At 48.2% G+C, this 107,220-nt stretch overlaps 2 protein-coding genes and 2 non-coding genes across 6 annotated transcripts; 1 reads left to right on the top strand and 3 right to left on the bottom strand.

Moving 5' to 3' along the window:
- Positions 1-14,171: 14,171 nt before the first annotated feature.
- On the bottom strand, positions 14,172-93,105 carry Glb1 (galactosidase beta 1). The gene is made up of 16 exons (XM_076577284.1): positions 92,971-93,105; positions 76,618-76,787; positions 73,048-73,198; positions 71,968-72,028; positions 70,252-70,346; positions 63,792-63,972; positions 59,951-60,009; positions 56,492-56,613; positions 56,372-56,412; positions 52,739-52,851; positions 47,127-47,201; positions 38,730-38,819; positions 35,572-35,688; positions 32,933-33,064; positions 28,342-28,596; positions 14,172-14,726 (listed from the first exon to the last, which is right to left on the bottom strand). Exons 1-16 carry the CDS (start codon positions 93,079-93,081, stop codon positions 14,463-14,465), a joined length of 2,037 nt encoding a protein of 678 aa, XP_076433399.1. The 5' UTR covers positions 93,082-93,105; the 3' UTR covers positions 14,172-14,462.
- Positions 45,583-45,689, bottom strand: LOC143274422 (U6 spliceosomal RNA). The gene has a single exon (XR_013053049.1). It is a non-coding gene; the product is annotated as a U6 spliceosomal RNA (small nuclear RNA).
- Tmppe (transmembrane protein with metallophosphoesterase domain) lies at positions 88,694-93,111 on the bottom strand. Of its 3 annotated transcripts, none has more exons than XM_015990821.3 (2): positions 92,971-93,111; positions 88,694-90,325 (listed from the first exon to the last, which is right to left on the bottom strand). In XM_015990821.3, the coding sequence occupies exon 2, from the start codon at positions 90,212-90,214 to the stop codon at positions 88,871-88,873; it is 1,344 nt and encodes a 447-aa protein (XP_015846307.1). In that variant the 5' UTR covers positions 90,215-90,325; positions 92,971-93,111; the 3' UTR covers positions 88,694-88,870. The 3 variants fall into 3 exon arrangements, with proteins under 3 accessions (XP_015846307.1, XP_015846326.1, XP_006970321.1); XM_015990840.3 differs by lacking the exon at positions 92,971-93,111 and adding an exon at positions 92,685-92,809; XM_006970259.4 differs by lacking the exon at positions 92,971-93,111 and adding an exon at positions 92,178-92,751.
- Positions 93,112-106,291: 13,180 nt separating this feature from the next.
- On the top strand, positions 106,292-106,395 carry LOC121831207 (U6 spliceosomal RNA). Its single transcript, XR_006074587.2, has one exon. It is a non-coding gene; the product is annotated as a U6 spliceosomal RNA (small nuclear RNA).
- The last annotated feature ends 825 nt before the right edge of the window (positions 106,396-107,220 follow it).

Below are 107,220 nucleotides of genomic sequence, written 5' to 3'. Positions count from 1 at the left end.
AGAGAGAGAGAGAGAGATGGAAAACTAGTACCCCAGCTGGGTCTCGGGGAGACCTTGGATGGGGGGACAGAGGTAGGAGTGACTCCTAACTTTGTGTGTCTATAGTGTGAAATATTGCTTTCTCCCTCTAGGAAAGGATATGCAACCCTCAGCCTTAGCATCCTCAGATATGATTCATTACACACTGTTGTCATACTCATACTGTACCCCATAAATGTGCACATGCATCCTGCACCAATCTAAACTATAACAGAAGGGTGTACGCTCTGTCCCGGTTTTTCTTTTTTCCTTTTGGTTTTTCTAGCCAGGGTCTCTCTACGTAGCCCTGACTGTTTTAGAACTCTCTCTGTAGACCAGGTTGGCCTCGAACTCAGAGATCTGCCTGCCTCTGTCTCCCAAGTGCTGGGATTAAAGGCGTGCACCACCACTGTCCTGCCCATGAAATGTATTTCTAGATGATTGAAAGAAGTCAGTAAGAGGACTCCTGCCAAGCATCCATATTCCAAGCTTGTACAGAGGGTGTGGGATTTCTCACCGGAGGCTGCCTCCTGTTTCCTGGTGAAGCCTTGCTCGTTCTAGCATAGTGACGCAGAAGCTTGGGGACTGTCAGAGGGTCTGCTGTCCGTCCCCGGCACACACACGAGTGAGCGAGGGTCTGCTGTCCGTCCCCGGCACACACAAGAGTGAGCGAGGGTGGGTGGTACTCCATGGCTCCCATCCTTCTGCCCAGGGGGGGCGTCTCTTGTCATCGCCACTCACCCACAAAGGAGGCAGCTGTGTGGAGTGACCCACAAGCTACCCTCCTGAAGTGGCCTCAGAGATGGGACACCTGCCTGTCCCCTCCACCCCTGCTCAGGACAGAAGCATTTACTCTAGTACTTATTAGGAGATTGGTGGCCGACAGCTCCCGGTCACTCTTTATGAACCGTCCTCTCCTGGGGACAGTTTGTATCCAGGGACTGCATTACTAGTGGAGACAAGCGTTTTCTCCCCACCCATCTTTGGGACAACTCTGAAGGATCCTTGTAACTTGTGAGCTCCCCTGAGATGATCTGAGGCTGCTGTGGTGACCCCATCATGGTGAGCCTTTCTTTCTGCCCAAACTGCTGTCGCTCGTGCCCATACAGGTGTTCCCAAGAAGGCCGCCATGCGGCTCCCTGCATGCTGCTTTCAGAATCTCAGGCTGTTTGCAGGGAGATGAGGGCCTAACACGATACCAGGCCAGAAGTCCTTGCACCAGGAGCATGCGCCCTTCGTCAGCCCCGAACATCTGCCACACTTGGTCCTGGCTCCAGCACTCTCATGTCACAGGTGACCCGCTTAGGCCCTGGGGCTCTTTCCATACAGCACTCCTCTGCCATCTGCCACTGTGCCCAACAGGGTCTGCTCCCTCGGCAGCCCTCCCTCCACAGAATGAGCCGACTCCCTTCTCTGTTCACAGCACTTGACTTGTTTTTAAAAATGACATTTGTTGTTATTTAGTGGGTGTGGCAGCATCTGCTTGCCGCTGTGTGTACATGACGATCAGAGGGTGACTTACAGGAGTCACATCTTCCTCCTCTGTGTGTGTACATGACGATCAGAGGGTGACTTACAGGAGTCACATCTTCCTCCTCTGTGTGGGTCCCGGGGTCAAACTCAACCCACAACAGTTTACTGCTTAAAAGTTTCTGACAGTTCCAAATTCCCCTTTCAGAACACCAGAATCCACCAAATACTTTCACAAGTTGAAACTCATTTCAGACTTTCAAAAAGGAGATATGGTCACTTTTGTGATTCCAAGAATTGAGGTTCAGGGGCCTGGGCATGTAGCTCAGTTGGCAGGGTGCTTGACTAGCATGAGGGAAGCCTTGGGTTTGGCCACAGCTCGACATGAAAAAAGTCTTGGGAGCATGTGCCGGTGAGGCTTAGCACTGGGGAGGTGGAGGCAGGGGAGTCAGTTTAAAACGACAAAACAAAACCTTTTTGTTACATTTATTTGGTATGTGTGTGTGTGTCTGTGTCTGTGTCTAGGTGTATGTGTCTCTGTGTGTGTGTGTGTCTGTGTGTGTGTGTGTCTCTGGGTGTATGTGTCTCTGGGTGTGTCTGTGTCTGTGTGTGTGTGTGTGTGTCTGTGTGTGTGTGTGTCTCTGGGTGTATGTGTCTCTGGGTGTGTCTGTGTCTCTGGGTGTGTCTGTGTCTCTGTGTGTGTGTGTGTCTCTGTGTGTATGTGTCTCTGTGTGTGTCTGTGTCTCTCTGTGTGTGTCTCTGTGTGTGTGTGTGTCTGTGTGTGTGTCTGTGTGTGTCTCTGTGTGTATGTGTCTCTGTGTGTGTCTGTGTCTCTGTGTCTGTGTCTCTGTGTGTGTGTGTGTCTGTGTCTCTGTGTGTGTGTCTGTGTGTGTCTCTGTGTGTATGTGTCTCTGTGTGTGTATGTGTCTCTGTGTGTGTATCTCTGTGTGTGTGTCTCTGTGTGTGTGTCTCTGTGTGTGTGTGTCTCTGTGTGTGTCTGTGTCTCTGTGTGTCTGTGTCTCTGTAGGTGTGTGTGTGTGTGTGTGTCTGTGTCTCTGTGTGTGTGTCTGTGTCTCTGTGTGTGTGTCTGTGCATGGCGTACATGTGGAATTCAGAGGAGAATTTGCAGGAGTCTGCTCTCTGTTTCTACCATGTCCCAAGGATGGAACTCAGGTCTTTAGCTGGCGGCACACCTTTACCAGCTGAGCCATCTCACTGGCCCAATGGTGAGGAGTTCAAGGTTATAGACACCTACATATTGAGTTCAAGGCCAGCCTGGGCTACATGAGATGACAGAAAACAAACAAACAAATAAATAAATAAATAAATTGAGGTTCAGGGAAACAATATTATAATCATGATTTTAACTAACTCCACCAACAGTAGCCACCATGTCCAGGTGTAGTGAAATGTATAAACCAAGCGGTTGCTGGTTATTTCTTACTTCGTGGATGAGCTCCCTCTGTCTGCCTAAGGCCTGTGCTCTAGTAAGTCCAGTTTCGGTTTAAGTACACAGAGTCACGGACTTATCTCCAAAATCCCCCAAGCATGTTTCTAATAAAACTTGATGTGACCAGGTTCAAAGACTGACCGAATTGTTCCAGAAGCAGTAGGTGGGGTTGGGTTAAAAAAATGACTTCATCGAGACTTTTGATATGAACAGAGGTGTGCGAGTTGAGTCTGTAGTTTCACCTCTGGGAAACTGTAAAATAACATCAAGAAGAATACATTTAAAAGCCATAAATTCCTGTTTTATTTTTTGAGACAGCATCTCACTAATGGATAAGGTTAGCCTTGAACTCAAGACCCTGTTACCTCAGCCTCCCACATGCCGAGATTAGAGGTGCCATCCACCATGCCTGACTAATAAGGCCCAAAGTTATTTTCTTTTTTGAAGTAAGGACCTCATGCTTATAGACAAACCCTCCATCCTGAGTTGCACCTTCATGTAGCTCAAAAGACACAGAAGGAGATGGAGTGCACAGGTATTTGTATAATCATGTATCCACATGAAATTACAAAACAGGAAAAATAATCTATGGAGAAAAAGCTAACGGAGCTCACTAGAATTTTGCTGTATTTCAGTGCACATGGGAGACCTGGGTATGCACATTCATCAGCACCCTTATTATATCACATGCTCAAAATTGGCATGCTTGAGTTAGGATGGCAGCATACACCTGTAAACCCATTAGTTGGGAGTTAGAGGCAGGAAGGTCAGGAGTTCAAGGTCATCCTCATCTATATAATTTGTTTGCAGCCAGCCTCAGCTGTATGAAAACCCATATCACCCGCCCCCAACAAACAAAACAAAATAAAAAAACAGGAGTGGGGAGATGGCGTACTGGGTAAAGGCACTAGCTGCCAAGCCTGATGACTTGTGTTCAAGCTCTGGTACTCACAAAATAGAAGGAGAGTTGTCCTCTGACCTCCACCTTGGCACCATGGCCCACTGATTCACACACACACACACACACACACACACACACACACACACACACACACACACAATTAATAAATAAAAATGTAAAGCAAAAACAAATGTGTATGCTTTGGTGTGAATATTACTTACATTTCAGAAAAAAAAAAGCATCTTTGAGACCTAGAAAGGAGAAGCAGAGCTTCCTGAAGCAGAATGTAGCAGACCACATCAGATGAGGAACCTTGAAGTTAGAAGCTTGGGCAGGTCCATGACCTTCTCATTGCTGAAGAACTCTGTTTGTGAGACGCTGGCCTTTTACAACAGGGAATAAACGCAAACTCACACTTAACACCAAGCCAAACCTACGAAGTCGCACGGGCTCCAGGCTGCAGGCTGCGAGGGATTTAGGGTGCGTTTCTGGAGGCAGACCCTAGACAGGAATTCTAGTGTGTTTAGGTCTGAATGGGAGATGCTTCCTGTAGACACTTGACCTGGCCCTTGTTCCCTGGTGGTGCTGTTGGAGAAGCTGTGGATGTGGTGGTGTTGTTTCGTTTTGTTTTTGATTTTTCGAGACAGGGTTTCTCTGTGTAGCTTTGCGCCTTTCCTTGAACTCACTTGGTAGCCCAGACTGGCCTCGAACTCACAGAGATCCGCCTGGCTCTGCCTCCCAAGTGCTGGGATTAAAGGTGTGCACCACTACCGCCCGGCTTGTTTTGTTTTTGATAGAGCCTCACTATACACCTCTGGCTGTCCTAGTGCCCTCTGGGTATTGAAAATCCTAGCGATTCACCTGCCTCTGCCTCTGCCTCTGAATGCTGAGATTAAGAACAGATGCCACTCTGCCTGGCTAAATCTTCCAGGTGTCTGTAGGAGGTGGGGTCTGGTCTGAGGATCAATGGAGTGGGGTTTAACCCAGGCTCTCTCTGCATCAACCCCCACTATGGAGTCACTCACTGCCCATCTCCTGCCAAGATGGGCTCTAGACATTCAGTTCCTGAGCCAAGATTAATTCTTCCTACATTTAGTTGCTTTCTTCCCCGCTGAATTTCCTTGCAGTTCCGGGGATCAAATCTAAGGTCTTCTGCATGCTAGACCAGCACGCCACCCCGGAGCCACATCTCCAGCTGCAAGCTGTGCCTATCGTCACCAAGAGCAAAGTAACTACTGCACACTCTGAGGAATTTCCAGGATGCTCCTCGGGGGACCTGAGGAAGATGGAAAAGTTAACACAGAAAGGGGAAGATACTGAGCCAGGATCGCCTCTGTAGCTGGTTCTGGACAGCAGGGGATCCCTGACCTTTCATGTGTTCACGCCAGCAGAGCCCCACGTCAGCAGAGCCTCCTCCCAGTCAGTGAGCCAACAGTTTTGTTTTGTTTTGAGACAGTGTCTCTGTATGTAGCTCCACTGTCCTGTTGCTATGTAGAGCAGGCTGGCCTTGAACTCAGAAATCTTCCTGCCTCTGCCTCCCAAATGCTGGGATTAAAGACGTGTGTCACCTTGCCCAGGTGTTTGGTGTTTTTGTTTTTAATGTTCTTGATTTTTTTTTAATATAAAAAATTAAAAATTACATTTATTTATTTTTTGTGGGACACATGCGTCACAGAGCATGTGTAGAGGTCAGAGGACAACTTAAGGGGGTTGGTTCTCTCCATGTGAGAACTGGGAATTGAACTCAGGTCCTCGGGCTTGGCAGCAAGCACCTTTCCCTGCTGAGCCATCTCATCAGCCCCTGGTTTTGATTTTTGAGACATGTTCTCACTGATGCAACAGCCCAGGCTGACCTTGCACTTACTCTGGTCTTGAAAGGGAGGCGATCCTCCTGCCTCAGCCTCCCAGGGGCAGGCACTGGCAGGCGTAAAAGGAGCAGCTGTGTGAGGGACGGAGGAGGTATCTCTTTAGGCTCTCGAAGAGGGTGCACCTACTTGTCAAGTTTTCTAGGTAGCACATTGTATTAGTTATTTTTCGTTTTGATGTGTCAAAATTACTGACGCAAACAAGGAAGGGTTTATATTCGTTCGCAGTGTGAAGGTACAGTCCTCCATGGCGGGGGAGTCACTACAGCAGGGGCATGAGGCAGCTGATCCTAGTGCACCTGCAATCAGGAAACAGATGAACGCTGGGACCCCAGCCCATTAGATGGTGCTGCCCACACTCAGGGTCAGGGGTCTTCAGATAAGCCTCCCTGAAAACGTACTCATAGATACACCCAGAGTTGTGTTTCTATGGTGACTCTAACTTTAGACAAATTAATGATGCAGATTCTCCATAAGAACATCCAATTCAGGGGCCACCGAGAAAGTGCTGTGCAGGGGACGAGAGGGTGAGGGAGAAGGAGGAAGAGAAGGAAAGAGATCGACAAATACTAGGAAATCTTGCATGCAAAAGAGGCATCCAGCCCAAAGCTCACAGCCCAGGGAAGAAACGTAACTGTACAACAATCGACAAGATCAGTAATTGAAACGTGAATTCATGTAAATAGAATAATGTGGGAAACGCTTTCTGTGGGTAGGCTGACGTAAGAAAATACCCATCGAGAGCGAGCAGGAGAGCTCGATCCCTGACACCCAAGGTGTCAGAAGAGGTGTGCAGGTGTCGGTGGTAAACTTCCGTCTAAAGCTGAACTCAGTTTCTAGTTTCTGCCTCCAGTCCTTCTGAAGGCACTGCGATTTGGAAGAGTGACCTTGACACTTGTCACTTGTTGATGTCCCCACCTGCTGGGTTGTGGAATAGGCCTACTCTCGAACACAGGCCTTCCACAGGGCCACTCTGGGCATACACCTGTGTGTGCGGATGTGCGGACGGAGGACACCCTAGGACAATCTTGGCTGTTGTTTTTTGAGACAGGTCTCTCGTTGGCCTGGAACTCACCAAGCAGGCTGGTTGGCTGGAGAGCCCCAGGGACCCGCCTGTCTCTGGCTCCCCACGACTGGGGATGAGGAGCAGGCTACCATGCCTGGCTTTTTATGTGGGTTCTGGGGCTGAAACTCAGGTTCCACTGCTTGCCTGATAAGCACTTTACCAACTGCGCCCCTCTCCCCAGCCCACGGGGCCACATCTTACTCAGGCCCTCTGCAGCCTTGAGATCTGGGAAATGCTTAGATTCTCCTGGTCTTCTCTATGGCTTCAGAAGATGTCATGGAGCTACTCAAGGCTGTGCTGTGCTCTAGGTGGGGTGGGAAGTCTCCCTCCTCTCCCCATTCTGTGTCCAGTCCACTTGAACCTGAAGGTGACCCTGATCCATACACGAAGTCAGCCCACACTGACTACCTCTGAGCCTGCAGCATGAGGGGATCTCAGGGATCCTGTTCCTTTTCAAGCTTGACGCTGAGGGTGGTGGCTCAGAGACCTGCTTGCTCAGACTCCAAGCCTCTGTTCGGTGTCCTCCCACCTGAAGAGTCTTACCATGGAGGGTGAGACGGCTGGGAAGCCTAGTGATGTTCACCGACCCCTGATTCTGTGTGTTCATGTGCATAGTGCATATGTGAATATGGATAATGCATGTATGTGCCCATGTGTGTGGAAGCCGGAGGCCAACCTCAGGTGTTCCTTAGGTCAGCCAACTTTCTTTTAAAAATTAACTCTTTCTGTTCTTTCCCTTTTACAGATTTTTTTTTTTAGTGGGGCTGGGGCGGTGGCTCAGGATTTAAGAGCCCTTGGTGCTCATGCAGATTATCCAAGTTTGGTTCCCAACAAGCACAGGGACTCCCAACCGCCTGTAACTCCAGTCCTCATCTGGCTCTTAGGCACCTGCGCTGCCATGCACATATTCACGCCCAGACACAGCTCTACACACATACTTAAAACGTTTCGAAAGTTTTTAAAATAAATTATGTGTGTGTGTGCACCATAGCACAAACTCAGGCTGTCAGGCCTGGTAGCAAGTGCCTTTGCTGAGTCACTGGCCCTGCCCTGTCCTCTGAGACAGGGTCTCTCGCTGGGCCAGAACTTGCTGAGTAGGCTGGTCTGTCTGTCTGTCTGTCTGTCTGTCTGTCTGTCTGTCTCCCCACCGCTAGGCCTGCAGGCACGTGCCATGGCACTCTGCTGTTGCTGCCTTCTGACCATTTTCTCTCCCACTTTGACCTGAGAAGCCTCCTCCCTGCCTCCCCAGGCCTCATCCTGAGGCCCTGGACCTAGAAAGCAAGCGCGTATCATTTCAGGAACACACCCGGGACAGGGTTAGTTTGAAAAGGACCTGAAATGAGGAAGTAAGAGAGGGCGAAGAAGAGGAAAGCACGGCCCAGCAATACAGAGGGTGGGGGAGCTTCTCAGGACTGGGGTGCCAGGCTGGGGGAGCTTCTCAGGACTGGGGTGCCAGGCTGGGGACGGATGCCTCCACCCAGATGAAGCATGACGGCCCACACCTACAGTTCTGGGATTTGGAGGTAGAGGCAGAACCAGAAGTTCAAGGTCATCCTTGGCTACACAGTGAGTTTGAGGCCAGCCTGTCACAAACAAACAGATACACAAACACGCACTACACAGGGGAAAGGGAGCAAGACTCCATCGCCCGCCCGCCTGTTCGGTGCTACTGGGTTTGTGCAGTCTCAGAGCAGGCGGCCTCTCCCGCTTCCCGGCTTCTGTTACAGGTTAAGAAGGCCCAGTGTGGGTGAGGGGTTATGGAACTCAAGGCGTGCGGCTCCCATTTGAGTTATGACATGGTAGAAGAAGTGTGTAGGATGGCACTGTCCTTCCTGAACTGAATTATTTGGAAGAAGCAGACAGATGACTGTCTAGTGAGAAGACACAGCAGGAAAGCAAGCCCTCTCTGGGGAGGCTTAATTTTTTTTTTTCTTTTAGTTGAAATCCTGGCTTTTTCGAGAAGATGGGCACTGGGGTGTCAGACACACCTGAAGGAGCGGCGGCATCCTGGGGCCGCTAAGCCCTCAGTGTGAATGCAGGCATGCGAGCATGAAGCCGCTTACACTGCCAGAGGCACTGGCTGAGGACCTGCTATGGGCTAGATGTGCTCTGCCAGGTACCTCGAATGTAGGAACTGAACGTCACCGGAGGGACTGGGACCCCTCCGCAACCCTCGTGCCTCAGCCTCCCCTGTGCTTGGGTCACAGGTGTGAAACACCCCCACACAGTTTTATTGATTCATTTCTGAGGCAAGATATCATGATGTAGCCCAGGGTGGCCTTGAACTTCCTATGTAGCTAAGGATGACCCTGAACTTCTGATCCTTCTGCCTTTACTTCCCAAGTGCTGGAAAGAGAAGTGTGTACCATCCACAGGCTCCTGAGGAAGACCTAAGTCCTGCGGCTGCTACTCCTTGGGGTATTTCATAGTTCCAAAGTTCACAGGAAAGGGGGCAGGGTAGACACAACAAAGCCTCCAGAGACAAAGTCTCTTTGCTTAGTGAAATTCAGAGCAAGGAGGAAGCACACAGGATAGACGGCACCGCCCGTCAGAACCCTGACTGAAAGATTTTACCAACAGATAAGAAACAAAGAAACCTAGCTTGGTGCTTCTCACACCAGTGTGCGGCTGGCGGGGCACATCCCTAGCCTGTGCTCATGGTCTCTGTCCTTATCACTTTCCATCTGGTGAGTTCACCAGGGGCCAAGGCAAGCTGAAGGGACCCAAGGAATCCTCACTGTAAAATAGAAGCCAAGTGAACCGAGTCTGGATCAAGCCCTGTCCTTTGCTGATGGGGTTGGACCCAAAATGAATAGGACTCAATTCCGGTCAGAGTCTTTTTTTGGATTTTTGAGACAGGGTCTCTCTGTGTAGTTTTGGTGCCTGTCCTGGATCTCGCTCTGTAGACCAGGTTGGCCTCGAACTCAGAGTTCCACCTGGCTCTGTCTCCCAAGTGCTGGGATTAAAGGTGTGTGCCACCACTGCCCAGCTATATCAGAGTCTTAAACGGTCAGTGAAATGGACAGACAGATGCAAAAATTGCAACTGAATACTGTTACCAGTTTTTCAGAACAGCCTCTATTGCCGGGTGCAGTGATGCAGGCCTTTAATCCCAGCCCTTGGGTTAGGGTTAGAGGCAGAGGCAGGCAGATCTCTGTGAGTTCTAGGACAGCCAACACTATGTCTCAGAGAGAGAGAGAGAGAGAGAGAGAGAGAGAGAGAGAGAGAGAGAGAGAGAGAGAGAGAGAGAGAGAGAGAGAGAGAGAGAGAGAGAGAGAAAAGAAAGGAAAGACAAAAGGCCCCTCTTGGGCTGGCCATTTTGTCTGCTCCATGTAGCTCTGCTGGTAGACAGTTTCCCTAGCATGCACACAAAGCCTGGATTTGACTCCCAGAATTGCATGAAGCCAAGCATGGTGGTTCACACTTGTAATTCAGGTAGGGTCAGGGGGATCAGAAGTTCAAGGTCATCCTCAGCTACATAGTGAACTTGAGGCCAGCCTGGGCTGCACGAGACCCTGTTTCAAATACAAGAGAACAGTAGTTGCTTTGTGTCTCTTCCAGCTTCCTTCAGTGTCTTGCTACACATCCACAGACACCATCAAAGCAGCAGGTAATGGTGACACATGCCCAGTGGGCAGGAAGTCACTGTCCTGGAGCCAGAAAGTCACCCTTGCTGCTTGAGAACAAGAGCACAGTGGTTTTAGGAACCAGAACCCCGAAGAGGGACACACTGGAGCCCTGGAGGCCAATCCCGGGCCTGGAGCCTTCTCCATAGGCTGAGTGTCCACCACGGTCCCAGGTCGTGGTTTCATGGTCTCTCTGGATGCTGCCATTCCCCCGACCTCCAGTCCTTGGTTCATATCATGGCTCCTCATGGACAGACTCCTTTGCTTGCAGGCTCTGCCTAGCCCAGTGGCTGAGCAGCGCCATGTTGCTGAACTGAAAGAGCCATGTGGAGAACCATCTCGGGTGCCCTTGCTTGGCTTCCCTGCTTAGGCGGAGGACATGATGGAAAGAACCAGCGAACATGTGTGTGCTGTTGAACTTTGTCAACTGGACACAATGTAGATTCACTTGGGAGAAGCGAGCCTTGGTGAGGAGGGGTTGACTGTAGTGGCCTTTGGGCATGTCTATGACCGACTGTCTAATTAATTGATGTGGGAAGACCCAGCCCACGGTGGGTGGTACCATTCCCTGGGCAGGGGTCTCAAACAGCACAATGTGGTAAAATTGAACTAAGCTTAAGCAAGCAGGCACTCATGCACCCACCTCTCTGTGTATGATGGTGAGGTATGTGACTAGCTTCAAGCTCCTGCCACCTCAACTACCCTGAAGGAAGGGAACCGTGAGTTGAAACAAAGCTTTTCTCTCTCCAGCTGTCTTTGCCAGGGCGCTAACACAACAGAATGAAACTAGAACAGCATGCTCTGTGGCAGGCGATAGCTGAGATGCTTCCAGCATTGATGCAATCCAAAAAGCCCACCGAGTGGGGACCACACTTGAGGAGACCACGGCATGTAAGGGAGCCACTTTCTTGACGCCAGTTATTAAGGGGGGTGGGAGAGACTAACATGAGTTTTTTCCATTACAAAGTCTGGCCTGTTAGTATTATCCCTAATTTTATTTTGACCTAGAACTTGCTATGTAGATATGACCTTGAACTTTGGCTCCTGCAGCCTCCACTTCAGAGTGCTAGGATTACATGGGTGCCTGACAATACCCTGTTCTTTCAGTTATGGGGATGGAACCCAGCTCTCATGCATGCCAGGCAAAGCAGCCAAGCCACATCCTTGGTCCAGTGACCTGGTTTTTAGCTTTTGGGGACATTCTGTAAGTTCAGGAGTCTGGAGGGCCTAAGTTTGTGGGACATTTCCTCAAACTTGGGAAAGACCCTCAGGCTGTGGTGGTGCACACCTTTAATGCCAGCACTCGGGAGGCAGAGACAGGCAGATCTCTGTGAGTTCCAGGCCAGCCTGGTCTGCAGAGAGAGATCCAGGGCAGTCAGGAATACACAGAGAAACCCTGTCTTGAAAAACAAACAAACCAGTGTCTGGTGGGGATGGCATAGAATTCTCAATGCAAATTTCCAGATTGTCTGAGGGACAAGGGAAGCCAAGGGGCTGCTCTGACATTCAGGGGCAGGGACGCTGTCACCTAGAGTCAGCAGCTTCTTTCCTCCTAACCCTGGACAGTCACCTGATGTTCCTGCAGCCCACGTGTGGTATTGCACCATAGCCTAGACAGATCCTCATTGTGACTCAGAAAATGACCTTTGATTTTTCACAGAAGGAAGAAATAAAGATCACAGGAAACAGTTTGCTGTTCCTGTCACTTGACAGAGGACACTGGGCTGGTTGGGGAAAAGTGGACCCCCAGGCTCAGACCAGTGCCAAGCAATTTCATTTAGCATAAACTGGAATTATCAAAAAACAGAGATGGGCAGACCGGCAAACAGAAAATGGCACTGGACAATGGGGAAAAGAGGCCTGGGGCTGTGGGTCAGTCAGTAGTGTCTGTCCAACACGCATGAAGCCCTGGGGTCCATGCCCAGCATAGCCTGAAAATGGCATGGCGGTGCATGTTTGTGATCAAGTGAGGTCAGGAGGATCAGAAGACGTTAAAGGTTATCTTTGGCAGGTGGGTGGTGGTGGCGCATGCCTTTAATCCCAGGTGGATCTCTGTGAGTTCAAGGCCAGCCTGATCTACAGAGTGAGTTCCAGGACAGCCAGGGTTGTTACACAGAGAAACCCTGTCTCGAAAAACAACAACAACAACAAAAAACCCAAAACAAAAACAAAATGGTTATCCTTGGCTACATGATGAACTCAAGGCCAGCTTGGGCTACATGGGACTTTATTTAAAACAAAACAAAACAAAACAAAACAAAAGACTATGGTGATATATTGTGTCCCTCAATGTATTGTGCACCCTAATAAAGCTTATCTGGGGATCAGAGGAAAAAGCCAGCCACTACAGTAAACACAGAAGTCAGGCAGTGGTGGTACACATCTAATCCCAGCATTCGGGAGGCAGAGATCAATCCAGATCTTTGAGTTCAAGGCCACACTAGGAACAGAGCCAGGTGTGGTGGCACATGCCTTGAATTCCAACACTAATTAACCATAAAGGTCTGTACAGACAGACAGGAAGTGACGGAGCTGGGCAGGAAGAGGAAGTGATGTAGCTGGGCAGAGAGAGGAAGTGAGATGGCAGGGACAGAAAGGCATATAGGTGTGGGTACACAGGAAGTAGGTCTCTTTGGAGACTGAAGAGACGGTGAGGTAAGGTTGGTGGTGGCTTGTCCTGTTCCTCTGATCTCTCAGATTTAACCCCAATATCTGACTCTAGGTTTTTATTAATCAAACCGTTTAGTAATTCATCTGACAAAAGGCGGCTATGGAAACGGCTCAGTGGGTAAAAGCCCTTGCCAAACAAGCATGAAGACTCGAGTCTGAACCTCTGGGACCCGTGTAAAGGCTGGGTGCAAGAGTATGATCCTCGTGTTCCTGTGGGGGGAGGGGAGGAGTCGGGAGAAGGCTCGAAACTTCTAGGCTAGTCTGCAGTACGCTGTGAGTGTCGAACAGAAGATCCTGTTTCAACACTCAAGATTGTCCTCTGACCTCCACATGCATGCTATAGCATGAGTGTCTGTATATGGATGTGGTTGCACACCCCCCCATTTTAAAGTATAGGTTAGAAAAAGGGACCAACTACCCAAATGTTTACCATTCAGATATAATCATTTTTTTTTTTGAGACATGGTTACTTGTACCTCAAGGCCTTGACTCCACTATGTAGCTGAGAAAAACCTTGAACTTGGATCCTGTCTCACTTCTTGAATGCTGCTACAGGTGTGTACTAGCATGCCTGGTTTTGTGGAGCCCTAGGGACGGAACCCACGTGCTTCCTGCATGGTAAACATGTTTTGCCAACGTAGCTACATCCCAGCCCCACATTAGCAGGGTCTCAAATACAAGCAGTATTATATTTTATAAATCTTACATGTGCCTAGACACTAAGGCATTCCTGAGCAATGACACCCAACATGGACCTCAGACCTACACACATATATGCATACACATGCATCTGCATGCATACATGAACACACACACACACAACCCTATTCAATTGTGTAGAGGGACTGTACCACCTACTTGGAGCAACTGTTAATCATTTAGATGGTTTCTATAGATTTCCTACCTAGTAGATAGCATAGAGATTCAGAAACAGTCAAATCAGGGTCAGAAAAGCAGCCGTTCGCTAGCCCAAACCAGGCTTCTCTGCTACCCACTTCGAACCTCAAGCTAGTGAAGTGGCTTCACCCAGCCTACTCAAGTCTAGTTGAGATTTCACTCAGACCATGGAGTTTAATACCTGCCTGATAGCAACATCACCACCATCGCCACTTGAGTACAAATTTTATTCAACGGAAAGACGACATGATTGTTTCAAATCAAACCAAGAGACATCATTCAAGTTTTGTTCCAACTCTGCACAACACTCCAGCTGTGTGTGTACCTGTGATGACTACTCCCTTCAGCCTTCCTGGTGGCCGCAAGAGTGGGAGGTCAGGCAACGTAAGGCTGCAGAGACACCAGAAGGACACCCCCCCCATAAATTTATCTTCGACTGTAGCAAGAAAAGGATGATCCATGCAGCCCGTGCAGGGCTGTGGTCCTAGAGGCTCAGTCATCACAGGGGGTTCAGCCATGGGTCTTCATCAGACCAACCTGGAATCCTGTTGGCCAGGGACCTGCCGATGACTGGCCTGTCAACAAACTCCACTGCACACAGCTCTGTGGTCCCGTCACTGCACGGAGCCAGCTCCAGCTCCAGGACTGTGATGTTGTTTGGGGCTGAAGTCGTCAGGATGTGCCTCGGCACAAACAAGGTCACCTGTGGGCCCTGTTTGGGCCAGTATCGGCCAAGGTTAAAGCCGTTGATCCACACTTGACCCTGAAGAGAGAGAGAGAGAGAGAGAGAGAGAGAGAGAGAAACCATCAGCCAAGGAAACACTAGTAACAGAGGGGGCCCTGAGAGATGCCCCTCAGAGATGGCCTGAGGATCAGGTCCCCTTGGTCCAGCATCCCGCTATCTCATGTGTGGGGGGAATGGGTGGGAAGAACGGCAGAGCCTGCCCCAAATGCCAATTTCCACTTTAAGAAAAATGCACATGGAGCCCCAGACTCCAGATGCTGCAGATCTCAGTCCTGGAGCACACCTCAGTGCATTGCGTGCTCTACGCTGGCTCCCAGGCACTGCCTGTCTGTCTGTACACCAGCCCTCTCTAGTCACTGCCGCCACACGCTCCAGCAGGTGAGTCTCCCTGCTCTCTCTGCCCTACAGACCCAGGCCTTAGCCACGCTATCTGATGTGCACAAAGCCCACAGTCAGAGAACTGTCCTCCAAACATCCCAAGATGAATGCAAGGGTGTGTGGGGCGGATGCTGTAATCTCAGCACTTGAGAGACTTACGGCAGGAGGATCGGATTGAGTTTGAAGCCAGCCTGGGCAACATAGTGAACTTCAGCCACAGAAAGGAGAAAGATGAGAATGGGGGCAGGGGCCTCCTGGGCAGAGCGTCCAGGTCACTGTTGTGTTCGTGATTCTCATAGCTTTCCTCCGAGGGAGGCAGAGAGAGAGCCGCGTGTCTACCTGGAGGACCAGATGAAATCCTACAAACCGTGGAGACTCTTCCTGTGAACAGGGAAGCTGCTTCACGGGCAAACACAGAGTTCAAGGGGTGGCCGAATAGATGGAACATTCGGGTGAAAAGTTGGGGATGGTGGAGGTCAGACATGCCAGAGACAAACAGAAAGTCTGGAAGAGGAAAGGAGCAGAGGGAGAAGGCAGAGGGGAGAAGAATGATAGACGGAAGGAAAAAATTGCTACTTGTGGTGAGCCTTCCTGCTCATTTCAAAATTTTAATTAATATTTGCATAGTCTTCCTAAGTAGCAAAGGCTGGCCTGGGCTCACTGTACAGTCCAGATAACCTTCCTGCCTCTACCTCCTACGTGTTGAGGTTACAAGGGTAATAAGGCTTCCCTTGGCTTTTTTCCAGTCCCCGAACTTCTTCTCCGGCTTCCCATCTCATTCCTCTCACACGCTAGCTGTCTGACCTCAGGCAAGTCTCCACTCAAGATCCACACCCCGGACAAGGACGGCGCAGAGTTTACGGCCTGAGAACGGTCCCCAAAGCACCTAAGATGAGTGTGTGAGTGGGTGCTGTCATCTCAGCCCTTGGGAGGCTCCCGCAGGAGGACTGCTGTGAATTTCAGGCCAGCCTAGGGGGCAACAGCACATTTCGGGTGGTTGCCCTAGCACCTGGTGCAGGGGCTGTGCTCCTGGGTGGATCTGAGCGCCCCTTACAACCCCGAAACCAAAGCTCTTGGCATCCACGGCCCACAGAAGGAGGTCAGCGACTCATAACTGCCTGTCTGTTGGATTAAGTCATTTAGAAAAGGTGGCAGTTTCGGAGTTCTCAGAACTACTTTACTCTTGTTTTTACCATGGGATCTGTTGTCTTCCTCTGTCCTAAAAGGCATAAGCCCTAACAGTTTCACCCGGACTTTATCAGCTCCATCTCTACCAGAACCTTGTTTTCACAGTCAGAGACCAGCTCCTGATTTCATTTGCCATGCATTCGTTTTGACTAATTTTTAGCTACATATAACTGTACATAAACAGGCTGGGAAGATGGCCCAGTGGGCAAGAGCACTTGCTGGGCAAGCATGAGGACCCAAGTTCAAATGCCCAGCTATCACATAAAAGAGCCAGGTGTGGTCTCCCCTGCCTGGAACCCAGTTCTGTTGGGGCAGAGACAAGAGGTTCACTGGGACTTGCTCGAAGTCAGCCTAGCTCCAGGCTCAGTGAGAGACCCTGTCTCAAGGGAATAAGTGGGGAGAGAGACAGGACATCTGTACTCCTCTGACCTGTGCAGGAGCATGCACGTGCACACATGTACCACACACACTCACACATATACAGATGCAAATAAGTGTACAAATGCATTGTCATTTTAAATAGCACATGCCATTCAATGGTATGGATATACCCATTATTTTTTGAGACTTTTTTTTGTAGCCCAGGCTAATCTCAAATTCATGATCCTTCTACTTTGGCCTCTTGCATGCTGCGATTATGATTACAGGTATGTGCTGTCATGCCTGACTAATACATCATTCCCTACTCCCTGATTTTCCTTCAGTTCTAGGGATTAAAGCAGGGCCTGTGTATTGCTACCACCAAGCTACATTCAGAATATGCCTATGAGGCCGGGCGGTGGTGGTGCATGCCTTTAATCTCAGCACTTGGAAGCAGAGCTGTGAGTTCGAGGCCAGCCTGGTCTACAAGAACGAGATACAGGACAGGCACCAAAACTACACAGAGAAACCCTGTCTCAACAAAACAAAACAAAGCAAAAAATCAGAATATGCCTATGTATTCATTTGCTACTGAAAATAGGTACTTGTATGTTTCCAGATTATTCTGACTTTTTTTTTTTTTTTTGACACATGATCAGTTTCATGCAGCCCAGAATGGCCTCAAACTCATGAAATAGTTGAGGATGACCTTGATCCTCTGGCTCCTACCTCCAGAGTGCTAGGATTACATGCATGGACCACCTGGTTTAGGAAGTCAGGAGTGCTGGAGACTGAATCCAGGGTTTTATGCAGATTAGGTAAGCACTTGGCCAACTGAGCCACACCCCAAACCCTACATGTCTGTCCTGTACCTCGAGTTAGAGTCACACACACTCATCTTTCTTATGGGAGGACAGGGCTGCGAGGCCACAGGCTGAGCATGTGTCCGGCCTTCATGGTGTTATAGGAGTACAAAGGAGAATGGTTTTCAGCTTTTAAAATAAACTAATGTCTACTTTAAAATGTTTTGTTACATGTGGTGTGTGTGTGTGGTGTGTGTGTGTGTGTCATGACACATGTTGTGATCAGAAGACAACTTGTAGGAGTTGGTTCTTTTCTTCTATGTGTGGGTCCTAGGGATTGAACTGAGGTCCCCCGGCTTGGTGGCAGCCAGATTACCCACTGAGCCATGTTGTGGGCCCAATTTTCACTTTGAGTCAAATTTAAATATAAACAGGCTCACTGAAGACAGTGGTTTCATCAGAACCCGTTCCCCACCTCTCTCCATCCTCATGGCCAGTCCCTACAGGGAGCCTATGATGTTTCATCTGCATCATCAACTTGGCTGGATGTAGAATCACCATGGACACGCATCTCTGGATGTGCCTAAGGGAGTTTCTAGACATGTTTAACTGAGGAGGGAGAGCCACCCTGAAGTGGGCAGCACCATCCCAAGGCTGGGGTCCCGACTGGATAGAAGAGGAAGTGCTGAGCACAGCAGTCACCTCTGCTTCCTGTGGACACAGTGACAGCTGCCTTGTGCTGCTTCCTCGTTCTCCACCTGATGGACTGTACTCACACTGTGAGCCAATGAAATCCCTCCGGCTATCCATTTACTGAGACAAGGTCTCACTCTGCAGCCCTGGCTGGCCTGGGACTCACTATATAGGCCCAGTTGGCCTGACCAGAGATCGCTTGCCTCTGCCCCCTGAGTGCTGGGGTTAAAGGTGAGCACACCCTTCTTTTCGTGGATTTGCTTTTATCAGGAATGTCTTCAGAGCTATGAGAAAATAACTGATACAGAGCCCTGGACAGCACTGTCTGAGACGACTGGACCCTCCTTTCAGGCCTTGACATCCTCTGTGAACTGCAGAGCCCGGTCTCTTCTGCCGTACGAACACTGGCATACATGCGGGCAACCCCGGGGACGCATACGCCAGCTTTCACCCTCCCACTGTGCTCCGGCCTCTCCACCTCCCCAGCATCCTCGCTCAGCCGGGCACCACACCTGTCCCCATCACACTGACACCCACACTTGCTCATCTTCCTCAGCGTCCTCAGACCCGAGCACTGGCTCCCCATGTGCAGCTCACAGTTCACAGTTCCCGACCTCCTCAGAGGGTAGCGTCACGACCTCTTCATCTCGGCCACTCACTGGCCCGTTAACCTCCCTCCTCTTGTAGTTAATACCCATGTTGGGTATGTCGTTTGTTTGTTGACTGGTCTGTCAACCATCTGGGGGCTCTGGCACAGACTCGCTATAAAAAAGATGGAAAAAATACATACTCACGTGAACACACACACACACACACACACACACACACACACACACGATTGTATAAATTACATATATGTGCAGTATCTACTCAGCCAACTCATTAGGTCATGTTTGTTGACAATTCTTCCTGAGAAGACACGGTGAAGAGGGGCTGCAAGGGACCTGGGTTGTTCCCAGCACCCGCACGGTAGCTCACAGCCACCAGTAACTTCAGTTCCAGGGGATCCTGTTCTCGCCTCTTCTGACCTCCATGGGAACCAGGCACATGTGTGGTGCACATACATGAAGGCAAAACACTCATACAGATAGAATAAAAAATTAAAAATCTAAAAACAAAACAAATAAAAAGATACGGTGAAGAGGACTCAGAACTCCACTGAACAGGTTATTTCATGGTCCTCTACTCTCAATTCAGAGTTGGTTTTTTTAAGATTTATTTACTTGTGTGTGGGGGGCAATATACATGCCACAGTCATGTGTATGGACATCAGAGGAAACCTGTAAAAGTTGGTTCTCTTCCTTCAATACAGTCCAGTAGAAGGACTCTTGCTAGCCTAGGCTAAGTGTGAAACCCTGTCACCAAAGACCAAGAAGAAAGAAATACGCTAAAGTTATTCTTGGTAAATTATTCTTGATAAACCCAAAGGTTTATGTTAATGAGGTGACTTCAGGGGGTTGGGGACAAGCACTAATAACAGAAGAGTCAGTGGCTCGGGGGTGCCCCATGGCAGCCCCAGCTCCTGGGGTCCATGAAAAAGGCTATCTCTGACCATCTTGACCCCGGCACATACTTCTGCCGTCTGCCATTGACTCTAACTAAGGTAACAGCAATGCTGAAGTTCTTGGAAGTGCCTGACCTACTTCTCAGTTGATCACATAGATCTGTACACGTGTGTGTGTGTGTGTGTGTGTGTGTGTGTGTGTGTGTGTGTGTGTGTGTTAACTTACCTTGATAAGGTCACTCTTATCAGGAGAATTTAGAATGCAGCTTCCTTTTTAAAAAAATATTTATTTTTATTTCATATATGCATTGGTGTTTTGCCTGCATGTCTGTCTGTGTGAGGGTGTCAGGTCCCCTGGAACTGGAGTTACAGACAGAGGTGAGCTGTCATGTGAGTGCTGGGAACTGAACCCAGATCCTCTAGAAGAGCAGCCAGTGATCTTAACCTCTGAGCCATCTCTCCAGCCCCTAGAGTGAAACTTTCAATACCGGTTTGTTTTGTTTTTGATTGAGACAGGGTCTCACTATGTAGACCAGGCTGGCCTAGAACTCAGAGGTTCACCTACCTCTGCCTCTGGAGTTCTCAGCAAAGGCATGCACCACCATGCCTGGCCCTCAATACTGTTTTAAGATCTTCAGAAGTTCCTTAAAAAGTGGAAATAGGCTTAGCATGGTGGTGCAAGCCCTTAATTCCAGCACTCCCATCAGGCAGAGACAGATGGATCTCTGAGTTGTAGGCCAGCCTGGTCTATGCAGCCCGTTCCAGGACAGCCAGGCACCATAGTGAGGTCCTGTCTAACAAAACCAAAAGTGACAAACTAAGGTCCAATAAATCACACTAAAAGAAGTCTAGGTACTTGGGGGGTTCAGACTGGGAAACAGACCAGTTCCCAAGGTTAAAAGGTTCTCACTCATCACTCACTGTGGTGAGAGAGAGCTTGATTTTATAAGGTAAAAGGGGCACACGTAGAGATAAGAAGTAAACAGATCCCCTGAAATACACAGGGAAATTAACTGCTTCCTTCACAGCCACCTCGGCTATCTGCAGGTGGTGTGAATTACACCTGCCCAGGTCTTAGCAGTAAAGTGAAACAGCTTTTGGGTTGCTGCGGATTTTAGGAGGTGGAGATACTGTGATACTGTCTGTTACCATAACAAACACCCAAAACATTCAACTGGAAGAAAGAAAGGTTTGGGAGGTTGCTTTTTTGTCAACTGCAAAAGTACGTCATGGTAAGGACTGGAGGACTGAGGGGTTGAAGGGAAGGTTCAGATGGACAGCACTTGCGGCACGATCCTGAGAAGCTGAGTTCTGGCCCTGGCGGTTACATAACAAGCTAGGCACTCTGTGCACACCTGTAACGCCAGTTCGGAGTGGGTGGAGAGAGGAAGACCGTTGGGTTTGCTGGCTTCCAGGTTAGGGAGAGACCCTGCCTCAAAGGGACAGGTGGAGAGTGATGGGAGATACATGATGCTTTCTTCCGGCCACCTGCGTTTCTGCTCTGTCTGTCTGTCTCTGTCTCTCACACACACACACACACACACACACACACACACACACGCACACGCACACGCACACGCACACGCACACGCACGTGTGCACACACACAATCTAAAAATTATAGCAAACACACCTACCTGGAGTTTAGCATGCTTTCTGGGAGAACCTGATTATCTAGTTTCCAGGTTCACAGGATTTGTGAGTAGAACCCACAAGTTAGATTTAAAGAACGACCTTGTAGGCTTAGCACAACTGTAAACCAGGGGGCAAAGGGAACAAGGTTCAAAAGCACATCCCATTTTGGAATGGTTGATGGATGGACAGACGGAGGGTTTGGATGCATGCTGACATACAAACGGCCTCAGCTCTGGGCAACTTCCTCCAGCTGGAGCTGGTCTACTGCTGCTTTCTTTGGCCCCTGCCAGGCACCCTACAAATGGCTTGTAGGGTGATACACCAATGGCCTTCGCAGCTGTCACTGCTTATAGCCAGCTGAGACGCATATGTGCCCAGAGGAGACCAGTAGTCAACACTGTGGCTTTCCACCTTGCTCTTTGAGACAGGGCTGCTCACTACCCAGAGCTTGCCAGTTAGGACAGGCCAGCAAACCGGCCAGGGACCTGCCTCTCTTCACTTCCCCAGCTAAGATTACGAGCAAGCACCACCACCAATGCAGCTTCTTACACATGAGCTGGGGCTTGAACCTATGTCCTCCTGCTTGCCTAGCAAGCACTTTTCCCAAAGAGCTAGCTCTCTAACCTTATTAATTCATTTAAAAATATTTGGCTAGGTGTGGTGGCACGTGCCTTTAATCCTAGCACAGACTCGGGAAGATCTTATTGAGTTCCTAGTCAGACAAGGCTACATAATAAGACCCAGTCTCACAAAAGTAAAATTCAGTCAATAAAAACAAAAAAGATTCATTTATGTGTGTGTGTGTTTATATATGCCATGTACATGCAGGAACCCAGGGAGGCCAGAAAAGGGTGTCAAATTCCCTGGAACTGGAGTTATAGACAGCTGTGAGTCATCAGGTGGGTGCCAGGAATCCAACCTAGGTCCTCTGCAAGAGCAGTAAGTGCTCTTAACTTCTGACTCATTTTTCCGGCTCCACATTCTTTTATGATATTTGTTCCTTTTTTAAAAATTTGAGTCAGGATCTCATGTATTCTGGGCTGGCCTTGAACCTGATATGTACCTGGAGGATGATCTTGAACTTCTAATACATCTCCCCCCACTTTGCTGTGGAACAATCTTTGTACACTGTGAATATGTGTTCCTCTCACTGGTTAATAAAGAGCTGACTGGCTTATAGCTGGGCAGGAGAGCCAGACGAGGAGGACACTGGGAAGAATGGCAGAGTCTGAGGAGTTGCCAGGCAGCTGCTGAGGAAGCAGGACGTGCACAAAATGTGGTAACATGCAATGAGCCATGTGGCACAAGTAAAGGAATAGAAATGGGTTAATTTAAAGTGTACGAGCTATTTAGTAACAAGACTAAGCTAATGGCTGAGCATTTATAATTAATAATAAGTCTCTGTGTGGTTATTTGGGAACTGGCTGGTGGGACAGAAAAGTCTGCCTACACTACTTCTTTTGTTTTGCTTTTGCTTTTGCTTTTTTGAGACAGGGTTTCTCTGTATAGCTCTGGCTGTCCTGGAGCTTGATTTGTAGACAAGGCTGGCCTTGACCTCACAGAGATCCACCTGCCTCTGCCTCCCAAGTGCTGGGATTAAAGGTGTGCACCACCACCACCACCACCACCACCACCACCAGGCTTCCTCTTAAGTGACGGGATTATAAGTATGTACCAGTATGCTCGGTTTATGTGGCACACCCCAGCCACTCCCCCTTAAACATCTTGAGTATAAGATTATTTTCTTTTAAAAAGAAATATTTGAGGCTGGTGTGATAGCTCAGCGGGACAGCACTTGCCACAAATTGGTGACTGGAGTTTGATCCCTGAGACCCACATGGTGGGGGGAGAGAAATGACTCCTGCAAGTTGTCCTCTGACCTCCTTGTGTATGCTGGGACACTCTTGTGCCCGCCCCCTCCTCAAAACAAATGAATTAAAATGTGGGGTTGGGCCGGGCAGTGGTGGCGCACGCCTTTAATCCCAGCACTTGGGAGGCAGAGCCAGGCGGATCTCTGTGAGTTCGAGGCCAGCCTGGGCTACCAAGCGAGTTCCAGGAAAGGCGCAAAGCTACACAGAGAAACCCTGTCTGGAAAAACCAAAAAAAAAAAAAAATGTGGGGTTGGGCCAGGCAGTGGTGACGCACACCTTTGATCCCAGCACTAAGGAGGCAGAGACTGGTAGATTTCTGCAAGTTTGAAGCCAGCCTGGTCTCCAAAGCAAGAAGGCAGGTTCCAGAATAGCCAGGGCTACAAAGTGAAACCCTTTCTCCAAAAACAACAACAAAAATAGGCTTGGTAGAGTACCATCCTAACATGCAGGGAGTCCTGAGTTCAATTACCAGCAAATTGCCCCACCCCCTGCCCAAGTGAAAAGTTGTTTCATTTACACTCTTAGCTCTTCAAAGCATAGCTTTATGGCCAGAGAGGGCCTTTCTTGCCCTGTCTATCATGTTTTCTCACACACCTGGTATAAAAGCATAGAGATGGGAGAAGACTGAATGATGTTTTTATTTTTCTTTTCTTTTTTTTATGGTGCAGGGAATTGAACCCAAGACCTTATGCATGCTAGGCAAGTGCTCTACCACTGAGCTATTTTTACCCGTAACAATTTTTTTTCTTTTGAGACAGATTCTCACTATGTAGCCTTGACTGGTCTGGAGTTCATTATGCAGCTTCTGAGAGCTGGGGTCAAAAGTGTGCATTACCACACCTGGTTCATGACAGAGCTATGTTGTTTGAGATACAGTCTCTCTAAATCACCCTGGGTATCCTAGAACTCACTCTGTAGACCAGGCTGGCTTTGAACTCCAGAGATCTGCCTGCCTCTGCTTCCCATTTGCAGGGATTATAACGGTTCATGGCTTGCCATAATATTTTAATGTTCATCTGAGGAGATGAGCAGAATAAATGTCATTGCCTCAGCACAACAAGACCCGTCATGCATGACTCACACACTCTGACCCATCACCAAAGCCCTGGAGAACATGTCTCTTTGAGGGAGTCTAACAGTCAGCTGGGACACGGTGCAGACAGGGTGCTAACCTGTGTGGACGGAGCAGGCACGCCTGACCCCTTTCCGCTGGAATTCACTGAGCACGCTCGCTTAACCAGAAAGCCTCATCCGACCCAAGAAAAGGCAGAGTAATCAGAACTGATGCTTTTATCTCACGCATCACGTTGATCACTGATTTCATTCACTAAATAGAGTGTTAGTTCCTTATATTGCCAGCGCTGGTGGGGGATGGAGACTAGGGGATCTGGGGGTGGGGGAGGGGGCAACTGGCCAGCAGGCCTAGCTGAATCTGAACCAGGTCCCCAGTGAGAGAGAGACCTTGCCTCAAAAAACAAGGCAGGGCAGTTGGCTCAGCAAGTAAAAGGGCTGTGAAACCCCAAGACCTGAGTTTGATCCCTAAAATCTCAAGTGGAAGAAGAGAACTGATGCTGAGAAGTTGTCCTGTGACTCCTGCACACACACACACACACACACACACACACACACACACACACGCTGACAGTACCTGTGATTCCTGCAGACACACACACACACACACACACACACACACACACGCTGACAGTACCTGTGACTCCTGCACACACACACACACACACACACGCTGACAGTACCTGTGATTCCTGCAGACACACACACACACACACACACACACACACACACACACACGCTGACAGTACCTGTGATTCCTACACACACACACACACACACACACACACACACACACACACGCTGACAGTACCTGTGATTCCTGCAGACACACACACACACACACACACACACACACACACACACACACACATCACCCACACACAGATAGTACCTGTGACTCCTGCATCCACACTCACACCCACACACATCACCCACACACGGTACGGGTGACTCCTGGATCCACACATACACATCACCCAGATGTTGACAGTAATAATAAACAGTGAAATAACATCAAACAAGCAAAACAAAACAAAAACAAGGTGGAACCAGAGGTCAAACCAAGGTCCCATGTAGCCCAGGCTGGCCTTGAACTTGCTATGTGGCTGAAATGACCCTGAATTTAGTATCCTCCCACTTTGCTTAGTTTTATGTGGTGCTGAGGACCGAGCCCACGTACACAAAACAAGCCTCTATCAATCAAGCTATACCCCACCCTGTTGTCTCTTGGTCAGCCGTGAATAGCCAAGGCTGCTGTAGCCCAGCAGCTACAAAGCTGGGTATTTTGTGCTAAAACTCAAGTAACAAGAGAACATTCTGCAGCATGACAGCTGAGAGAGCGTTATCAAAGTGCTAAGCACAAAACTTGCAGGGCTCAGCCCCCCGGCTCCCGGCTCGGCCGCCTCCGGGCTCAGCAGCCTGCACACCTCGCCAAAGCACCCTTTGCTTTCATTCCTCGCTGTAGGTTCTACTTGGAGGGGGAGAAACCAAAGGTGGTCTGGGAGGCAGAGTCCCTGCCAGCTGCGGGGGAAGAGCCAGGGCTGCACGTCCTGTTCTCGGGTCCTAGAGCCCCAGATATTGCCTCTTTGCTGCAAAAAGGGAGGAAAAGGCTGATGAGCCGCAGGCAGAGAAAGTGCGAGAACAGGGGTTTGGTGCCCAGGGAGAAGGAAGAAGTGAGCCTTCCTTCTAGAGAGCACTGGGCAGGGAGTCACAGGAGTCCCACCTGGTGGCAGTCAGAACGGAGGGGTCCCCAGGGACAGGCTAGAGGAGGGCCAAGCTTACTGGGCAGGCAGAGCTTAGACTGAGGAGACCGTGGTGAGGACCAACACCCAGCAGAAGCCTGACTACACTTGGTACAGGATGAATCAGCTGAGAGGACAATGGCGGCTCACTCCCAGGGGGTGGGGAGGGGAGGGGGCCGGGAGGGGTGGGGGCGGGGAGGGGCGGGCAACTCAAATGGACCAATGGCTCTCGTTTTGTTTTGAGAGTTCCTCGTGCAACTCAGACTGGCCTCGAACTTGATAACTGTAAGATTACATTGCTACGGTCCATTTTTAGTGTGAGGTGCCCTTGGAGTTCACTGGAGTGACAAACAGCAGGAGACTCCCGCCCCTCCCCCACAGCTGGCAGTTAGCACTGGCTATCTCAGAACCCTGAGCCCAAGGTCCAAGAAGGGGGCGTCCTGAGCCCCAAAGCATTCATTAGAAAAGGCTTGGTGTGCTAAACCAACAGGCGGGGAAGACGTCCTGGCCCAAGGGAAGAGAGGGCAGGAATTTCTCAGGGTCCTGGACTTCATAAACCACTGTCCGCCCCAGCCATTCGCCTTTCTCTGTGCCCGAGTCTCTTTCTGCACAATTGTTTTTAAATTGTTAATTGTTGTTATTTTTATTGTCATTTAATTGTTATTAATCACTGCTTTGTTTTCTCCAGTCTCCCAAGTCTGTTGTTACCTCATCTCCAACACTATGTTGCACCAGAGGATAACTTGAATTTCCGATTCTCCTGCCTCCAACCCCTCAAGGACTGCCTGTACCAGTATGTGTCACCAAACTTGGCTTTTTATTATATGTTTTAACCTGCATTTTTCTAATCATTAATTAGTCTGTCACTAAGAATCTTTCCCTACCCCCGCCCCTCAGCACTAAGAATTTTTTTCTTTTCTCTTTTTGTCTTCTAAGACAGGATTTCTCTGTGTAGCCCTGGCTGTCCTGGAATTCTCTCTGTAGACCAGGCTGGCCTCAAACTCAGAGATTCACCTGCCTCTGCCTCCCTGAGTATTGGAACTAAAGGCATACACCACTTCCTGGCCTCACTAAGATATTTTAATGTATTTATCACCAGTTTGATTACTTTTTTTGTGCAATAGCCAATTTCTTTATATCATTTTCACAATTATTTTTTTTTAAAGATTTATTTATTATGTATGCAGAAGAGGGCTCCAGATCTCATTACAGATGGTTGTGAGCCACCATGTGGTTGCTGGGAATTGAACTCAGGACCTCTGGAAGAACAGTCGGTGCCTTAACCTCTGAGCCATCTCTCCAGCCCAATTTTCACAATTATTGTATTGTGACTTATTGTATCGTATGTGTCTGTGCAAGCTGCACCCATGGAGGACAGAAGAGGGCATCGGATCCCCTGGAACTGGACTTACAGACAGTGAAGAGGCATCATGTGGGTGCTGGGAACCGAACTTTGGTCCTCTGCAAGGGCAGCGCACACTCTTAGATGCTGAGCCAGCTCTCCAGCCTCCTCTTTTTTTTTTTTTTCTTTTTTTGTATGGCTTTTTTTCACAGGGTTTCTCTGCATAGCCCTGGTTGTCCTGGAACTCACTTTGTAGACCAGGCTGACCTTGAACTCAGAGATCTACCTGCCTCTGCCCTCCCAAGTGCTAGGACTAAAGTTATGCGCCATTACTGCCTGGCTGAAAAGCAAACATTTTAAAGCCAGGTATGATGGTGTGTACCTGAGGTAGAGACAGGACCATCAGAAGTTCAAGGACATTCTTGGCTACATAGCAAATCCAAGGCTAATCTGGGCTATTTGAGAACCTATGTAGACAAAAAAAACTGTTCCCTTCATAAGCAGCATCTAAAGAGGCCCTGGGGATGGTGTGATGACTCCATGGCTGACTCCATGGCTGAAGGTGCTTGCGAACAAGTCTAATGACCTGAGTTCAATCCCCAGGACCCACATGGTGGAAGGAGAAAGCTGCCTCCACGGGTTGTGATCTGCCCTCCACATGTGTGCCTTGGCAGGCGCATATGAACAACACACGCAAATGCACACCATAAATAAATGAAATTAAGACAAACAAACAAATAAATAAAGAGGCCTTAGTTCTTCCTGGAGGAAGCAAGTGAGCTGCCGTTCACTGAAACAAGTTGTCAGTAAAACAAAACAAACAAACAAACAAAACAAAAAAAACAAAAACAGGGCAGAGAAGGAGACCTCTACGCTGGACACTGGTTTCTTTCAGTCTGCCATAGTCCTGATCCTTGAGTGTGACCCAGCAGAAAAACCTCCCAATGGCACACAGCATCCTACTAACAGGTCTTCCAATTCCTTCTCAGACACTAAGAACCAAGTGCTTGAGGCTTGATTCAAACTCTTTCCAAGAAGACACATACCTTGGTCCATCCAGGAAACTGAATGAAGGTGTCCTGTGGTAGGTCTGGGATGCCCGAGGGAATGGAGAAGCTGCCCACATAAAACGTGGGGAGTGTGAAGTTTGAAGAGCTGAAAGTCACGTGTCCATCATGGCGGCCATCATCATGGGCCTCCCAGCCCCCAAGATGGCTGCGGACTGCGGCCTCAGTGTCCAGTGGGAAGATTGTCCAGTTGGTGAGGACACTGGAGTTGAGGGTCATGTTGGAAACCAAACCCTGTAAAGGGGAAAACACAGAACCATGGGCGGGAAGGAAGGGACTCGTGGCTGTCACTGACTCCCTGGGAGGAGGAGTAGAAAATGAGGCTCAGCTGTGTGTACAGCCAGGTGACCCTGGCCAGGCTGGAGGCTCAGTCACAACCTACTGTCCTGGCAGGAATGAAGATAGCCTTTTTAAAAAGTTTTTCGAGACAGGGTTTCTCTGTGTAGCCCTGGCTGTCCTGGAACCCGCTCTGTAGTCCAGGCAGGCCTCGAACTCAGAGATCCGCCTGCCTCTGAAGGGGAATGCTGGGATTAAAGGTATGTGCCACTACCACCCAGCTCTAAAAAGGTTTATTTCTACTTGTGGCCTGTGTTTGGGCTGTGTGTGTGTGTGTGTGTGTGTGTGTGTGTGTGTGTGTGTGTGTGTGCATGTGTATGGGGGCTTGTACATGCGTGTGGGTACCCAAGGAGGCCAAAAGAGAGCACCTTCTGGCATCGCATGCCCTGGAGCTGGAGTTACGGGCAGCTGTGAGAGGCCCCTGAGCCACCTGCAGCCCAGAGCGCAGACGTCCTAAAGAGACACTGTGCCTCCTCCCTTTGGCTGTCACACAATTGGGACAATGGAACCCCAGGAATTGGAATCACCCAATCTGTTGGGAGAAGGAAAGCCGAAGCCTGGTGTCAGCAGGAGCCTATCTCCCAGGAAGAGAGGTCACCAGGGGCTGACTAGTATCAGAGCGCCCTGCTGGAGGTGGGTCAGTGACGGGCAGGGCCATCTTTAGCAGAACAGTTTAGAGCATCCCTTGCCTTCTAGTCTTCTATTTAAACCTAACTCCCATATTAGGATTCCAAGGATGGACTGGGTTTGGGGTGGCGTGGGAGTGGGGATGTCACCTCTGTATTCCTCTTTCCAGACAGCCACACGGAATGAATCGGTCTGCTTCTCAGTGTCCAGCGCCTGGTTTCCAGGCAGCGGCAGCTCAGGCTCCCGCCCTAACAACTCCGGGAACAACCGGAAAGAGGTACCATCCCTATACTCGGCCTCACCACAAATCACCACAAAGTCACCCCGGCCTCTGCCTCTACAGGAAGTGGGTGCCTCTGAGGGAGCCCTTGAGTCTGAATCCCCCTGCCTTCAGAATTAAAAAAAAAAAGAAAGAAAGAAAAAGAAAAAAGAAGACCAAGGAAAAGGAGACTGAGTATGGAGGGAAATCTAGGGACATTCACCTGGGTGCAGTTGGCAGGGGTCGGCCTCTGCCCTCACACCAACCAGAGAACTAACCTTGATCCTGAGCAACCGAGCACTTGCCCAGCTGGAAGGACCCTATGTGTGGAGTTCTGTGGGACTGAGGAGAGGATGTAAGGGATGATGAACGCAGAACTGTCTGGAAGTTATCCTATTTGTCCTGTGGGGCCAGGGGCTGAGGTATCCCTGGCTACAACCATCACATGGAAACTTACAATCACAATGTAGCTAACTTTTTTCATTGTTACTGAGACAAGGGCCCATGTGTTCCAGGCTATCTTGGAACCCACTACGTAGCTTAGGCTAGCCTTGAGCTCCTAAATCCTCCAATCTTCCTGCTTCCTCCCTCTCAAGCATTGGGATTGTAGACATACACCTGGCAACTCATCTAATTTCTTACTTGTGGGCTTTTTTTTTATTTGTGTGTTGAGACAGGTTCTTGCTATGTAGCCCAGGCTGGCCTCCTCACAAGTGCTGGGGTTGAGGGAGTTAGGTAGGAGTGTGTGTTTGTTTCTGTCTGTCTGTCTGCCATTTCTCACCCATTCTCCATTCTCCCCCACCCCCGAGACAGGATTTTTCTGTGTCCTGGCTGCCTTGGAACTCGCTTTGTAGACCAGGCTGGCCTCAAACTCACTGAGATCCACCTGCCTCTGCCTCCCAAGTGCTGGGATTAAAGGTGTGCACCACCACTGCCCGGCCCATTCTCCACTTTTTACAAGAGGAGCTTTTTCACTCTAGCAGAATCTTTGAAGGGTTCCATATGATATTCAGCCTTGGCTGTCAGTTTAGAGATTCAGTCGGCAAACAGCTGACTGTGGTGCTGTGTGCTGGGACCAGAGACCACACAGCGGGGTCCTAATCACTCTGAGTCAGGCGGAAGGTCGGGGATTACAGCCTGAACGTGAGGATGGTAAGAGACATAGACAGGGAGGCAAGTGTGAGCAGTGTGTCGCGATGGCTCCTCCCCTGCCCACGAGAGGGTCCTGAAGGGGGCTGGGGAGGTGGCTCAGTGGGTGAAGGGCCATTCGCTGTGCGAGAGTGAGCCCTGGAGCTCAGGTCCCAGCACCACACAAATGCTGGCTGGGAATGACAGCCGGCCTGTCACCCCAGCACACAGGAGGAGGAGACCGAGAATCCCCAGGGCAAGCTGGCCAGCTAGATCAGGCAAATATGTGAGCTCTGGGCTCATTGAGAGGCCCTGCCTCAATACAGGGTGGAGGTCGATTGAGGAGGAAGTCCAGTGTCAATCCTGGCTCCTTATACTAACGGCACACACGTGCATGTGTGCTTGCACACACATCTATGCCCATTCATACATAAATACACATATACTTGCATGTGAGCACACACAGACATACATGTCAAAAAAATAAAAACAGGGTCAGGAAGGAGCCTATATCCCTGTCCTGTCTGAAGCTTGGCAGTGCCTGGAGCCTTCTCTCCAGGAAGGAGCAGCCTGTACCCATTTTTGTGCTCCTGAAAGCACCTTGGGGACACTACAGAACCGTAACAAATGATTCTTGAGCCGAACCTGTAATCTCAGAATCTGGACTGCCGTGAGTTCCAGACCATCCTTGGCTCCCCCTCTCCCTTAACCCCCCCCCCAAAAAAAAAGTTTCCTGGGCTGGGGATTGGTTGGTAGAGGACTCGATTGTCCTGAGTTTACTTCCCAGCCCCACATAAACCCAGCACTTGGAAGGTAGAGGCAGGAGGCTCAGGAGGTCGAGGTCATCCTCGCCTACACAATGAGTTCCAGCCCAGCCTGGGCTTAAAGACTTTTCCCTAAACGAGTTAGTTAAACAAAACAAAAACCCAAGTTAAACAACAAGTTTCTTAATGATCTAGGAAGATTGGTTAGAACACCACACTGTGCCTGGACAGAGAAGAACCAGCCGGCCAATGGCAGAGCAGCAGCGAAGGGACTTTGCAGAGCACGGGTTTGCCTGCACACCAGTCCAAGCCTGCACACCAGTCCAGGCCTGCACACCAGTCCAAGCCTGCACACCAGTCCAGGCCTGCACACCAGTCCAGGCCTGCACACCAGTCCAGGCCTGCACACCAGTCCAAGCCTGCACAGCAGTCCAGGCCTGCACACCAGTCCAAGCCTGCACACCAGTCCAGGCCTGCACACCAGTCCAAGCCTGCACACCAGTCCAGGCCTGCACAGCAGTCCAGGCCTGCACACCAGTCCAGGCCTGCACACCAGTCCAGGCCTGCACACCAGTCCAAGCCTGCACACCAGTCCAGGCCTGCACACCAGTCCAGGCCTGCACACCTGGGCCCACCAAACACCATGCTGGCTCCGCCGAGTCCGGAGCACCTCTGAGGAGCTGGGTGGGTTTTCAAAGCAGAGGAAGAGCATGGTGGAGCAGCTTCCGTTTTCTCTCCACAAGATCACTGAGCTCAAGCACAGGGGGAGTGTTCTGCTCGCAAAGCTCAGGGCTCTCGTGGTCTGCACAGGAAAAGAGCCCTTCAAAGAAATCTGTCTTCTAGGCTACAAAACCAATCAGAGCACTTCACTCCTCAGGTTCAGCAGAGTGTGTGGGCTCTGAAAGGGAGCTGCCGTGATGTGTGACAGAGGTGTGCGGTGATCATTCAGAACACGAACACACACACACACACACACACACACACACACACACACACACACACACACACACACTTCTCTCTCTCTCAAAGTGTTAAGGGCTGGGAAATGTAGCTCAGATGGTAGAGTGCTTGCCTGACGTGCAGGAGGCCCTGGATTCAATCCCCAGAATTTCATTAACGGGATGGTGGCACACAGCTGTGATCCCAGCACTTGGGAGGTGGAGGCAGGAGGATCAAAAATTCGAAGTCAACAGGCATGGTGGTGCACGCTTTTAATCCCAGCACTCGGGAGGCAGGCAGATTTCTGAGCTGGAGGCCAGCCTGGTCTACAGAGTGAATTCCAGGACAGCCAAAGCTACACAGAGAAACCAAAAAAAAAAAAAAAAAAAAAGAAGAGGAAAAGCATTCATGGAAGAGGGGAACAAAGATGTGTGTGTGAGTATTGAATGCACGAACAAACAAAACTCCTTCCAACCACTCAGGCATAGGTCTATCCCTCACATGAGTGCCCTCCTACCTTGAAATCATTGATGTGTTTGCCATAGTTCACACGCCCCATGTTCTCCACCAGAATGTCCAGAACGGCTCCAGCTTTCCCCTGTATGTTCAGGACTAGCACACGGTTTCGCTCAAGGACTCCTTGGGGAACCTGAGGGTTGAAGCCAAAGCCTGAATGGAGATCAGAGAAACAGAGCAGTGTGCACAGCTAATCTGACACTTTTCCTGTCCTCAAGTGTCATCAGATTTATAGGGAGAGTCCAGATATGTTCAGGCCGAGCCCCAGGCCAGTAGGCCAAGTTTCCACACTCACTGTCTTCCCAAAGGGGAGATTGGCTACACACAGCTCAGGGTACACTCCCCTGCCTGGAAATGTGTTATGGTAAGTAAGATTCCTTTCTAACGGGAACAAGGTCTTACGACACACCCCAGGCTGGCCTTGAACTTGAGACCTTCCTGACTCAACCTCACAAATGCCTTACAGGTGTGAACCACCATGCTTGGCTCAGGCATCCTTTTGCTTTGTGTGTATGTATATATACATATTTTACATTTATTTGTGTGGGGGTGTGTATGCACACGCACAGGTGTGTAGACACACGTCTACCATGCTGTGTGTGGAGGTCAGAGGACAACTTGAAGGCAGTTCTTTCCTTCCATCACGTGGGTCCCAGGGACTGAACTCAGCCTCCCTGGAACTAACTTCTGGTTCTCCTGCCCCCACACCTCACGTGCCAAGCTTAGCTCCTACACTTCTATTTTTAAAGAGATAAAACACACAAGATATCCCAGGGGCGTGTCCTTGTGAGAAGGAATTACTGCATGACCACACAGCCCAAGAAAGGTGTAAAGAAACAGCCTTTAAACACACGGCGAGAGCAGACAACATCAGGTTGCAGATAAAATCAGAGTTAGGTGGAGCCAGGCCCCCACTTGGTAGGATGCGTTCACCACAGAGATTATGCAACAGAACAAGGGAAAACAACAGGTATTTTCTCAACGACACATCCCTCACTTCTTATTTGAATCCATATTAGTTAATTAATTTTCCGGAGCTGCGGACTGAACCCAGGGTAAGTGCTCTCTCACTGAGCTAAATCACCAACCCCACCCCTAACTTAAGAGGTTATTTTTTAGACTGGTTACACTGACCATAAGTCACTAAAACACAACTCTTAATGAAGGCCAGGACATGACAAGCACAGTGTCACATCTCAGGGGCTTGTCCCTGCTGAAATTAATCTGTTGATTATTAACCCCCCCATTGTGTGTGTTCACATGAAAGTACACGTGTATACGTGTGTAGAGGACCGAGGGACAACGTTAGGTGTCATTCCTCAGAAACAGTCCACTTCCTTTTTGAGATAAGGTCTCCCGCTCACCTGGAACTTGCCAAGGAGACTAGGCTGGCTGGCCAGGCCCCCACGGGACCCTCCTGTCCCTACCTCCCTGGAACTGAGGTCACAGCTGCATGCCACTACTCCTGGTTTTCTTCTTCATCTTCTTCTTCCTTTATTTATGTGTCTGAGTGTTTTGCCTGCATATATGGCTGAACTCAGGTCCTCACACGCTTGCAAGGCAAGCTATGGTCCCAGGCGAGAATGGAAATATTTTACTTTAAACCACTCTGCATGTGCACACCTGTGATCACCAGCACTTGGGAGGAAAAGGAAGGAAGATCAGGAGTTCAAGGCTGATCCTGGACACAAAGGAAATCTGAGGCTAGCCTGGGCTGCACAAGACCCTGATTGAAAAACCCAAACCCAAAACCCTTCCAAACTATAATACTTTCCTGAAAAAAATCCCTTGCTGAGGAAAATCTTCCCATGAGCTTTTCCCATACCTTTCAATGAGGGTTGATGCTATAGATAGCTTTCTTATTATCACATTTATTCATTTATTGTGTGTGCACACCCAAGTGCTGAGGCACACAGGCAGACATCAGGACAGCTTGCAGGGGTCTCTGCTCTATACCACGTCAGTCCCAGGGGACTCAATTCCTGTCCTCAGGCTCAGCGGCAAGTGTCTGCACCTGCTAAGATGTCTTGTCTCTCTGGCTCTGGCTCTAGCTTTATCTTTGTTCTGGTTTATGATTTTTAGACCCTGGGTTTTATCCTGTGGGGGTAGGCTGGTCTTGTTTTTTGCAATTCTCCCGCCTCAACCTTCTGACAGCTGGGATTGCAGGCATGGGCTATCCAACGAGATGTTGGAAAGGGTGTTTAAAAATGTATCTGCATTCTGCTGTGAAATCAAGTCCTTGGTGCATTTTAGTTAGAACTGTCACGAACAACCCATTAAACTCTAACGCCTCATTTGGGGGAGACACCCTGTTGAACACACTTTGTATGGTGACAGGTACCAAGCTGACATGGATGTTGTCCCTAAAAAGCAGCCTGGGTGACATGCTGAGTTCAGTCAGGGAAGAGATGACCTTGGGCTCAGGAGACCCCGCTTTTCCTAGAGTGTGAGTGTTAGAAAACAGCCCCGAGTCTGCAGCATGTGAGCCACATCAGCAAGAAGGTCACTGCCAGGGGACACCGGCTGAAACTGGAGGTGAGACCCGAGCTTCAAATGCCACATTAGTAAGTGTAGATGCCTCCCCCCACCCCACCCCACCCCCATCAAGGCTTAGAGGTACAGTTCAAAGATAATGCTTACCCCGTCCACAGAGACATAAGCCCGATCATGGACACCATCGATGGATGAAGAGAAAATGGGCACCGAGTCATTGCAGTCCCGAGGAAGTGTTGTTCGGTACAGCACATACCCAAAATACTAGAAAAGGATGTAAGAAATACGCTTCATTCTCAAGTTCAGCTACTAAGAACTCGGTTGCCCTTGATCTGGATGAGAGCGACTTTCTGAAAACCGTAGGGAATGAAAAGCTTCCCCCACCCACAGCCACATTCAAGCTGACTTTTTTGATCTTGGTGGAACTATTTGAATAGCCAGGGACTCTCTTCTCTGCCACACGGGGATACAAAAGTCAAGCCATTGCCAAGAGTGACCTAGGGAAGTCACGCCCTATATGTCAGAGGTCACTAGTATTAACTCAAAAACCAGTCAAGAGCTGTGAGATGGCTCAGTGGGTAAACGTGCCTGCCACAAAGCCTGAGGACCTGAGTTCAATCCCCGGGACCCACATGGTGGAAGGAGAGAACCCATCCCCACAAGCTGTCCTCTGGCCTTCATGTATGTGCTGTGGCCCACATACATATACACGCCAACAGAGTAAATAAATAAATGTGGTCTGGAGAGACGGCTCAGCAATTAAGAGCACTGGCTGCTCTTGCAAAGGCCCTGGTTCATAACAATCTGTAACTCCAGCTCCAGGCCAGGCTGGACCTCGCTATGGAGGTCAGGCTGGACCTCGCTATGGAGGCCGGGCTGGACCTCGCTATGGAGGCCGGGCTGGACCTCGCTATGGAGGCCGGGCTGGACCTCGCTATGGAGGCCGGGCTGGTGTTGGTTTTATGCGGTGGTGCTGTGTTATTCATTAAGTGGCACTCTTTACGGTGCGAGGCACAACAAAACCCACTATGAGAGTTTATTAGGAGAAGGGGAGGGGGAGGAGGACAGACAGGAGAGGGTGTGCTCAGGCCTGTTTGAGAGATGTGTGAGCTGGGCGGTGGTGGAGCACGCCCTTAACCCCAGCACTTGGGAGGCGGAGTCAGGTGGATCTCTGTGAGTTCGAGGTCAACCTGGTCTACAGAGCAAGATCCAGGACAGGCACCAAAGCTACACAGAGAAACCCTGTCTTGAAAAAAAAAAAAAAAAAAAAAAAAAGACAGACATGCGGAGAGAGGAAGGAGGAGAAGGAGGAAAGAGTCTGTGACCCGCTTATGGATTCCCCTGCACATACGCATCTGGGCTTAGCGGCGGGCCGTGCATTTGCATAGATTGCGTGATCATGCTATGCACGGATTAGTAGGACTTAAGGCCATGGGAAGACTAATCGTTTTGCCAGGGCACTCGTGGTCATGTACCTTGGGGTGGGGGTGGCCAGTGGCCACGAATTCCAACAGCTGGACCTTACTATGGAGGCCTCCAGCTCGCCATGTTAGGATTCTGTACATGTGCAGCTTGGGCCTAACGTCTTACGTCATCGGGGGCATATGGCCGTGAGGTCACGCAATCTCCGCCTCAAAAAGCCGCACATGGACCTCCACCCTCTCTCTCTGCGCCTTTCTTCCTGTGTTTCCTCTCCGTCAGGCCTGCCTCCCCCACCCCCACCCCCGCCCTTCCCTCCATTAAAGCTCTGAAAACTAATATTGGGTTCTTCTGCCGTGGCTCGTCCGTGGACCCACCAGAGCCAGTTCATCCTTTCACTATCCTTTTGCCTCTGCCTCCCTCATGTTCAGTTACCTATGTGGCCACCTCGGCTGGACTGATATCAATAGTTTTTTAAGAGTTCAGGCTGATCCTAGACCATTCCTCCCTTCGTGAAGTCATTAAAATGCCTTTTATATGGACACAGAAGAGGAGACATGTCTTGGGGGGGGGGCGCGTGTGGTACAGGGGTGATGTCATCGGGATGCCATGGACCCCTTGTCACATTGGGCCACTTGGTTGGGATCTCAACCCTATTTCTGAAGTGTCAGGTCACCGGAGTCTTCCTTCCTGGCTTTCAGTGGCGGTCACCCTCCTGGAGCCTGGGGGTGGAGACACTATACAGCACATCTAATCTCAGCTTGGCATGTGCTTCCAGTTGCTATTTTTATACTCATTTTGCTTCAACAACTGTCTCGCAGTTGGGTCCAGGAGAGCTGAGTCTTTTTAGTACGTTGTACAGGGGCCACTCTGCAGTCCCCGTGGCGGCCACTTTGTGGCCACTCTGCAGTCCCGTGGCGGCCACTCTGCAGTCCCCGCGGCGGCCACTCTGCAGTCCCGCGGCGGCCACTTTGCGGCCACTCTGCAGTCCCCGCGGCGGCCACTCTGCAGTCCCGCGGGGGCCTCTCTGCAGTCCCCGCGGCGGCCACTCTGCAGTCCTGTGGCGGCCACTGGTCTCAGCTGTGCTTTCAGACCCTGGCCGGCAGTGTACTGCTCTGGAACAGGGCCGGGGGCCTGAGCCTCCATGTTTCCAGTCTAGGGCGAGCCCACACAATGCTTCTTTCCAGTTTAACTGGTGCGCACAGGCTGCAAAAGCGAGGCCCACTCGCTCACAGGGGGCCTGCAAGGGCGGCCCGAGCTAAGTCTGCAGAGAACACTTAGCTTTCCTCTCCTCCTGGAGGCCCAGGTTGGTGCTGTCCACAGCCTCTGAGGAATCGGTCACCACAGACAGACAGACAGACAGATGCTTAAGGGGAAAAAGCAGTCCACTACATACACACTAAGCAGGGAAACTACTGTTAACTGAAGAATCAGATGAAAAGTGGACTAGAATAAAACAAAAAGTTGAGAGACACTTCTGGAGACAAGGGAGTGCCAGGAAATGGAGCACATATAAGCAAGAGCACACATGGTCTTCTTTCCAAAGCAGGAAAAGGAACTTCTAAGAAGGAAAAATTAAATTGATTTTTTTTTTTGAGACAGGGTCACATGTAGCCCAGGCTGGCCTTGAATACTATGTAGCTGAGAAAGACCTAGAACTTTGGATCCTCCTACCTCCACCATGCCACTATACCCGGTTTATGTGGTGCTGGGGATCGAACCCAGGGCCTTGCTCATGCCAGGCAAGCACCTTACAAAGAAGCCCTGTCCTCAGCTCTAAACTGCCATTTCTCAGTATTAAAATATCGATGCCCAGGAAGTGATGAGGAAACACCCATGTTGCCAGGAGAAGACAGACAACGTGTTCCCTGCCTGTGGGGACCTACCTGTTTCACCTGGATGAACTTCAAGGGATAACGGCTTTTCACAGGTCCATTGGGACACAGGATGTCCAGAGCTTCAGTCACCGTCTTGAACTGAAGAGAAGCAAAAAAAGACTCAGCGTGGTGTCCCCAGTGAGCAGGGTGGGGTAGGGTTGAGGGCGCTGGGGGTCCCGTTACTCTGAATTACCAAAGACACTGACCTAAGCCTCTACACTTGCTTCACAATCACCTTCGATTTCACTCCGCTTCTCCTCTTCCTCATTCTTTCCCTCTCCCCCACCCCCTTCTTTCTGAGACAGTCTCATGTGTCCCAGGCAGGGCTCAAATTTGCTATGTGACCAAGGATGACCTTGAACCCCCAAATGCTGGGGTTATGTAAACGTGCTACACACCCATCTTATTTCAGAATGCTGGGGGGGTTCAAACTCAGGGCTTTCTGAAAGCCAAGCAGGCCCTCCACTAACTGAGCTAATGCATAGCCTTTATTTCTTACTATTTGTATCTTTTGCAGTGCTGGGGACTGAACCCAGAGTTTCCCACAAGGTGGACAAGCAAGATTTCTACCGCTGAGCTGCAGCCCCAGGCCCCTCTCTTAACATTATTTATTTATTTATTTATTTTGAGACAGGCTCTTACTATGTAGCCCTAGCTGTTCTGGAACTTGTTATGTAGATCAGGCTGGCCTCGAACTCAGAGATCCACCAGCCTCTGCCTCACTAGTGCCCTAACTGCTCCCAGCTCTTTCCTGTTTTCTCGTGTGTGTGTGTGTGTGTGTGTGTGTGTGTGTGTGTGTGTGTGTGTGTGTGTGGTGTGTGTTTTGCCTGCATGTGTGTCTGTGCACTGTGTGTGTGCAGTGCCCGAGGAGGCCAGAAGAGGGCGTTGGATCCTGGAACTGGAGTCACTCATGTAGGTGTTGGGAATGGAACCTGGCTCCTCTGGAACAGTAGTCAGATCTGGGCATGGTGGCACACACTTTTAATTCCAGAACTTGGGAGGCAGGCAAATGTGACTTTGAGGTCAGCCTGATTTAGATATTGAGACCCAGGACATCCAAGATGGCATAGACAAAACCTATCTCAAACAAAGCAAAACTAAACTTAAAAAAAAAAAAAAAAAAAAAGGGCAGTCAGTGTTCTTAGCTGCTGAGCCATCTCTTTAGGCCCCTGCTCCTAACTCGTGATGAAAATGTAAATGATGGCAGTCTTAGAAAGAGTTTCGGAGCTGGGCGGTGGTGGCGCACACCTTTAATCCCAGCACTTGGGAGGCTGAGGCAGGCGGATCTCTGTGAGTTCGAGGCCAGCCTGGTCTCCAGAGTGAGTTCCAGGAAAGGCGCAAAAAAAAAAAAAAGAGTTTCGGGGTTGGAGAGATGGCTCAGCAGTTAGGAGCACTGGCTGCTCTTCCAGAGGACTCGGGGGTTCAATTCTCAGCACCCACATGGCAGCTTACAACTGTCTGTAACTCCAGTTCTAGGGGATCTGATACCTTCACATTATTTCACATAAAATTAAAAAAAAAAAAAAAAAGCTTGAAGTGCACCCATTCAGAAATACAGCTCAGAGCTATCTATCTAAGAAAGGCTTCCAAATGAATGACAGCCAAGATTCTGAGGCTGCCGCCTCTGCAGCATTACAACAGGTTTTCAAGGGAGGAAGAGCTCTGAGGCAAAGATAGTAGCTAGAGGCAAATAACTCTAAGATTAGATCTGCCGCGACCATGTCACGTGCTTTGTTCAGTCGCTTCACTGTCTTCCAAGCTTATGTGGCATGTGTTCTAAGCCTCCTGAAAGTTGCCCTCAGACCTCCACAGTGTGTATGAGGGCGAACAAATGCGCTCTCTCTCTCTCTCTCTCTCTCTCTCTCTCTCTCTCTCTCTCTCTCTCCTGTGCATGTGTAAACACACACACATCTTAAATAAATGAAAAACTTTAATCCCATATACTATGTTTTGTAATAAATTGAATACAGTTGTATGCTGACTTCTCCTCCCTCTCTCTCCCTCCCTCCCTCCCTTTATGTATTTTGAGTTTTTTAGACAGTGAGTGTCTCCTGTAGCCCAGGCTGGAACTTTCTATGTAGCCAAAATGATGACCCTGAACATCTGACCCTCCTACCTCCCACTCCCAAGCATGTGCCAACACATTTGCTCCCCCTCATCGTTTTGTTTGGAAACAGAATCTTTCTCTATAGCCCAGGCTAGCCTCAAACTCAACTATATAGCACAGGCTGGTCTTGAACATAACAGCAATCCTCCTGCCTTAGCCTCCAAAGTGCTAGGATTACAGGCATGAGCTATCACGCCCAGTGTGCTGATTTCCTTCATGGCACTAAGCTGTATTTTTTTTTTTTTTGATATATATTTTTTATTTTACAATACCATTCAGTTCTACATATCAGCCATGGGTTCCCCTATTCTCCCCCCTCCCACGCCCTCTCCTTACCCCCAGCCCACCCTCCATTCCCACCTCCTCCAGGACAAGTCCTCCCCCGAGGACTGCGATCGACTTGGTAGACTCAGTCCAGGGAGGTCCAGTCCCTTCCTCCCAGACTGAGCGAAGTGTCCCTGCATAAGTTCCTGGTTTCAAACAGCCAACTCATGGAATGAGCACAGGACTTGGTCCCACTGCCTAGATGCCTCCCAAACTGATCAAGCCAATCAACTGTCTCACCTATTCAGAGTGCCTGATCCAGCTGGGAGCCCCTCAGTCTTTGGTTCATAGTTCATGTGTTTCCATTCATTTGGCTATTTTTTTTCAATAATTGAGTAAAACTGAAATTTATTATATGCCACAGTCGTCCTAGGGACCTCCATGCTATATATATAGCCTCTATGGTTCTATGGGTTGTGGTCTGATTGTTCATTTTATATCTAGAATCCACCAATGAGTGAGTACATACCATAACTGTCTTTCTGGGTTTGGGTTACCTCACTCAGGATGATTTTTTCTAGTTCCATCCATTTGCCTGCAAATTTCATGCTTTCATTGTTTTTCTCTGCTGAGTAGTACTCCATTGTGTATATGTACCACATTTTTTTCATCCATTCTTCCGTTGATGGGCATCTAGGTTGTTTCCAGGTTCTGGCTATTACAAATAGTGCTGCTATGAACATAGCTGAGCATGTATCTTTATGGTATGTATCAGCATTCTTTGGGTATATGCCCAAGAGTGGGATGGCTGGGTCTTGAGGTAGTTTGATTCCTAATTTTCTGAGAAACCGCCATACTGATTTCCATAGTGGTTGTACAAGTTTACATTCCCACCAACAGTGGAGGAGTGTTCCCTTTGCTCCACATCCTCTCCAACATTGGTTGTCATTGGTGTTTTTGATCTTAGCCATTCTAACAGGTGTAAGGTGGTATCTCAGAGTCGTTTTGATTTGCATTTCTCTGATGATTAAGGATGTTGAGCATTTCTTTAAATGTCTTTCAGCCATTTGTAGTTCTTGTTTTGTGAATTCTCTGTTTAGCTCTTTAGCCCATTTTTTAATTGGACTGTTCAGTGCTTTGATGTCTAGTTTCTTGAGTTCTTTATATATTGTGGAGATCAATCCTCTGTCAGATGTGGGGTTGGTGAAGATCTTTTCCCAATCTGTTGGCTGTCTTTTTGTCTTATTGACTGTGTCTTTTGCCCTGCAAAAGCTTCTCAGTTTTGAGAGGTCCCATTTATTAATGGTTGTGCTCAGGGTCTGTGCTGTCGGTGTTATATTTAGGAAATGGTCTCCAGTGCCAATGCGTTCAAGAGTGCTTCCTATCTTCTTTTCTATTAAGTTTAGTGTAACTGGATTTATGTTTAGGTCTTTGATCCACTTGGACTTGAGTTTTGTGCATGGTGACAGATATGGATCTATTTGTAATCTTTTACATATTGACATCCAGTTATGCCAGCACCATTTGTTGAAGATACTTTCTTTGTTCCATTGTATAGTTTTGGCTCCTTTGTCAAAAACCAGGTGTTCATATGTGCATGGATTAATGTCAGGGTCTTCAATTCGATTCCATTGGTCCGTATGTCGGTTTTTATACCAGTACCAAGCTGTTTTTATTACTATAGCTCTATAGTAGAGTTTGAGGTCCGGGATGGTGATGCCTCCAAGGGTTGCTTTATCGTATAGGATTCTTTTAGCTATCCTGGGTCTTTTGTTTTTCCATATAAAGTTGAGTATTTTTCTTTCCAAGTCTGTGAAGAATTGTGTTGGGATTTTGATGGGGATTGCATTGAATCTGTAGATTGCTTTTGGTAAGATTGCCATTTTTACTATGTTAATCCTACCTATCCATGAGCATGGGAGATCCTTCCATTTTCTGATATCTTCTTCAATTTCTTTCTTTAGAGATTTAAAGTTCTTATCAAAAAGGTCCTTCACTTGTTTAGTTAGTGTTATCCCAAGGTATTTTATATTATTTGTGGCTATTGTAAAGGGTGATGTTTCTCTGACTTCTTTCTCAGCCCTTTTATCATTTGTGTATAGGAGGGCTACTGATTTTTTTGAGTTGATCTTGTATCCTGCCACTTTACTGAAGGAGTTTATCAGCTGTAGAAGTTCCCTGGTAGAGTTTTTGGGGTCACTTATGTATACTATCATATCATCTGCAAATAGTGAAAGTTTGACTTCTTCCTTGCCAATTTGTATCCCTTTGATCTCCTTTTGTTGTCTTATTGCTCTAGCTAGAACTTCTAGTACTATATTGAATAAATATGGGGAGAGTGGACAGCCTTGTCTTGTTCCTGAATTTAGTGGTATCGCTTTGAGTTTCTCTCCATTTAATTTGATGTTTGCTGTTGGCTTGCTATAAATTGCTTTTATTATGTTTAGAAATGTTCCTTGTATTCCTATTCTTTCTAAGACCTTTATCATGAAGGGGTGTTGGATTTTGTCAAAGGCTTTTTCAGCATCTAGGGAGATGATCATGTGGTTTTTTTCTTTCAGTTTGTTTATATGGTGTATTACATTGACTGATTTCCGTATGTTGAACCATCCTTGCATCCCTGGGATGAATCCTACTTGGTCGTGATGGATGATTGTTTTGATGTATTCTTGGATTCGGTTTGCCAATATTTTGTTGAGTATTTTTGCATCAATGTTCATGAGGGAGATTGGTCTGTAGTTCTCTTTCTTTGTTGCATCTTTGTGTGGTTTGGGTATCAGGGTAATTGTAGCCTCATAAAAAGAGTTTGGTAGTGTTCCTTCTGTTTCTATTGTGTGGAACACTTTGAAGAGGATTGGTATTAGTTCTTCTTTGAAAGTCAGGTAGAATTCTGCACTGAAACCATCTGGTCCTGGGCTTTTTTTAGTTGGGAGACTTTTGATGACTGTTTCTATTTCTTTAGGGGTTATTGGTCTATTTAAATGGTTTATCTGGTCTTGATTTAATTTTGGTATTTGGTATTTATCCAGAAAATTGTCCATTTCTTCCTGGTTTTCCATTTTTGTGGAGTACAGGTTTTTGAAGTATGATCTGATGATTCTCTGGATTTCCTCATTGTCTGTTGTTATGTCTCCCTTTTCATTTCTGATTTTGTGAATTTGGGTGTTCTCTCTTTGCCTTTTGGTTAATTTGGCTAGTGGTTTGTCTATCTTGTTGATTTTTTCAAAGAACCAACTCTTTGTTTCATTGATTTTTTTGTATTGTTCTCTTGTTTTCTATTTCGTTGATTTCAGCCCTCAATTTGATTATTTCCTGGCGTCTATTTCTCCTGGGTGAGTTTGTTTCTTTTTGTTCTAGAGCTTTCAGTTGTGCTGTTAATTCATTGGTATGGGATTGCTCCATCTTCTTTATGTGTGCATTTAGAGCTATGAATTTTCCTCTTAGCACTGCTTTCATAGTGTCCCATAAGTTTGGGTATGTTGTACTTTCATTTTCATTGAATTCTAGGAACTCTTTAATTTCTGTCTTTATTTCTTCCTTGACCCATTGATGTTTCAGGTGGGTATTATTCAGTTTCCATGAGTTTGTGGGTTTTCTATAATTTTTGTTGTTATTGAGTTCTAACTTTAAGGCTTGGTGGTCTGATAAAATACAGGAGGTTATTCCAATTTTTTTGTATCTGTTGAGATTTGTTTTGTGTCCAAGCATGTGGTCAATTTTTGAGAAGGTTCCATGGGGTGCTGAGAAGAAGGTATATTCTTTTGTGTTAGGATGGAATATTCTGTAGATATCTATTAGGTCCATTTGAGTCATAACATCTGTTAGGTCCTTTATTTCTTTGTTAAGTTTCAGTCTGGTAGATCTATCTTTTGGTGAGAGTGGTGTGTTAAAATCTCCCACTACTAATGTGTGGGGTTTGATGTGCGTTTTAAACTTTAGTAGTGTTTCTTTTATGAATGTGGGTGCTTTTGTATTTGGAGCATAAATGTTTAGAATCGAGACTTCATCTTGGTGGATTTTTCCTGTGATGAATATGTAATGTCCATCCTGGTCTCTTTTGATTGATTTTAGTTTGAAGTCTATTTTATTAGATATTAGGATAGCTACACCAGCTTGTTTCTTAGGTCCATTTGCTTGGAAAACCTTTTCCCAGCCCTTTACTCGGAGGTAGTGTCTGTCTTTGGAGTTAAGGTGTGTTTCTTGTATGCAGCATATGGATGGGTCCTGTTTTCTAATCCATTCTGTTAGCCTGTGTCTTTTTATAGGTGAGTTGAGACCATTGATATTGATGGATATTAATGACCAGTGATTGTTAATTCCTGTTATTTTTTTGGTTGTGTTGTGTTGTCCTTCTGTGGTGTATGTTGGTGTAGGATTATCTATTGCTTGATTTTTCATGGATGTGTTTAGCTTCTTTGGGTTGAATTTTCCCTTCTAGTGCTTTCTGTAGGGCTGGGTTTGTGGACAGGTATTGATTAAATCTGGTTTTATAAAAATATGGAACGCTTCACGAATTTGCGTGTCATCCTTGCGCAGGGGCCATGCTAATCTTCTCTGTATCGTTCCAATTTTAGTATATGTGCTGCCGAAGCGAGCACTAAGCTGTATTTTTTAAAAAATGTTTTTCAGCTTATTATTGCTGCTGTTTTAAACATTTGAGGTTATTTTATATCGCATAAAAGAACTTTTTACTGTTTTAAAACCAAGCAACTATTTTGTCTTAGGTAGCTACAGAGAAGAATAAGCTTCCCTGTCCAAGCGTGATTCAGGCATGATTAATCTAAGAAGAGATTCCTATCAGAGACAACATTCTTTGTAGAATGTGGCACAGGATTCCACACTAGGTGGTGGAAACTATTACAGAAGCACCACCAGCCAACCAGAAGCCAGAGGGCTTCGAATGGAAAAACTACACCGTGGTGTTTGGCGTTTGGCTTAAAGATAAAAACATATGTTGCTATTTTAGAATTTCAAGATTCTTAAGAAATAAGTGACTGTTCATGTTTTCTTCTTTTTCTTGTTAACGAATACATGTAGGAGTAAGGGATGGGTCGAGGGGAAAACCTGAAGACCCAGAGAGTCAAAACAAACCAATTTTGGTACATCCCTCCTCCCAACCATTAAGTAACTCTCTCCTGTTTCCCCAGAATAAAATGACCTCACTTCTTATTAATGATTAATTTCTATATTTTTCCTCTGATGTTCCAGTATCCAATAAGCCACTGGGATACAATTTTTGGATATAAAAAATCCTGGGGCTTGGAGGAACTCATTAAAAAGGGGTGGATGGGGCTGGCAAGCTGGTTCAGCAGGTAAGGGCTCTCATCACCGTGTCTGATGACCCGGGTTCGAGTCAGTAGAGTCCCACAGCAGACAGGGCTAACGGACTCCTTCATGTTCTCCACTGGCCTCCATTTGAGCATCAGGGTATGCATGTCTCCCAACCCCAAAAATAAATGTAATAAAGGAAAAAATGAAAAGGTAAACGATGGGAGAAAGCCTCACTGGACAGAGTAACAGAGCAGGATGGCGTGCCCACAGCAGCCCACGGCACTGCCTTTGAAAGCCAAGACTTGGACCAAAATGACCCGAGTGTCCAAGAACAGCTCTCCCTCTTGGTGGTGTGTCTTTGCATGCTGTCAGTTTACATCCCTATCTTCTTAGCTTCCACCTCGTTCCCTGAGAACATCAGTCACCACCAGCTCTCAGAAAACAGATTCAGAGAAAAGCGGCAACCCCCCCCCTCCCCGGCCTGAGACACTGTCACTCACTGTGTCTCCCCATCTGATTCTCAGTGAAGACTTGACATTTTTTTCTTTTGAGACAGGATCTTGATGTAGTCCAGGCCAGCCTCTAACTCACTATGTAGCCAAGGACGATCTTGAACTCCTGATCCTCCTGTCTCTACTCTTGAATGCTGGGGTGACAGGTGTGTGCCTGGTTTATGAGGCACTGGGAATGGAACCCAGGGCTCCACGCATGCCAGGCAAGCACTCTACCCACTGAGCCACACTCCCGACCCTGTGCCATCTTACCTTTCTCAGAGCAACTTTTCCATATGCGAACTTGGGTGTAGACGGAGGGATAGGACCTTTTGGGACTTCTTTAAACTATAAAAGGGATTGGGGAAGAGAAGAGAAAAAACTGTTAACCCCTTTTCCAGACAGGATTTCTCTGGGTAGCCCTGTCTGTTTTGAAACTCACTCTGTAGACCAGGCTGACCTTGAACTCAAGAGATTCATCTGATGCCGCCTCCTGAGTGCTGGGATTAAAATCATGTACCACCACGCCTCATCTCTGTTTAATTGTAATACTAGTTTATTACTTAGCAAGATCATAACCTCCTACCCAGGTAATTAATTAATGTTTCAGAAAATAAGCAAATACACACAAATGCTGTATCTCTTATCCTTTATTTCTCCATTATCATCATCATCTGTGCTCGAAACATGGCTTTCAGACTGGCCATCAATACGGCCTGTCAGAGCATTTAGGGGGCAAACTCAGCAGAGAGCGGCTCTTTCCCACCCAGGGAATCAAGCAGGGTCCACAGGAACTGGCTTGTCATGCTCCAGTCTCCTATTTTCACTCACCCTCCAACAGATTCTATTTAGCATCTTGTGTGGCGACGCTTGGTAGCTGTAGCTATAAACAGTCCTTGGCCAGTGTGAGGAACACCTGCAGAGGCTGTGTGAACCTCATACTGTCATGTGTTAAAGATTCCCATATTATTACACAGCCAGAAATCGGCATGAGCGACTCTGCTCAGAGGCGAGGCAGAGGCCAATGGCTGGGCTGGGGAGGTGGCTGAGTGGGTGGTATGCCCTGCCCACCACGGAAGCATGAGGACCTGGGTTCAGATCCTCAGGACTCACAGGAAAGCCAGGTGTGGTGGCACACATCTGTAACCCAGCACCAGGGGATACAGAGGTAGGGGGGATCCCCAGGCTTGCTAGGCAGTCAGTCTAGCTGATACAGCAAGCTCAGAGTCCAGTGAGGGACCTTACGTCAAACAATAGACCAGAGAGACAGGGAAAGATACCGAAAGATACACACACACACACACACACACACACACACACACACACACTCTCTCTATATATAGAATTATTAAAACACGTTACCAATTAATTCAAGAGCTCATAAAAATAGAGCCACCACTGCCTAACCAGGATAGGCGAGGGAGGAACTATAGATTTATGGTCAAAGTGTTAACCATGTCTGGTTCGGCTTTACCCACACCAAAGACAGTACCTTACAAAAATGCAAATGTCATAAGTGTGTCAAGCCTTGATGCCTTGAAGAGTCACACGTGACCTTTATCAGTGAGTACAGGCTTATGCAGCCTGCTGGGAGGCCATTCTCTCCAGAGTCCAAGGGAGCTATGTCTCTCTCCTTTGGGTACCCTTAACCTTGGTTCCCAGGGAGAGACTTCCCCTCCTCCCTATGTCTTTGGAGAAGAGAGGAGCCAGGCAGAGTCTACATGGGACACTTGTCATTAGATATTTCCCTTTCTCATGGCAGCAAATATTCCAGATACTTTAACAAATCTGTTACCTACATACCTACAAATCCCATGAGAAAGACCGCTAAGGGCCAGCGGTGTTACTTGGTGGCAGACCGCTGGTCTAGCATGTGCAAAGCCCTGGGTGTGACCACCAGCACTGGGGGACAAACAGAAGGCTCCACTGTGCCTTTTAAAAGAAGTCATTCCAGAGCCAGGCCTGTAATTCCAGCACTTGGTGGGTGGGTAGAGGCACACTGATCTCTGGGTTCGAGACCAGCCTGGTCTACAGAGCGAACTCTAGAACAGCTAGTACTACACAGGGAAACCCTGTCTCGAAAAAACCAATCACACATCCCACACACGTGATCTCCAACACAGAAGTGACAACTCCAGTGAGAGACATTTGATTCTGGTTATTATAGGGTTTATTTATTTATTTATTTATTTTTTAAGACAAGGTTTCTCTGTGTTCCCCTGGCTGTCCTGGAACTTGCTCTGTAGACCAGGCTGGCCTCAAACTCAAAGATCCACCTGCCTCTGTCTCTCAACTACCTGGCATGTTGTTGGGTTTTTATATCTAAAATTTTAGTGTGTGTGTGTGTGTGTGTGTGTGTGTGTGTGTGTGTGTGTGTACGTACACTGCCACAGCTTGCATGTGGAGATCAGTGGACAACCTTCAGGGGTCAGTTTTCTCTCTGTGGATCCTGGGACTTGAACTCGGGTCCTCAGCCTTGGTGAGAAGCTCTTTACTCATGAGCCATCTCCCCGCCCGGCCTGAGGCATCTGCCTCTTACCTTCCTCTCACACTTGCCGCAGGAAAACACTAGCGGCTACACTCTCACTTCTTCTCCCTCTCACCCTTTCCTCCCCGTCCCTTCCCTCCTTGAGACAGGATTTTGCACTGTGGCTAGCTGAGGCTGGTCTCGAACTCACGGCAACCCTCCTACCTCAGTTTCCCAAGGGCTGAGGTGATAGGTGTGAGCCACAGCACGTGCAGCTTTCCACTCTCACACTGTGGTTTGAGTCTGACGGATGGTGTGTACGCACACGCCACAATCACCACCAGTCCCTAACTTGCGCCCTCCTCCTGGTCAGTTCCTGTAGCCTGCATAGCCCTGCGGCAGTTACGCTCAACTCCCCCCCCCTCCTCCTCCTCCTCCTCCTCCTCCTCCGAGGACAGCAGCCTCAGTCTGGCCTAAGAGATGCAGGCAACTGTCCTGTACTTGACCCTGGCTTCCATCCCACACTTCACTGGCTCGGCTCCTTCCAATGCACTCTAGAAGCAGGGTGCTTTCCTCTCACTGCCCGGGTTCTGACAATGTTCCAGCCCTGGCCACCAACACGCTGCTCTCTCCCTCTGCCTGGGAGTCTTGGTTCAGATTTTACCTTCTGCAGGAGGCCTGTACGTACCAAGAAGCTAAAACCAGCTAGCACAAGTCAGTACATGACACACACCTGTTTAACCGTCTGCGAAGGAACGAGACGAGGATAAAATCATTAGCCGAAGCCGCTATGGCACTCGTTAAGTAATTCGTTAAAACACGATTCCAAGCGGCAAATTCTCAAGGTAGCTGAGGATGACCTGAAACTCCCGATCCTCCTGCCTCCACCTCCCAGGTGGGATTCCACGCATGTGCCGTCATGCCCAGCTGAAGTCTTGTGGGGACTGGGTACCGAACTCAGGTCCACAGAAGTGTCTGTGCCCCCTGAGCCACCTCACCAGCTCCTTATTGTATTCTTTCTTTCTTTTTTTTTTTTTTTTTTTTGGTTTCTCGAGACAGGGTTTCTCTGTGTAGTTTTGCACCTTTCCTGGAACTCACTTTGTAGACCAGGCTGGCCTCGAACTCACAGAGATCAGCCTGGCTCTGCCTCCAAGTGCTGGGATTAAAGGTGTGTGCCACCACTGCCTGGCTCCTTATTATATTTTAAAATTATTTTTTCAGGTAGGGTCTCCTGTAGTCCAGGATGGCCTCAGATTTACTGTGTAGCCAAGGATGACTTTGAATCTCTGGATCCTCCTGCTTCCAGCTCCCAAATGTTGGGGATCACAGGCGTCACCACCACACCCTTTACACAGTGCTAGGAATCAAATCCAGGGCTCCTTGCATGCCAGCCGAGTGCTCTATCAACTGACTTCTTTGCCACTCTAAACCGTAAGTGAGCGTGGAGCTACCTGATTGCAGACATGGAGGTGTGCATGTTGTATGAATCGCTTATATCAAGGTCAAAACAAGTACAGTTAATAAGTGGCAACGGAAGTTAGGGCAGTGGTCAGCTCAGAGCAGGTGGGTGGGTGCTGAGGGTGAGGACGGGGCACCAGGGAGGCTCCCACTGGGCGTTGGTTGCTGCGTTCTATTCACTTTGCATATACAGTAGCCTTGGGAACCCGGTTCTTCTAGGGGCACAGATAACACACTTGAATGGGTAAGAAAACAAAAATACACCAAAAACCTTCCCAACCAGAAGAAGGGGAAACAAGAACACAAAAACATCCTCAAACAAAGCAAAGAGAAAGTAACAAGGAGAAGAAACACAAGAAAAGGGAGAGCATGAAGAAATTACACACACACACACACACACACACACACACACACACACACACACACACAATCAGCTGAACTTGATCTCTGCGTGGCTGCAGAGGCGGCTCTGATGCGGCTCTGATGCGAACTGAAGCACTTGCCACACAGCAGGAGCGGTTGAGTTCAACCCCCAGCCCCACAAAAAGCCTGTGATCCCCGAGATGGGGGTGGCCATGGGAGGATTCCTAGGGCTTGCTCACCAGCCAGCCAGCCCAACTCAACCAGTGAACTCCAGGGTCAGTGAGAGACCCTGCCTCAAGAACAAGGTGAGGAACGAGCAAGGAAGACACATAGGTACAAACACAGACATGCACACATACAGACAGAACCAGTCGGTATGCAGGGAGAGTTAGGGTGCAGCGGGCTCATGTTCCAGTGGTTAAGGTGCTTGCTGCTGCTCTTTTAGTGCAGTTCACAGTACGAACACCCACGCCGGGGAGCTTACAACTAACTGTAACTCCAGCTCCAGGGGCTCAGTGCCCTTTTCTGGCATCCTCAGGTACCCCCTCACACACACACATACCACACACATACACACACACACCTTAAAAAAAAATAAAACTTTTAAAAGGTAAAAAATTTTAGGTGAGAATATACTTTTCCCTTTCTCTCTCTCTCTCTCTCTCTCTTTTTTTTTGGCGGGGTGGGTGGGGCAGAGGCAGGGTCTTATGTAGCCTAGGTTGGCCTTGAACTATATAACTGAGAATGATTTAACCCCTGATCCTCTTCCTCCACCTCCAGATTACAGGTGTGTACTACACCTGGTTTATTGCATGCTTTTTCCATAACATGCCAGCTATGGTGGTGCCCACCTTTAATCCCAGCTCTCAAGAGGCAGAGGCAGGCGGATCTCTGTGAGCTCAAAGTACCAACCTCATCTACATAGAGAGACCCTGTCTCAAAACACAAACAAAAAAAAAAATCCCTCCAAAAAACAAAAGAAAGTATTTCCTAACACAAATCTTAACACATGCTTAAAATTGAAATTACACGATACTTAATTCCTACCACTTATAGACAGAAAACCTATGTTTTTTTAAACTTCAAAACTCAGGTGACTGAGCAGAAAAACTGTGGGTTTTTTTTTAACTCACCGCAGGGACAGGAAACCCCACCTGAGAACCTGAACTGCTTCAAAGGCTGGCTGCTGGCAGGGCCAGCTAGAGGAAACAGCAGTCACCTGTCCCAGATAGAGCAGCATCTCTCAGCACAGTGCACAGCAGCCCTGCACACTGAGGTTGTCTGTCACTTACCCTCCCGACATGCTTGAGCTTCTGGCTTCTACTTGCTGGGCATACTATGTCAGAGACCATCGAGGATGGCGCACCCATGTCCTTTGCTCTCCCTACAGCATGACTAGGTACCCTAACCCCACTCTTACACATGAAAGGCACGGAGCCTACAACATCCCTGATAAACTCATGAAGTCTTCATCGGGTGCGGCTGCACCCCAAACCCATGCCTCCCTTCATCCAGGCAGGAAGTCAGCTCCAGAGCCATAAGGAGTTCATGGCAGGCTCCCCACCAGTCCAGCTTGCCACGGGTTCAAAGGACCCACCTTCTGGATGACATTTCGAAGAGCAAAGTACTTCTCAGTGAGGTCCCCAGCCTCACTCAGTGGGGCATCGTAGTCATAGCTGGTGGGCTGAGCTGCATAGGGTGTGTTGGCACCTAGAGGACAAGAAATATGTCACTGGTCACTAATGAAGGTTTCGCTCAGGGTCTGAGGTTAGGGTGAGGAAAATTGAAGACACATTTAAGGAGCCAGGTGGTGGTGGCGCAAACCTTTAATCCCAGCACTTGGGAGGCAGAGGCAGGCGGATCTCTGAATTCAAGGCCAGCCTGGTCTACAGAACAAGTTCCAGGACAGCCAGGGCTACACTGAGAAACCCTGTCACAAAAAACAAAAAACAAACAATAAACAGAGACATAAACACCCAAATCATCAGAGCTGGGATACAGCTGGTCAAGCACTTCCCCAGCACAGGACACTGGATGTGGTGGCATGTACCTGTAACTGAGCATTTGGGAGGTAGGGCAGGAAGATCAAAAGTTCAAGGTCATCTCTTTTCTCATTGTAATTTTATGTGTATATGTGTTTTTCCAGCATATATGCCATGTTTGATCCAAAGAGGCCAGAAGGGGGCGTCAGATGTCCTGGGACTGGAGTGACAGGTGGTGGAGATGACAGCCGTGAGAAACCATGTGGATTCTGGGAATCAAACCCAGGTCCTCTGGAAGAGCAGCTGTTTCTCTGACCTGCTTTTCCTCAGTTCACATCCCTCCAGGGAAAGACCTTATCTACCAACCAATCAGGCTGCGGACATACAAACCACCTTCCTTGCTCCAGAGTTCCTCAGAGAGGCTGAAGCCACTCACAGAGTTACATCACTCCCCCCAGCCCCCCCACCCCCACCCCACCCCATGTGCCTTCTCCACCCAGTCATTTCTCTGTGGGACAGGTGTTGCTCCTGAGAACACACCCAGGGATCGGCTTGTCTGGCTGTCTTGGGGCCTGCTCCCGTGAGGGCTGATATTACTGACTCTAGGGGACTTAGAAGACAAACCCCTGCGGTGTCTGTGAGGGAGTTTCTAGACTCGGTTAACTGAGGTGAGGGGATCCACCCTGAATATGGAAGCCGCTCCCATTCTATAGGCTGGCGTCCTACACTAAGGACCAAGCCAGCGGAGCGCCAGAACTCATCTCTCCCTGCTTCCTGACTTCGGGTGTGATGTGGCCACCTGAAGCTCCTGCCCAGTCCCTCAAGTTTGCCGTGGGTGTCTTGTCACAGCGATAGGAAATATAATCAATACAACTTCCCTGGAGCTCAACCTGTGACGAAGACCAATGAGGAGATCTGGGGCTGGGGACACACAATGACCAGAAATATTACTGTCCAAGGCACAGAGTCTAGACTAGAAACTCCCAAGATTGTCAAAGATGATGCTCATAGGTTTAGGCTCCCTGTCATACTGGTCAGTCCTCTGAAAATGTACCCATGCATAAAAGACACATGGGGAGTCTGCAGAAACAGTGTTCGAGCCCCCCAAACGGAGAGCCTGGTTCCTGTGGGGGTGGGGCAGAGACTGTCTGCCCTGTTCTTTTTTTTTTTTTTAGACAAGGTCCAGGTTAGCTTCAAACTACTATGTAGCCAAGGATGACCCTTACCTCTCAAAGGCTGGGATCACAGGTGTGAATCACCAAGGCCCCCTGCAGGCTGGGCTGGCACTCTACCAAGCAAGGGATGTCTGCAGCCCTTGAGATTGCGCCTACTGCAGCCTGCCATGAACCAGCAAGGCCCGTGTCTGCTAGCTCAGATGGCACTCTGCCACGCAGGTGTGTCTGAACAAAGTGATTTCGCGATGGCTCTTTTCAAGAGCTTAATTTGTAAGTAAATGAGGCACAAAATATGACAGTTTGCTAATCCTTAGTGATAAGTTCACAAATGATGGGCCTGAGGACCCACTGTCGGAGGGGATCAGGTTAGCCTTTGCTTTCTCACTAATTCTCCGTACAGAATCTCACTTTGGAAGACCTGGACCACTCGGTCAACAGATTGGTGGATTGACTTCCTCTACTTCCTGCTTCTCAGAGACAGCTCTCCATCAGGTCTGCCTGCCCCAGGGGCAGCACAGGTTCAGAGACATCCCTCCCCATGAGACACAGAGATTATAAACCACATCCTCAGCTAGGGAGTTCACCTTCTGTGTGGCTCCTCTTCCGAGGGGGGTTCTTATTTTATTCCACCTGCACTAAGCTTCATACACCTTACATGCAGACCAGGCCACGCTGAGCCTCGAGTCCTCAGCCTGAGCCTGGCATGGGGGTGGGGAGATCAGTGTGTAGTGTGTAGTGTGTAGTTGAATGCAACAAGTGTAACTTCCAGACACAAATGCAACAGCCTGAGTAAAATGAACAGGGGACTAAAATGGGTCAACTGGAGACTTTTTCCTAGTTCTTTATGTGTGTGAGAGTGCATGCATGTACACACAGGTGCATTGTATGTGCAGGTGGGCATATATGTGTGGGCATGCACGGGTGAACATATGCATATATAAGCTAGGAGCTACCCATCTTGTTCTAAATGGATGAAAAAACTAAGTTAAAATTAATTTTGTTTGTATGTGTACCATGGCATTTATGTGGCGGTCAGTTTCCGGGGTCACTTTTCTTCCTTTTTTTCCCCTTCCACCACGTAGGTCCTGAGGATCAAACTCAGGTTGTTAGGCCTGGCAGTAACCACTGCACCATCTCCCTGGCCCTTAATCTGGTTTGGGAGGCAGGGTATCCTATCGGTCTGGAGCTCCCAATTCAGTTACACTGGCTGGCTAGCAAGCCCAGGAGTCTGCCTGCCTCCCCTCCCTAGCACTAAGATTACAGAAGTTCACTTCACCATGCCTGGCTTTTCTTTTTCTTTCATTTTGTTTTGGAGACAAGGTTTTCTCTGTGTAGCCCTAGCTGTCCTGAGACTTGTTCTATCGGCTAGGCTGGTCTCAACATGCTCTGCCTCCGGAGTGCTGGGATTAAAGGGGCGCACTACCACTGCTGGCTTGCCCGGCTTTTCTTAATGTGGGCTCGAACTCAATCAAGACCCTGTCTTGCATGGCAAGTTATTAGCACCACAGGGGAGCGGTGCGTGCTTAAGGCACATGTGTGTGGGGATTCGGAGCAAGAAAATGACAGAAAAATGAGAGAGAAATATCAGGGGAGGCAGAGCCATGGAGACAGGAGGATCCCTTGGCTCAGGGGCTGGTAGACTATACTTGGTAAGTTCCAGATCAGTGAGAGACCTTTAAAAAAAAAAAAAAAGATAGCTGGTGCCTGAGGACGGATACCTGAGGTTGTTCCCTGGCCTCCACATACATGGGTATCCACAGACACACATGTACACATGCACCTGCACAACATATAAACACACACACACCCCCCCAAAGCAGAACATGTAAACAAACACACACAGCCACACTAGACTGCCAGAGAGACCTGGCTGAAAATAAGACCTTTAACAATCAAATTATGTCCCCTAAGGTTTTTTTTTTTTTTTTTTACACACTAAAATGATTTTTATGTGTTAGAAAATTTAGAAGACAAATGGAAACAGAAAATGGAAACTGGCCACAGGTACCGTCTCCCAAATCACGCACCAGAAACAGAACAAGCTTTTACTAATGGATGTTAAGTGAATCTTACCATTCCAATAGGCAAAATTGGTCCCACCTATAAACATGTACCTACAGAGAAACAAGAGAATACATGGACTTCACTGTGAGCACAGCTAAAGGGCTCCCTCTCCCAGCACTGGATACTCACAAGTTCACACTGGCCCCACGGGCAAGCAGGTCATAGAGAGAGGCAGCCACTAGTTCAGTCTTCACTGTGGAATGGGGTTCGCCCCAGTGGTCTAGCCAGCCAGTATAGAACTCAGAATTGATCTGAAGAGGGAAAAGGGGGTGGCACTTAAGAGATGTTTTGACCTTCAAATAATGCTGAGGTGTTCCTGTAATGCCCTGTCCACTTCTCCAAGGAACAGGTGGTAAGGGAGATTGATGTGCATGCTTAACCTAGAGCTGGGGGAGGGGGTCAACACCCTGTCCATGAGTGTCAGCCAACTGGGACATCTCATCTTGCTCAATACAAGCTCTGCATTGTAGAGCCAACCCACTGCCAGTCAGAAACATCTGGGAACGCAGCTGCATTGGGAGAATGCTTGTCCAGCATGAATGAAGCCCTAGGTTCCATCCCCAGCATTGCAATAAACTGGGTATGGTGATAACCCGCCTGTAATCCCAGTACTCAGGTGGTAGAGGTAGGAGTTCAAGGCAATCTTTAGCTATATGGTAAGTCAGAGGCCAGCCTGGGCTACATGAGACTTTATATTTAAAAAAAAAAAAATTTTTTTTTTTTTTTTTTTTACAAAAAATTTGTATCAGTATTGAGCATGTGCAGACTCTGTCCCTTCCCATCATTATTACCTAAATAATAAAGTAAAATATCCACACAGCATCTGTGCTACATCAGGTTTAAGCAACCTTGAAAGGATTTAAGCCTAGGATAAGGATATACAATATAAGCCTACAAGAACTGCACCATTTTATGGAAGGGATCTGAGCAGCCACTGATTCCAGTATCCGAGGGTTCAGAATCTCATGTCCAATATCCAATCCCCCATGAATATTTTGGGACAACTGATTCTTTTTTCTTTGAGACAGGGTTTCTCTGTGTAGTTTTGATGCCTGTCTTGGATCTCACTCTGTAAACAAGGCTGGCCTTGAACTCACAGAGATCCACCTGGCTCTGCCTCCCAAATCCTGGGATTAAAGGCATGCACTACCACCGCCCAGCTGATTCTTTTTCTTTTCTTTCTCTCTTTCTTTCTTTCTTCTCTTCTTTCTCTCTCTCTTTCTTTCTTTCTTTTTTTTTTTTTTTTTTTTTGAGACAGGGTTTCTCTGGATAGCCTCAGCTTCCCTGGAACTTACTCTGTAGACCAGGTTGACCTTGAACTCAATAGCAATCCACCTGCCTTTGCCTCCCTGGGCACTGGGGTTGCTGGAATTAAAGGTGTGTGCCACCACTACCTGGCTTAAAAATCAACAAAGCCGGGGCTGGAGAGATGGCTCAGTAGTTAAGGGCACTGTGCTTTTTCAGAGGACATGGGTTTAATTCCCAGCACCCACATGGCAGCTCATACCTGTCTGTAACTCCATTTCCAGGGCTTCTGACACCTTCACACAGATATACATGCAGCCAAAACACCAATGAACATACAATAAAAATAAATTATAAAATAAAAAATCAACTGAGTCATCCTGTGGGTCCTGGGAAATTGAACCCAGGTCCACTGGAAAAGGAGTCAGTGCTCTTAACTACTGAGCATCTCTCCAGGCTGGGGACAACTGATCCTTTTTTTATACTTATATCAGTTTTGTTAGCTGCTCCAATGTTCCATGCCCCCTTCTCCCAACACCAAAACATTTAGTCCAACACAGTATTTTCATAAATAATTAATACAGTCAGGCATGGTGGTGCATAAATATAACCCAAGCACTTGGTGAGCTGAGGCAGGAGGATTATGAGTTCAAAATCAGCCTGGGTTACATAGTTAATCAATCTGAAACCAACTGCAGACCACCTAGCAAGACTATTGGAAATGAAAACACAAAAACCCAAGGGCTGGGGATCTATCTTGTCAGTAGAGAAATTGCTTACATGTATAAGCCCTGCATTCAATCCCTGTGTGACAGGGCAAGACAGTGTAGAGGTTCCTCCATCTTGTATTTTTGCTGAGTTCATTTCAGGATTACCTAGAACTTGAGCTCCTTGACAGACAATCCAGTGGAAAATTATCCAGCTCTGCTCTAGGCCCTGAGGCCAAGATGCCCCAGCTAACTTATCTTGGCTTCTGTTAAACTGCCTGCTTGTACAGAGAGCCCCTAAGATAACTGCTTATCTCGGCTTCTGTTAAACTGCTTGCTTGAGCAAATATCCCCCTGTAACTAACAGCTTATCATAGTTTCTGCTAAACTTCATGCTTGAGCAAATCTCCCTCCCTGCTGCTCTTGAGCTAGATAAGAGGTATGGTTTTTGCCTTTAAAAGCCCCTTGGTTCAAATGATCAGGGCCACACCAAGGTCCTCAGTGCTTGAGCGTAGCCCCAAAGACTTTCAACTGGCTATAAGCTGTGTCTGAGCGGTCATCTCTGGTGGGCTCCCCATAACACCTTAATTAAAAACAAAGAAACAGCTCCAAATGAGCCTTTACACACAATTCACTCTTTTTGTCTGAATATTGATCTTGAGACTCACCAGCTAACATGAGGACGATCTGTCCACAAGCAACTTAACATCAGCTCAAACATCAGAAATGAAAAAGGAAACCTGGAGAGGTTCCAGGAAATAGCTCCACCCGAAGAGCTCCAGCAGAGCGCTTTTGCAAACAAAGCTTGTTGTGCTTGGTGTACAGCCAACACCAGCTCCTGCAACAGCCAGGAGGTTAGAGCGGAGAGTCTGGGGCTGATGACGGCCCACCCCCGCCTCACAACTCCTAGCAGCCCCAGAGCTGCTCGGCAAAACTACATCCTTGGTGCTTCCTCAGACCATCGGGTCCACCCAGGCCCAGCAGAACGAATTCTGCATTTCAACCGGATCCTCAAGTGAGGTGGAGAAGCTCAGAGAGTTAAGACACAAGTCTCTCAGCTAGAGACGGCTTGGAGGATAAGAGCAACCGTGGTTCCTCCAGAGAACTGGAGTTCAGGTCCCGGGGCCCCACATCAGGCAGCTCTGGGGGGATTCTACACAGACATAAATCTTAAAAAAATACACATGTGAACCAGATCCTGGCCCAGGCACTCCTAGGCCCCTCAAATCAGAGCCACTGGCGTGTTCCCTGTGGATGTTCGTAGAACGCCATCCTTTGTATGCAGGAAGCCCTGGGTCTGATTCACCACATAAAGCTGGGCAAGGCAGTGCACGATTATTCCCAGTGTCTGGAAGGAGGAAGCAGGAGGCTCAGGAGTTCACAGTCAGCCTTGGTTACACACTGAGTTCTGAGCCCGGAACTACCCCAGACCCAGTCACTGCCCCAGTTATCACTCAGGAGTCCAGAAGGGCTATATCCCCTACCCCCAAGACCCATCAGCTGCTCATCCCAGAGCCAAAATAAAAAATAACACCCAAGATGTACATGTTCTCTTCTGCAGCCTGTCACCTCCTCTGGGAGCAGCTGTGATGAGTTGGTACAAGCCCACAGTCTATACCACACACCCAGTTCTTACCAAAGGTCCTTTGGGTTCAAACTTCCTCTGGATTAGGAAAGCTTCTGTGACATTCTTGACTGGAAATTTCAAGAGGGAGAAGAAAAGTCAGTCAAAGGCATAAGAAGTTGAGCCAGCCTGCTATGGTCACTGGTATAGAATTCACAAGTTGGACTCTAATCCCATATAAAATGTATAGGAAGTGGAGGGCCAGCAAGAGGGCTCAAAGGAAAAAGGTGCTTGCCACCAAGGCTGATAACCTGAGTTCAATCCCCAGGACCCACACAATACAAAGACAGAAATGAGTCCCACAGTTATCCCAACCTCTACACATGCTCCATAGCTCTTGAACATCCCCTCAGTAAAAATAAATACATGAAAAAATGTTTGTCTTATAGATGTGGAGTGTCCAGGAAGTGACTTAGCCAGTCCCTCCCCTTCCCATTATGAATGAATGACATCTAATGTTTTATAATTGAGGGGACCCCTCACCCCTTTCTACCATGTAAGGATTCAACAAGCTGATATATGAAGCAGAAGGAGAGCCTCACTCAGCACAGCACCCCTGGGAGCCCTGATCTTGGGCCTTGTAGTGCCCAGAACTGTGAACAATACAGTAATTTTTTGTTTATTTCTTTTAATTTTTTCTGAGACAGGGTCTCACTGTGAAGCTCAGTCTGGCATGGAATTCACCATGCAACACAGACTGATCTCCAACTCAATGATCCCCCTGCCTCAGTCTTCGGAGAGAGAGAACAGGAGTGTACCATTACACCTGGCTTATTCATTTGTTGCAATAATCCAAATTGGGCTGGAGTGTAGCTCAACTGGTAGGGTGCTTACCCAGCATGCACGAGGCTGGGCTCGGGCTCCAGTGCACATGAACTGGGGGAGTGATGGGTGCCTGTGTGACCCCAGCATTGGGGGGGGGGGGCGGCAAGCATACCAGAGGTCAAGGTAAACTGAGTGAGACAGTCCCTGCCTTCCCCACGCCTCTTCTGTTCCTTTGTAATTTCCAGACATGCACATCATAGGCATTCTCCTAATCCACAGGAGATTCAAGGCCGAAAGAGCCATGGAATCTCTGTAAACTGTCTCTAGAAGAGCCCAGGCCACCCATGTGAGGGTGTGTGGGGACCACACCACAGCTGTCTCCCTCAGCAGGCCTCCATGGCTTTGCCGGAACACAGGCCCACAGGTCTGCCTTTAAAACTGCACCCCCTTTCCCTACGCATGCCTGGCCAGCCACTGACCCAGCTGCTCCCTTCCAGGATGGGCCTGCTCTAGACACCTTCCTTGTGACTCCATAGCTCTGTCCACACAAGAGAGCCACAGTTATCTACCAGCTAATTAGCAGGTTCAAGGAGATGAGGCCACTCTTTGTTATTCTGTGGTGAATGAAGATTATCTGTATGCCTCAGCCATTCAAACTACTTATTTCCTGCCCTCCCCTCCAATTCCCTGTCCTCCCCACTCCTCCCCTCCCCCTCCCTTCTCTGCTTCTCATTTTATGTATCTTCTTTATAAAAAGAATTTATTTATTTATTTATTTATTTATTTATTTATTTATTTATTTATTTATTTATCTTTTATGTGAGTTGGCATTTTGCCTGCATGTACGTAAGTGTGAGGATGTCAGAGTTTGGAGTTATAGACAGTTGTTAGCTGCCATGTGGGTGCTGGGAATTGAACCCGAGTCTCTGGAAGACCAGTAGGGGCTCTTAACCACTGAACCATCTCTCCAGCCCCTTATTTATTATTTTATGTGTACATGTGTGTGCTTGAGTGTGTGCCTGAGTACCACATGCATGCAGTGCCCACCAAGGCTAGAAGAGGGTGTCGGATCCCCTGGGACTATGGTTGCGAGCCTGTAGGTGCTGGGAACTGAACTCAGGTCCTCTGCAAGAACAGCAAATACTCTTAACCTCTGAGCCAGTCCCCTTGTGTGTGAATCTTTTTTTTTGTTTGTTTGTTTGTTTGTTTTTCAAGACAGGGTTTCTCTGTGTAGCTTTGCGCCTGTCTTGGAACTCACTTTGGAGACCAGGCTGGCCTAGAACTCACAGAGATCTGCCTGCCTCTGCCTTCCTGAGTGCTGGGATTAAAGGCTTGCGCCACCACCGCCCGGCGTGTGTGAATCTTTTAAAACAGGGTCTTAATATGTGGTCTTCCTAGCCTAGAACTTATTATGTTGTGTATTGTAGTCCAGGCTGGCCTCTAAGTCAAAGCAATCCTCCTGCCTCCTGCCCCATGTCCAGAGTACCAGAACTACAGTTATGCACACTATGCCCTGAAAAGGTTTTTTTTTGTTGTTGTTGTTGTTTTGTTCTTTTAAAGTCAGGGTCTCATAGAGCTTAGACTGGCCTTGAACTTGCTACATAGTCAAAACTAGCCTTGAACTCACATTTTAAAAAAATATTTTTATTTATGTGTTTGTGTACTTGCATGTAGGTGCCCATGGAGTTCAGAAGAAGGCACTGTATCACCCCTGAACTGGAGTCATAGATGATTGTGAACCTTCATGTAGGTGCTGGAAATCAAACCTGGGTCCTCTAGAAGAGCAGCCAACGCTCTTATTTACTGAGACACACCTCCAGCCTGTTTTAAAGTTTCTATTATAAAAAGTGTTTTGTCTGTTTGTATGTATGAGCTGTCATGTGGGTGCTGAGAATCAAACCCTGGTTCTTTGAAAGAGCAACAAGAACTCTTAACTGCTGTACCGTCTTGTGGAATATTCCTTTACACTGTATGAATATGTGTCACTGTGATTGGGTTAATAAAGAAGCTGACTGGCCAACAGCTGGACAGATAGAGGTTAGGCGGGACTTGCAGACAAAAAGAGAGCATGAGGAAGAAGGGGAGGAGTCTCAGAATCTTGAGATATGGAGAGAAGGAGATAAACTTGATGTAACAAGAAAAGGTACCGAGCCACGTGTCAGAGTGTAGATAAGAAATATGGGTTAATTTAAAATGTAAGAGTTAGCTAGTAACAAGCCTGAGCAATTGGCTGAGCCTTTATAATTAATAATTCTTTGTGGTTATCTGGGAACTGGCTGGCAGGAAAGAAAAGTCCGACTACGAAGTCTCTCCAGCCCTGTTTTAAAACCTCTAATCTCCATTTGAATCTGTTCTTTATCACATTTTTATTTAGTTGCTTTGTGTGTCCGTCCACGTATACATGCATGAGTGCATACATGCCATGGAATGCTTGGTGGTCAGAGGATAACCTGTAGGTGTTAGGTCTCTCCTTCCACCATGTGGGTCCCAGGAATCAATCTCAGGTCATCCCACTTGACAGCAATCACCCTTAACCACTGAGCCATCCTGCTGGCCCATCACTTGAATCTTGTACGGAGGTGGATGAACAGTAGGAAAAGGCTGAGGGCAGGGGTAGCACACATCTAGAACCCCAGCTCCTGGGAAATGGAAAGAAGGGGGTCAGAAGCTCAAGGCTATCCTTGGCTAGACCATGCGTGAGAAGCCAGCCTAGCTATGAGAGACCCTGTCAAGAGGAGGGCTTAGGTTTTAGGTCACTGGGGACATGTTCCTGAAAGACTGTGGCAGTGTCTTCTCTGGCTCTTGAGATTTCAGCTCCTGAGGTGAATGGTCTCCTTTATCATATCCTTCCCGAAGGACTCTCTCTTGTTACAGGACAAACAGACTGTGGATTGAACTTCCCGTCTTTATAAATTGATGGCTTCAGGCATCTTGCCACAGTAATGCAAAGCCAACTAGCTCACATGGTAAAGGAGATGCTGAGACACCTCATTCTATCTGCTCAAGCCGCTTAGGCAACAGCTGTCCCAACAGTCAGTGAGTGAAAACCAACTTTAAGCAGCATTTCCTAGTTGCCACAAATACTAACCTGCTCCAAAATCCACAGTGGCATACAGGCCCTGCAGGGTCCCACATTGCAGGTATTTTTCATTCGCCCCATCGGTGGTGAAGAGAAGGACGTCATTACCCAGATGGTAACGGAAGCGGTGTGCCAGGAAACGCAGGTAGTCATAATCACAGGTGAAGTAGGAGCCGTATTCATTCTCAACCTGGGTATTTAGAAAGAAGAATGAGAAATCACCAGATGCCAATGGAAAGAAGAATGAGAAATCACCAGATGCCAATGCAGCCTTAGCAATCCCTGGAAACTCTAGTTCACATCATACACCCAAAACACACCCCATATCCGGGAAGGGAGGCAGGGGCAGATCCAGGCTGAACTGGTTTGGAGTGCATGTGCAATGAAGCAAGCCATGTCCTCTGTGTGAGCTTTTTAGGAAGAATCCCCTATTTGCAATCTTATACATATGTCTAATTGGATGTCCATATGCATTGTACATACCAGGTGCATTGTGGGAAAAGACATCCATATCCCAAGCCTGTCAATCAAAACAGGTGGCAAGACGGCTTGGTGGGTAAAGGAGCTAGCTTGCACAAGCCGAACAACCCAAGGTCGATACCAGAACACATGGAAAAGCTGGACATGGTGGATGGCGAGCATCTATAATCTGGCAGGATGGGGGTAGGGGGATAGGGTGGGGGTGGGCAGAGACAAGGGACTCACCCAGAGGCTCCTGAACCAACTAACCTGGAGTATGCAATGAAGCCAATCCTGGACCTTGCCCTCTGACCTCCACATGTGTGCAGTGGCGCACACACACACACACACCTCCAGGTTCCTGTCCTGTTTGAGTTCCTGCTCTGACTTCCTCCAGTGATGAACAGCAATGTGAAAGCATAAACTGAACAAACCCTTTCCTCCCCAATTTTTTTTTGGTCATGGTGTCTCATCACAGCAACAGTAACCCCAGCTGAGACCGAGGCCCCAGACACTAGCGAGTTTTACTCTAATTCAGTGGTTCTCAACCTTCCTGATGCTGGGACCCTTTTTACAGTTCATGTACTAGTGACCCCCAACCAAAAAATTATTTTCATTGCTACTTCATAACTGTAATTTTACTGTTAGGAATTGTGATGTAAATATCTGATAGGCAGGACATCTGATATGTGACCCTGTGACCCCCAGGTGGAGAACCACTGTTCTAACTTCAGGAGCCAATGCTCTCTCGCAGCAACGGCTCCGTGTGATGGCTCTGATTCTGTGTTGGCCTTGAGGTCACTCTGCTGTCTGTCACTGTGTGGTTCTTAGGTTTCTGAAAAAGACACAAGGAACCTGGGAGCCCTCAGTCCAGAAAGTGACCCCCCCCCCAAAAGCAAATGGGTACTGCCAAATTCATTTGTTATTGTTTTGAGACAGTGTTTCACACAGCAGCTCAGTGCAGGGCTCACTATGTAGCCCAGGCTGGCCTTGAACGCACAGCCGTCCTCCTCTATCAGCCTTCTGGGTCCTGGGATTATAGGCATGAACCAGCACACCTGATTTTGGCTTCACTCATTTTAGGTAAAAACTAAGATTAACACTCCATGTGCAACCCATGCTAGGTGGCCCCGGCCTGGCTTACCTCTCCTGAAAATAAACAATTACATGGGGCCAATTCGGTGTCCTGAATCTGGAAGGCCGAGGGTGGGAAAGCCTGCATGTCCTTGGGCAGAGGCGGGAGGCTTCGGCATGGCGCATTTCACCCTGGTTACAGACACAGCCTCTCCTGTCCTGCAGTGCCCCCCCAATTCCCTGGGCTCCCCTGGGAAGCCCCGATGTCACTTTCTGGGTGAAGTCTTCACTATCTCTTGACTTGGAGGAGACAAAACAACCGTCACAGCTGGGTGGAGCGGTGCGAGCCTGAGACCCCAGCCGGCCCGAGGGGCAGAGGCAGGGGGGCCACTGTTAGGTCCAAGGCTAGCGCAGTCTACATACAAAACCCTTTGTCACAGCACAGTAACCGGGGATGGGGACATGCCTTAGCGAGGACCTGAATGAGCCTCATCCTTTTGGTTAAGGTTAAATGCGTGAAGACCCAAGTTGGGATTCCCTGAACCACAGTGGCACCTGTCTGTAGCCACAGTGCTGCGATGAGGAGACAGACAGACTCCAGGGCTCACTGGGCGGCCAGCCTAGTCACTCTGCAAGCTCTGGGATCAGTGAGAGCCTATCTTTTGTTTTGTTTAAACTTTATTTATTTTTATTTTATGTGCATTGGTGCTTTGCCTGCATGTATGTATGAGAATGCTGATCCCTGGAAATGGAATTACAGACAGTTGTAAGCTGCCATGTGGGTGCTGGGAATTGAACCCAGGTCCATCTGGGAAGAGCAATCAGTACTCTTAACTGCTGAGCCATCTCTCAAGCCCCAGTGAGAGCCTATCTTTAAAAAGTAAATGGGAGCCAGGTGGTGGTGGTGCATTTAATCCCAGCACTCGGGAGGCAGAGGCAGGCAGATCTCTGTAAATATGAGACCAGCCTGGTCTACAAAATTAGTTCCAGGCCAGCCAGGGCTACTGAGAGAAACCCTGCCTTGAAAAACAAAACAAAACAAAAAGTAGCCGGGTGGTGGTGGTGCACGCCTTTAATCCCAGCACTCAGGAGGCAGAGGCAGGTGGATCTCTGAGTTTGAGGCAAGCCTGGTCTATAGAGTGAGCTCCAGGAAAGGCTCCAAAGCTACAAAGAAACCCTGTCTTGAAAAAAAAAAAAGTAAATGGAGTGGGACTTGGATGTAGTTCAGTTGGTAGAGTGCTTTTGTAGGTACAAGAGCCCTGGTGTGGATTCCCAACCTCGCAGAAACCAGGCCAGGTGTGCACCTGAAATCTCAACATTTGGAGGCAGACAGGGGGATCAGGAGTTCAAGATCAGTCTCAGCTACACTGAGTTAGAGGCTGGTGGGAGTAGGCATGGGGAACCACACTCATAATCCTAGTGCCAAGGAGGTTGAGGCAGGAGGATCAAGGAGGGTCTGAGGCCAGTCTGGGCTACACAGGGTAACTTATGCCTCAAACAAAACAAAACAAAACACCTAAAAGACAAGCAGGGAAACACCCAAGTATGTGCAAAGAACTGCAGATGTGAAAGAGGCCTTGGACATGTGAATGACGTGAAGAGGCCACACAGGAAACGGTCACATCACATAAACTGCACAAAGGAAGAGGAAAGGCGACGGAATGTCTTCCAGAAGACACCCGGCATGTGACAAACTTTGCTTCTGGCTCCTGAGCGCTGAGTGACAGACACACGTGTTTTTGCTTGTGAGGATGAACAGGTGGAGCTGTAGCACCCACAGCCATGCGTCTTTGTGGGGCCTAGAGCAGGTGGAAAGAGACGGCAACAGGCACTGTGGGGTCAGCAGACAAAGCGTGCTGTGGCAATTCTGGCAGCTGGGCAACCTTGGCCAAGTCACTTCACCTTTTGGATCTTTTTTTTATTACTATTTTATGTGTATGGTGCTTTGCCTGCATGCATGTATGTGTACCATGTGTGTGCAGTGCCTACAGAAGCCACAAGAGGGCATTAGATCCCCTGCAACTGAAGTTACAGATGGCTATCAGACACCGTGTGGGTGCTGAGACTCAAACCAGGTCCTCTGAAGAGCAGCCAGTGCTCCTGACTGCTGAACATCTCTCCAGCTCTCTTTTTGAACTTCTCCATTTAAAAGGAGATGTCTGGAAGAACTGAACAGCATTGGCAGGACACTCAGGACAGAAGCAGATACTCATGGGCATTAACAAAGTAGTAACATGAGCCAGGTATGGTGGCGCAGGCCTTTGATCACAGCACTTGGGAGGCAGAGGCAGGAAGACCTCTGTGAGCTTGAGGCCAGCCAGGTCTATCTATATGGTGAATGCCAGGACAGACAGGGCTATGTAGAGAAACCATATTTGAGAAGGGAAAAAAAAAAAAAAAGTAGCATGAGAGTCTGAGAGATGGCTCAGCGGTCAAGAGTGAAAGGTTTTTGCACCCCGATAGGCCTCTGCCGACGCAGCAATCCAAATCAGACTGAATTAGAAAAAGCCTTGGTTTAATGGGTAAAGCATTCCTGGGTGATTCTCTGGCCCCCCAGAGAGGAGATGGGGATGAGACCGGAAAACCATGTGTCTGTTTTCTGGGATGCAGCTTATACACCCTGTGAGAATGGTCTTGAGCCTCTCTGGGGGAGGCGCTGTGCTTGGTGGGCTTTGAAGGGGTGGGTTTAGGGAAAGAGATGGGGGAATGGAGTTGAGGTGGATCTTCTACCAGAACATTCCAGACTCTTTGGGTATAGGGATGCCAGGGTGCCAGGGGTTGAGGTGGATCTCCCACCTAAACAAAGAACACTGGCTGCCCTTTCCAGAGGATCTCGGTTTGATTCCCAGCACCCATGTGGTGCAGCTCACAACTATCTATAACTTGTTTCAGGGGATCTGACACATTCTTCTGGACTCTGCAGATTCCCAAAGGCATGTGGTATATACATAAACTCATATAAGTACACACACATACACATAAAGTTTTAAAAAATTGATGAAAGAGAGATGTCTCAGTAGTTCAGAGCACTTGTTGCTCTTGCAGAGGACCCAGATTCAGTTCCTGGCACCCACAATGGCAACTCACAACCATTCATCACCAGTTCCAGGGGATCCAGTTTTGTGGAATAATCCTGTACACTATGAATATGTATTACTCACATTAGCTAATAAAGAGCTCACTGGCCTATAGCTGGGCAGGAGGAGGTTAGGCAGGAAAACCAGACTAGGAGGATGCTGGGAGGAAGAAGGGCAGTCACTGGAGTCAGAGGAGTTGCTGGCAGGCGCAGAGAGAGCAAGATGGGCATGCTGTACTGAGAAAAGGTATCAAGCCACGTGGCAAAGCATAGATAAGAAATATGGGTTAATTTATGTGTAAGAGTCAGCTAGTAACAAGCCTGAGCTATCAGCTGAGCATTTATAATTTATATTAAGTCTCCAAGTCAGTTACTTGGGAAGCAGCTGTGGGTTATTTGGAAGCAGGCGCTAAGGACAGGAAAACCCTGCCTACAATCAGTGCCAACTTGTGGTGGTATTGTGTTCCCTAAAATATTGTGTACCCTAATAAACTTATCTAGGGTCAGAGACAGAATAGCCACTAGATACAAAGGCCAGAAAATGGTGGCACTCACACCTTTAATCCGAGCACTCCAGAGGCAGAAATCCATCTGGGATCTCTGTGAGTTCAAGGCCACATTAGAAACAGCCAGGCATGGTGACACATGCCTTTACTCCCAGGGAGTGATGGTAGAAAGCAGAAAGATTATAAGGCGTGAAGACCAGGAACTAGAAGCATTTGGTTGGGTAAGCATTTGGCTGGTTAAGCTTTTAGGCTTTGAGCAGCAGTTCAGCTGAGAGCCATTGGGATGAGGACACAGAGGCTTCCAGTCTGAGGAAACAAGACCAGCTGAGAAGTTGGCCAGGTGAGGTTAGCTGTGGCTTGTTCTGGTTCTCTAATCTTCCAGTTCACCCCAATACCTGGCTCAGGTTTGATTTTATTAATAAGACTCTTTAAGATTCACCACCAATTTCTGACCTCCACAGGCATTGGGTGCACAGGTAGTATGCATACATACTGCAGGAAAAACATTCATACATGTAACAGGAAAATGATAATCTAAAAATTTAAAATAAAACAATCAAATAAAAAACTTAAAAGTTAGCCGGGCGGTGGTGGCGCACGCCTTTAATCCCAGCACTCGGGAGGCAGAGCCAGGCGGATCTCTGTGAGTTCGAGGCCAGCCTGGGCTACCAAGTGAGCTCCAGGAAAGGCACAAAGCTACACAGAGAAACCCTGTCTCGAAAAACCAAGAAAAAAAAAAAAACTTAAAAGTTGATTGTTTTTCTAGTTCTAATTCTGTCGTGGAATTTTTTTATTTTGGTGGTGGCTTAAGTACGTAAAATGTACTTGATACTGGAAGGCAGATCCTGGGCTGTGGATGTAGCTCAGCTGGTAGAATGCTTGCCTGCTCAAGGTCTTGGGTTGATCCCCAGCAGCACATAAAATGGTGTGGTGGTGCATGCCTGTACTGTTAGCACTTAGAGGTGAGGCATAAGGACCAGAAATTCAAGGTCATCTTCAGGTACACAGTTTTAAATCAGTCTGAGATAGACGAGACCCTGTCTGAGATACAGACACACACACACACACACACACACACACACACACACACACACACAAACACAGAGAGAGAGAGAGAGAGAGAGAGAGACAGAGAGAGACAGAGAGACAGAGCGAGAGACAGAGAGAGAGGGAAGAGATGAGAGAGGGAAGAGACGAAGAGAAGAAACAGGTCAACACTTGCCCCAAGTTCAATCTCAGAAAAAGTGTCATTTTTAGAACCACATCCTGCTGTCACTGGCATCATTTACATAATGTTGACGGACAGCTGCTCCCCCTCTCCCCTTCTCCCCTGTCCAGGCTCAGCCCCAGGTACCTGCACGGTTATAATTGGCCCTCCATTCTGGTAGAGCAGAGGCTTCATCTTGGGCAGAAGGACTGTCAGCCATTTATCCACAGCTACAAGGTAATCTACAAAACAAGATGGTATGGCCACTGTTACACACCTTTGTCAACTAGTTTATTCGTGTGTGTGTGTGTGTGTGTGTGTGTGTGTGTGTGTGTGTGTGTGTGTGCATGAGTGCACGTCTCAGAGATGGCTTCGTGGATTAAGTCAGCTAAGCTATCTTGGCTGACTTTTAAAGCCAGGAGATACCAGTGCATCCCGTGCCTTCAGCAGCTCTCTTGGAAAATGAGGCAGCCGCAGTCAGCTGGACATGGTCCTACAAGCTAGGAGTCCTGTTATCCAAGTTCACCTGGCAACTTACCCTGCACTGTAGGGCTCAAAGCCAGAAGCCAGGCCTACCAGGCAAGGTACGAGAGGCACAGAGAGGTGCTGAAGAGCAAGCTCTCTCAGTCACGGTGGGGTGGAGGATGCGGCTCAGTTGGTGGAGTACCTGCCTAGCATGCACCGGGCCCTGGCTTCCAGTCCCCAGCACTGCGTATACCGGGAATGGAAGCACACACCTCTAATCCCAACACTTGGGAGGCAGGAGGATGAGAACTTCAGGATCATCCACAACTATAGAGAGTGTAAGGCTGAACCCCCAGCACCCACATATTGCCTGTCTTTAACTCCAGTTCCAGAGCATCCAACACCCTCTTCTGACAGGGCATAAACATATATACACCCATATACATTTCTTAAAAAAAGGCATGGTGATATATGACCCAGCATTTGGGAGGTAGAGGCAGGAGGATCTCTGAGTTCAAGGCCAGCCTGGTCTACAGAGTGAGTTCCAGAACATCCAGGGCTACACAGAGAAACCCTGTCTCAAAAACAAAACAAATAAATAAGTTAAAGGTTTTTTTTTTTTTTTTGAGACAAGGTCCCATATAGCTCAGGCTAGACTAAATAAAACCTGATATGTAGCTGAGGATGACCTTGAAATCCTGATTTTCCTACCTCCACTTTCCAAGTGTTAGGATTACACTTGTGTGTGCCTCTACATCCAGACAAAATTAACATCTAATAAACCATATATTTACAAACTCAAGAGACAGACAAAAGCACATGCTTCATAAAGGTGTCATGAGGACTCAGGAGACAACACATGTGAGAACAAGAATAATGTGGCCAGAGTATGAAAGAGAAGTTCATATGGTATGAGGGAAACACACACACACACACACACACACACACACACACACACACACACACACACAGATGCAACTGAATGACTGTTTAGGGTTTTACAGCTGAAACAATCTCTTGTGGTTTAAAAAGATAAGACAAAAAGCTGTCATTTACAAATCATTCCAAAAATGCCAAGACACAGAAGACACGCGGCTCCAGGAAACCGAGTGACGTCACTGCAGAACCAGGCCTGCCCTTCTGACTAGCCGGCTGTGTCACTGACTCAGTGTGTAGGAAGAGAAAACTTGGCTAACCAGGTTGTGAATGCAGAGTGACCCACTTATCAGAGAGATCCGTTCAAGCCCATGAGAAGCAGTGTCTCCTGAATGCTGACCATCCCTTCCGGTGAGGGGTGACCGACACCCCACTGACCAGTATTTACACACAGGAGCCCTATCTTCAAATGATATAAACTGCCCAATCTGCTAGAATCCTTTAAGGGCGTCAGTAACTCACCTGGGTCAGAAGATCGAAGAACAATAGATTCTTTCTCTAGTAGCCAAGCGGGCAAGCCTCCCTACAAGAGAGAAAACAGCAGCTGTTACCCTGTCCACTTCATGAAAACAGATGAGAGAGTCTTGTCAGCAAGGAGGGAAAGAGACGGGAAAGTGACCTCGGCTTCTGGAAGACAGGAAAATTAAGATCACTCTATTGGTCGTGTTCTGAGAATCAACACCCACCTCTTTAGTTTTGAGATAGTCTCGCTATGTAGCTAAGCCTCAAGCTGGAACCCCTATATGGCACAGGCTGGCATCGAGAGTTTTGATCTTCCAGCCTTCACCTCTTAAGGGCTTGTTACAGGCATGACCACCACACCCACCAAAACTCCCCCTTCTCTCCCTCTTTAAAAATGTATTTATTTTAGCCGGGCGGTGGTGGCGCACGCCTTTAATCCCAGCACTCGGGAGGCAGAGCCAGGCGGATCTCTGTGAGTTCGAGGCCAACCTGGGCTACTAAGTGAGTCCCAGGAAAGGCGCAAAGCTACACAGAGAAACCCTGTCTCGAAAAACCAAAAAAAAAAATGTATTTATTTATTCACTTTTTATGTGTATGGGTGTTCTGCCTGTGTGTCTGTGTACCATGTGCATGCAGTGCCCTCAGAAGCCAGAAGAGGGCGTTATATCCCTTGGAATGAGAATCAGATGGTTGTGAGTCACCATGTGGGTGCTGGGAATCGAACCCAGGTCCTCTGGAAGAGTAGATAGTGCTCTTACCTGCTGAGCCATCTCTCCAGCCTCTTTCTCCCCCCCCCCTTCTTTCCTTCTACTTTAGTATTCTTGCTGTGGTTCGGATTGCTGTGTGGCTTTGTGCGTATGTGAATGGCCAAGAGGAAGCCCCGGTGCTCTGGCTCAAGCCTGCTCCTCTCTGCCCGGCTCCTCGATAAAGAAACAGACACCGGTGGAGGCACAGCACCACATACTTTGAGTCGTAGATCGCTTTAGGCTGCTTTGCCCAGACACCACACCCATCACTGTCCACCACTCCTGCCCCAACTCACACCCACCAGGCACCAGAGGCCTGTGTTAACACACTCACCATGTCCCACTCTGCACAGATGTAGGGCCCAGGCCTCAGGATCACCAGGAGCCCCAGCTCGTGAGCCAGGTGAATGAAATACTCCACATCATGGTCCCCGGAAAACTCATACTGTCCTGGCTGGGGTTCATGAAAGTTCCAGGGCACGTACCTATGAAGACACACATAGCCAAAATCCTCACAGACGGTAGGTGAGTGGGAGGGAAGAGAAGGGAACTCAGGCTCTAAGACCACTTGAAAACACAGGCCAAGGGTGGAACACCGGCCAGTGCAAAGGCTCACGGGTAAAGGCGTTGCCGCCAAGCCTGACCCCAGGAGTTCAATCCTGGAACCTGCATGATGTAAGGAGAGTGTCAGCTTCTACACTTTATCCTGTCTTCCATATGCATGCTGCAGCATACACTTGCACAGGTACACACACACACACACACACACACACACACACACACACACACACACACAGAGTAAATAAAGTGTAACAAAGAAAAACCTTTTGAAAAGAGGAGTGGGAGTGTTGTTGAGAACTAATACCCAGTGTGTGGCAATAACACACTAATCCTGGAAGCTAAGCAGGGCCAAGCCAGGTTAGTCCTTGGATGGGAGACACATAGCTTGACTCGAAGGAGGCAGGTGCATGCCTTCTGCCCAGCGCTGGAGATGGTCCGGGACCACTCCTGACTCTTCAATTCTCTTTTGCTTACTGACTGGTGATCAGGGAAGATCGTGAAAATAGAGATTAATTTGTAGATTTTTGTTGGTTGGTGATCTGGTAGGGTTACAGACGATGATCTTCACAGAGACAACCGCTCCGAGGGACATGAATGACATTTACCACCTTTACCTGCCCAGACAGATTTATTTCAGGTGGCTTTCTTGGCCAGCTCTGTACACCTCTCTTCATCAGATTCTCCCTTGAATTCATTTTATACCTGGCTAGTTAGTTTATCACCCCCAGGATTGAACACAACCCTCAAGCATGCCAGGCACACGCTCTAACATGGAGCCCCAACCCAGCCCTCTAGAACAATCTGTAGAAAACTATGACAGAAAGATCTTCCAGCACACTGGAAAATTCAACAAGAAAAACAAATACATGAACCCTAATTATTATGCTAAAGTAATATGAGATATATTTATTTAAAACATAAAGGTTAAGGCCGGGTGGTAGTGGCATATGCTTTTAATCCCAGCACTCGGGAGGCAGAGGCAGGCAAATCTCTGTGAGTTCGAAGCCAGCCTGGTCTACAGAGTGAGTTCTCCAGGAAAGGCTCCAAAACCTACATGGAGAAACCCTGTCTCGGAAAAAAAAATGTGTATGTATATGTCTATATATATGTATACATAAATATACACATACATACATACATATACACATATACACATACATATACACACACATACATATACACATACACATATACATACACACACATGTATATACACACTACACGGAGAAACCCTGTCTCGAATATATATGTATAAATAAATGCTGAGTGGAGCACAGTGGATTTGGGAAGTGGAGGCAAAAGAACAAGGGGTTAAAGGCCAGCCTGGGGTACACAGTAAATTTGAGGGTATCCTGGGCTACATGAGACTCTACTTGAAAAACAAAGAAATAGCACTGTCCTTTAATCCCAAGGACCCAGGAGGCACAGGCAGGTGGATCTCTGTGAGTTCAAGGCCAGCCATCATAGAAAGTTCCAGGACAGCCAGGTCTACATAGAGACCCTGTCTCAAAACAAACAAACAAACAAACAAAAACACTTTAATAAAAGTAAAAATAAGTCAGGTTGGGGCTGGAGAGATGGCTCAGCAGTTAAGAGCACTGACTGCTCTTCCAGAGGACCTGGGTTCAATTCCCAGCAACCACATGGCAGCTCACAATTGTCTGTAACTCCAAGATCTGACCCTCACATAGACATATGTACAGGTAATGCACCAATGCAAATAAAGTGGAAAAAAAAAAGTCAGGCTTGGTGGGTTAGTACTTACCTGTTGTAATCTTAGTACTCAGGAAGATGAGGCAGATTTTGAGTTCTAGATTATCCTGAGCTACATAGAGAGATCCTATCTTTAAAAGTGTGTGTGGGGGGGTTGGGGGGGGGTGAGATAGCTCAATGGTTAAGAGCATTCCCTGCTCTTTCAGAGGATCTGGGCTTGGTTCCCACCCACATGGCCTCCCACAACCATCTGTAACTACAGTTCCAGGGGGTCTGACGCCCTCTTCTGGCCTCTGTGGGCACTGCATGCACACAGAACATGCATCCAAAACATCCATACCAAGCAAACAAAACAACACAAGAAAACCACCCCGTCTGGAGACCTATGTAGCCCAGCGGTAAGGTGCTCAGCATGTGCAAAGCCTGAATTCGGCTCTCAGCACTGGAAACCGAACCACAGGAAACTCTCCAATCACTTCAAGAAGACAAATAATTTTTGTCAGGTTATACCGGGCCAGGAAATGAAATGAACCAAACTTAACCAGCTCCCCCAATTCTGGTGGAGACACACATTTGCAGGTGACCCATTCATTCTCAGCACACAACCATTGTTGGTGAGTCCACCTGCATCCCTGTAGCCCCACGGTTCTAGAATTTCACCCCTATATTTGGCTCTGTGCTTTTACTTAATGAGACCGCATAGAAACTCGGCTACAGAACTCAGTGTATCTACCACTCTGCCAGGGGCCTAGAAACAGAATAATAAGTGGGACTCCCCCTAGCTAGCTACTAACGCAATTAAGGCTTTCTCATCCTTCATCTTTTAAGACACTATCAGTAATCCACATCAGCTCTATAGAAACCAGAGTGGTCAGCTGCCTCAGCTTCCCTCCCAGTTAGTCAGCTCACAGTGTCAGAGGGGGTGCGGACTTGCCCGTGGGTGGGAACCCACTGCCCAGGCTCAAAGTTGACCCAGTAAGGCAAGCTGGATTCCAAAGACCTAAGCACAAGGTTCCCCCTACCAAAGCAGCTACGTAAGGCTCCTCCACCCCCCACCCCACCCCAGCAGCTACACCTCCCTCCAAACTCCCTCACGTTTGGCTCCTCGTTGGACCAACAACCAATGACCTTGGCAGAAATTTAAGTTTTATGAGCTATAAACAGGAACATGATGTCTATCTCAGACAGGTAGAACCACTCTGTCCAAAGTAACCTGTACGTTCCAAGAGTTCACTATATCCTGCCTTCTTTTAGTGTGTGTGTGTGTGTGTGTGTGTGTGTGTGTGTGTGTGTGTGTGTGTGTGTGTCTGTGTTCGTGTGTTCTTCTCTTCCACCATGTAGGTCCCCAGGATCGAACCCAGCTGTCAAGTCTGGCAGCAGCAAACTGAGTCGTTCACTGGCCCCCCACTGTTGCCTTTTCAAGTTGATTTCTATTTTATGATTTCTGATGCCAAAGTTCAAGTGAGAAGTGGTTCTTTACCTGAAGAAAGGCCAGTCAAGCCTGTGACAAGCCCCTCAGAAATCCACACAAGGCTCTCTCCTACTTCTGAGGAATGGAATAACTGATATTGGAGCAATAAAGCTAGGTGTGAGTATGGGGAGGGGGTCTCAGCCAGGGGCCCTTCCTTACATCTGGATGGCATTCAGCCCAGCCATCTTCATCTTCAGCAGCCGGTCCTCCCAGTAGAAGCGGGGTATCCGGAAATAGTGAATGCTTCCTGAGATGTATCGGAATGGCAGCCCATCCTTGAGGAAGCGGTCCTGGCTGTAGTCCAGCTCAAATGTCCTCCGGGAGACATTCTGGAGGGAGAGGAAGGGACCCCGTGACAATGTGGACCTTTACTTCAGAAAGTGGAGCTGTGGGTAGGGGCTGGTGATTTTCTGTGTAAGTCACATAATATATCAGTAGACTTCATCAGGCTCTGGAGTATCAAACAAGTTACTGCTCAGCCCAGCACACAGGGTGACTTGGCTAACAGAGTCATTGAGGAAGCCATCTACTACTTTGGCTCTGCTCCCAAAATCTGGAGCCCATAGATGCTTAGGAACTGAGACTATATATCCACTGTGCTGTTGGTGAGGCATGGAGACAAGGGCACATACATCTGTGGTGACATTGTGTCCCCCAATATATTGTGTGTCCTAATAAACTTATCTGGGGTCAGAGGACAGAACAGCCACTAGATAGACAGAGGCCAGAAAAATGGCACACACGCCTTTAATCCTATCACTTGGGAGGCAGAGATCCACCCGGATCTCTGTGAGTTCAAAGCTATACTGGAAACAGCCAGGCATGGTGACTCACGCCCTTAATCCCAGAAGTGATGGCAGAAGCAGAAAGGTATATAAGGTGTGAGGACCAGGAACTAGAGCTGGTTAAGCTTTTAGCCTGGTTAAGCTTTTAGGCTTTTAGCAGCACAGTTCAGCTGAGATCCATTTAGATAAGGACTCAAAGGCTTCCAATCTGAGGAAACAGGATCAGCTGAGGAATTGGCAAGGTGAGGTGGCTGTGGCTTGTCTGCTTCTTTGATCTTCCAGCATTCACCCCAACACCTGGCTCTGGGTTTGTTTTTATTAATAAGACTCTTTAAGATTCATGCTACACACATCAGCTAAACAGCCAAATCGCTGGGATCACCAAGACCCATTCAGAAAAGTCTAAGAATAAAGCATAGGGCAGGGCTGGAGAGATGGCTCAGTGGTTAAGAGCACTGGCTGCTCTTCCAGAGGTCCCGAGTTCAATTCCCAGCAACCACATGATGGCTCACAACCATCCGTAATGAGATCTGGCACGCAGGCAGAACACCGTATTCATAATAAATAAATAAATCTTAAAACACACACACGGCAGAAACCAATGAATCAGGTGCTGGAGATGTAGTGGCAGAGAATTGTTGCCTAGAGGAGTGATTCTTGGCTACATCCAGAATTTGAGGCCAGCCTGGGCTACACGAGTCCCTGTCTCAATCAAAGCAACAGATCCATGAAGGCCCCTCCTAGCTGCTGCTCTGACTCTCTGAGTGGCCTGGGCAAGTGTCCGCTCCAACTCTACATCTTAGCCATAACTACCAGGGTAGCAGAGGACGGGAACTTTAAATCAAGATTTTTAAAGCTGTAGGGCCCAATCCAGTTGATGAGTTGAAGTGAATGGGGGGTGGAGGTGGGTGGAGTCAATCAGTGCCTTTTCACAAGAACGGAAAACAGGGCACTGCCCACAGTATCCACTGCATTCCCTCTGAAATGCCTGTTACACCGTGTGGAGTCACACATACACCTTCACTGGCTGTGATGTCAAATAAGGAGTCAACGTTTCAAGGAAACCAGCTTGGGGTTCACTTCAGGAGCTGTTAGGCAAAGGGGAACACTGCGCCCTGGTGGACAAAGACGGTAGCGAGAGGCGACTGGAACGGACCACCCCCCATCCCCGCAACCCCCCACCCCCGCCTGAAGCCAGGGCCACCAGAAGCCAGCAGCCTACTATCCCCGAGTACTGAGAAGCTGCCACAAGCCCCTTTCAGCTTTCAAAGGACAAAATGCCAGGATTCACTAGCATCATAGCCTACGGCAGCTTTGGAAGCCACGTGGAAACATCTGGAAGCAAATGTGAGAACGTGGAGTCCTGGATCACCTGTGGCCTGGTAGCTGCCTAGGGAGTCCAGGGCTCCATTGTTTGTCAGTTGGATTGCTGGACTCTAAATGTCCCCACCAATGACGGCTTAGGACCACTTTCTCTTAGGACCACTTTCTCTTACGACCACTGCGCACTTCATGTTGAACCATAGTATGATGTAGCCACAAGTGCTTTACCGCTACTGAGGCTGAAATGGAGCAGGGGGCACTTGTTCTGGAAAAGCTCATCCCTGGTGTATAGGATCTAGTCACAAGCGCCATGAGCCTGAAGAAAAAGGCGGATGGACCCAGGACTGCAGAGTTAACTGAGGACTTACAGAAGCCTGGTCCTAAGCAGCAGGTGGGTTGGCTGACCTCCATAATTTGGGCTAGAAAATATTCACAGGGCTTCCCTTCTTCTCCTGCCCCTCATTCCTGTGCTCTTGTCTGGGTTCTCAAGCTACCTGCCCCCAAACCCTTGTTTCAGGTTCAGTTTTCAGAGGAACCCAGATTAAGACAAGTGGTACCAGGAATCGCCTCATGAGAAGGGTAACCCTGACTGTCAGCTTAATGGAATTTAGAATCACCAAGAGGGACCTCCAGGGTAAGTGTGGTATTTTGGATAAGAATGGTCCTCATGGCCTCATATATTTGAGTGCTTGGTCCCCAAATGGTAGAATTGTTTCTTTTCTTTTCTTCTTTGGTTTTTCTAGACCAGGTTTCTCCGTGTAAGCCCTGGCTGTCCTGGAACTCACTCTGTAGACCAGGCTGGCCTCTAATGCACTGAGATCCACCTGCCTCTGCCTCCCAAGTGCTGGGATCAAAGCTGTGCACCGCCACCGCCCTCCGGGTAGAATTGTTTAGAAAGGATTGTGAGGTGTGGTCTTGTTTAGAGGAGGTGTGTCCCTAGGAAAAGGTGTGGCCTTGTTGAAGGAGATGTGTCACTATGAGTGGTCTTTGAGGTGTCTAAAGCCGAGCCTTCCTAGTTAGCTGTTTGTGGATCAGATGTCAGCTCTCAGCTACTGCTCTAGCACCAGGTCTGCCTACCTGTTGCCACACTCCTGCCATGGTCATGAACTTTAACCCTCTGGAACTCTAAGCAAGCCCCCAATTAAATGCTTTCTTTTATGAGTTGCCTTAGTCATGGTGTCTCTTCGCAGCATGTCTGTGAGAGAGTTTCCAGGAAGTTTTAACTGGGTTTGGGAGACCCACTCAGATTGTGGGAGGCACTATGCCATGGCCTGGGGTCCCTGGCTGAAGAAAAAAAGAGAAATTGAGCTGAGCACAATGTGTAGTGTGTGTGTGTGTGTGTGTGTGTGTGTGTGTGTGTGTGTGTGTGAACACATAGCACGTGTGGTGTTGTGCATGTGCCACAGCACGCACAAGGCGATCAGACAACTGTGGAGTCAGTTCCCTCCCTCCTCTTTCCTGCAGGTTGTGGGACTGAACCCAGATCATCAGGCTTGCACAGCAAGCACTCTACCCGCTGAAGAATCGCCTCACGCGGGAGTCGGCATGTGCCTTAGCTCATTTGGTTTACCGGGAGCTGGACAGACGGCAAGGCTGGCTGGCTTGGCTAGCAGGTTTGGAAGCTCTGAAGAGACTGACGAGTTCGGGGCAGTCTTTGAGTGGTACACGCTTCTGTGATGTTGACTGCAGAGACCCTCATCTCCTACCAGGAGAGCATGGTGGAGGGTCTAACCATGGTGGAAGAGTGGAATGAATCTAGAGGGGCAGAGCACATAGTGTCCTGGGAGAGGACACTGGAGTGGGGTGTCTGCCATGACCCATGAGTGTCACCTTGGTGCTGGCTCTGATCCCTAAACTCATGGAATGGTTTCTTGGACACAAACGTGACAGCAGCCTGCAGGAAGGGATGATGCTGGGCGTGCCTACGACCCTGAGGAAGCGATGGCTGGGGGGGCGGGGGGGGGGCAAGGTAAAGACGGACCTGAGAGAGCCTACTGTCTGACTATATAAACCATAGGCCTCAGCAGGCCCAGAGATGGACCTTCAGTGAGGGCATCAGTGAGGAGGGCTTGGTAGCCTTAGCCTCTCCATGACAGTGTCCTTAGGAGTGATGACCAAAGGTACGGCTATGACACTGCCCCTCTATCGCTGGGGATGACAGGATCCCAGCATTATCAGGGGACCACTGTAGACATCAAAAGTCGAGGGACACAATTTCCAGTAGTGATCCCGGGTAGTGTCTTGGAAACCACCATATCCCCATGTGGTAAGATAGGCAGTGTCTTGGAAATCACAGCGTCCCCGTGTGGTGAGATAGATATGCAATGGCTAATGTCTTCCACTAGAAAACTGAGATGCCTGTTTCCAGTTCTCAGCTTTGAGTCAGTTTCCCGGTACAGTGGTTAAAGGGAGAGGTGACTGGATCCCCTGAAGGAAGGACCCTACAGTGTGACCGCCAGCACAAGCAGTATTCCCAAGCCCTCAACAATGGGACTTAGGGTACCTACCTGTGTCCTCAGGAAAGAGGTGTGTCCAGGCCTTAGGATACTGTCAGCACAGTTTAAGCCAACATTTATACTAGGAACTGTGACACACCATCATTCTCTCTTGTCACTCACTCCCAGTGGATCCCAGGAGTAGAGAGAGCATTCCACTGTTATTTCTCTTGCTGGAATACAAACTGGGACCAAACTGGAATGGTTTTCCCTATCAACATCCAGCGAGCCCTCGCCATGTACAAGGGCTTTTATGGATCCAGTGAAAGGTCTAGAACTTTTAATCTTCCTTACGATAAACCTGGAACAACTATAGTGCTCGACCATGGAATTCCTCCTGACCCACCAGCTAACAGCAGAAGCATTGCGGGGACAGCAGTGGACTATTTATACCCAAGCATGGCTCCGAGAGCGGGTATCCCAGGTGTGGGGTATGGCAGGACAGAGACCATGCCTCCAGCACTTGGCATGCTACCCCCGTGGGGATCTTTTCAAACCCTGTCCCTCAAGAGGCAGAAAAGCAGCCTGTGGGAGCGGACAGGAAGTAGTGTTCACCCTCTCCTGCCACAGGCTACAGTCACTGCCCAGCTCTGTGTCACCTGAGAGCATGACTGTTAGGACACCAGCTGCGATTTGAATGTAAAATGTCACCCGTGGGCACAGAGTCCAAACATCTGGTCTCCAGACAACCATCCTGTTTTAGAAGGTTGTGGAACATTTAGACCCTTGCTGGAGAAAGCTGGCCACTGAGGGCATGTCTTGAGGTTTTGTAGGTCAACTCTACTTCCTGATTGCTTACACAGCATTACCATACCTCACCACGCCTCCCCCACCGGGATGGACTGCATCTCCTTCAACCGTTAGCCAGGACAGCACCAGGGAGATGGCACAGAGGGCGGACACCTGGCCACCATGCCTGGCAACCTGAGCTTGATCCCCGGGGCTCACAGGGAGGAAAGAACTCCTGAAAGTTGTCCTGTGAGCTCCACGTGTGTAGCATGTGCACACGCACATACATGCATACACATACAAAAACTGTAGTCATTTCCAATACATGAACAACATCATGGTATTCAGACCCAGGGAAGGGGTCCAAGAAGGGGTCTCAAGGGAACAGTAGGGCCAATAGCAGAGGTGGGGAACCCAAAGGACAGACAGTCGTTTCTTTTCTTTGTTTGTTTTTTTTGTGTGTGTGCTGGGATTAGAGGCACGTACCACCACTGGCCAGCCTCCAGACACTCATTTCTAACCTTCCCTGACAAGGAAAAGAAAACCCACTTGTGGTTCCAAAGCAATCCCCCTCGGCAGCCAGCTCCCTCTGGACTTCTTGGGCTACGGTACCGGTACTGCTGACACCCACGAGGTTACCAGAAAATGGTAGGAGGGCTGGGGAGGTGGTTCTGGGGTAGAGAACACTTCCGCTCACCCAGAGGCCCCAGTTCAGTCCCCAGCACCCACATCACACAGATCGCAACTGGAACTCCGGCTCTAGAGGAGCCGACGCCTTCTTCCGGCCTCCTGCACACTAGGTGCACATGAACTCACACAGGCACACGCACGTGCAAATAAATAAACAATAAAATCCTTTTAAAAAGAGGAGGCAGAGCCGGGCGGTGGTGGCGCACGCCTTTAATCCCAGCACTCGGGAGGCAGAGCCAGGCGGATCTCTGTGAGTTCGAGGCCAGCCTGGGCTACCAAGTGAGTTCCAGGAAAGGCGCAAAGCTACACAGAGAAACCCTGTCTCGAAAAACCAAAAAAAAAAAAAAAAAGAGGAGGCAGAAGGGGGGAGGGGACAAGGGAGAGGTGAGGAGGGAGGAAGGGGAGGGAGGAGCAGGAGGAGGAGGAAGAAAGCAAAAGAGGAAAAGGAAAGACAGGAAGCTAGCTTCTGGTGATTAACAAACCCCTCAGACTTGCCCAGTGTACAGTTCAACCCCTTCTGAATGAATGGACACTGAAATGGCATCATGATCGATACATTTTTATTTCACACTTGCAGGGTAGTGGCGTCATTGTTTACAAAGTATGTAGCCATAGGAACAGAAAACATTAATTCCAAGCAACCGTACTGGATGTTCAGGGCCCCTCCGGTCCCCACCCCACTATACACATACTGTGTATAATATTGGAGGTTAAAAAAAAAAGGCAGTACACACAAAATACCCTTTGACCAAGTACTTCTCAAGAGTCTAATGCTGACCAGTGTGATTTTTTTCAGCTCTAAGCATCTTTAAAAAATAAAACATTAACTGTAACAGTACAGGCGTCAATGGGTAACTTGAACGTCTCCCCCAAGAGTTCTAGTCCTCAGTGCTAAAAATAAATATATCTGCATCTCTTATGCACATTCCTGGACTTGAACAAAGAGTAAAAGCAGCGTGGTGACGTCACAGGTTAAGGGTCATTATGAACTTTTGGAGAAAGCTGGGGAATTCCTATCCAATGGGTCCCCACAAGCCCTGTCAGCTCCCCCCAGCTCCAGGGTGGAAAACCCCAGCTGTCCACCAGCAAGCCAGGGCTCTGGAAAGAGGGGGAGGAGGCTGGGAGGGCTCTGCACAGCAGAGGCCTCGACAGTCCCTTACGGTCACATATCACAGAGAAAGTCAAGGGCCATTCCTGATGACCAGAAACCCAGAGGCTGCTGTGGCCAGTACAGCCTGGACAGCTGAGGTCCACGGTGACAGTAATACCCCAGGGACAGGTTTACGGATACTTGCTCTGCCCACACCTCTGCTTATTAATTTTGTTTATCCATAGATGTCTTGTGTTAAAAACTTTTTTTCTTCTTCACATTTCAAAGGTCTGGCTAAAAAGAGGGCACTGTCATGGGACAGGCACAGGCGAGCAGAGGACACGGACAGCAGTGAGCAATTTGGGTCTGGATCCTCAGCCTCCTGCACTCCTGACCAGTAATCAGCTTGATTCTGTCCCTTTATCTCAGGGAAAAATAAAAAGACAAATGTACAATTTAAAAAAAAAAATAAGCCAGGTGGTGGTGGTGGTGCACACCTTTAATCCCAGCACTGGGGAGGCAGAGGCAGGTGGATCTCTGTGAGTTCGAGGCCAGCCTGGTCTACAGAGTGAGTTCCAGGACAGCCAGGGCTACACAGAGAAACTCTGTCTCGAAAAACCCAAAATAAAATAAAACTAGGAAGCTGGAGAGACGGCTCAGTGGTTCAGAAGACCCAAGTCAGGCAACTCACAACCATCTCTAACTCCAGCTCCAGGCCTTTGGCTTCCTGAGGCACGTGCACGCATGTGCACACACCCACATGTAAGACACAAAGAACTACACGTGATTAAACATAAAAATAAATCTAAAAAAAAAAAGCTGAGTAAAGGCACTTGGCACCAAGCTGTACAATGTGAGTTCAATCCCAGAGACCCACATGGTGGGAGAGAACTAGCTCCTGCAAGCTGACCTCTGACCTCTATATTAGCACTACACACACACACACACACACACACACACACACACACACACACACACACACGTTAATTTTAAAATACACATTAACTAAAGATGTCCTCAATTATTTTCACTTCTTTGTGCATGCGCGTGTACAGGGAACATCACACACTTAGACACAGCACGCAGGACATACGGAACTTTTTCAGACTTGGATTCAAACCAAAGAAAACTGTAAAAAGACAGTTCCTTAAGAAATTAGAGAAGGAACTGGGCATGCACACCTTTGATCCCGGCACTCGGGAGGCAGAGGCAGAAGGCTGTCCTTGAGTTCCAGGCTAGCCTGGTCTATGCAGTGAGTTTCAGGCCAGCCAGGGCTACATATTGAGACCCTGTCTCCAAAACACACAAACAAAAAACAACAATCACAACAACAAAACCAAAACAAAAGAACAGATCAATGAAACAGGAGCCAGAAAAAAAAACAGCACAAAGAATAAGCAAAATAGATATTTGGCAACAGCACGATCGACTGATCCTCAGCTACACTCCAACGACTGAATTCAGAAAGGAAGGAGCGGACGCTACAACTGGTATCACAGAAATAAAGGTGACTGTGAGGGGATGGACGTGGAGGCACATGTCTGCAATCCCGAGTCGGGGGCTGAGGCAGGAAGAGTATGACTTCCAGAGCAGCTGGCTCCTTAGTGAGACCCAGTCAGGGAGGGAAGGAGGAGAAGGGAATCCACGAACACCTCCATGCCAACGGGCTGGATAACCCAGAGGCGTAAAGGAGCGAACGCTCTAAGACCGAAGTAGGAGACAGCTGAGAACAGAAACAGCTGTTTCCCTTCTATACACGATCTTCAGAAAAGCAGGCAGCCTCGTCTCTTCAGAGATTATTCTGTTCGTATGGTTGCGTGTGTGCTATGTGATCTGTGTGTGAGTGTGGGCACACACTTGGCACCGCATACAGGGGGAGGTGGGAGGACAGCTCTGTGGAGTGGGTTCTCTCCTTCTACCATGGGTTCCAGGAACAGAACTGGAGTCAGGTTTGGTGGGAATGTCATCCAGAGCCACCTCCCTGGCTCTGATCACTATTTTTCCTTTCTGTCATGGTCCTGAGACTGAGCCTAGGGCCTCACACTTGCAAGGCAAGTTCTCCACCACTGAGTTGTAACCCAACCCACACCCGTTAATAGGAAAGCATTTGGTAAAACAGAGGTCAGAGAGGATGAAGGAGCCAGGTGTGGTGACACACGTCTGGCATCCAGCTCTTGGGAGGCAGAGGCAGGAGGATGACTGTAAGCTGAAGGCCAACTGGTACACATAGCAAGACCCCGTCTCAAAAATAAAAACAAATAAAACAGAATGAATGCCATGCACACGGATGACAAGATACAGTATCAAACATGAGAGACCCAGGACGCCAAAGCCAACTTCACCAAGCCCAGGGCCCTGAAGAGACAGATCCAGAGGTCAAGGAACCAGAAAACATAACCGAAGAGGCAGGAGTCTGGAGTCCAAGGGCCCCCGTGGCATCAGGAGTGAAAAGATGTCAGCTCGGTCTGGGGAGACCCAAAGCAAAGCAGAACAGGAAGGCCAGTCAGGACCCCGAGAGGGGTTGAGAAACCAGAAATGGGGAACACTGGAGAAAGTGACCTTCGTCTGGAGGGTGGCAGGTGGGAGAGGTGCCCAGGAGGGCATGGGAGAGCTAGGGGCTGAGTAGTGCCTCTCCCAGATCCCATCAACAAATCGTGGTTTCTACAAAGTCTCTCCCAGTTCACTGAAATCCTGTACAAGGTAAGTTTCAAGACAAAGCTATTTCTCTTTCTCTTTCTCTCTCCCTCCCTCCCTCCCTCCCTCCCTCCCTCCCTCCCTCCCTCCCTCCCTCCCTCCCTCCCTCCCTCCCTCTCTCTCTCTCTCTCTCTCTCTCTCTCTCTCTCTCTCTCTCTCTCATGTAGCCCAGGATGGCCTCAAACTCACTAACTCACCAGTAGCTCTGAACTCCCAATGTCCTGTCTCCACCCGCTGAGTGCTGGGGATGACAGGTGTGCTTTTTTTTTTTTTAACTGGATGGCCCTCTGCCAATACCTTATCTACTGGGAAACAAGAGTGTGTGGGTAGCCTCCTGCACCCCCCAGACCCCATCACACCAGAAGGACAAGAAGATGAAGAACCCCCATCTACAAAGCAGACTGCGTATAGCAAACTCGGGCACAGGACAGGAAGGAGGCTCTCAGCAGGTATCACATGGACATCTGGGCTCTGCTGGAGGGCATCATGCCACTCACTGACAGTCCCCAGGCCTGCCTGCTCCAGAGACTCTCCAGGCACATTCCTTAGCAGGTCTCTGATTAGCACTGGTGTGAACATAACACTAAATGCCGACTATGGGTACAGTGCCACATTTTCCCAGCCAAAGCAGCCTTGAGGTAGATACAGGAATTACACCCATTTCGGGGCTGATGGAAGCCAGGGACCTAAGGAGGACATGTCACTGCCAGATATCAGCCCCCCTCATAAGCAGCAGGAAGCCCCTCTCCAGGCAGAGGGCACCTGTGCCTCCCTCCAGAGAACTCCAGGCTGAGTCTAAGCTACTCAGATGTTCCTCAACACATCTCAATGAGGCCTTTTCCTAAGAGCAGCTTTCTGATATAAAAAGGGCAAAGTCTCTCTCACCCCTGGCAAAGGCTAGACCAGCAATCTGCAGACATTGCACAAGATAGCTCCTTTTGTTTTTCTTTCTTTCTTTTTTTTAAGATTTATTTATTATGTATATAGTGTTCTGCCTGCACTCCAGAAGAGGACACCAAAACTCAATATAGATGGTTGTGAACCACCATGTGGTTGCTGGGAATTGAACTCGGGTCCTCTGGAAGAGCAGCCAGTGCTCTTAACCCTTGAGCCATCTCTCCAGCCCCTCTTTGTTTTTCTTGTGGGTCTAGAAGCCCTAGGGATGACCCTATGCTTCTGTTGCCAGAGGCCAAGGTAGATGGATTAGAGTCCATCGTCTCCTGCCGCCGACACCCACCCCCACCCCCACAGCCAGGTAAGCCAGTCCTGTCATTCCAGAGCCAGGGCCTGGGGGAACGGGCAGGGGCAGAGGTAGATCACAGTCTTATCAACTTCAGCTTTCCTATGGGTAGACAAGAAACCTCAGCCTCTCACCAAAAGCTCAGACGCAAACCTTGGGTGATGGGGAGGGGGCTCTAATCTCCCAAGTCATCCAACGGTGACAGATGGCCTCCCGCCATTAGTAACTCTTAGAGGCCTCACTCCATCTGGCTATGAGTGAACTGAAGCCGGCCTCAAACAAGCAAGCCACTTTGAAGGGCGCATGGGTTTCTAAGGCCTTGTTTAATGTTTATCTGTACTAAGAATCCCGCACTCACCATGACCAGTAAAGCTACTTAACCATCAGGCCATAGAATGACCTTTCAGAAGGACTTGGCATCCCTTCACATGTACGTGTTTGTTCTCGTTCTCTCTCTCTCTCTCTCTCTCTCTCTCTCTCTCTCTCTCTCTCTCTCTCTCTCTCTCCCTCCCTCCCTCCCTCCCTCCCTCTCTCTCCCCCCACCTTACAGTTTTGTTTTGTGATGCTGGGTTGGAACTCAGTCGGGCACCTTCCAGGCAAGTGCTCTGTCCCTGCACCACACTCCGCCTTGGGACACACCTCATCACATCAGAGTCCTTCCCTCACCCCTGAACACAGAAAACATCCAAAGACAACACAGAACCAGGATTCAGAGCCGCCAAGATAGGAAGAGACTAGAGCCGTCACCTACCACGATTCCCATGATTTCTTCTCCAGCCACCAAGCCCAGCAATCAGCACCCCTCAAGGTCAAGACAGGAAGGGCCCCGTGTTCTCATGGGTTCTACTGATGGTCCTCAATAAAGGTGACCTTGACTGAACCAAGGGGGAAAGGGATACAGTCCTCCAGCAAGCAGAGGGATGGCGCCCATCTCAACTGACCTCTCAACATGGTCCATGCCCAGACCAACTGTCTCCAGATCAAGACATTTCAGAACCCACCCAAGTCCTACCCAGGGTTAACCCCACAGGAGACAAGTGTTCCTGCTTCTCCCTGAGTTTGAACTAAGGTGTCCTTTCCAACCACTGTACCCTCTACAAAAGGACCTCTTCTCTACAGCAGGCTGGAAAACAAACGTGTGTTGGCATGGATGTGGCCGAGTGGACTCACAGGTGTACTACCAAAAAGCAACTGATTATCTGAGGAGTTTAATCAGCCTGAACTTGTCAGGCAGCCGGGTGGTTCCCTTGCAAATCGATGTTCCCAGCAGGCTGTGGCCGAAGGGTTCTGGCAGGGCTAGGCCGGAGCAGGAGATGGACAAAGGTGTTGGGTAAGGACAAGGCAGGGCAGGGCCACTGAGGCAGGCTTAGGGAGCCCGCCACAGGATGAGTTCTGTGATTTCCGCCCTGCTCCCCAACCTCATGGGTATCCCATAGTAGGCCGTGCCTGGACTGACATACACAAATGTAGCCTGGCCTACTTGGTAGAGTCCAGCAAAGAAAGGGTTCAGGAGATAGGCTGCGACATTCCAGGGGAAGATCTGCCCGGCGTGAGTGTGCCCAGAAAGAATTAAGTTTATATCGGGCCGAGCCTGGAGGGCTCTCTTGGCAGCCAGAGGCTGGTGAGCCAGCAAGATGGTGGCGCTGTCTGGGCTGCAGCCCTCCAGAGCTTTGTCAAGGTCCATGCCGTGGCCGGCGTAGTGAAGGATGTCCGCTTCTATGTCATCCACGCCCGCCAGGCAGACCCACTCTTTATCAGCCCCACCACCGTCCTGGTCCCTGGGGGCAGAAATCTTCACGTTCTCGTTATGCAGAGGTCGGACATGCAAGGATTCTAGCAGTGCGAACCAGTTGCTGACATCCGACGTGTAGTATTCGTGATTACCCGTGACGAAGTAGGTGCCCAGACGGGCACGGAGCTGGCCCAAAGGAGCAACTGCCGTCCGCAGGGTGGAGGCCTCTGAATCGGAGAGGTCACCCACGATCACGGTGATGTCGGGCTCTAGCCTGTTCACCATCCTTACAAACATCTCCATCTTGGTTCTGCCCACCGTGGGCCCCAAGTGAATGTCCGAAAGGAGCACAATCTTGAGGTTATTCATAGAGGCGGGTAGCTGATGGATGGGCACCTCCACGGTTTTCACCACTGGGGGCTGGGCAGCATTCAGAAGGCCAATGGTACTGAGTACGGCTGTCACTGCCACCGCCAGGGCAGGCCTGAGCACCAGGTGCCTTGTCTTGTCAAGGCTGCCCACCACCCTACCAGTGCGCCAGGCTAAGAACTGGTAGGCCTGCTCCATGGCGTTCAAGATACAAAGGAAGAAAACCATAATAATGTAAGCACCCAGGCAGGAGTAGGCTGCTAAGGAAAACACATAGGGTTCCTCGGCCACCAAGAAGAGCATGGTGAAGAAACTGGAATGTGCCAGGGCCAGAAATGCCACGACAACCAGCTTCCAAAGCTGGAAACAGGTGGATTCCACAGCAGGGGAATGGCTGAGGCTGCTCACCGTGCTCCGCCAGATGTACAAGGAACCAATGAGCATGAGGGAGTTGACAAACAGGGCCAGCTGCAGGCGGAACAGCCAGCGCCAGGCCCGGAGCTCGAGAGTCTCAGCCAGAAAGGAGCGGGAGAGGATCATGGACACGAAGACAGTGGCTGCAGCCAGGGCAGCCTTGGAACCCAGGGACAGCTGCCTGAAGAGTACCATTCTCTCAGCTCCCAGAGAGTCCCCAGCAGCCCAGGGCAGGCGGACTCGGGAAGGCAAGTGACTTCTTTAGAAAGGACAGTGGCCAGTGAGAGACTTCCAGATGAGCTCCGCCTGCAACCAGGAACTGGCATCAGCTTTGTGGGATAGATTATTAAAGCATCCTCATCCCCATCCAACAAAAGCCCACAGACCACTTACACAGCTCCAACCTGCCTCAAGTCCAAGCCACTAAAATATGAGTTGGTTGCTATGCTTTATTATTAAAATACACCGCAATCACGGCGTGATGCGTGATGGATAGTTTTATTTTGTTCTTTCCTTCTTTTTATTCTTTTTTATGACAGGTCTCACATAGGCCAAGTTGGCCTTGAATTCACAGCATAGCTAAGTATATCTGAATTGCCAATCTTCCTGCCTCCACCTAACAAGTGCTGGGATTATAGGTGTGCTCTGCCATGGGTGGTTGGTTTATGTGGTTCTGAGGATGGAATCCCAGGCTTCATGCATGCTAGGCAGGCACTCTACCAGGCAGGCCACATCTCCAGCCTCAGTGCTCATTGTCCTAACAGTGTTTCATATGTTTAAAGGTTCCCCTCAATGGGTATGAATTGTTTCCCTTTTTTAATAATAGGAAAAACACTCTAAATTATCAGCTCTCAGCATGAAGTCTAGGGAAAATCTCTCCCTAAGTCAAAACTCTTTTCGTAACAGTATTAAACATCACTGCCTTTCCATTCTCACTCTTTCTGTGAGTGCACAATAGAGTTTTTCAAAGACCACCAACACGTGAGTTCACTGCAGACTGCAAAGGTCAACATAAAAAGCTGACTTCTGGGCCTGGGGCGTAGCTGAGTTGGTAGAGTGCTTAGCGCAAACAAAGGCCTGGGTTCCGCCCTCCTCACTACATAAACAGGCACCTGAGAGGGAAAGGCAGGAGGGTCAGAAGTTCAAGGCTATGTTTGACTACATACCAAGTTAGAGGTCACCTTGGGCTTCATGAGACCTTGTCATTAAAAACAAAAGAACAGACTTAGCGTAACTACAACTCTGTCTGAAAATTCTGAGACATTTCTTTTTCATACAATGTATTTTGTGCAATTGGTTTATGACTTCTTTTTTTTTTCTTTTTCTTCTCTTTTTTTAAACTTTATTTTATATGCATTGGTGTGAAGGTGTCAAATCCCCTGGAACTAGAATTACAGTTGTGAGCTGCCATGTGGGTGCTAGGAATGGGTCCTTTGGAAGAGCAGCCAGTGCTCTTAACCGTTGGGCCATCTCTCCAGCCCGGTTTATTATGGCTGGCTGCTGGTGTTGCACTCTGGGAGGTGGAGCCAGGCAGATCTCTGAGTTTGAGGCCAGCCTGGTCTACAGAGTGAGTTCCAGGACAGTCAGGGCTATACAGAGAAACCCTGTCTTGAAAAAACAAAAAAAAGAAAGCACGCATTTTAAATTTTCATCTAGGACTAAAGTTTGAGAGTTAATGTTGCAGATGCAAACAAAAAAAACAATGGAAAGCTATATTCGACTGGTATCTCTCTTTGACCCTAGTCTAAGGGCTCAAGATGGTACCTAGATTCTCCATGAGACAGCAACCTCTGCAGAGGCCTCTCCCAGGGCCTCTCCCACTTCTTACCTAACGAATTACACCAGGCCGATGACCTCCGTAAACTCTTACCTCTTCCTGTCCATACTGATACTGAAGGAATTATGGGTTCCTTTCTGCCCTCTACCCTACCTGTTCCCATGAGCCTCTGCCCATTGGTTCTCAAGGATGGCACGCTCAGACGGAGCAGCAGGCACTCAATTTGCAATAACCCTTTCCTTAAATGAAAGCATTCTCAGCAACTCTTTTTCAAAACTTATAAGTTTCAACTCTGGTTTTAGATAAACGTGTGCCATTTCCAAGAGCGTAATTTTGGCAAGTTGTAAGGCTTAAAGTCTACTAACTTGTACGTTAACTTACCCCCGACTCAGTCCATCTGGACGGCCCCAAGCTGATTCGTTCAAAATGCAAAGTAGCAGCAACTGTGTTCCACCACGCACTGTCCCCTTCACAGGTTCGGTGCGAACCTCCCCGGCTGCCGTGTCCAACGCGCCTCAGCCCCCCTCTCCCCCCCGCCCTGCCCCCAGAGATCTCGCCTGGGGCAGTTTGCCTCTTCCCACCCTCAACTTTAAAAGAGGAAAGGCTTCCAGAAAGGCAATGAACACCCCAAACTAAAAGCAGCCAGCAGGTGGCTAGCAAGAAGCTGACAAGATGTTTGAGAAGGGCGATGTCCCCTAATTCAAATATTCCTGTGACCCCACTGCAGGAACCTCTCCTGACCCCATTTTTCTCCTTCCGGAGCGCTCCGTGAAGCCCGAACTCCGCAAGGATCGCGCCCCACGCCACGGCCCGAGGAGCCCTCCCGCAACCCCGCGCAGCCTGGAGCCCCTCTCCCCAGAAACCGAAGCTGGAAAGATGCGGGCGCACCTCAGCTAACCCCCGATCGCGTTGCACAAACGGGGAAGCAAGTCCGCGCGCAAGGCACCGCCGCAGCGGAACCCACGCGCGCCAGCAACCAGGAAGGACGCGCGCCCCGCCGGCCGGCCCGCCCCCTAAGGGAGGCCTGGCCACTGCCTGCGCCTCGGCGGCCCGCCTGCTCCGAGGGGTGACTGAGGGTCCCCCGGATTCCCGCGTTGCAGAGCCGCGGCTTCCCTGGGCCTCTGGCCGCTTCCCAGCGCCGGAGCGTCCCCGCGCGGTGGCACCGAAGACTTACATGGACGCCTTGCGCAGCGCCCAGCAGGAGCGACGCCAGTAGCAGGAGCAGCGTGCACAGCGGGACCCGGAGCCATGACGGCGATCGGGTGGAATCGCTCCACTCGGCCATGGGCACTCTGGCCAGCCGCTCCGGCTCCGGGCCTGAGGACCCTCAGCCAGGACCCGCCCCAGCAGGACCCGCCTCCCGCCCCGCCCCCCCCCCCCCCCCCCGCGGCTCTGGGCTCCGAGCGCAGACCCAGCCTCTCCCGGCCACGTGACTCCGGAGCAGCTGTTGTTTAATCATTGCCCGCATCTGCGTGTCCCTCTGGAATGGCGGTTCCCCTAAATCAGCCTTGATTGAGCGCAGGGGCTGGTCATCCACCGGGGCCCTCAGGCTGTCTCGGCTACCAAGAAAGAACGGAGCCGGGAAACAGCCAGTCCCCACTGCCCCCAGCAGTAGAAGCCTAGCCCCGTAAACCCTCCCTAGCACGTGGTCTGACGCTCACAAAGTGTGGTCCACAGGCCAGGCCACTCAAATTTGGGAAAGGGGTCCTCGAAACAGAGACTCTAGGACAGGACCCAGCTCTGAGTTTCAGTGCATGCTAAAGTTGGAGAAGCGCTGCGCCAGGTTATTGAGGGATTCTAAGTGTGACTCGGCTATGGGGAAGTTATTTTGAACTGCCAGCCCCAGGCTGCCTCGAATTTTAGTGGTGAGAAAGAACAGTGGCACTTCCCACTGTTAACTTCTGGTCTACTGCCTCGTGAGTGCTGGAATTACAGTCACGTGCCGCCACCTCTGGTTTAAGTGAGGTTGATTTAAATAGACATACTCAAGGTTTTCCAGCTTTAATGGGTTGTCGTCTAACAATATTCATTTATTTCAGGCCTTGTTTCATTTTTATTTATCTATCTATCTATCTATCTATCTATCTATCTATCTATCATCTATCTATCTATCTATCTATCTATCTATCTATCTATTTATTTATTTATTTTTGTTTTGTTTTGTTTTTCGAGACAGGGTTTCTCTGCGTAGCTTTGCGCCTTTCCTGGAGCTCACTTGGTAGCCCAGGCTGGCCTCGAACTCACAGAGATCCGCCTGGCTCTGCCTCCCGAGTGCTGGGATTAAAGGCGTGCGCCACCACCGCCCGGCAATTTTTATTTATTTTTGCAGTGCACAGGTCCTCATTAATACCAAGCAAGTATTCTACTATTGGACCATACCCCTAAATCCCTATTTTGTTCTTTTCTTTATTTGTTTTCTCTTATTTAGCTATTTATTTTTCTGAGACAGCTTCTCACTATCCTCTGACCTCCACATGTACACACAAATATACACTATATACATGTAATATAAGAATAAATAAACAAAACTGTTCTTTTGCAGGGGTGGTGAGACAGGCTTTCTCTGTGAAACAATCCTGGCTATCCTGGAACTCACTCTGTAGCCCAGGCTGGCCTCAAACTCACAAAGATCCACCTGCCTCTGCCTCCCGAGTTCTGGAATTAGAGCCATGTGCCACCACAACCCTTTTTTAGAATATTTATTCATTTACTTTTTAAGTGTATTGGTGTTTTGCCTGCATATGTATGCCTGTGTAAGAGTGTTAGGAACTGTAGTTACAGACAGTTGTGAGCTGCCATGTGGCTCCTGGGAATTGAATCCAGGTCCTCTGGAAGAGCAGCCAGTGCTCTTAATCTCTGAGCCATCTCTCCAGCCCCTAATTTAAGCTTTAAAAAACAGGATCTCAAGTAGTACAGACTGTACTCAAACTTACAACAGTTTTGTTGTTGTTTTGGCTTTATAAGAAAGGGTCTCACTATGTAGCTCTGGCTGCCCCGGAACTCTCTATGTAGAACAGACTGGTCTTGTGTTGTACAAATACTAATTGGTCTTATAATAAAAACCTGGAGTCGGATATGGGGTAAATGCTGAAAGATGAGAGGAAACAAGGCATAGCTATTTCTCACCTCACCAGCTCCTCAGCCAAAAGGGGAAGATCCTGTCTCCATGAATACTTAGACTGAATGACCCTGATCCCTCAGCCTAAAGAACCCTCCCCCCCCATCTCCTGTCTCCTCTGGCCTTATATTCCTTTCTCTGCCCAGCCATATCACGTCTTAACCTTTCTAGTGCTGGGATTAACAGCCATCACCGCCTGGCTCTGTTTCTCTTTTAGACTGGATTAATCTTGTGTAGTCCAGGGTGGCCTGAACTCGCAGAGATCCATCTGCCTCTGCCTCCTGAGTGCTAAGATTAAAGGTATGTGCCACCACTGCCTGGCCTCTATGGCTAACTCTGTGGCTAGCTCTGCTCTCTGATCTTCAGACAAGCTTTATTTGTTAAAGCATATACAAAATATCACCATAGTCTTGAATTACAGAGATCTGCCTGCCTCTGACTCCCAAATGCTAAGATTAAAGGTGTGTACCACCGTGTCCACTCTCACATTCTATTTTGATAAATAAATGTGTCATTAAATTATGTAAGTGACATATGAGACTTTAAAGTCCTCATGCCATTTTCTCACCTGGACCTCCAGTTTGACCATTACAGTTAGTTCTATACTGGGGGTACTGGGGTGGCTCATAACGCTCCAGGGACTGAGGCAGGAGGATTGCCACAAATAAGAGGCTAGCTTGGGTTACCTGTCACTTTAGACAGACATCCCTAGACCTGATGTCTCTAAGCGCCTCACTTGCACACTGGCTGCATGCTCATAATTGTATGCTCATTTAGGGCCCAGATAGATTGAAAGTCTTCATTTCTTTTTTCTTTCACAACAGGGTTTCTCTGTGTAGCCCTGGCTGTCCTAGAACTCACCCTGTAGACCAGGCTGGTCTCGAACTCAGAGGTCTGCCTGGCTCTGCCTCCAGAGTGCTGGGATTAAAGGCATGTGCCTCAGCCACCACCCAGCTTCTTCCTTCAAATTTTAATGTGCAAGAATAAACTTTTCTTGGGTTTGGGGGATGGTGCAGCAGGTTAAGGCTGTGAAAGCCTGATGACCTGTGGAAAGAAATGGTTCCATCCAAGTCCAGCTTGGTAGATCATTGATTTTACTGGGGTTAATTACAGGAGCCTGGGTGACTCAAAAGCAGTTGCATTAGAGAAACATGTCACCCACACATGGTTGAGGCATGTGTCACGAGGTCTTGACCCCTCAACCTTCCTCTTCTTGTACACCCAGCGTTCCCCAAGGTCATCAGCAGATGGGTACAGGGAGGAGGAATGGTGACAGGAATCCCAGGGGAGGGTCTGGTGACCCTGTCTCCAGACCCATGACTACCACATTACAGCTGGCTGTCATTGCTTTGCTTATTTTGTTCCATGGCTGCAAGACCCAAGTATTGTTTGGTCCCCTCTGCAACTTCTGCTTCCTGATGACAGTCACATCATTTGAGAAGGAAACAGTGACACCACAACCCTCCACCCCTTCCTCCGGCTCTTAAATTCTTTCTACCGCCTCTTCAGCCATGTTCAGTCTTTGAAGGAGTGATGTAGATAGGATTCTTTTCTAAGCATTGGGACATTATACCAAAACAACAGCTGCCTGCTTATTCCCACCAGCATGACTGGTTATCAATCTCTGTGGTCACCTCTCCACGGTTACCTCCACCCATACCAGAAAAGAGATTTCCTGGACCTCAGCTGAAAAGTCCTATACGGACGTAAACACAAACATGCATCTACTTACCAAAAAAACAACCTTAGCCTCCCCCTGGTGCCTACAACTAGCCAGTCACAGGGTTTGGTACATATAGTACCAAACTTGAGTTTTCACCTCTGGAGTGGGTGGAGTCTCAAATCCAGCCAGAAAGTAGTTGGTTGTACCTATAACTGTCAGGACACTGCTGCAGGTAGAATAAATACCTTGCTCACGTGTCGGTAATGTGCTAAGTGGGGTCCAGAGCTGAGAAGGACTGACAGCAGCAATTCTTTCTGGGCAGTCTGCATCATTCCTTCTGGTACTATGTATGCCAGCCATCAGGAAGGAGGCCTCCAGCTCTGCCCCAGTCGTTGTGCCCTGCAACTAGAGGGTATAGTGTTTGGGCAATAAGGATCTGTCATCCTGTTCTGGTGTGCAACAGTGGCAACGGGTAGCCAGAGCTTTCAAATGCTGAGGTGTTGTAACCCACTAGGTTTCCTAGTGGCTGTACCCAGCAGTACTGCCTAAGAGGCTGACTGGACCATGGGCCTGGGTACCAGGTGTTTGTAAGGGTCTACACTTGACTGTAACTAGCAAGAGGGAGGTCTTTTGCTCCACCCCTTGGCATTGTTATAAATAGACCTTTGGAATGACGTTCTGGGCTGGTGGATAAGGATCCAGGTCCACTCCAGTCTATCCTGTGTTTTCTCTCTGTTTCTCTCCCCTCTTTGTTCCTAACTAAGTTTCTTATTCCTCATTCCTCAAGAGTCCCTGGGGTTAGCCGGGTGGCGGCGGCGGCGGCGGCGGCGGCGGCGGCGGCGGCGGCGGCGGCGCACGCCTTTAATCCCAGCACTCGGGAGGCAGAGCCAGGCGGATCTCTGAGTTCGAGGCCAGCCTGGGCTACCAAGTGAGCTCCAGGAAAGGCGCAAAGCTATGCAGAGAAACCCTGTCTCGAGAAAGAGTCCCTGGGGTAAAAATAAATGTGGGGGCTGGTTCCCCACATTGAGCTCTCTCCAGCCCCTTTTTCTCAAACCCCCACATTATTATATTTATGCATTCATGTGTGTATGTGGGGGGTACATACATGCCAAAATGAACATGTGGAGGTCAGAGGACAACTTGCAGTAGTGAGTTCTCTTCTACCATGTAGGTCACAGGGATCAAACTCACGTTGTCAGGGTGATTTTACCTAGTGAGCCATCTTTCTGGCCCCACTGAAAGGAAAAATATCAGTTCAGGATCTCCAAGACCAAATTCACAGACCAAGTTCTTAGCACAAAGGAGATTTATTTGCCCCAGAGGAACAGAGGGCAGGGATAAGGGACAAAGACAGGAGATAGAGGCAGAGGAAGGGAACAGGGAGAAGCAGCAGGGATATTTGTCCCAGATGACAAAGGACTGCCCCTGGATAGAGAGGAGACAGGAATGGCTGTTGTGTCCCGCTCATCCTGTCGAACGGTTCTAAAGGGAGGAGGGTGGAATTGGGAAATGACAGCTATGAGATATAGATGTAGATGAAGAAAAAGACACAGGATAGCTTCAGGAGGGCTCTGGATCAATACCACAGACACCTGAGTTTATTACTCACAGTCTTTATATACCCAAGGCAAGGGGGCAAAAAGACCTCCCCCTTTCAAGGACATCACAGTTCAAGGTACAAAGTACAGTCAAGTGTAAACATCTCCTTAGTACTCAAGACATCTGGTGACCTTGTCTTATGGCAAAGCATCCTGTAAATAGGCCTTGAAGTATAAGATACCTGGTAACCATGCCTTTGGCCAAAACATCCTTTTATGCAACCTTGCAGGGGAAAACAAGCTCAGACTCACTGACTTTGAGTCAAGACGGAAACAAACCACAAACTGGGGTCTCTGTGGGCCCCCACATATTCCCCCTTTTCTTGGACCCTTCACATGACTGTGCCTGTCTTAGGTCACCTTCTTCAACCATCCAGTCTTACCCGTCTTTGAAACACACTTACCACCAAGGGTGCCCTGTCTTAGGTTGATAGGTGGTAAGAAGGATTTACCCATCTCTGACTACCAGCCTCTGGCAAAGGAGTGTGCAGAGCTTAACTCTATGCAGCTCTGTTTGAATCAGCTTTCCACTAAGAGCTTGCTAGTAGCTGGAATAATCATAGCAATCCACATGCTCCTTATGGCTGCTATACCTCCTAGTAAAGGAGTAGAGGATGATCAAGATAGAATGGCCTTTTTAAATGGTCCAGGATGTTCACAGCAATTTTAGCTGCATCAAAATCCAACTTTGCCTTTTTTAAAACAGTAAACTCCTGATACAACCACATCAAATCTAAGGACTCCTTTAGCATCATACCAAATTCTTCTCAGATGAGCTCTAACCTTTTTCCTTCCAGTAATACTTTCATTGTAAACAGAAGAGGTTACACACATCCAGTTAAATTTAGACTGACATTTCAAATGAGCTCTTATCTTTAATAATTATACAACTTCAAATAAAGCATTCAGCTTATGCCCCATTTTTACAACAATATCTTAACATTAACAGTTAACATAATTCTAATATGAATTTAGCAATGGACAAACAATTGGTTAAATTACAATTCTCAAAGACTTTAATCCAAATCAAGGGACAAGAAAATGTTTTTGTGGTGGGTGAGATATGAGTAACCTCATAATTCTGAACCTTTTCTTTTCCCTCTCCTAAAGTCCAGTACATTGCTGCCACCAACTTCCAAAGATACATTTGAGCTGTCCAGTCCCGGAGTACCAAATAGCAGCAAAACTTTTGTTCCAGTTCCTCTTCATCAGTCTGGGAGGCCTCTTCAGTACCTCCAATTTGATTTCTCAACCAGTCTAGCACACTGCCTCTATAATAGTGTTTGATTGCTCCAATGAGTCTCTTTCCCACAGAGGGAAAACTCTGAGGCAGCTGTTCTCCAGGCCTTCTATTTTCTCTAGGCAATCAGTAGATGAACACTATATTGGCAAAGGTGACCTCTGTGTCCCAAGATGTGGTGTGGCTAAATGGCCAAGCACCCAGTCACAAACAGATAGGCATTCCTCGGTCAGATTCAGAATAATGGAACTCCCAGAGGTCTGGGACATTTGTGCAGCAGGTCTATCCCAAACTGCAGGATGTAACATCAGAGGATCGGGAACACAGGTTCAGTGAATCTCACTTCAGTTCCTCTGGGGGTGTGTCAGCAGCCACAGTGTCATCAGGGACAGCATTCCTCGATCCACATACTTCACCAAGCACGCAGGCAGCCATCAAGCTTCATTTTCTTCCTGTGGAAAAACATAAACATGCCCTCGGCCCCATATGAAACAATGTTGGGACCCTTCCATAATCCAGAGCAGGGATCTTTTAATTTCATATGAACAAAAGTTGCTCAAGTGCTGTCATGCTAAAGTCTATCTGTGGCAGATTGCTCACAGGCATCCACATTCAAAAAATTCAAAACGAAGAGGGCATGATCAATGTATTATGTGGTGATTGAGGGTATAACTCTCCCCTCTTAATTTTTTGAAGCTGCATCTTGAGACTGCCATGGGCTCACTCAATGATGCCTTTTCCTGGAGTATTATAAGGAATGGCTGTTTTATGCTCAGTTTTCCACTGGGAACAAATTTGCTGAAATGCTTTACTAAGATATCCAGATCCATTATCAGTTTTAATAACTTTGGTATCCCCATGTAGGAGAAACATTTCAGGCAATGAGCAATTACATGGTTAGTGGCTTCTCCAGATTGTGCACTGACCATCAAAAATCCTGAATAAGTGTGGTGATATACTGTGTACCCTAATAAAAAGTGCCTGAAGATCAGAGAACAGAACAAGCCACTAGATTAAACATAGAGGTCAGGCAGTGGTGGCACACACCTTTAATCCCAGTACTGAGAAGCACACATGTTTTTAATCCCAAGAAGTGATGGCTGGGTGGAGAAAGGTATATAAGGCATGAGGAGACGGGAACTAAAGACTTTTCAGCAGAAGCGTCTCTCTCAGCTAGAGGCTCTTTCAAGCTGAGGTGTAGTGGTATTCTAATTGTACTGAAATGTGATTTTGATTGTATGTTAATAAATAAAGTTCCCCGGGGGTCAGAGCTATTAGAGCCATAGCAAGAGTGTGGCGGTGGTGGCACACGCCTTTAATCCCATAGATCTCTGTGTGTTCAGGGATACAGCCAGCTTTGGAGACATATGCCTTTAAGACCTAGGGGGCTGTACATTCAGACAGTGACGAGGCAGTCACGTGTTTGGGTTTACAACCAATGAGAAGGCAGAACAAAATACTGTAAATAGACGAACAGACAGGAAATAGGTCTCTCTTTCGGGAAGCTGGGACACCGCAGGCGGAAGGGTGAGATTTTAGCTCTGAGCTCTGACCTCTCGGCTTTCCTTTTACATTGTTTCTGTGTTTCTTATTTAATAAGACGGTTGGTTATATCAACACTGAGGAGTTGGAGAGGTAAGAGGTGGTGGTTGTGGTTTGCTCTGCTTCTCTGATCTTTCAGCTTTTATCCCAATATCAGGCTCTGGGTTTTATTAAAAGATCATCTATCATTTGAGTTACAAATAAGTATCTATTGTCACGTGCATATATTTTAATTTACCAAATTTCACAATATGAGTAACATCTATTTGCCATAAATGATTAGGAAGAAAGCCAGGAGGATTTACCCCAAAGTAAGGCACAGGCAAATGTTGTTTAATGATCTGATGAGCAACTTCCTTGGTAAGGCCAAATTGGTTTTTAAACTCCTGGTATTCTGATGATGAAGGGCATGTGACTGTTGAGGTAATTCTACCTGGGATAAGGTGATTGTCCGTGTTAATTTATCAGCTGATCCATTACTGTTAGCTAAAGGCCAGGAAGATTGGAAAGAGCTCTAATATGACCCACAAAGCACGGTAACTTTCTTTGATGAATGGCATCTTGAATTTGCTGAATCAGCATCTTAACCTGACCATTACTAGTCCCAATGCAGGGAACAGTTTCTATAACTTAAAGAGCTCTATAAATATAATGACCATCTATATGTATAAAAATTAAATGCACTATTTACAAGAAGCTGGAAAACCATAGTCACAGCTCTCAATTCTACTATCTGAGCTGGAGCTGGAGTTGTTTGTACTATGTAACCTTTACCATTGATAACAGAAGCAGCTCTCCCGTTGGAGGAACCATCAGCAAAAACCAGCAAATCATCTCTTACAGGATCTTTCATCACAATCTTAGGAAATATAATGGAATGCATTTGGGTGAATTGCAACAATTGATCAGCTGGAAAATGATTATCAATTTGGCCCAAAAACTGAGAAAAAGCAATTGCCCAAGAATCCTTTTAGCTACTAGATCCCAAGTGCACTTCATACTTGCTTGAACAAAGAGTGGGCCTCAGGATTCTACCCTTAGTAATATATATATAAAGAGACATCTGAAAAAACAATGAAAATCAAGAGTTAAAAAGTTAAAACTGAGCCAGGCATGTTGGCACACTCGTTAATCACAACACTCAGGAGGCAGAGGCAGGCAGATCTCTGTGAATTCCAGGACATCCAAGGCTATATAATAAGAGCCTGTCTTGTAAATGGACATTTCCTGTCCCAACGGCCCCATCCCAAATAACTAACTCAGAGGGTGAATATGAATTATAAATACTCAGCTGTAAGGAAATGTGTTTATCACATGAATACATCCCATTCTACTGGGTATTACTATGAAGATGATTTCTTCTTAAACTGTACTGTCTAATTGATAAATATAATGTTAGCTTATACAGAGTTTTGATGAATAAAAGTAAATACAAGGAAATGTTACACAGCTAAGCCTATGAGTTCCACCTAACCTGAGCTTGTGATCTGAAGCAGCTCCTTAATAATTAGGAAAGCAATTGAATTCCCTGGGAGCCAAGCTGGTCTTAATTCTCTAAATGCTGAAATTATGCAGTCATGAGTTTTGGTGCATGTCGTTAGCTGAAACAAAACCTTGTAATAACTTAAGGTTAGATCAGATGTTTTGACAATAGCTTTAGGATGAAAAAAAACATAGAAAACAATCTAATGTCCACAAGGACACATAGCAGAGCTCAAAAATACAAAGCAGTCCAACTGTTAAGGTTGGTTGTTGATCAAAGGTGATGATTAACTCCTTGTACTCAATTCCTGCCCTCAATCTCTTGATATAAGAAACTATTGATAAACAAGTATACACCCTAAAGATCTAAGGTACAGCTGGCTGACTGTCTTTTTTTTTTCCAGAGCTGAGGACTGAACCCAGGGCCTTGCACTTGCTAGGCAAATGCTCTACCACTGAGCTAAATCCCCAACCCCGGCTGACTGTCTTTTGTGTACAAAAGTTTGTGTTTATGATTCCTTTAAGATTCCTTATAAGATTAACTTTCAAGATAAACAGTAAAATGATTGATTCTTTCTTTGTAACAGCAGTATGTAGCCTGCCAAAAAAAGAGTTGGCTGTGAAAAATACTTTCTATCTGCTCATGTTTTGTTAATCTGTAATAAGTTGCTTAGATATAAATGTATATGGGATATTGGGATGACTTTGTTTTTAATCATGTATGGGAGATGAAAAGCATGTTTTTTTTTTTACATGTACTCTGTAGGAACTTAGCAGAATCACTGTATGGAGTAGATAATAGAATGAACAGCTGTGTTTTAGAAGCATCTTGACCTTGAAGAATCCTTGTGGAAAACAGTGATTGTTTAGCTGAGGGGGTCTTACAGCTATCCCATGACTTTGGTCACAAGACACCTTAGGCACATCTGAGTCTCTTGTATTATTATTATTATTATTATTATTATTATTTAAAATTTATTTATTTATTTATTATGTATACAGTGTTCTGCCTGCATGTATGCCTGCAAGCCAGAAGAGGGCACGAGATCTCATTGTAGATGGCTATGAGCCGCCATGTGGTTGCTGGGAATTGAACTTGGGACCTCTAGAAGCGCAGCCAGTGCTCTTAACCTCTGAGCTATCTCTCCAGCCTCACAGGCTCTTGTATTATTGTGTATTGCACACAATGCACAGTGAAGGGCTGGGGCCATGGAGGCCTGTGATGCTCTCCTTCAGTAAGACATGTAAATTAAGGTTAGGGACCTTGGTATGAGAAAATAACTTTATGTAACAATCTATAAATATGCTTGTGTATGGCTGTTCACCTCCAGTCAGTCCAGTCCATAGGACGAGGCCGGTGAATAAAGAAGGAAGCCATGAAGAGACTGTGTGAGTGTCCATTTTCTTAACCCCCTCAGACAGAAAAGCCCAGTACATGCCACTGTGACTCTCCCTTCAAGCCCTCTGCTGCCTAGAGGCTGGTCCCCCAGACGGTGTTAAAGATACATCACCCCACATCACAGAGGAAGAGGACCCACCCCTCTGGAATCTCTGCCAAGGGTCATCCACCTTGCTTTTCCCTGTGGGTGGAAACCTTGGCTTTTGTCCCTTGTCTCCCCACACGTAGCTAGATGGCTCCGTCAGGATTTCTCACAGACGTTCCACCTCCAGACAGCTCAGCTTTGGTTGAGTGTCTTACTGCTCTGTAGTGAGGACCACACAACTGCCCTTCCCAGGCTCATCTTTGCTTCTGTTGTGTTGCTTCTGGGTACTGATTAATTGTCTCGTTTTTCCTGGGGGAGATGTGAACAGATGTCTATTCACCCAGACATGGTGACACCCCAAGTACACCTTGGTGACCCAGTGAGTTTACTAGGGTCACATCCAGAAGCGTGAGTCACTCAATAACAGCTGCACCACGGCAAAGTGTCACCTCCGCACACCTGATGACCCACAAAAGCTGCCTCACTGCAGTCCCCACTCCTGATCAGAGTCAGGGGTGGGGAAGTCCACTTCCTATGTCCTCCAGCTCCCTCAAAACTGCGCGCAACTGGTGTGCAAGAGTGTAGTAGCTTGAATCTCAGTCATGCCTCAGAGCTCCCGGCTCTGCCACCTACTCCATGTGTCTGGGCAATGGCAGACGCTCTCCACCTTAGATCACACCCTGGTGAGATAAAGACTGTAATATGAAATTCACTGGGTCATGGAGGTAGTCACCTGACTGATGAGTATCTAGAAGGTTGGCTCATACAGGATGGTAGCTGGCAGTTGTGAAAAGAATTAGACCCATAGATTAGATAACACCATATCTCAAGGTTTGTGCTCTCATTGTTCATTAGGTAGTTGGTTAGTTTTTCAAGACAAGGTTTCTTTGTGTAGCCTTGGCTGTCCTGAAACTTATTCTGTAGACCAGGCTGGACTCAAACTCAGAGATTTGCCTGCCCCTGCCTCCTGAGTGCTGGGATTAAAAGTGTGCGTCACCACCACCTTGTTAGTGTTCTCATTTGATAATGGCCCACAGCCAAAGGAGTAAGTAATATTTTTCACTTGGGAGGTGGTGTCAAAGGGATCAGAAGTTAAAGTTTATCCTTGGCTACATAGTGAATTCAAGGCCAGCCAGGGATACATGAGACCTTCTCTTAAAAACATAGGGGTTTTTTTTTGTTGTTGTTGATTTATTGATTTGATCATTATGGTGGGAATGTGATAGACTATTCTATTCTTTTTTTTTCTTTTTGGACACATTTTTTACAAATGACTCCAACCCATTCAGAAAAAATATGGAGAAGGGCAAGAAATGTATCCCAAAGTTGGTATTCCAAGCATGAAGAGAACCAGAGAAAAGAAGAGAACCATGGAAAAAATGGTACCATTTGGGGAATCAATCAATGAAGGGATTCTTTGTGTTGTGTTATTTTTTTCAAAGTCTGAAATTACTTTACACGATGTTTTAAACTTTTCTTAGAGCATGGTAAATCTAACTTCTCTGTTTCTCCTCAGGTTTAGACACAAGATGATAACATGCAGTAAACATTTTCAGCAGAATTGAGGCTGAGTGTGGCCAGAGACCCAGTTCCACACTGTGCATGTGTGTGCTTGTACTCTTGTGTGTTGGTGTATGTATGGTGTGGTGTGTAGGCATGTGAGCATGTGAGAGCCAGAGGACAACGCTGAGTGTCATCCTTAGGAACACCACCGACCTCCTCTGCAACAGGGCCTCTCAGTGACCGGCCTGGCTGCCCATCAAGCCCCAGGGACCCTTCTGTCTCTGCACCCCCAGCACTGGGGCTCTGGGCTGTACGTGTCTGTTATTTGGACGTGGGTGCTGGGGATTGGTCCTCGAGCTTGCAAGACGAGTACTTCACACACCGAGCCCTCCATCCCCTCAGGCTGCACGTTTAAGACTGAGGTGCCAGTGTCCGTGGCTGAAGCACTCCTGATCATAGTCGTCCCCAGTTCTCCAGCGTGACGCTTTCCCGATGCACTGAAGGGGTGCAGCAGCCCCAGCGGAGACTGAGGAGCAACAGACCTAAAACGCTGGTTACTCGGCCCTGTGCAGAAAAAGCTTACCAGGAGAAGGCAGATTGTAGGTTGTTTCTGACACTGTACCACTTTTATTTTAGTTCAAGTGTCAACACCTTATTTATTTATTTATTTATTTATTTATTTATTTATTTATTTATTTATTTATTTATTTTTGAGGCAGGGTATCATGTAGCCCAAGTTGTCCTCAATCTTCTGGAGACACACACACACACACACACACACACACACACACACACACACACGCATATGCACACGCGCACACACACAAATAAAATCAAATCTTGTTTTCTTTTTGTAAGTATACGAGTGCTTGCTCTGGCAGTACACACACCAAAACTGACACCATACAGAGATTAGCGTGGACCCTGGGCAAGGGTGACATAAAAGTCTGTGAAGCATTCCATATTTAATTTTATGTGTATGAATGTTTTGCCTGCATATGTCTGTATACCACATGAGTGCCTAGTACTCGATGAGGCCAGAAGAGTGTGTCAGATCCCCAGGAGTTACAGACAGTTGTGAGCTGCCATGTGGGTGCTGGGAACTGAATCTGGGTCCTCTGGAAGAGAAGCCAGTGCTCTTTTTTTTTTTTTAAATTAAATTTATTTATTTATTTTTACATACCAACCACAGTCTCCCCTCCCTCCTCCCCTCCTGTTCCCCCCACTTCTTTTCTACATACACATACACCCCCACACTCCCCACACCCGCTATCCACTCTCCCGAAAGGGCAAGGCCTCCCATGGGAGTCAACAAAGCATGGCATACCAAGTTGAGGCAGGACCAACTCCCCCCAACCCCCCATATCAAGGCTCAGCAAGGCATCCCACCATACGGAATAGGTTCCAAAAAGCCAGCTCATGCTCCAGGGTCATGAGATCCTGGTCCCACTGCTAGGGGCCCCGCAAACAGACCAAGCTACACAACTGTCACCCATATGCAGAGGGCCTAGGTCGGTCTCATGCAGGCTCCCCAGCTGCCGGTCTAGAGTCCATGAGCTCTCATGAGCTTGAGTCAGCTCTCCGTGGGTTTCCCCATCATGATCTTGACACCCTTTGCTCTTAACTGCTGAGCCATCTCTCCAGTCCCTATATCTATATCTACATCTATAGATCTCTATCTGGCACGAAGGAGTTCTTTTTACTGTTCTTATTTTTTTTTTATTTTATTTTATTTGGTTTTTCGAGACAGGGTTTCTCTGTGTAGTTTTGGTGCCTGTCCTGGATCTTGCTCTG

Source organism: Peromyscus maniculatus, chromosome 7 (assembly GCF_049852395.1).
Source record: "Peromyscus maniculatus bairdii isolate BWxNUB_F1_BW_parent chromosome 7, HU_Pman_BW_mat_3.1, whole genome shotgun sequence".
NCBI classification, from domain to species: Eukaryota; Metazoa; Chordata; class Mammalia; order Rodentia; family Cricetidae; genus Peromyscus; species Peromyscus maniculatus.
The sequence above is the reverse complement of the archived record's forward strand: the minus strand, read 5'-3'. Positions and strand labels throughout refer to the sequence as shown.

Excerpts from the sequence above, each read along its gene's own strand:
- Tmppe (XM_015990821.3), bottom strand. The coding sequence starts at position 90,214 with ATGGTACTCTTCAGGCAGCTGTCCCTGGGTTCCAAGGCTGCCCTGGCT.
- Glb1 (XM_076577284.1), bottom strand. The coding sequence starts at position 93,081 with ATGGCCGAGTGGAGCGATTCCACCCGATCGCCGTCATGGCTCCGGGTC. Across the intron at positions 72,029-73,047 it reads TCTGTGCAGAGTGGGACATG|GGAGGCTTGCCCGCTTGGCT; the intron begins GTGAGTGTGTTA and ends TCTCTCTTGTAG. Across the intron at positions 52,852-56,371 it reads CAATTTTGCCTATTGGAATG|GTGCCAACACACCCTATGCA; the intron begins GTAAGATTCACT and ends CTTGTCCTCTAG.